The 144,179-nt window shown below is 43.3% G+C and overlaps 1 protein-coding gene across 1 annotated transcript; it reads left to right on the top strand.

The window, feature by feature from the left end:
• Positions 1–24,349: 24,349 nt before the first annotated feature.
• On the top strand, positions 24,350–124,616 carry KIF26A (kinesin family member 26A). Its single transcript, XM_082761224.1, has 15 exons — positions 24,350–24,660; positions 24,846–25,091; positions 58,056–58,556; positions 75,588–75,754; positions 94,423–94,606; positions 108,456–108,665; positions 110,345–110,438; positions 110,918–111,180; positions 111,477–111,660; positions 111,954–112,113; positions 113,720–113,882; positions 114,435–117,813; positions 121,286–121,476; positions 122,326–122,476; positions 122,992–124,616. The coding sequence occupies exons 1-15, from the start codon at positions 24,607–24,609 to the stop codon at positions 123,165–123,167; spliced, it is 6,123 nt and encodes a 2,040-aa protein (XP_082617350.1). The 5' UTR covers positions 24,350–24,606; the 3' UTR covers positions 123,168–124,616.
• Positions 124,617–144,179: the final 19,563 nt, after the last annotated feature.

Below are 144,179 nucleotides of genomic sequence, written 5' to 3'. Positions count from 1 at the left end.
TGCCGCGGCCCCAGATCCCATATTGGCTCCCGTGTTTGGTGTCCAACTGTCACAGACCCTGTTTTTAAGAGTTTACGAGTGAGATTAGATGAAATTCCGTGCAGTAAAAGGTGATAAGAAAGGGAAGAAAGAGGCTTGAGAATGTGAGAAATGTTGGTGTATGTAGGCTGGTTATTTCTACATCCTGACTGCAAATTATTTAACCTTCAATGACTAATTATTATATATAAGAGGAATGAATTCTGGAAATTCAGAAGCTTATAGCAAAGAAAATAATCTCAGGGTAAATAAAAAGGAATCTTAAAGGTAATCTGTTACTGAGAGATAAGGAGTTATCACAACCAGAACAGAGAGCTGGAAATAATCCCGTCATATACGAGAAGCTGCTGCGCTGGAGAGATTCTCTGATGGTGATCCCTGTGCATGATTACACTTGTGTCTTTTAGGGTGTGTGACTTCCTTCCCAGAGACGTACTGCTGTGGATCTTTGTGGCCAGGGCACAGCAGAAGCGGGATTTGGAGGCATCAAGTTCTTTCTGTGGCACCTGGCATTTCCGATTCAGTTTTGGGCAACATGGTTCTCAGCACCTTTGGGGCAAGGCATCCAGCAGAGATCTCTGCTGAATCCAGTAGAGCTCCAGGGCTTTGAGACCGAGATAAGTGCCTGTTATCTTTGCTGACTGACAGAGTGCGATGTCAAATAAGGCAGATTATTTACTTGGACCTCTCTGAGCTCTCTGCCCACAACTATGTCACCATTTACCAGTGTTTGGAAAGTTCTACATTCAAGGACATAAAACCAGAAGTATCAGATGTTGCTAAAAACTACCGTGTTACTTCAGAGCAAAGTCCCACTCTGACTCTTTATCTTCAATGGTTTGAAGCAGCAAATACTTAGGAAATCCCAATAGATGGTCAAATTATTAGTAATGATTTCCTTTCTCACAGCTCCATAGTACAGATCACGTAATTCTGCTAACTCTGAAAAATTATCTGCTTGGTGAACAGGAAAAATAAAGCTGGAACAAGGTTTTTGATGGTTACTTCAATTTATCATTACAAAATAATTAAGGCACACTTGGTGCAAAGCAGCTGAACTGAAATATTAATTGCTTGGCTGAAATTTTCTGAAGAAGCTGGTGTTTCAAGTATCATCTTCCAGGATCTAACCTGAAACTTAATGGTAGAATGAGGTGAGTTGAAACCTGGCTGAATGGCTGGCCCAGAGGGTGGTGATCAGTGGCACAAGGTCTGGTTGGAGGCCAGTAACGAGAGGTGTACCCAGGGGCCAGTACTGCATCCAGTTCTGTCTAACATCTCCGTCAATGACCTGGACGATGGAGCAGAGCACACTTTCAGCAAGTCTGCAGTCAACGCAATGCTGGGAAGAGTGGTCGGTGCACCAGAGGGTTGTGCTGCCTTCCAGAGGGACCTGGAGAAATGGGCTGGCAGGAGCCACATGAAGTTCACTGAGCATAAAGTCCTGCACCTGGGGTGCAACAATCCCGTGCATGAATATATGCTGTGGGCCACCCAGCTGGACAGCAGCTCTGCAGAAAAGGACCTGGGGGTCCTGGTGGACACCAAGTTGCAGATGAGGCAGCAATGTGCCCTTGCTGCAAGAAGGCTGATGGTATCCTAGACTGTGTTAGGAAAACTATTGCAGGTCAACAGAGGTGATCCTTTCCCTTTATTCAGCACTAGTGACGCAATACCTGGAGCAATGTGTCCAGTTTCAGGATCCCCAATAAAAAGAGACGTGAAGCTACTGCAGAAAGTGCAGCAAAGGGCCACTGAAGATGATGAAGGGACTGGAGTGTCTCTCCTATAAGGAAAGGCTGAGAGAGCTGGGACTATTCAGCCTGGAGAAGACAGGGTTTGGGGGGATCTTATCCATGTCTATAGATACCTGCAGGGAGGGTGCTAAGAAGCCGGAGCCAGGCTCTTTTTGGTGGTGCCCAGTGCCAGGACAAGAGGCACTGGGCACAAACTGGAACACAAGGGGCTCTGTTTGAACATTAAGAGGTGTGCAGGTGATGGAGCACTGGCACCGGTTGCCCAGAGACGTTGTGCAGTCTCCCTCCTTGGAGATCAAAAGCCCTCTGGGTGTGCTCCTGGGCAGCCCTGCTCTGGGTGGCCCTGCTTGAGCAGGGGTTGGACTGGGTGGCCTCCAGAGGGCCCTGCCAACCTCAGCCATGCTGTGACTGTGAAAGATGGCTGGCATTTTTTGAAAGCCCGATCCTTTTATACTTTATACAGTAAGGCACCTGTAGAGTATGGCATTCAAAATTACTGGTCATATCAAAATCATTCACTGGCCATTTAATTTATATTTGTTACTCCAAATACATAAAATCACAAACAAAATATACCAAGCCCAAAATCAAACCAAACCAACCAAAGAACAACAACTAACAACAACAACAGCAACAACAGTAATGTTTTTAGAGCTCCTACTGATATTGGAGCTTGTCCTCAATATCAATCTCTTGACGCAGAGGCTGACTTATCTCTCAGGACACATCCACTTGACAGCTCATGCACCATCCCTGCAGCACAGGGATTGTCTTTCACTCTGTTTTGTTGTTTTTGTTTCTTTGTTTTATATTTGCTGATGCACAGGTACCCCCTGATCAAGCCTGCAAGTGTGCCATGCTCTGATGTCTCCTTATTCCAGACTGGTTATTAAAATAATTGAAATGTTTAACGATACAATCAAAAAATTGAAGTAAGAAATGGAAAATTTCTACTGTTACTTACTGCTAGCTACTGTGCTATTGTATACACACAAAGCTTGAGTTGAAAAATTCTCCCTAAGAGGAAAAAAAGTACCTTAATTTGTACGTGGTGATTTACACGGTTAACTGCTGGGATGAACAAGATGTTAAATCAGAGCAAGGAGAATGGTGACGAGCAGTGTTAAGACACCAAATTGATACGTAACCTCAGCAGTGCCCACGAATGATGACCTGTTTAGATACAGCACGTGAGATAAAAACCCCTCTCCTGCTAAACTGATAATTTTGTGATTAATCAACATTTTGTTCACAGAATGGTGGCATTTTCCAATAAAACGTGAATTCTTAGCTTCACATTAAGCTGTTAGCCGTATTTTAATTTCTAGCATGTCTTTATCAATTTAAGTACTGAATGACAACCCACCCTGGTCTTTCTAAAAGCTCTTGTTTGGAAAAACATCCCACCCCATCTAGATTCTCTTTAAATTACTTATTTAGGAAATAATCTGAAAATACTTCCTATTTATGAGGAAGTGTTCGTCTCTCTCTCAAGGCATTTATTACTGCAAAACAAGTTACCATTAAGCTCTTATTATGCTTACATGTGACACGCAGTGGGCTGCTATATTGACGAATGAGTTTGAACCAACTAAAGTAAACAAGAAGTTGCCCCATCAGTGCTTACTATGAACATATGGAATGCTGATTTCCCAGGGTGGAAGAAAATCTACTTGCCCATTTTTTTGTTCTGTTTACCAAGAATATAACAGGTATTTTGCAGCACGTCAGGCTCCAAGTCTTTGCTTAAGAAACTTCCAACCTAATTTTAGGCAAACAATAATGAGCAAGAATAGCAAGTCAGTAGGGAACTGTTGAGGAAAGGGAAAAACAATAGTAAGCTCTGAGTACAAGCTTAGTCTGCATGCTGGATTTATTTTAAGTTTAGAATTGTCAGATAAAATATGTTGTAGTACAAGGAATAGTACTTTGTGTTGTCCCACACCCTCTGTGATACTACCTGCAGAATACAGTATGGGCAGGAAAGCACTGGGACCTTTTGCCAAGGAGCATGGGGTTACTGATGGAAAATAAAGATAGCGTCTTTCAGCCATTTTTCACAATGGCACTTTTTCAAAATAGAAGTGCCTTTAAATGTAATATTTCTCTCACTACCAGAGCCTTCCACAGTCTGCCATGCAAACAGCACATCCCTTAAGTCCTCTTGTAAGCTACATCACCATCTTTGCAGACATAAATGGTCCATTGCAAACCAAGCACATAGCCAATGTACTCATATATATGCAGCTGAAAAGAGAAGGATATAAATGATACTTAATTTAACCATCAGTGGAAATACAGGCTAATTACTGTTCCTTCTAATACAACTGAATCTTTACCTCTGTAGAATTTCAGAACCAATTCTATTAATTTAATGCTTTGATCACCTTTCAGACCTTCACAGAGGAAGAACAACACATGGCTTATCCCTTGCATAGTGCTATCAGTCCGTTTCTACTGTTAGGCATCTCTACCCTTCTGCCTTTTAAAGCCTTCAGACCATTCCGTATGACTCTGCCCAGCTTAGAGAGGCAACAGGATGTTAGCTCTGTTACTTTTATAATCAGGTATATACAGGTGAGAAACAGAACGTACTGAATAATTGCATAAATAAAAAGAATATTTGCCCATTGCTGTCTAATGTGCAAGTTACTAAAAAAGTACATTTTTCCTACTAGTGATCTAAGGGACTGTATATATTTGATTGGTGGATTCTTTTAAGCCAAAAAAGTTCATCCTAGCCACCCCTTGGCACCCCTTACCAAGCATAAGAGACCTGTACTATTATTGTATTCTTCCCTGAAAAAAAAACAAACAACAACACACAGACAACCTTAAATATTCAGTCGACAAAACCAACACTTATTAAAAAATACAAATCAGAAGATTACTCATCCTGCCTAAGCCCCATACAAGTTCTGGTGCCTCATTTCCTGGGGCTGCCCCAGGCAATTCCCCACCTAGGGCTCAGAGCCCTTCCTCGGGGGCTATCAGCTGTGTGTGTCTGAACCTGGACCAGACCCGCAGTGGGGTCACTGGGTGGTATTGTATCTCACCAGCACGATAGTGGGTTCTGACTGGTTTGTCTGGAAAGGGTTTTTGCACCCAGGTAGTACGGACAACAAGGTTATTAGCAGAGTGGTATTATAAAGTTGTGGGTGTGGGTGTGGATGGGTGTTTGTCAGGGGTAGGTGAGAGTTGGTAGTATAGTTAGCAAGGAATTATATATAGAATATAGCTAGCATGTTCATGCTGTGCATGTGTACATCACCGGCAGGAGAAGGAGACCTAGGACACAGCCACGAAACAGGTGGCTCTTCTTACAGAGAGTAAGGAGCAGCCTTGCTTCCCCCAGACTTCCACTGCTGTCCCCGTTGAATTAACTCACAAATAGCGCGACCTTCTCTATCTGAAGCAGGTGAAAATACTCTGGCGAGAATGAGGAGGTCCAGAAAAACTATAACAATTGGTCTCTTTGGAAAAAAAGGCACAAACCTAACTTCTGGGTTTGAGTCTGAGGGAGCAAAGAAGAAGCGCAGGAGCCGGTTTTACCAAAGTGGACTGAAATGCCTCCAGCCTAGATCTCGGGAGCTTCCTCGGCAGGAGCTTTGCATAGGTTCCTAGAGCAACCTGTCTGCTCCTGCTCCTGGTGGGAGCGCACGTTCACATGAGCTGTGCTGGAATCCCCTGCTGCTCCGCAATGCCTGTCCTTATGAGCATTTCCTCCGGGATTGGCTTGAGTTGTCTATATACTTTTAAAGGGCCAAAGATCACAGGATCTGGAGCACCAAAATTCATACACAGCACTTACACGGTTCTTTAAGCATGCAAAGCACTATATAAACATAAGTGAAGCCTCATAAGATGAGGCAGGTAAGCATTATCTCTCCTCCTCAAGGTGTGGTGAAGTGACTTGGCGGAGGCCATGGGTTGAGTCACTGGCAGAGCAGGGTTTGCCATCCACATCTGCTCTAAATCCTGTCTCCTGGACTGGCTGGCAGCGTGCCACCAGGCAGTGTGAGCAACCCCAGCAACATCCCTGTAGCTGCCATGGGGGTACAGCTGCCAGGGTGTCCTGAGGTGATGGAGGGGAAAGGCTTTCCTGCGTACCCCACACCACGGTGGACCTTGGTGGGCCATGTCGTGGTCCTGTTCTCTAGACAATAAGACTAAAAGTGAGAGGGATTAATTGAAGGAGCTTAAATTCTGAGAAAATGACTCCCAGCATCACGGCTAAGGGCCTGACGAGGAGCAAGTGGCCTGATTTTTGGAAGGTCAGAGTTTTCTCCTGCTGCCTGCCCAACAGCTCTGTAAATCGGGTCAACCTTCACGTTTCTCAGCCCTGGTTAGGCGCCTGCCTTCCTGAAGCCGAGCAGTGCGATCCACACAGTGGTGGAAGCGCTCAGCCACAAAAAGCGAGCTGTGAGAAGTGAGATCCCCAGTGGGCTGCTCTGCAACGCCTCACCCGGGGAGACCACAGCGGGACGGGGCAAAGGCAGCCTCCTCCCTTGGCACATGGCACTTCACGCCATTTCTGAGCGAAAAACAAGACGCTGGGGAACGAAAGTGAGGTTAGGGGGGGGCTTTCTAAAATTATCATTTACGGGCAGGACACATTTGCCGAGGGGGAAGGACCGCAGCCCCCCGGCAGCACGCCAGCCCTCGCCGCCTCACGCCTGAGGCCAGGTGGGAAGCGGCGACGCCACGATGGCGAGCGGGAAACGCGGCCCAATGCCGGCGTTCGCCGTGCCTCAATAAAATCCCCCGGAGAACACGACGGGCCGGTTTAGGGCTTTTTTTATTATTATTATTTTATTATTATTATTATTTTATTTTTTTTTATCGAGGCTGGCAGCCAGGCGAAGGGAGCCGGGAGGGCGCCGAGGGATCTCTGCTGTCAGGAGGGCGCTGGGTGGAGTCTGCTGCTCCCCTCCCGGAGCCACCTCCAGCTTCGGCGAAACCTGTCGGGCGGTTTCCCCCACGGTGACAGGGCGGGAGGCAACGCGCCGCCTCGGAACAGGTTCGGCCTTTTTTTTTTTTTTTTTTTTTTTTTTTTTCTTACCTGCTGACGCGTTGGGCCGCCCCAGATGATGGCTGGAACCAAAAAAAAAAAAAAAAAAAAAAAAAAAGAAAAAGAAACCAGCCTGTCAGTGAGAAGGCAAGCCTGGAAAAACTGGTCGTGTGAGGGGCGAGGGCTGCATTCCTGGCCGCCGCGGCAGGGGACGGCTCATGCACCGCGAGGTGCCCGCGCGGGTATAAAAGGGCCCCGCACGCCCAGCCGCGGCACTGGGCCGGGGGAGCGGCCGGCAGCCGGCCCCGAGCTGGGGCTTCCCCCATTGAGGAGAATGGCTTGTTTTTTGCCTCTTTTTCAACTTTTTTTTTTTTTTTTTTTGTAGTTATTATTATTTATTATTTGAAAGCTCGCTGTCTCCCGGCGCGGTCGCGGGACGTTGGCTGTGAGTAAGCGGCGGGGCTGGGTGAGGGGAGGGAAGGAGGCGGGGGGCGGCCGAGCCGCGGTGGGACGGGACGGGACGGGATCGGACGGGGCTCGGTGGGTCGGGGGCTTCCCCCTCCAGCCCCTCTTCCCCGTGTGTTTTGTCTCGCCCCCAGGTCCGCCGTGCCGAGAGGAAGAGCCAAGCCCGGGCCTGGAGAGCGAGGGGGAAAGCGCGATCCCCACCGCCCCCCCCTCCCCGCGGCTCCTCAGCCTCCTTGGTGCAGTGGTTCTTAACAGTTCAACAGTTCTCTATCATAATTGTGAAATGTTTAGGACCACTTGACCAGCGAGGCCCGGGCATCGGGCCGGCAGCGGCGGACGAGAGCGGCGGCAGCGAGGGGCCGGGCGCTGCGGGACCCCCGGGGGCTCGGAGCCCCCGCACGGAGCCGGGGGACGGAGGAGTCCTGCTGAAGGCAGGCTGCTGCTCTCGATGTATAACCATTTATTCTCTTCTTTCTTCTTCTTAAATTATTTTTCTCCGTCGATCCAGACGCACGGAGATTAAGCAAACTCAGGTTGGCTTTGCTGACCGCCAAGGCTGCACCTCGGAGGCTTACCAGCGGTAATATCTGTAACCTGTGCTGGCACTCTTATTTTTTTTTGGTGAGTGCCCTCTTACTGGGACCAGTGTACACCTCATGCTGTGGTGGTTTGTGCTGTATTTTCCATGTGCTTACTGCAGGCAGTGAAAGGATTATCTTCACCAGAACAACGTTAGAGGGTTTCTGGTTTTAAGACTGTGGCGTTGATGGTCTGGTTGAAAGGTCTGTGGACTTAATGGAGCTTGACAGACCTTATTAAAACTCTGGGTATTTCAAAATACAATTGAAGAACTCAATTTTTAAAAAGAAGGGGAAAAAATACCTGGAAGGAGTGATTCTGTCAACAATTTATTTTTCTTTTTAAAATGATAGTTTAGTAAATGAGAAGTTCCTCCTACTTTTTGCTTGTTCTTCTCACCATACCCTGAGAGGCAAGTGGAACTACGAGCATGCTTTTTTTTTTTTTAATCTTACATTTTAATAAAATGCTCAAGAGACTAATTCATAAAATAGAACTTTACTGCTTTAAATTTGACCAAGGAAAATCGGTGAGCCTGCCCGTGTGAATTTCTTAAACTAACAAAATATGTATGTAGTCTCTCCATCACTTCTGTAGTATTGTTTGCTTCAAAAATATGCTGCCTGGCAGGAATACAAGGTGCAGGAGTATAACTGCAGATGATTCTGGTCCCACCGAAGTCAAGAAGAGTTCTGGTATTGCCTGCAGTCGAGCTGTGATCTTCAGAAGAAGAGCTTCCACGAGAGGCTGGAAATATTTGAAAAGTAGGCAAGCCTGATATGTAAAAATGCTTCTCAGGGACAGCTTAGAAGAGGCATGATTTTTTTTTCTTAACCTACTGCTGTAACTCAGAACAAGTTAGGCAAGGTTAATTACAGTGTAATAGGGTTTAATTTAGCTGGGAATGAGGGTATGGTGGCTGCTAGCAGTGTTTCTCAAACTGTGAGGCTGGCCTCCTTAGGCAAGCTTACACAAGCCCAAGGCAAATGGAAAAACACATTTTTTGTCTGGGACTTGGCAAAGGTAGAACCCCCACATCTATTAATGATGATTCCTCATTTGCCAAGGCAAAAATTGAAATGTTCTCCCAAGGAAAAGATTAACGACCTGTCCCACTTAAGGGTCGGATGATTCAATACCATTCTGTCTCAGTTCTAATATATGGCACTCATTATCACAGTCTCTGAGCACCTCCCAAATATTTAAAAAGAAATAACACTAGTGTTCTGTACACACAGTTCTCATTAACTTCAGTGGGTGTTGTGAATGTTTAAACACAGCAAAGCAGAGCCCTGAAGAGTTGAAAATAGCCTTGCAAAACATGCTGTGGGTTAGATCCACAGCTGGCTTGAATCGGCACAACCCTGTTAACTTGAGTGGAGTTGTGCTGATTTATGAGGGCTGGGGCTTGACCCGGTGCTTTTCTGCCCTGTCCCACCTCCAGCTGATAAGCCTGATCCTCCTATCTGGCTGTATCTGGACAGCTTGCTGCCTTCAGTGCGAACACGAGCTGTACAAAGTAGGGTTTCCTGTTTCCAGGGAATCCTCATTGCTCTTCTTAGTACAGCTCAAGATGATGTCAGCAGTGGCTTTTTTTTCCCTGCATCTGGGTCCAGTGTGCCCTGAAAAAGTTGGAAAGAAATCTCTGATATGGGTAAGAAAAGAGTTTTGTTTTCTGAAGATAATCTCAGTAACTCTGGAAGAACAAACCTGTTGGGGAGGTTCTGCTTACATGAAGAACAGAGCTTAATGTTTGTGCACGGAGTTGCCTGTGCTGAGGCAAACCAATACTGATTGCTTATAGAAACCCATGTTTCATTATAATCCTTGAGTGAAATCAGGGAGTGTTGCAGCATTTCTAGAACGTCTCTTTAATGTGTGTTTTATTTTGTGACATTTTAAGGGTATGGAATCAGGTTGACTTCTAACCATTGTTTTTCCTCTCTCAGACTGGGTGAACTCCTGATGACAGGCTTGTAGTTTTCATAAGCTGGCAGCAAGCCATGTCAATGAACAAACAAACAAACAAAAATCCTCAACAAATATGCAGTGAAAACCTCTGGGCAAACAGCCCTTCCTTGTGATATTGTCTAAGCTAAGCGAAAGCCTGAGGGTATGAAGGGAGGAGACTTTTCTGCCAAACTTAGTAAAATGTTGCCCCGCAGTTGCAGAGCACGTCTTTAGCTCTTACTATTAACATCTCAGACAGTATTCAAGTTTCTTATCACTGGAATCTTGGCCTCTGTATAATAACATTTAATTTTTGTGCTCCCTTTTAAAATGAGTAGCAAAGGTATTATGGTCAGACTGGAAGCATGGGTGGATTAAACCTTCTGGTTCCCTTGGACTAAAGAGCCGTGTCTCCTTGTCTGCTCTGGCCAAGAACAGGAAGCAGCAGCAGCACATTCCTCCCTCCCCGCCCTTTTCTGTAGGCTGCTTCATGCTTTGGCAGCACCCCCTGGTTTCAGCATACACGCGAAGATGTTGGATGCGGTGCTGATTGGTCGGAGAGCCGGCTGGCAACACCTAGTGAAATGTGCATTCAAATCAAATTCGGGGTTGAATTAAGAAAGGTGCGTTTCGGTTTGCTCTTTGTCATCTGCTGAAGTACGCCCCTCTGCGTAGGAGCAACCCAGGTATTGGTGCTCCTGAGCTGTTGAGTAATGCTCTAATTGGGGCGTCTTAGGCAGCGTGCTGATCTTCTTGAACAAGAGGTGATTGCATCTCCAGAAGCCCTTAGCAGTGGGAAGGCTGGTTTGTGAAAAGCTAACGCCCCCCAACAACTCTAGATACTGATAGTCAGCATCCTCAGAGGTTTGTGCTTGGTTTTTGGGGTTGTACTTGCAATGGCAGTCACATGAGTTTCCATGCCAGGAGATCAGCCATCCACTGCTTCCAGCAGCAGTCCTAGGCCTGCTCTGACTTTGCTTTAGGGCCTGCAGGGGGAGAAGAGGCTGACCCGCTGCCCACAGCTTCCAATCCCATAGGGGTGAATTAATGACCATACTTGCAGCCTCTCTAAGTTGGCAATGGCTGCTCGTTTCGGTGCGGCTATACCACTTTACACCAGTGAGGAAATTATTTCTCCCTGCTCGTGGTTTTGTGCTCAAAACTGATGATGGAGCGTTGCAGATAATTTTTGAAAGATGTATTTTCCAAATACAGTTAATTGTCCATATCAGCGGTAATGGCATCCCCATGAGATAAATGGGGTGACAAAGTCGCTGCTTGATTGCAATGAAAAAATTAATTTTTGCTAGCAGATTTGTTTCTGATTCCCTTCCTTGGCAAAAGTTTATGTGAGAACCCTTGATTTCAGAATGTGCATGACTTTCATTTTAAAAGTTCATGATTTTCAGCAATTTATGCTGGTAGCTGATGAGTGCTGATGATTATTTCCCCAACTAGTTTTTGTTCTATCTCCCTCTGACAGAGCAGGCACTTATTTGCATCTCCCTTTAGCTTACATGGCTTCATACAATCTTTTTGGTGTTCTTAGACAGACCCAGTGCTCAGATAATGTTTTTACTGGCATCTGGGAATACTTCAAAAAGGTATTTTTGAAGTAAAGACCTCTTGAAAGGGTTGTTTTTTCTACAAGCATGTCCAGAAAGTTTGTATCTACAGTTTGATCATGTTCCTTTCCCTCACTTTTGGGGGAAAATTTGGATCTCAGGGTGGGGGTGTAACGGTATTTGAAGTTGGGGTAGTGTCCTGCTGACTTACCTTGTGGTGGGCGCTTGGATAGGATTCACCCAAACAAGTTGTAAATAAAATTCTTCATTGCCTGAACTAATTTTAGGGTTAGTGCAGACAAATGGGCATTCTTGGGTGCAATGGATCTTACCACCTTGCAGTGGTTGACTTAAGTAAGACAGACTAATTCTACCCCAAAAGTACCCGTTTCTCTGTTTGCCGTGAAGTGGTGCAACATCCCTGTATCAGCCACAGACCTCCATGTTTCAGGCTGTGGTGACTTGAACCCTCTTGTAAAAGTCTCCCTGCAGTCTTAGTCCTGCACAAGCCCCAGAGCTGCTCAGCTTTTAGGATAGATGCATGTTGTTCTTCAGCTGCTAGGTTTATTTGAATTACCTTTTTGCTTCCTGGAGTGCAGCGGGAAGCGATTTTTAGAACAACGGGCACTAAAATTAGAAATAATTCAGTGACATTTTTATAGTAGCCGCATGCAGGAGTGCTTGTTCTGTAGTAGTTTAACCTTCACAGTATCGTAAAGCAGCTGTAGAGCTGTTTTTGGTGTCAAGATGAAATAAATTTATAATAATGTTTAGTTACTACATTTCATGAGTCTTGCACAGAGCAATTTTTGTCAGTAGAGGATTTTTTTTTTTTTCTAACTCCATAAGAAATCAGGATCAGGAGAACTGACCTCAAATCAGTTCCTACTGTTTTGGTGGGTTGTTTTCTTTTTTTTTTTTTTTCTCATTTTGCACAGTTGATTTTTCAGGTTGGTTGAGGTTGGCAGGGGCCTCTGGAGGTCATCCTGTCCAGCCCCCCTGCTCCAGCAGTGCCACCCGGAGCAGGTTTGGACAGGGACATTGTGTAAATATAGTGTATTGGCCCTTTCTTCAGGCAGTTTTGATCTGATCTAGCAAATACGTCAGCTTTGCTGGGTCTTACAGCCTAGCCACCCTTCTGAACCTGTTTGGTATCAATGGTTCATTAATTACTCTGGTAGTTTCATCCGGAAGCCCTTGTCAGATGGTTTTGTTCCTTGTCAGCTTATTTTGCTAGATACTTGTTTTTGTCCTTAAGGCTCCTGCTTCAGAATTCATGTGACTTAAACATAACTGAAAAACTTTAAGACAGTTTCTAACTCTCATTGTGGAAGATGGGTTTGAAAAAGTAATCTGTCGGCACCAGAAATGCTCAGAAACTGGTAAACAAATGGAATCAAAGCCATTTTTACTCTCGTGATTTTTGCTGTAGGGTGGGGATGAATGATTCATTATGTCTTTTTCATTATTTAATTTTCTTGATGCTTGGAATTGGCAATATTGAATTGTAATAAGCCTGTAAAGATGTTCTCCATTAATATTATGACATCCAAACAGAAAGCCAAATCTTTTCTCTTTCACATGGGCTTAAAACCAGGAAAACTCCAGTTATTTGTGTACTCTGATGGAATGGAATAAACAAATAGAAGCTATTAGTACTGCTACAGTGATTGGAGCCTTTGCTGCTTCAGGTAAAACCAGAGATTCCAATCCCAAATGCTGCCTGCTTTAACCCAGGTTAGAAGGCTTGTGAAGCTGCATTGGTGCATGGAAAAAATACTTCTGGTGGGCTGTTGAGAAGCACACTTTAAATCCTGGAAAAAAGAGATCTGAAAGAGGCCCCCTTGATGCCTGTTTTGCCTCGGAAGGGAGGATTCATAAGCACATGATGTCAGGTGAATGAGATATGAAGAAGAGGCTCTTTGCACCATAGTCTTCCTCTCTGCAGTGTCTCCCATCTCCCCTATTGATGGACAGGGACCTAAATGATAATTTAGATCTAGGAGAATGTCAGGCGTACTCCAGTGTGTTCCTTCTGCTCTCATTGCAGTCTGTGAACTCACCTCATCAGGATGTGTTCACTCTGCTGCATTTTCACAGCTTGATGTGGATTCAGCAGTCGTGCAGGTTTCTGTGGGGACTGCTGTTGGCTTCGTACCTCTGCAGACAAATACTAAAGGTTGGCGTGGTGGCATCCCAGGCTCCCTCTAACTAGATTCAGATGTAAAATTGAAAAAGGCAATTTTCTGCTCATGTCAAATTAAAGAATAGTGTTTTATTGTTTTCATAGACTCAAAGTTTATAAGGCCAGAAGAGGATATTCACATGACACTAATTTTAGACGGCATGTGTGAGAGGCTTATCTTCCAGGCATCTCAAAAAGGAGGACAGAGGGCTGTTGTGAGGATGGAATCCCCTTCCCTATAGAGGGAGCATAGGAGACAGGCTTAAATCAAATGCAAGTCAGTAGGCGCTGTGAATGCTTTGGGATAAGCTAGTTCCCTCTGTTGCATAACACCACTAATAGGATGTCCCTGGAATATTTATGGTTGGGGGTGGAACACATCTTTTACAAAGACGTGCAGTCCAATTGAAAAAACAAGGCAATTTCCGGACTCTCTAAAATAAACAGGAGATTCATCACATAAAATGTTGTTCACATCTCCCCTCCCTATTTTCTTTCCTTAGTAAATACAAATACATTTTTTCTGGCTTACAGATTCCATTTTGTAATAAGGCTTTGGACAAAAAGCAGAGTGACCATACTGCTTTAAAAAAAGGTGCTGAATTTGTATGTATATGCAGATTGTGCATTAAACACCTAATATTCCAGAAGAGGCCAGCGTCTTGTCAAGTCTTAGCTTTCCAGCCCCAAAGCCTAGACTTAGTTCCACAATCCATACCTAGACTTAATTGTAAGTGGTCTAGAAAGCCAACATGCAAGATGCTGCATCTTTCAGCCTGTTGGCATCCAGGAGTGCAGGCATATTGCTGCTTGCTGCCTCATAGTCGTCATAAATCTGGGCTGGAGTCAGTTTGAGTCCATCCAGTCAGTTGTGACTTAGACTCTAACCCTGGCAGCTTGGCTCTTTCATTCAAGTGTGTTCAGTCACAGCCTTTCCCACTTAAGTTACTGGTGTGGAACAACATGGAAGCTCCCATCTTTGCAAAGATAACCGTAAGCAGTGTAGATGGGGGCCTTACTGCTGCTGTCACCATGCATGTGGCTGTGTAGTTGATGCCTGAGGGGCTGGGATGGATATGTGCAGCCTTGCACAAACAGGGTTTACTCCTGACCGCATACTGGAAGCTGAACAAGACCTATTTAGGAGCTGAAATTCATAGGCTTTTGTGGGGCAGGAAGAGCGACCCTGTCTCCAGGGGAGGTCTCCAGGGGAGGCGTGGAGAAATGGGGGCTGAGCAGTGAGTGGGTGGTGTATCTTGCTGCAGGAGCAGCATGTGGAGGAGCTGGCCTTGGAGAGCAGCCCGCCAGTGCGTTCCTTGCACTGTGCCAAGGGTATGCTCCTGGGTGGGATTGATAAAAGAGGTGGATTAAAATGAAAGCAAGAAAGGCATGGGTGCCCAGGTGGGTTAGGGGAGAAGAACTGGAATGAGTGTGTTAGGAAAAGGGTAGAAAAGAGAGTGTGTTGGGTGTCCATTTACAGTTGGCTCTCTTTCAATGAGGTTTTGACCCAGTAGCTCTCTCCACATGGGGTTTGCTCCTATGCAAGTGCTACTTTTTCTAACCTTCTATGAGACTTGCCCTCTCTGTTTCCATCTCTTTTCTTTCTTGACTCCTTTCTTGACCATGCATTCTTTTCCTGAGTGCATTTCCCAAATCCTCTTTTTTGGACCTCTTCCTCCAGTCCCACCTGGCAGAAGGATCAGCAGGGGGGTAAGTAACCTTTGTTGCTCAGAGCTGTTGCTAGTTTTTCCAGGTAAGTCCCTGCTAAGGTTTAGTGAGCAGGATCAGTGGATCAGGGAGATTGCCTCTCCCAGTTATTGTTTGTTTGTTTGTTTCTTTATTTTTTTCCTTTTTTTTTTTTCTTTCTTTTTTTTTTTTTTTTTTCCTCCGAAGATGTTTCTGAATTCTTTGTTCCCCCACTGGAAGCAAGCTTTTCCTTTGTTTGAACAATCAATTTGCATCTGGTTTGTGATGGACTGTTTTGGCTTGACGTGTTCAGCAGAGCTGGCTTAGAGCTTCTCAGCTCTGCAGGAAAATCAGCCAAAATATAATACATTGCCCTACAAGTAAAGCACGGGCCAGGTGCCTTTTGCCATTAGAAGGAAAATATTGGGGATTCTGGTTTGCTGTCCCTTCTGTTATGGGGGAGAAGTGCCTGTATGAGAACTAGAGACCTTCCCTTTTCCCTCAGCAGGATCAGCAGCCTCAAGCTTGGCTTTCTAGAGCTCTGGCAAAGGCAGTAGAGGCACTGGAGCTCATGGTCTTTTTGCCACGTCTGGCTGCCTGCTGCTCTAGACAATACTAGCCTTGCCAGGGGCTGGAGCTGGCCCAGATGTTCCTTTCCTCCGTGTTTGTTGCCTGCTGGGTCAGGATGGCCCAGAGGTACAAACGCAAGGGCACGAGTTGTATCTGGTGGTGAGCACGCCTGAGCTTCGTGCACCAGTGAGGTATCCGTAGCCTGAAAATGTCTGGGTATGAGTGGGTACAGAGGGAGTGCTTTTCCCGTTTTGTGAACCATTTATAGTCTAAGTGTCATATTATGCAAGAACCTGTCATCACTTTTTGTGTCATAGGCTCTCCAGCAATGTTTTCCATGTGCAATACTGATGCTCTCACACCCCTTTCCTCCTTGTTTCACACAAAACTGCATTCATTCTGCTTTGCCTTCTCAGGCTGTCAGCACCCTGACGCTGGTTTAGCTCTTCATCCTTCATATCCTAGGACAGAGGATAAACAATAGGCAGCCAAACTTCAGTGCAAAAGTTGAAAAACTGGAAAAAGAAGGTTTTCTGGGAGGGAAGAAAAAAAAAAAAAAAGACTGCTTTAATGAACTGGTTGGTCTAACCACTTGATTACAAATTACCTTTGTAAAGCATCTTCATGCAGAAGGGCAGGAAAAAAAAGGGTAGGAGAGGCATCAAGGGTTTGTTGAATCGTTTGTTTTTGTGATATATATTTTATTGGGGCTTTTTCTAACGTGCAGAATGCACGCTAATCCCCGGCAGTTGCCGTGCAGGTATTCCCCGATCCACTCAAATCTCTCCCTGGTGCCTCTGAACCCTCAGCCGGGCAGGAAGATGTTTTTGGTCCTCGCAGCAGCAGCAGCACAGGACAAGGCGAGCGCCCGGCCGAGCAGTGCCACCTGCCGAGAGCGGGGAGCACAGGCAGGGGGCTGCCCGGCTCCAGACGGCTGAAGGCTGCTGGGTTTGGGTCTGGGATTCAAACTCCTCCGCCCTAGTCCCTAAACTTACAAGTGTTTCTGAGAGGAGAAGGTCCTGCCTGTGGCTGGCGGAGAAATGCGCTCTGAAGAGCCGCTAGGCTGTTGAAAAGGGAGCACCTGCTCTTTTCTTTGTCTCGTACTGACAAAGCAGCTTCCTTTTAGTCGAGATACACAATTTGCTCTTTCCAATCAAGTGTGTTTAAATATTGAAGTTAGAAAATGGAGTCATTCTGCTTGGTTAAGGGGTTAATAAGGCCTTGGGCTCTGGATGGGGCAGTTAGAAAAATGTGCTCAGGATCCAGTGTGGGGAAGGAAATAAAACAGCAAATTCTCTGGTAAGACAAGGCATCGGATGAGATGCCTCTGGAGAGCGTTTGGTGATTGTGTTCCTTACAATATAATCTTCATTGGGTGGGGGGGATTATTTCCAGGGCCGTGCATGTTTTGTTCTCAGGTCACAAGGGCTGTAAATGCTTCTGTGTGGCTGGCAAAGCTGCTCCTTTCTGCTTCAGCCTCTTGGATATTTTAATTTTTGACATGATGCTGTTTTACCTCAGATGAAAACACGGTTGTGAACATGATGTTTGCTTTTTAACCAAGTGGCTTGCACAAAGCAGCGAGTCCCTGGGAATGCCTCTGGGTGCGCTGCTCGGGGCAGGCAGGGGAGCTGCCTGAGGAGAGTGGAGATGGCGCTGGGCTCATCCTCTCTGTCCCCTGCTGCACTTGAGGCCTCCCCTAGGTCCTGTTTGCTGCCCAGGGCACTCACAGCCCCACAAGGTCTCTGCCACCGGGTGCCACTCCACTAACATGAGGAAGAGGAGACTGCTGGGGGATGACCTGCCCCAGTGAGCTGCTGGCCCCTCATGGCCCCAGCCAGCACCTTGGCACCAGGCAGATATTGTTGGCAGCAGAGGTGTTTGTGTAAGACATGATTTTGGGTTCTTGCCTTGTTTACATGAGTTTTGTGAGGCAAAACTGTCACAGGAGGGGGCACAACAGTTCCCAGAGCACCCTGTCACCAGCCTCCCTCACAGCCCTGTGGAAGCCTCCAGGGGACGAGCACAGCCCCTGAGCTTGTCCCTTCAACATCTGCCCCCTGCAGTTCGGGGTGCCACAAGGTGAAAGGACACAAAACTGTTAGGGAGTGCCCAGAGGAGGGCTATGAAGATGGTGAGGGGTCTGGAGGGGAGGATGCACGAGGAGCAGCTGAGGCCCCTTGGTTGTTCAGCCCCGAGCAGAGCAGGCTGAGGGGAGGCCTCATGGCGGCCTGCAGCTCCCTCACGAGGGGAGCGGAGGGGCAGGCGCTGAGCTCTGCTCTCTGGGGACAGCGACAGGACCCGAGGGGACGGCATGGAGCTGGGACAGGGAAGGGGCAGGCTGGGGGTTAGGGACAGGTTCTGCAGCCGGGCTCTGCCCTCCGCCCTTCCAGGCCGGCTCCCCTCAGGCGGCAGCGCCCCGCTCCACCCCGTGCCCGTCCCCTTCCCGCCGCTGTCCGAGGTGCTGAGGCCCGGGCCCGGCGCTGCCCCCGCGGCGGGTCGGCAAGGAGCGAAACGCGGATCGGCTGCCGCCTCTCTTTAGGGCTTGCAAATGAGAATGGAAATTAAAAGGCTTGAAGACGGAGATCCCCACGCCTCCCGGACACGGACAACTGAGCACGGGACTGCCTGCAGCCGCCCCTTCCCCTGACCTTCACCAGCCCTTTGCAGGAGGGGCTGCGGCTCACGGGGGGGCGAGGGACCGGCCCGAGGCCAGCACCGAGCCGCAACCCTCCCAAAGGGGTGCCCGGAGAGCCCCCGGCACAGGGTGTCCCACCCGGACCCCCAGGCGGGTCACATCTGCTGCTGAGGTCCCCAAAGAGCAGTGGAGAGCAGCTGGAGGGTTTGGGTCTTGGGGAGCACAGGGCTGGGCACGCAGCATCACCCGGGCACCCCTGGCTGCCCCAGGGTCTCTGTTATCCCCAGCCGTGTCACCGGGGTCATCGCTGTTCTCTCCACAGCCTGCGAGGGCTGAAGGTTCCTCAGTGATCACAACCAGTCAGTGAAACCCAGCGCCAGCAAGCAGGCCCAACCCAAAAATGAGTCAGTGAACAAGTGAGAAACAAACGCGCCCTCAAATCTTGCAGCATCCCACAACACCTGGCCCAGCCCCAAAGACCCCCAGTCCCAGCCCCAAAGACCCCCAGCCCGCATCAGGGCTGGCCCCAAGCCCGAGGAGATCAAGCGGGAGCTCCGGGGTGAGGCCCGTTAGGCGTTATTTAAGGTTCTGACAGTGTCAGGTATCAGGGTGAAGAAAAATGTTATGTCTGACAAAATGCTTATATTTTCCGGCGGTATTAATGAGAAGCTTGCCCGGGGCTATTTCCCCATCTCAGAGGGCAGCAGATGCGGGAAGTCCTTGGGGAGCAGATCTTTGAAATTTCATCAGCATTCATGGGTGACCTAGCCTTTTCAAGCACAATGATAGACATGATAAATCATCTTTACAACGAATTCTAATTATCCTCTATATGGCCTCTCGAAAAGCAGAAATCCCACACTTTTCCTTATCGCTTCCAGCTTTCGGGGAGGGAGGCAAAAGTCTCGTGCCGTCCCTCCCTGCTGTGGCCTGCGTTGCGTGGCGTTAGCCCTAAACCCATGAGTGCTCTGGAGTCAAACTCCTCTATTAAGTTACATGCCTGCCTGTATTGAACTAAATTTAATTCCTTTCCTCTCTTACCCAATGAAATTATGTGGCGCGGTGTAAGATAGGATTAGAAGTATATCATTATAGCAATTAATACTATAATGCCTCCATGATTAGTGTGCTACATTGAATTTCATGGATTTTTGCTCACTGTTGCCTAGATTTCCCTTGGGTCCTCTAGCCCAAACCATTGTATTCTTAGTAAATTAAATGTGAAATCGCAGCAATATACTTAATAAACCTGCTATCACCTGCGTGGCGTATTAATAAATGAGTCCCGTGCAACCAGTGCGGCATCACCTTGCGACCTGGGCCGTTTGCACCGGGCTGCAGAGGATTTTTCTGCTGTGGAGCCATCGGCTGCCCTCTGTGGCCCTCCCTGGGCCGTCCCCTGTGGGAGCCCATCGCTGCCCACCCCACACAGGCACAGGGGCTGGCAGCTCGTGGAGCCTTGTCCCATCAGGAGGGGAAGGGACGCACTGCAGCACAGCCTCCCCATCCTACCTGGGGATGAGGACGCCCCAGGGGGCTTTGAGCCTTCCTCCCAGGGGGGCTTTAAAAGGAGCCTGTTTGAAGTGGCCCTGATGGAAACGGGGCTGGGTGAGAGGTAATGGCGGCCCCGTTATCTGCGGCAGGGCTCTGTGGCAGGGAGATAAGGTATTTATTAAGAGACCCGTTTTAATGCTTGGGGATCGCTTTCAGAGGGCCCAGGAAAAATGGACTTTATCTCCTCTATTATTATGTACAGTTGCCACGTTGATGTTTTACTTTAGTTTAGGCAGCATGAATAAAAGCTCAAAGCTTTCCCTTCAGCTGCTTTATCAGCAAGGCAGCCGAGGGCAGTGGGCTGGGGCAGGTTTTGTGTTGTGAGGGGTGATGGAAGAGAGACCTCCCCGGGCCAGGGACGAGGCTACACTGCATGGGGCCTGCTGTGCCTGATGTGTGGGGCAGGCTATAGGACCAGATCTTTGTGAGGAGTCAGGGTTAAAGATACAGGGCATGTGGGCAGGTGCCTCAGGGCTTCCCCAATGTGGGCTTGGCTGTGCTCATCACTGCCCTCAGAAATTTCCAAGCTGTCCTTCCCCAGTGCATGCGAAATGTCACATGTTGCTCTGGGTTCTGCTGATGAGCACCTTCCCACCTGCTGCTGAGCACCTGTGTGGGACACCCAACCTGGACACCACCACTGTGCTTGAGTTGTCTTTCCTTCTGCCCTTCCCATCCCTTTGGTAATGGGGCACTTTCCAAGCACGGGGATCTGCCAGGAGCTGGGGCAAGTCTCTGCTGTGCAGGGGAGGATGGTGGAGCACCACGTGTGATGGGTGGTGGGGGGATTTACACAGAAAGGCAGAAGGCAGGGATGGGGTTGGTTGGGGAGTGAGGGGATGAGTCTGTGCTGGGTGGGACAGGGGCTGGGTCTCCCTCAGACTCCATTCCCAATGGGTTTCAGGCACTTCTCCAACGCATGGGCTTCTCATCGGCTGGAAACCCAGAACAGACGGCACATTAAATTCATGGAATTAAAGAATCATTAGGGTTGGAAAAGATCTCCAAGATCATCTGGTCCAACCACCACCCTACTACCACTGTCACCCACTAAGCCATGTCCCTAAGCACCACGTCCAACTTTTCCTTGAACACCCCCAGGGACGGTGACTCCACCACCTCCCTGGGCAACCTGTCCCAGTGCCTGACTGCTCTTTCTGAGCAGAAATGTCTCCTCATTTCCAACCTGAACCTCCCCTGGCACCATTTGAGGCCATTCCCTCTAGTCCTATCACTGGTTACCTGTGAGAAGAGGCCGACCCCCAGCTCCCCACACCTTCCTTTCAGGCAGCTGTAGAGAGCAATGAGGTCTCCTCTGAGCCTCTCCTTCCTTCTCCCCTCCCTCCCTTCCTTCCATTTTCCCTTCCCTTTTCCCATCCCCACCTCCCCTCTCCCCCCGCAGCTCCCCGGCCCTCTCACACCCCGGGGTGGCGACATCGAGGAGGGGGGCACCGGCCGGGCCCCCCCGGCAGCTCCGGGAGCGGAGCCACGCTCGGCTGCAGCCCTGAGCCCCCCGCGGTGCCCTCCTGAGAGCTGAAATCGCCCCCCTGCCCCTGCCGGGAGCGGGGCGATGCTTTAGTCCGGCTGCGGGGTAGTTGCTTAGGGGAAAAGCGCACGGAAAGGGGATTAACGCCCCCACCCCGCTGCCGCCCGCCCCGACGGCACCCCCAGGAGCAAGAAGCAGCCCCAGGGGGGGCCACGCGTGGGGCCAGGGGCCGTGGGGGCGGCCGGGGTGGGAGCCCCCCAGGGAGCGCTGCCCAATTCCCCCCTGCCCGCCGCAGCCGTCGGGGGGCTGCCGCTCGCTTCCCTCGCCCGTGGCGAATAAAATTAACCAGGGGGGTGTGAAAAGCCGGGCCCCCTCCAGAAGGTGCTGCACTCCTGCTCCCTCAGCCTTTATTTATTTATCCTCTCTCCCCACCCTTTCTTTATTTTATTTTTTTTGCGCTTTCCCCCCCCCCTCCTAAACAGACTCCGCTACCAGCGCTTCCCTCCTCGCTCTCACCCCGGAGTAGGAAAAAGGAGGAGGGAAAGAAGAAAAAAAAAAAAAAAAGAAAGAAAAGAAAAGAAAAAAAAACACACCCTAAACCCACCCAGCAGCCGATGGGGGCAGGCGGGAGGCTCGCAGTGCGGGCTCCTGGCCAGCGGGCGGTGGGAGCCCCCTCGATGGCCGGCGGCGGGGCAGCAGGGCGCTGCCGGCCCGGCGCACCCGGGGGGCCGGGGGGGCGCTGAGCGGGGCTCGCACCGCGCTCGCTCGGTGCCGCCGGAGGAGGGTTGGGGGGTGGGGGGGTGGGGGTTTGGAGAAATTGGGGAGGGGGGAGAGCGGCACGGAGAGCGGCACGGAGAGGCGGGGAGGCTGGCGGAGCTGCCCGGCTGCTGGCCGCCTCGCCCCGGCTGCGCGCATCCTGGTAGATGAAGGAGTAACTCGCCCGCGTCTGGCTTTTTTTTTCTTTTTTCATTTTTTTTTCTTTTTTTTTTTTTTTTAAGGGGTAACAAGGGGTGTTGGCTATTTTATCCTGCCCCCCCCCCCCCTTTTTCTTTTTTTTTTTTTTTTCTTTTTCCCCCGCTGCGTGCATCCAAACACATCGCCTCCGCTCAGGGAGCCGGATATCTCCACCCCCCCCCTCAAAAAAAAACCCACAAAACTATGGCTTTTCCAAAACCTCCCGATGCCTCCAACGCCCCGAGGAAAAACCCCAGCCTGCTGGAGATAGGAGCCCTCTGCTTGGACTCGGAGATCATCTTCGGCTTCACCAGCCACCTCCTGCGGAGGAAAGCCAAGGTAGGGGGGCCTCGCCCCGGCTGGAGACCGGGCGGGGGGGGGGGGCGCTGCTTGCTTTGCCCCCGGCCGGCTCTCGGGGAGGTCGAGCACAAAGTTGGCGATGCGAAGTTGTCGGCTGCCGCTCCGGGGCGGGTTTCAGCACCACGAACAGTCCTGGAAGCTCCGCGGAGGGGCGCGGGGGCTCCGCGCTCCCCGCCCGCTCCCGGGGGCTGCTCCCCCCCGGGCACCGCGGCGGCTTCGGAGCGGGCGCGGTGCGCACGGCGGCTCGGCGCTCCCGGCAGGGTTTTGGGGTTTTTTAATAGGGAAAGGAGTGGCTCAGCCCGGCAGCACGGCTCAGCCCTAGCTGCGGTGGGGAGCACATGCCTTTAGCCCCCCCCCGCCGCCCCGTCTGACCTGCGGGGCGCGGGGTTTGGGGGGGTCTTCCCGGGGCGCACGAAGTGTCGGAGCCCCGCAGAGGCCCCCTTGTGACCGTGCTGCCCCCCCCGCTGTCCCCATTTGCCCCCTCGGGGTTGAGCAGCGGGGACCGTGCAGCCCCCGGGGGCGGCTGCCACCTCCCGGTCCCTGCTCTCCGCCTCCTCTCCCAAACTTTACCGGGGCTCCGAGGGGCGCTGCGGGGGCATCCCGGGGCGCACACGGCCACACACAGCCCCCCCGGGGACACGCACCCATTTAGTTGGGGAGGAGGGGGGGGCACCCTTCAAACACCTGCTGGGCAGCGCCAGGAAAGTTTAAGCAGCCGAAGAAGGTGTCCCTAGGCGCGGGGGGATGCACTGATTTTCAGACAAATCCTTGCCCCACTCCGTGCTCAGATCACCGCGGCACCGACCCCTCGGTGAGGGGCAGAAAGCTGGGAGCTGCCCCCGGTGTCCCCCCCGCCTCGACCCGCACCGGGGCCGTGCCGGTGGCGCTGCGGGGCCGGCAGGTGGCGCCCTGGTCACGGCGACGGTGGCGGCGGCGACAGGAGCGGGGCTGAGCCCCGCGGAGCTCGGGCACGTCCCGGCCCTGCCCCGCCTGCGCTCCCCGGGGGGCGGCGGGCACCGCGCCGGCACCGGGACCGGGCAGCCTTGGGAAGGGGGGTGGGTGATGGAAAGCGGCGCCTGGTGCCCTCTCTGGGGAGCAAAACTTAAAAAAATGAGATAAAATAAAAATAAAAAGTGCCAGCTACACGAGCCGGGGCGGCAGCCAAGCAGACAATTAGCTGCTAACGTTAATTTCTCCATCTGGCGGGGGCATCCCGAGGAGGGGCTGCGGAGCCGGCACCGGGGGTCCCGGGTGGCTGCCCGCCTGCGGAGGGGGGGGTCCGGGCCCCGCTGCGCCCCCCCAGCTCCTGAGGAACCCGAGGTTTGGGTGTGCAACTTGGGTCGAGCCGCTTTAGGTTTCATAGGGTCACTGCGAAAAGACATCCCCTCTCCTCCCCAAAAAAAAAATAAAACCCAAATCCCAGCCCGCCCCGTGCCGGCCCCGCTCACCCCACCCCACCCACCGCGCCCAGCCCCTCCTCCCCTGCCGGGCGAGCACTTTTGCAGCTTTTTTTCCGACGTGCTCCCGTGCTCCGCGTCCTTCCCCGGGCCGCCGTGGGGAGCTCGCTGCGCCTCCCTCTCCCTCCCCAAAGCCGGCTCCTTGGGCAGCATGGCAGGCAGCATCACCTAGCGCCCTGCGCGGCGGCCCGGACGGAGGGGGGCAGCGACGAGATCACCCCCGAGATCCCCCAAAAGTCTCCTTTCCCCCCACCTGCCCGCGGCCCCCGAGCCCCACCATGGGCCGGCCGCGCCGCCGGGCTCCGCAGCGCCCGCAGTAGCGGAGCGGGGGCTGCCCCCCAAAGCCCACCATGAGCACGGCCACCGGCAGGAAGGGGCCGGCAGCCGAGAGCCGCGCACCGGGGGTGAGTTGTAGCAGCGCTCCTCCTCTCCTTTCCTTTCCCTTAATTTAACTTTAGGGTGAGTTTTCATCCTTTTTAATATATGTATATTTTTCTTCTTACTTTCCCCGGAGGGAGGGTGGGAATGGGGTCCCCCCCCACCCCGCCCCATGCGATGCGGGGCTCTCAGCTCTCTCCTCTCTCCGCAGGTGGCGGAGGGGAGCGCGGTGCGGGAGCTCTCCCCGAGGAAGAGGCCGGCGGCCGCCGCCGAGGAGCGCTGCGCCAGCCGCCCGCCGCCCGAGGGCGCGGGGGCCGCCGCCGGCACCGAGCCGCGGCCGCTGGAGCGGGCGGCGGCGGCCGGGGGCTGGTGCCGGAGCTGCCAGGCTCAGCTGGCCGAGCTGCGGAGGCAGGCGGCGAGGCTGGCGGCCGGAGGCTGCCCTCCCAACGCCCCGCCGGTAAGTGAGTGCAGCCCGGGTAAGGGGAGGGAGGCCGGGACTCCCTTTCTCTGGTCTCTTCAGGGGAGCGGAAAGTTGGAGGGGGCGCGGGTTGAGCGGGGATGGAGGGGCTGCCGCAGGCTCAGCACGGGTTTGTGGGCACCGGCTGCAGGCAAATAGCCCCCCGAGGACGGATTTGGGACCCTGAGCTGATGGGTTTGGGGTGGGCTCGGCAGCGCGGGGCCGTCGGGTTTGCGGGATCCCCGCTGCTCTGTCCCGGTGTCACGCCGGGGAGCCGGGGCTGGGGCTTTCCCGTGCCCCGGGGGGGCTCTGGCAGCCCCTGGGGGAAGGTTTGGCAGAGCGGAGCTCCGACACGCAGAGCTGCACGTGTGTGCGCTCGGCCGCGCAGTTCTTCTTTCTTTATCGGAGCTCTTTAGTATCGCTGCTCCTCTCCCTTCAGTAAGCACGTGAAAAGCTTTTAAAAGGAGAGGCAGGTGGAAAAAAACACAGAGCCTTGACACCTGGGGAGATCCTCGGGGTTAGCTGGCGGGGAAGAGAGCAGCAGAAGACGCTGTGGTTCTGGTTCAGGGCACAGAAAGTGTGTGCTGGGTTTTTGATAACATTTGGAAGTAACGCATTGTTTTCCAAACAATGCTTATCGGGATGTTTGCAAGAACGGGGGGGGGGAGGGTCTGAAGAGGAAGCCAAACCCTATTGACCTTCATTTTCATTCAAAGAGTTCCTGTATGATCTACAGAATTCCCATTGAATCTAAATATAGGTTTGTTTGGGAGTGCATTGTAGAGCAGTGTCCGAACGCGCCACCAGGTTCATATTCTCAGGCCTGATCCAGAGCCCTTTGAAATCAACAGGAGCCTCCTTAGTGACTCGCAGGGTTGGGAGGGAGCACTCTTTTCCACGGTGTGAAAGGTCCCACATCTCACCTCACTGAAGTCAGGACCCCTGGACCTGTTGGTTTCTGGATTGCCAGTGGAAATAAGTTTTGTTTTGTGTCGTACAGTGCCTGCTGCAAGGGGGTGCGCACTGCTCTTTGCAGTGATGGGAGCGAGCAGCATCCTGCCCTGAGTGGGTCCCACAGGTGTTAGGGTGAGGAGGGTGGCGAACAGGGGGCTGATTGTGTGGTCTCCTCCCTGCCAGTCCCAGGGGGCTTCCTCCATAAGCCCTCGATGATGGGTAAATTAATCCCCCTTTTCTGCAGGGTTTTGAGGCACGCTAAGGAAAGTAATGAAATTGTCATCATCGTGGTGGCAGAGCCTTGACAGACTTAGTCACGGAGTAACAGATACCTGCAGGTTACTTAGTGAGTAGCACACAGACACTCAAATTTCTTCAAAAATCCATCTTCCGACAAGTGTGAGACCTCTAGCCTTAATTGCAAGCTCGGAAACCCACTAATCCGGGCTGGCGAGCGGCTCCTCAGGAAGGAAGAGGCAGTGACCAGCCCCGCTTACTGCCTTCTGAGTGTGAAGTAGGTTAGCAGGAGATAACAGTCAGTGGTTCGGATACTCAGCTGCTGCGAATTGGCCTTGCAGTGGGAATCTGATGCAATAAGCTGGCAGTTTGAGCACTCTGTAATGTCTGTGCCAGAAAGGCAGCTTGTGTTGTTTTTTTTTTTTTTTTTTTTTCCCTTTCTTGTTTAATTATATAACAAGACGCCTGAAACAGCAGCTCCGCTCCGTAACAGCTTCGTGCCCATACAATAAAAGTCCAGAGTTTCTCATAAGCTCTTCTAAAGTACTGTCGAAGGGAGCAGCTCCTGGCTGAGCAAACACCAGAAGGCTGCTGCTTGGAGCACGCTGCTCTCTCAAAGGAGCTGTGTCCTTTGCCATAATAGCAGCGGGGATCTTTCAGCAGAGATTCAGCAAGGTTTCCACACCTGGTTCAAAACCCTTTGGAAAGGTGGGTGGGTGCCTCGGAGATGAAAGAAGGGCTAGTTTCCTGCTGTTGATATCTGTACTGATGAAAGAGAGAAGTTGTATTCTTATGCGTGGGGCAGCTGACAAGGGATTGAATTCACATTAGAATAAAAAGCCAAGATGCTGTTTGCAGTCTGCAGGGATAACAAATCTAATTGCTCGAGAGGGCTATGATTCATCCAGTTTATATGTTGCTGTCCTTTCAATTAGACATATTTAAAATATATAAATAATTTAAAGTTTCGGTGCTCAGATGTTGTGCATTGATTACAGAATACTGTTAGTTGTTTGGGTCTTTTTAAAGTCCTCCAAATCTCTGTTGACAGATGGTATAAAGATATACCTCTTTGCTTATGCTAAAACTCCTCAGCGATTCTCTTAAATGCAAGATTTACTGCACCCTCCACCGTCGATTCCCTTCTTCTCACTGCTGCTGTCTTTACAGTTTGCTGCCACAGTGAGGCCTATGAGCGAATGAAAATGTGATTTTTCACCCAGCAAGGATGAGAAAAACAAAAACAAAACCAACAAAACAAACAACAAGGTTTAATCTTAAATTATTCCAGATTAGCATTGTGGTGCTGCAGTATCAGCATCTGTTTCTGGGTCATATACTGAAATACTGGAGGAGAAAAAAGAAAAAAAGGTGCCTTGGTTTATCCCTAATTAAAAGTTTGGTGTGTGCCTTGCAGGCTGTGTCCCTGGGGAGCTGGTAATGGATCCCCAAGCTCTTCCTCCCAGGGCTCTGGCTGGAGGCGAGGCCAGGTCGATGTGCCTGGATGTTGCTGCTGTTGGCAGCTGTGGGGCCGTGGCTGGGAAATGAGTTGGTGGTCTCTGCCTCGCTCCCAGTTGGCAAGGAGCCTTGTCGCAAAACCACCACAACAATTACCGCTAATTGGCATCATTGTTGGCAGTTTCACAAGAGAGGCTGAGTGACTGAATGAGGATGTAGATTAAATTAGTAATAATAATACTTAGCACCTAAAATCTTCGCAGTACTTCACAAATGCTAATTAATTAATTTGCGCGGTGCCCCTGCTCAGTAAACCCAAACGTGCTGCCGTTTTTGAAGAGGTGTGCACTGGTACGAGGCATACGTCTCCCCGGGGAAGGGGACAGGCAGGGACTGTCCGACGTGGGAGATGTGCTGCTGCATCGCTGGAGCTAAACTCCGTGCTCCCTCCTGTGCTGGCATGGCCTTAGGGAGGTGCAGCACCCCAGAAATAGCAGATCCCTTGTGGGTAGGGGACAAAAAGTCTCTTGATACGAGAAATGTGCACGCTAATGCAGCTACATCCACAGAGGGCTTTTCTTCTGGTGGTAGTATTTTGGTTGTAAAAAAGGGGAACAGTTACACCTACTTAAACTGGAATAAGAGCTTAGTAGTGATTTAAAAAAACAAAACAAAAACAACAGAGGAGGCCAAGATCACAGGAAGTTTTCTTTGGAGGCGATCAGCAAGGAGTTCACTGTTCCTCTCTGCCTGGGGGTTCAGGCACCTCATTTTGGCTGTCCCCAGCCCGAGCAGCACGTGCTGTACCTGCTGCCAGGGCAGGTGGTGCTAGTGGCAGCAGCAGGGAATGGGGAGGCACATCTATTGCACTGTGACTCCAGTTCGGCCAAGTTGTTCCAGTCTCAGTTTTTGAGAGCTTCTTTTCTTGCCTGTTGCACAGTGTTACATGAGGCACACCACTGAAAGGCACTCCGAGACAAAGGAGTGAGTGCATGCAGTTTACTGCTGGTGGGATGGAGAACATCCTCTGATAACTTAAAAACCCCAAATCCTGTGTTCTTTGCATTCCTAGTTGACCCGGTAAGCCATGGTTGGGTACAAAGACGCATCTTGCAAATCCTGGTTTTGAGAGAGTGTTGGTGACCAGGACAGGCCGTGCCTTTGGCTGCTAATGAGCTGTGAATCATTTGAGGGAGCTAAGCAAGTCCTAGCCCGCCGTGTCCTTGGCAGGGCTCCGTGTTACACCAGCTCGAGATGGAGGAAGTCCTGGCTTTCCTGGAAGAAGGGGAGGAGAGCAGAGGCTTTAGGCATGCTGTTTGCACTGGCGTGTCTCAGCTGTGCTCCCACACCTGCTTCTTACCAAAGCGATGGTCTCTTGGTACACCTGTGTGCTGCTGATTGCATCGCCTGAATGGGAAATGAAGAGCAAAGTTTTGGGAACAGCATACGCTTTCCTGTGGGTTTCTCACCTGTGCTAGTGGATGCTTTGCTCAGCTCCTGGCCCTCCCTGTGCCTCTTCACTGATCCCAGGTGTTCCTCTCTGTTGCTTGATGGTAAGAGGCAGCAGGTTCCCCGTCCTTGGGGGATGCACACCCCCTGTTTGACTGGGAGTGAGCTAATATTCCCTGGCCACCTGGCTTCTGCCGAACAATTAGTAGCTGGTTGGTCCTGCACAGCTTTTCTCAGACTAGTTTGTGGCAGTTCTTGGCCCCTACTCTGAGTCTCCCACCTCAAATTCAGATCTTTTGACAGGTTCAAAAGCTGTTGAGGAGGGCTGGCAGCAAGGAGGATGGGGGAAGGACAACGTTGCTGCTCTTACTGCTTTGGAAAAGGAGGCTAAAAGGACAAAGCACAGGACTGTGGTCCTGATGTGCAGGGGCCAGGTGTGCTTTGTTACTCCCACCTTGGCTGCTCTGACAGCAGGGTGTCAGCAGGAATAGGAGTAAGGAGAGCTCCCTGACCTCTGGTACCCGTCTCCTTGCTGTTGTGTGGACTTCTGTGTGCTTCAGAAGCCAGGAGCCTGTGCTGCTCACAGAGGAGCCTGGCAGTGAGTTTTGTGTCTGTGCAAGGACACTGTGAGCTCATGGCTCCCTGAAATAGCAAGGTTTTCAGAGTACCTGGACATTTCTCTGAACGTCTGAGGTGTACATGGAAGATGCCTAAACTTTGAGAAGCAAGCCCTGACTTTTTGTGGAGTTTTTCTTCCCGTGCCCACTACTTTCTGTTGATGTGTCAGCCAAGTCTGTTGAGTGGCAGGATCACCTGGAATCCGAGAGCCCTCTATTACATAAGGGCTGTTTTCCTTTTCATGGGAGGCCTTTCTCTTACTGGTTTGACGTGGAGAAGGGATGCTGAGTGGGAGAATCATGCCTTTTACAGATTCCTCTGTAGAGGAATTGAGTTTTCAGGGCTCTTTACAAGCACTAAGTGCACCTTAAACCGTTCTATATTTAACACATTCAAAAATGCATAAGTGGAAAAGTAAGGTCTCAGTTAATAAATATGAAACTACAGGGCATTTTTTTGAGATGCACTTTTAATATTTAATTCTGTGAGAGAGACTCTTGCAGAGACTTGGCTAGTGGAGTGCTTGAGGCTATGAGCTCAGATGTGGATTGCAGGTATGTTTTGCAGCCTAATAAAGGGGTTAGTGACAACGCCATGTCAAATGTGTTGACATGAGCCCTTTGCTTCCTTCAGCCAGTGCAGCAGTCCCCGTGCTGCATGCTAGGCTGTGGAAACTAATCGTAATGAGTTTACTTTAGACATCTAGGATTTTCAAGCATGCCCTTTTAAAATACAGGTGAGCAGGATTACCTCGCTGTACAGGTGCTGGAGGCGATAGACCTCCTCACTGGGGGATCTGAAGTGGGGGAGCGGGGATTGCGCAATTAGCTCGAGGTACTGCGGTCTCCCGGCTAGCTGGGGGTAATTAGTACTGCTGTGGTCTCCGCAGCTAATGCCTTCAGCACCCTGCCCTATTAGGGGAAAGGGAGGAAACGCTTAAACCATTTCAAAATCCCAGGGGGTGGAAAAGAGCATCTGCTGCTAACATCTGAGGTTACTTTGAACCTGTTGAAATATGTAGTCGCTGCTTTATTGTTTTTGCCAAGAGTTTCCACCTACAGTGATCCCAGCCTCTGACTTTCACGGGGAGGTTGTAGGAGGCAGTAGTCATCTGCCTCCCCCGTGGCCCACAGCAGCTGATAGTGGCTGCTCCTCCGAGCCTGACAGTGCAGGGTGTTGGAGTAAGACAGCTGAAACCACCAAGAGATTTGTCTTTTCCAAGTCTAGGATCACCCACCACGTATGTGGTTGCTGCTTGGGAATTCTACCACTGATTCTCCCTCCTTGGAGATCCTCAAAAGCCCTCTGGACGTGGTCCTGGGCAGCCTGCTCTGGGTGCTCTGGTTGAGCAGAGTTTGGACCAGGTGGCCTCCAGAGGTCCCTGCCAACCTTAATCATTCTGTCAGCCTGCAGTAACTGCCCTCTGTGGGTCTGAATCCTTTCTTCCCACTGTGAGGATGCTGATGTGAAGAAGAGCCAGCTAGTCCCAGGGTTTTCAGCTAGCTGATGAGCAAGTTGTTGTGAAAAGTGAGCGTAGATTTTGTTCCACCTGGTGCAGAGGAGAAAAATCTACTTGGAACTGCATGTGTGTCCTGTGGAAGACTTTTCTATGATGATGGTGTTGTCTTTCTTAAAATTGTATTGCCTTCATGAACTGGGTCTGTTTGGGTATTATTCATATTATTCACATTCAGTATGTAATTTGGGACTATCATATCCTGATTTAAAAAAAAAATAAAAAAGACTTACTGGAAATTTATGGAGTTTGATTAGTCTGAATTTGTCTCCTTGTCTTCTGGCTTTATACTCGCAACATTGGAATAATTCTTTTGTACTTAAATTTCTGGTATATCCCTGAATGGAAAGCATCTTCAGGATCATAGGAGTCTTGTCTCTGTTAACTGGCTATGCACGTAATCAGGAACAGGCTGATTTCTTTTATGAGTGCTTACTAATTGTGTATAATATTTCAGATGAGTGCCTAATAGGAGAGAAATTTTTGGCCTTAACTTTCATGAGAATCGGGTCTCCCACAGTCTTTGCCATCAGGAGGAAGTGTTCAGACACTGGATAGGGATGTAAGTCCTGAATGTAATTCCTAGGTCTGTCACTGCCTTTGTGTATAAATCTGGACAAGGTGGCTTATATACATGAGCTTAACTTCCCATTTGTCCAGCAGAGAGAGAATTTTTTTTATCTTTTGTCTGTTTCTCATAAAAACTTTTTTTTCAATGTGGACTCTCTTTCTGTTTGCTGGTACAACATTGAGCATCATTGTCTATTGTTCTTAGGGGGGCTGACTGCTCTTGTAATACACGTAACAAGGAGGAATAATAATAAATAATAATACAGAGAAACACAGCAAACAGTGGACTTGCAACTGAACTTTCAGGTTGTGTGTAACCAGGGGTAGGGGATTTGAGGTGGGGATCTCTGCAGCAGCAGAAAGAGCAAAGAAAGCCAGGGGCTTCAGATAATCCATGAAGATAGTAACAGGGACTCCTGAAAATTGCCAGTTCTCCAGGGGGGAGCATTGAGGCTGTGGAAGGTGCTGCAGAGGATATCCAGGCAAAGTGGAGCTTGCTTAAGTAGCAGGTATCAGATCAGTGGAATAGAGAGCTATCGATGGTATCTAAAAGGGGCTTATCTGCATACTGCGCTGTGCGTCCCCATGATGAAACTAGAAAGCTGCCTTGGGGAAATGTGGTGTGTCCTTGCAGGAAATCGGGGAACTCTTCAGTGGCTTCAGCACGTCCTGCTGCTGTTTAAGTTTATGCCAAAGTGTGTTACTCATTAGTTTTTCATTAAAAATATTTTATTTTTAAATGGGGGGGGGGGGGGGGGGGGGGGGGGGGAAGAAGGGAAAGCTTTGTAGAGAAATCCCAAAGAAAAGCTTCAAGTGATTATTCCAGGTGAAGGGGAGGGGGCAATGCCACTTTGCAGAAGCAATATATTCCTTAGGATAAATTTAAGTAAAAGCAAACTTTTGGTGCATAGTTCTTTGGACCAACTTCTTTGCTTTGAAGCTGAATGAAGGCGTAGTTGACAGATCTTCATTTTCATCTTGGAAAAAAAGTTTATCTGGTATAAATAAGCCTACCTATTTTAGGCAACATTGTTGTACGTTCTTCTTGTCACTAAGAGTCTGACTGTTGGGTTCATTACCCTAATATAGAGTGAATCAGCGAAATCTCAGCACTTGCTCAGAAAGGAAAAAAAAAAAAAAGGTTTAGGTGCACCCAATTATCCTTCTTTCTGAGTCAGGCCTTAAAATCAGTCTTTGATCAGCATTCCTGGAATTTGGCAGGCTGCTCTGAGCTTCTGCTGGGGCTGGGCCAGCATTACCATATGTCAATACCTGTGCAGCATTGATTGAAATGCTGGGCAGCTGTGGGAAAGTGATCAATTTTCATTTAGCTCTTAGCAAATCTTCCCCTGCTATTGCTGAGGGATTTTATGCTGCTGGGTGAATAGGATGGGAAGTGTTCTGTACAAAGCTGAAATGTGATACTTCTGGCTAGGCTGGGCATTGACTGGCTTTCAGCATTAACTGCAAAAGTGAAGTATTAGTCCTAGTTCTCACAGCCTTCAAAAGATTATGTTTAAATGTGTTTCCTGTTTTACCACAACACACAACTTGTTACAGCATAGTTTGTGTTGCTGTCAGTGTGTGTAGATTGATCAGTGCTGGTTATACTGTAAATGGGCAGCATTTGGCTTTGTGCTTGGAGTTATTTGGGAAGTTAGGTGTAGTCAGTTTGCATTGTATGCTTTATTGCCGTATGCTGTTCCTATTTCATTGTGTGTGGTAGTGTGTATTTACTCCTTTTGGCATTGTTGCTACCCTCCTGGATCTCAGAGTACAGCAGTTTCCTAGTGTTTCATAACAGTTTCAAAAAGCTTCTGTGTAACTTCATGAAATGAAGGTGTGTTTTTTTTTTCAGGGTTTGCCTGCTGCTTTTGCATCTTACATGGCTCCTGAGCAGTTCAGAGGTGGTGGCTGTGCCCATGGTTCATTACACAGCCCTTGGCAGAGCGGTGCCACTCTGTGTTCAGAGATCAGCCTGCTGGGGTGCTTGAGGTCAGTGGCACCATGGTGGACCTGTGGTATGTGTCCAGTTCCCATGCCAAAAGAGGGCCATGGGGAGTTCTTGTCACCTCCAGACTGCACTCTGGCTCCTGGGACTCTTTGTGATGTGGCAGTCCTAACAGCTGCCTGGAATATGAAGCAAGTAGCTCATATGATCAGGAAATCTGTCCATCCTTTTTTCAATTCCTTTACTGCTTTTGGGTCATCTGTAGAGGAACTGGTCTCTCTCTCCTGCTCAGTGTGGTGAAAGCATTCAGCTCTTCCCTTGGTAGCACTTGGGTCCTCATTGAGTGCTGCTGGATGAAATATGCTGGTGTTGCGACAGACCCCCTCTTTGACACCAAATTGTCTGGAGTGCGTCGTGTAAAAGCAACTGCTTGTATCTACTGCCCAGCTGCAGCCAGGCTATAGCAAACAATGGCACAGTTCCCGGGAGGAAAAGTGGCTGGGAGCCAAGCCTTATAAATGTACTTTGTCTGTGGAGTCCTTAGTTGATGCTGGTGTGGAAGCAGCTCCAGAAGCCAAGACCGCTGAGAGGCCTGGGCAACCAGTCACCAGCCCAGACTGGGAGCATCCCACATGGCCTGTTTCAGAAAAGTAAATGATTTTCAGCTGCAATAAATAGTCAGCAGAAGTTGGATGGATCTGGCCTGTGTTCAGGCAGATAAAGCTTGGCTGATGATGCCAGAGCTCTTGACATCTAAATGACTGAAGAAAGTGTAGGGAAATAGTTGAGCGTGCTAATCCACGGCAGCCAGAGCAAGGGGGATTTCGCTTTCCATGTGGAGAGTCTGCTTGGGATGAGTGTGAAGAGCATGTGTATTGGGTTTATGTGGCAAGGTTTTGGTAGTGGAGGGGCTGCAGGGGTGGCCTCTGTGAGCAGAGCCCAGCAGCTGCCCTGTGTCAGATCAGAGCCAGCTCCAAAAGGGACCTGCTGCTGGCCAGAGCTGAGCCAGTGAGCAATGCTGGTTGGGTCTCTGGGAGAGCAGATTGAAGAAAAAAAAAATAAAAATGCTGTGCAACTGCAGCTAGGAGAGAGGAGTGAGAACCAGCCCTGAAGACCTGCAGATCAGTGCAGCAGGAGGGCTGGAGGTGCTCCAGGCACGCAGCAGCAGTTCCCCTGCAGCCTGTGGAGAGGCCCCTGGTGGAGCAGGCTGTCCCCCTGCAGCCCATGGGTCCCACATGGAGCAGATCTCCACGCTGCAGCCCCTCCATGGGTGGAGGAGCCCCCGGTGGAGCAGGTGGATGTGGCCTGGAGGAGGCTGTGGCCCATGGAGAATCCCTGCAGGAGCAGGCCCCGGGCTGGAGCTGCAGCCTGTGGAGAGGAGCCCACGCAGGAGCAGGGGGTCTGGGGGGAGCTGCTGCCCACCCGTGGGGGACTCGTGCTGGAGCAGTTTGCTCCTGGGGCATGGATCCCGTGGTACAGAGCCGTGTGGGAAGAGCTGCTGCCTGTGGGCAGCCCCTGCAGGCTCAGTTTGGGAAGGACGGCATCCCATGGGAGGGACCCCACGTGGAGCAGGGGCAGGGAAGGACCACGAAGGATCAGTGGAGACAAAGCATCAGGGGCTGACCTCAGCCCACATGCTCTGTTCCCTTGTGCTGCCTGGGGGAAGGATGTAGAAGAGGGTGGATGGGGGGAAGGTGTTTGTAGATTGCTTTTATTTTCTCACTGCTCTAGTCTGCTAGTGATAGGCAATAAATTACATTAATCTATGCTAAGTCAGTTTTGCATGTGATGATAACTGGTAGGTGAGCTCCCTGCTCTTATCTCCATCCCTGAGGCCTTTCCATCATATTGCCTCCCCTTTCCATTTGAGGAGTGGGTGTGAGAGAGCAGTTGTGGTGGACTTCAGCTGCCCAGCAGGGTAAAACCACTGCAGCATGCCGACCACTTCCAATGTTGGGCTCTGTGTTAAAGCATCAGATTTGTCTTGGTGCTTTGGCCTGGATTTAGTAAAAGTGAGTGCTGAGTGTTAGGAAAAGGAAGTTTGGCTGACCTGGGTATTATTTAAGAAGTGTTAGCCACGCTTTGATAATGCATTGCTTTTGTACTGAACATGTGTTGTGTAGGGACCTATGTTTTTCCATTGCGAGAACTGATGCTCCAGTAACAGAGAGGAAACCAGGCTGGATCTCTGATATAGTCACCACATAATCCCCAGGTGTATGCCCTAATGCTGGGTGTGTTGTGAGGAAGAGAGGTGTTCCCATACTTGTCTGGCCCAGGCCATCTGGTCCCATGGAAGCAGTCATTAGTGATGAGAAATCAAGCCCTACAATTTGCCCTACAAGATGTGTAAGAACCCTAGTAGGGATCCAAAGTGGCATTTGAAGGATGAGGCAAGGCACAAGGGTGTTTGCCACTGTCACTTCAGGGCAATGCCAGTGCTCCTTTGCTGGTAGGCGGGTAGATGGGGGGGCTGATTTGTCCCAAATAGCACTTTGAGAAATGTCTTAGCCTTAATAAGAACTATGGGTGTTGGCAGAGCTTTTGTAAGCTATCTTGAAACCTATTCTGTGGGTGAAACACAGGCCAGGGTTTGGCCTGTAACTGTTTTGCCTGTAGCTTGTAATTAAATATAAAGCTAAACCCAGACTCTCCAGTTAACATATTCATATCTTAGTGTAGCTTGTGTAACTGTGAACGCAGAAGTGAGCTGTTCTGCTGTCTTTGGAAGATTTTGATGCAAAGAAAGGGTACATTTGACATTGCCCCAACAAGCTCCACGAGGGTGATTTTGTGTGAATGATTGAGTGGCATGGAAGCTGTGTAAGATATTGTCCATTTGTGGGTTTTGTAAAGAGGAGATACAGTTGAAGTAATTTATAATATGCAGAGTCTCAGTGGTCTGCTGAGAGTGCTTCCTTAAGCAATTACCTGTAAGAATAAAATAAAAAGCATTTATTATTGATACTCACATTCCACATATTAAGAAATATTTCTTCTGATATTGTTAATTTTTTATTTGTAGGCTCCAAAGGAGCGTAGAGTAAGACAAATGTGATCGGGGAAGAAAAATATATGAGTTAATGTATTAAGTTTACATATTTTTCATTTGATGGATTTATGGTTTTTAATTACACCTTCATGTCTTGCATTGGGATCCCTGGGGGCCCTTTCTGAATTTCATGCTTATACTCTTATAAATATGAGATGCTTTAACCTGCCACCTTCTGCATTCTTACTGCTGCTTGACTGACCTCTGGTGAAGTTATTTTCTTTATTCCGGTTTAAAATTTGAGACACCAGCAAACAGCTGAACAATTAGAAAGCATTTATGTGATTTAGGATTTCTCAGCCTGATATGTTGTACCTGTGAATCCCAGGCTGTGAATGGGTTTCTCTGCTGCTTTTTTGCACAGCAGGGTGGACTTCGTGCTCAGCATTTGCAAGTCTGTTCAGCAGTAGCAGCACCCCGGCCTCAGCTTATGCATTTACTGGCTCCCTCAGGGCTGTTTGGCAGTGGAAAGTCATGTCTTTGCTAACAACCCTTTGTGAAGCCATGGCTAGATCTAGGGAAGAGTGTCTTCAGAAATACATGTACGTAGTCCTGACTCAGGCTGTACGTCTCTTTACTTCTGTCTTCAGTTACCTACAGCACTGGATTCTCATTCAACAACAGTTTGCATCGTGGTTCATTTCTTGGAAGTGGAATTGGAATTTCCACCTGTGTTAACAGGTGGAAAATGAAGCCTGTTGGCACTGTGTGGTTTCAGTTGATTGACACCAGTGAAACAGCATTGGATCAATGTGTTTATTTCAAATTAGTTTCTCTACATCCTCTTTAGCAGCACATCCTTTTCATTTTTCTGTTCAGGGGGAATATGATTAGCTGTGTTGGGGACAGACAGTAATGACTGGATGTAGTTTATCCACATCTAATGGCAGTTCATCTAAGAGGCAAACAACTCAGACTGATAATACACAAACTTTCTAAAAGATGTTTGCCTTTGGACTGATGCTGAGCGTGAATATTCAGCCCAGCCAATGGCATTTGAAAGCAGTTGAAGTAAGAGGGGGTATCTAGAGGTGTTGCTTTTAGGAAGGCAGTGAAAGGACACCTGAAGAACAGAGTTGATGCTGCACCAGCGTTATAGTATCTGAGCCCCTTTTCTCAGATTCATGTTCTGTATGCTTTTATTATTCTGGTCATGACTGCTCCTAAAGAGCAAAACAGCTCTGATTTCTGCTCAAAAGAATTTAGTTGGGTTGTGGCATCCTATTGCCAAGTCTTTTGATGACATGGAAGATGTGTTATGTGCAGGGCTGGCTTTTCAGACCCACCTCAAGTTCTTCACTGGGCTTTTTATTACTGTAGGAAGGCTTGATGCTTGTAGGATTGGGTGCAATGAAAAGTAGACAGGTAAAGAACTGCAATGCAGAATAGAGGTAAACGCTTGACCCTGGGAAATGAACACAAGTGAGAATACAAAAGCATTATTCTGATGATGCTTTGGAAAATCTTCTATTTTTCTGTATTTTCTTGTAGTTTTTATTTCAGTTCTTTTTGCTGGCCCAGGTTTGGTCTGATCTTCTTTCCTTTTGTCACTGGAACAGCAGCCCTGTTTGCTGGTGTTGGGAAGTAGTCCAGGGCATCTCCTCTGCTTTCTGAAGGCTGTAGTCCAGCTTTCTGTGGAGGCAGAGAAAGGTCTGGTGCAGAAGCTCACCTCATTTAAGCATAAGGCTACAGAAGCAGCTTATCCACATCTAAAGGAGTGAGCTGAAAAATGTCTGTGATTGTTCAACAAGAAAAAAATGTAGATCTACTGAGTGAAAAATCTGCTTCTTTCTATGCCTTGACAAGATCCTTTAAGTCTGTGGAAGAGCAAAGAGTTAAGATAATCCTGATCTTACAGAGGAGTTAACCCAGAGTCTTGTATCTCAGCTGAGTACAATGCAGGAGTGTCATCACTGTGAGATTAGAATAAGCTTCATTATCTTCAAAGACTGTTTACTTAATGGTTTGGAAGCTCTGTTTGTAGGTAGAGGTAGGAAATGTCCTCAGGCAGGCAGGAGCTGATAGCGTTAAATAGAGCAGCAATGTTTCTCCTTGCATCTTTACATCATGTGTGTGCTTCTCCCAGCCTGCTGGCTGCCCCTGCTCTTGTGTACACCATCAGTGTGGAGGTCTTTAAGAGACTGCCAAGGTAATTTTGGATGCTCAGCACTGAGCCCAAGCTGTCTCTTTGTAGCTTTTGGATTATTTATTTTATGTCCTAGCACCTGAGGCCTTCATAGGTTAATTATGTGGTCAGTCTTTAGCCTCTTTTTTTTTTTTTTTTTTTTTTCCCTGTCATCTGCCTGTTATTTTCTTCCAAATTTCTGTGAATCTTCAGGGGAGATGTGCTTGCAGGGCATACACCTGAGTGCCCATTGCATGTTTATCTGGGGAACAATGGGTAATAAAGGAGAAGGGAGCTGGGTATGCTGCTTTTTGGTGTTGGGCTACCAGTGGTGAGTCTTGTGGTGTGATGGATGTGGGACATGTGTCACCGTGTGTCACTGGCTCTGCTGGGAGTCCCATTCTGTCACGGGAAGGAGTTGTGGAGATAAACATCCCTTCCGAAACCCTAATGTGGTAACCACCTGAGGAATCAACTTCTGCAAATCCTGGGACAATACCACTTGTATTTTTCTTACAAATATACATCAATACCTTTTCCTTAAAATGTTGGTTAGAGATCTTTTAAAATTTCTGAGTAGAGCAGTGCTACCTAGCTTTGGATATTCCAGCTATCGCTTGTAGTCATGTAGAAGAAGATATGAAGTTGTTTTGAGCCTTTGGAGGCTCCTTGTGCAGGACTTGGATCTTTTCTGTTGTCCCATCCGCAGAGTGCCTTTTGATGGCAGTGAAGTCACTTCTAATCTCTAGTACAATTTGTGCAGCCTGCTTTGTAAAAGCTGCAATAAATTTAATTTGGAATCTATTGGGATATGTAAACGTGTCCCACATGCAAGTGTTTAGCTCTTCCATTTTTCTCATGAGAACATTCCTGTAAAAGTGGTTTTAAAAGCAAATTTGTGCCTCCTTGGCACTTTTTTTTTTTTTTTTTTTTTTTTTAAAGACAAAGCAGAGATACAGTGTTTTAGGCAGATATATTTTTGTTCCCAGCTGTTTTGAATGCTCATTTGATGTTAAGTCTTTGTTCAATCCAGTCCTATGTCATTAATGACTCTGGAGTAAGTAGGTATGCAGAGCCGGAGGAAATCCTGTTTCATATGTTCCTATTCTAGGAGAGCCTCAGAAAGACTAACAATAATGCTGCTTGGTGAGGTAATGGGTAAACATAGTAAGAAATAAAAACGTGCTTACTCCTTACTGAAGCAGAAAAATAGCTTATAAAGCATAATGTTGACTTTGATACGTGTAGATAATCTGACCTGCTTCAGTCTGTGGATTAAGACATGAGCTACAGCCGTCAAAACAGGAGAACCTGTTCCTCTGGTTGTAAAGGAGTTGTCAGCAAATGTAAATGAGAATTAAAAAGAGGTGGGAGCCCAGTCATAACCCAGCGAAGTCATTTTAAAGGCTCGTTTTGACTTCAGTGGTCAGTTAATTCCTGTCTGAGGTGGAGGGGCATGTTGCGCAGCTCAGCACTGCGTGTTATCACAAGTCTGATTTCGGTTGCAGTGACAGGGTGGGTGGTGCACAGAGAAGCTCTCGTGAAACATCAGGTTTTTACCTCTTCATGTGCCTTTTGAGACACTGGGGGAAACTGAAAATGTGGACTTCTCCTTCCCTTTGTTGAGGGAAGTTTAGTAGGAGAGAAGTATTTGTTTTCAAGAAGTGTTTTCATAGGAGGGCAAATTTCTTCATCAGGTTCTTCAGGAAGTCAAAGCTGGATTTAGAGCTTTTGATCCTGGTCAGTATGTAGAAAAACAGGATGAGATTTTGGTAGAAGTTTTGGGAAACGGACTTTTATTTTTTATTTTTAGAAGAAAACATAAAACTGCATGACTTTTCTTGAGCCAGATTCTGTAGCAGCTTGTGTGAGCACAGTGGAACATCCTAACTCCAGCCTACTGTCACTGTCTGTGCTATGGACTTCCCTAGGGGCTAGGGCAAGTCAACTAGCAGTACAGACTTAGATGTATTTACCTATTTCACATATGCATCACTTACATTTAGGCAATGCACTAATATGCATACCAGACCTGTGTAGTTGGTATTCCTTACATTGCATCATTTTTTTTTTTTTATGTGCATTACTCTGGTGCATACACTCAACTATAGTGCCAATCTCACTGTACCTTCATATTTTTGACTGTGAAACAGCAGTGATGCCTTTACTTTGAGGAAGTAGGCAAAGTCGTACTTGTGGCACACCTTAAGATCACTTAGAGGTTATTAGCTTATTTAAATATTGGAGATTTATCTTGTTTTGCTTTATTTGATTTCTTAAATGTCAGCTGCTATGAACTTAGGATTTGCCTCTCTTGCTTGGGGAATGTCAGCTGAAGAGAAGGCAGTGGATGTGCTAAAAGCCTTGCTCCCCGAAGAATTTGGTTTGCAGTGTTTTTAGCTGGGGAGAAAGCTCAGTGACAGCTGCCCTTGGCTTTTCCTTTTCTTTTTCTTTTTCCCCTAAAAGTTGCCATCTTACACTGTTTAATGTTGAAAACACTGCAACACGTTTACCTGTGCAATGCCTTCCAGGCGGTGAGAGAGAACTGAGGAATGAGAGCAAGCCTGAGTGTGCAGTTGGCTGGCTCTTGGCTGACCTAAGCTGATGGCTCTGTGTGCAATCCTGATCTCTGCCAGCTTGAAAGAGCTCCTGATGCAACTGCCTGTGTGATTCCTTTTGACTCATGGGCATGTGCCTTCCCACCTCATTGGTGGGTGCAGCTACTTTCAGTGCTTTTAGCTCTCCTACTGTGCTTCTGGAAAGGATGACCCGACCAGGAAGCCTTGTCCTAAGTATAGAGAACTCCTCCCTGATGCTGGGAGGGAGCTGAACTGCCTGCTTATATCGTCCATAGAGGAGCAGGCAGTCATGACTCCCTGATGTGAACGGTGGTTCTCGGTGAAGTATTTAGGCTAAGGGGGTGAAGGAATGAATATGCATTGGGTGCCACAAGCCTGCAACTGACTGGTGGAAAGTGCATAGGAAAAACTGCTTTGTAATTCATACTTGCAGCCTCTCCCTCCCTTGGGAGCCCGATAACTGCATTACTGGCTCCAAGATGCAGAAGGGAGGGAAACTGTCCACGAACAGCTGCTTTCCAGAAACGCTTGAGATCAGAGTCTAATGAGCGTGTATCACCTCTAGTGTATCTTGCTTGTTTCAGGTTATGTTGTGATGGCAGTCCTGATCATTATCTCATATTAATTTTCTAGAGCATGATGTATGTGGATACACCTACTGCACTCAGATTTCACTGTGAGATTAGAGACATGTTTAGGAAATTAGTAATGAGAGAAAAACGCGTAATTAAAAATGGTATCAGTTTGGAAGCTCATCCATCTTCAGCCAGCTTTCTGGAAGAGAAAGGAGTCTTACACAATGCTTAGTGGTGGGAAAACGCATTTGGCTCTCTACATTTTAAACAGGAAGGAACTATTTAAATGACAGACTTACAATAGTAATCAGGGCATTTACTTGGGAACATTGGGTTGCATATTGTAGCTGTGGGATGCTGAGGTAACTCAAACTGTATAAAGTTTAGAAGGATCTCATTATATTTGTTTTAATGATGCCTTCAGACAATTATTTTGATTTATTTGGGCCCTTTATAAAGTAATTGGGTCCTTGGACTGAAAACAACTTTTGTATTTTGAGATAGTCAGATTTACATATGTTAAATAGTGGCTATAATGTTACGAGGTTGCACAGTTAACAATTTATTTGTTTCCCGAGATGTGCAATTTTATATGAAATGTCTTAAATTCAGTATGCAACAGAATTTTAGCACTTCATCCCCAATGACCATTATAAAATTGCCATATGCCTAAAAATGTGCTCAGCACAACTGTGATTCTTCTGACTCTGAATTTTCTCTCATTTTATGAAGGGATCCTTAGATCAGAATAAAATTACTCTTTTTCAGCAGTAGGATAAACACCATTTGGTTATATATAGTTCATTATAAAATACCACTTATACAGATTTCAAACAGTACACATAGTTTGTTTGCGTTCTTTATGCCATTTTCATGAGCAGTTAACAGTAATGTTGTCTTTTTTTTGGTCATGATACGTTCATAAACTTTGTTATCTTTCTCTTTGGTCCAACTTAGAAACACCCAAAAAACTGAAGCAGATGTCAGAGCAATAACCAGGTGTACATTGTAGTACTTAGCAAAGTTGTAATTGCTGCAGGGATGTTTCCTAGTTAATGGATCTGTTTATTAAGCGGTTCTATCTGTTGTGTCTTGCTCAGGAACTTACCTTACATATGGTATTTTGGGGCTGAATCTGGGTATGTTATCTAGCAACAACCTCAGAATAACCTTGCTGAGGGAAGTACTTCTTCAATTGCATTTTATGAGGTATAGTCTACAAAACTGCTGAATGGCTTGGTGTGCAGAGCTCTGTGTAACTTGTGAGTTTTGGTAAACTCATTAAATTTTCTAGAGTTACAAGTTTGAAACAAGGGGGTCTAGACCCAGCTGGGCCTCTGAATGTGACCAATATGTAAATATTTATCCTTGTTGACTCTGTAAGCACTCTGTTGTAACACCAGGCAAGGAGGGGGGGTAGTTGGTGGCAGGCAGGACGGCTCTGTCTTCAGCTCCAGAGCAAGAGCAGAGCATTTTGGGGTGGCTCTTGGGTGGCTGACTGTTAGAGACGATGGCTGCTGTTAGCTTGGGAGCACAGCGGGCAAGAAAGGTGTGGCCAAAACAGCTTGCAGAAGACAAGCAGTTCTCAGTGGTGCTTGGGGTGGGAAGCTGTTAAGTTGGTGGCCAAGGGACCTTGTGTCTGGGAGCTGGAGGTCAGCAGCAGTGATGGAGAGTGGTGGCAACTCCCCAGTGTTCCCTGTAACATTCACCCATGGAGGACTGGCCTTCCTGGGGTGGTGTAAGAGGCAGCGTGGTCTTTTGGATACTCCTGTGGAGACTGTGCTGTTGTGGATGGAATGGGGAGATGTGGATGTAGTCCAAGGTTGTTCACAGCTGCCCTGTGCTTTAAGCCCAGAAGCAACTACATGGTATGAAGAGGGGACCCTTGGTCATGTTCTTATGCAGTACTGCAGGTTTGGACCCAGGCCAGGCCCTGGAGCCAGAACTGGGTCTTTTATGAGCAATATTATGTATTGATGGAATAAAGAGAGAAAATCTTTTCCTAGGAATTAAATAATTGCTTCCCTGATGAAAGGACCCAACATCTGGCTCTTGTGCTCCATGTACTTTGTCATGTAGATGTAACTGTTTGCTTTGTTCCTGGCAGTAACGTTAGGTTATTAATGTATGAAGCTGTTTCCAGGTCAGTGGAAAACTGCATATAAATCCTGATTACATGTAGTTGATTGTCTTTAACTCTTTATAAGATATAATTAGTGTCCAGTAATCATATTGTGGTGCTGTTGCTGTGATTACACTGGTAGTTAGTGTGCAGCACAATTCTGGTTTTATAGAGTGGAGCTAATGTTAGCTTGATTAAAATAAAGGATAAATATCAGCCTGTGGTGTTGGCCAGTTCATTTTCTCACCTTTCTGCAGGCCAGTTTCATTGACTCCTGCAGTTCTGAGATGTGACTGCCTGCTGCCGAGTGGATTCAGATTAAAAAGCTGTGATTTTTTTTTTTTTTAATATGTGGAGCCACTTTCAGTAACAGTGTCTATGATGGGAGGGAAGCAGTGGATTGCAGCAGGGTCTTCAAGGACAGTGACTTGGTACAGTGCTAGTGCCTAGAAATGTTTTGATCCTATTGTAATGAATAGCTGCTAGTTCCTGTTGTTGTTTCTGTTTTGATTGAGTGCCCAGCCGGTGTATGGTGGAGATAGGATGTTAGGGCAGGGAAGGGAAGTAACTGTCAAAAGTGCATCTCCCTTAGGAAAACAAGAATGTGGAGGCACAGTAGAGTTGGGGCTTAAATAGCACTTATTTTTCCTTGGTTTTCGTAGTGCACTGATTGTACGCAGTTTTCCACGTGTTGGGTAATGGAAAGTTGGCCCTAGAGGAAGTTACTTTGTAATTCAAGTTTGGGATTATAAAATCAATCACTGTTGGGTCACTAATTGGTGTGGAAGATAGGAATTTCCTATACAGTATGCTAACTTCATTGTTTTTTTGGCAGTGTGTGCACAGTGGGCTGTTACAGCGATATTCTTTCCTGGTTCTGTTGTTAACTCAGGAAAAGCATCAGGTCATTTATAGCTACACCCAGATTGCCTTTTTTTTTCTTTTTTGTTTCAGAAGAGTTAGGAGGAGGGGGAAGTTTGATGTCATGTAGAAATCTGCATGTGTTGTACGAAGTTTGTTTTCATCTGTCTGTGGCATAATAGCGAAGCTTGGCAGCCATATAGTAATCGTGAAGATTGATTGCTCTTGGTGTTAAGCATCTCGCATCTCTGAGTTTATGTCAACACAAGCCTTCTTCCAGCAGCAGCATCTGGCTCATTGGCAAGAGCTGCGGGCAGTTGTTCTGATTGCTCTGGAGATGCCTCTGGCTGTCATGTGGCTGCTGCCTTGGCCGTGCTGCTTTGTTATTCTAGCTGGTCCCATTTTCATTTATTTATTTTTTTGGCTTACCTTTGATTCTGATGAATTGCTCTTGAGATTGTGGTCTTGAATAAATCTTGCCTAAGTTCCTTGTGCAGGGACTTCCATGATATGATGATGTTAATTTATTTCATTGAGTGCTGATTGAAGCTGGAGCAGTAACATCCCAGTCTGTGCCTTCTGTGCAGGTTTTTTCTGTGAATCACAGCATCAGTCTTGTGAAGTAAAACACATTTTTGAGCATATCCTGCATGATAGATTTCTCTGAGACTGGAGTTGCAGGGGTAAATCAAATATTACCAGTACACAGCTGGTGTTCGGGATGGTGCTCTCTCCTAATCTTGGAGTCCTACAGTCAACCACTCGGATTTCTCAACTTGATTATATGGAGCAAAGTTTCTGGCCTCGCTGATATAAACTATCTCAGGAGCAAAGAACAGCATGTGTCAGCTCAGGATTTACATCACCTCAAGTGCTGTTGCTGCCTGTTTGATGGTATGTTTTTATTCATAGTACTTTAAAAACATGATTCTTTCAGAAGTACCGTGGCTTTGAAAAACGTGTAGGCTCAAGTAAAAGTGAATGTTTCTTAAAACACTGAAGTTCCTATTTACATTAAATAGGCCTATCAGGGTCATTGCCTCTTCTGGTTGAAATTATCAGGGCTGTGATGTGCAGGAGGCCAGACAAGATGGTTATCTTCACCAGCCTTAAGCTCTAATGATCTGTAGAACTGCTTCAGCACTGTCCACAGTTGGAGCTGTTTGACTAGCTGTCAAATTTTATAAGGATGTTAGCAAGGGATGATTACACACAATTTTCTGGTTTTAAATGTATATTTACATCTGTAATCATAATAATAAGGCACCCTGGGTGGCATGTGTGGTGTTTTTCTGGTGACTTACTGCAAATTTGATATAACGTTATCTATTGCCACAAAACTTGATTTTAAAACAAAGGGGAAATTTGCACATAAATCTGACTCCTCATCACCCAGCAACTGCAAACATGCACTTCAGGTTCACTTTATAGAGTCACAGAATATCCTGAATTGGAATGGACCCACAAGGATCATTGAGTGCAACTCTTGGCTCTGCACAGGACCACCCAAAAATCAGCCCACGTGTCTGAGAGCGGTGTCCAAATGCTGCTTGAGCTCTGACAGGCTCCCTGCTGTGACTGCTGCCCTGGGGAGCTGGTCCCTGTGCCCAGCCACCCTCTGGGTGCAGAACCTGTCCCTAACCCCCAGCCTGACCCTCCCCTGTCCCAGCTCCATGCTGTCCCCTTGGGTCCTGTCGCTGTCCCCAGAGAGCAGAGCTCAGCGCCTGCCCCTCCGCTCCCCTCGTGAGGGAGCTGCAGGCCGCCATGAGGCCTCCCCTCAGCCTGCCCTGCTTGGGGCTGAACAACCAAGGGGCCTCAGCTGCTCCTCGTGCATCCTCCCCTCCAGATCCTTCACCACCTCTGTAGCCCTCCCCTGGGCACTCTCTAACAGTTTTGTGTCTTATTTTATGTTTTGTGGTGCCCCAGACTGGCCGCAGCGGCTCAGAGCAGGCCAGTCCCTCCCCTCCCCGGCCAGCAGCGCCATACCTGATGCACCCCAGGGTGCAGTTGTGCCTTTCTGGCTGCCAGGACACGCTGCTGGCTCACGTTCAATTTGCTGTCAACCAGAACCCCCAGATCTCTTTTCATGGGGCTGCTCTCTAGCCTCTGGTGCCCCAGTCTGTACAGGTATTCAGGACTGAAGGTGCAGAATCCAGCACTTGTTTGTGTTAAACTTTGTACGTTTGACTGGCCAGCCCTTTAATTTGTCAAGATATCTCTGCAAGACCTTTCTACCCTAGAAGGAGTCAACAGCTTCTCCTAATTCAGTGTCATCTGCAAATTTATCTTGGTGTATTTTTCTTTTGCACTCAAGTCATTGAAGAGAACTGTCCCTAAAATGGAGCCCCGTGGAACTCCACTAGTGACTGGCTGCCAGCGTGATGTAACCTCGTTTACTATAACCGTTTGAGGTCAACCTGTTCACCCGTAATAATTCGTATTTTTCTGTATGCTGGATACTTTGTCCAGAAGGATACTGCAAGAAACAGCATCGAAAGCTTTTCTGAAATCCAAAAAGATTACGTCAGCTGGTTTCCTTTGGCCAACTAGGTGGGTGATCTTATCATAAAAGGAAATTAAGTTTGTTAAACAGAACTTTCCCCTTGTGAACCCATGTTGGCTGTTACCAACGGCTGTGTTGACTTTCAGGTGGTTTTTGGTAACTGTCAGAATAATCTCCATAATTTTACGAGGCACTGAAGTGTGACTGATAGGCCTGTAATTACCAGGGTCTTTTTTCTTGCTCTTCTTGAAAATTGGAACGTTTATCAGCTTCCAGTTGATTGGGATCTTTCCAGGTTCCCAAGACTGTTTAAAAATAAAATAATTGAGGGAGGTCTTGTGATGACATCAGCCAGCTCTTTGAGTACCTTGGGATGAATCCCATCAGTCCCCATAGACTTATATGTATCCAGCTGGAGCAGCAAATCCCACACAAGTTCAGGGTTGACTGGGAGTTAGTTGTTATCACAGTCATGGTCCTCCATCTTGGGGTTCATCAGTGTTGAAGATGGGTGAAGAAGGCATTCAATGTTCTACTTTATCTACCTCCTTGTGTGAGGTGACCATCCTCATCAAGTAATGGACCAATGGTATCTGTGGTTCTCCTTTTGCTGTTAACATAAAAAAAAAACCAAAAAAAAACAAACAAAAAAAAACCAGCTGCCATTATGACAAGAAAAAACATGTTGGTGAAGGAGTGTTTGTTGTTGATTTGAAATTAGGAATGGGGAAACATGAATTTAGGAGGGAAATGCTGACTTGGTATTCGGTATGAATGTTGTCATCGCTTTCCTTAGGGCCCAAGTCTCACTGGGGCTGTAATTTCTCTTCTTAAAAGAAACCTTTCCTCCTCTGTACTTGGCCTTTTCCTGCAGGGGATGAGGAAGCTTCTCTTCCAAATGTTTCAGAACACAAAATAACCACATGTATTATGTAGTACCTTCAATTGAATGAAAGTATAAATGTATCCTGTGATGTTAAGCATTGTCTGTATTTGTGGAATTTCTATGGATGTGACATTAGATACCATAAATGTTTAAGAGCCCTGTAAGCGTGACTGGTAGGGTGAGCTAGAGTCTTTCATCTCTTAGCTGCTGGTTTTAATAGGATCTGGCTTGAAGAGTGCTGAAAGTTGTTGCCAGGTGTCTGATTGCTTCTATGTCTCAGGACATAAAACTTTTTTTGTGAGGAGCCTGAAAGAGTTTACAGAGATATTTTAGCCAGCCACCTATGGGCACGTCTACATGTATGTGTATTTTAATGTGTTCATATCTCATGTTGTAACAGAGCTTATTAACTTTTCTTTCAAGATGCCCTGAATATGGGTAGAGTGGCTTTTTGTCTGCTTGTGGGTATAACTGTGTTGATTTATGTTTGTAGAAGAGACACCTTAGGCAGAGGGAGTTGCTTTTCTTTGATTATACCAACCCTCTGTGTGGGGAGGGGTTGCACAACCATCCTGCAGGTTTTGGAGGACCTCACTGGGGCTTCTCACCCTTGCTGCCATAAGGATTATAGGATCACAATATTGTTGCCCTGCTGGGCTGAGGGGAGAGTGAAATAAAAAAAGGCAATTTCTGGCTTGTTATTTAGGTTGCACAGAGAATTTACAGTGCCTTTCAGTGATCCTGTTAGGTGTTTTAAAGGTACAAGGCTGGATACATGCTTTCTTGTTTACAACACAGTATAGCCACTGTAAGGCTTGTGTTAGAAGTGAGTTGTGCATAAGCATTATCTAACAGCATTCTGGTAAGAGCTGTTGGAGAACAGTAAGATCAACAAAAGCAGCAACAACAGTACCTTACTCTTAATAACCTTACTACTAATTCTGTTCTTACTATGTTTTTTACACAGTGTCTTACTGTGATGCTGCTACTGTCTCATGGTCCACAATGTAGTAGGTGCTGAACTTTTTGTCTAAAGAAACTGTTGATATAGGAGAAGCATGTAAGTAAACTACAGTCACAGAACACATGGGTATTTAAAGTTTTCAAGGTTTTCAAGAGCTCTTTAAAAAGCTGTATCTTATCATTCTTTGTTCAGTGTATACATTTGAGTTTTTGATATCTCCATCCCTACGTCTCTTTTTTTTTTTTTTTTTTTGGTTGGGGAGTATTCAGAAAAAGCCATACTTTTCTTTTCGTGTGTATATGGTTATTTGCTGTTCATGAAAACCTGGTAGAAATATCTCAGGGCTAGAGGAATAATGGGTATACTGAGTACATCTTTTGAAGGTGTTGTGAAGTGTGCTTGCGATAGAGTCTCTAGAAGCATTTGGACAGATAAGCCTGAAGATGCCTATGGATTAATCTTTCTCATGCCATTCTGTTGTCAACATTTCTACTTTCTAATGCAAGGTCTTAGCATCTTAGTTGAAACCAATTGAGAACCATGGACCTTGTTTCCATCCAAATATAGAGATATGGAAAGCACCTGGACTCTGCTTTCCAACAGATAGCTGATGGCAAGTTTTTGAGTTTACTCGCTGAAATCCCTCTCCTGAGAAGTAATAAAAATGTAGAATCCATCTTAAAAAGTTGCTGTATGGTGAATAGACTGGGGAGAGATGTGATGTCTTGCTAATGTGCCACCAAATAAGCAAAGGCTCTAGAGCAGACTCTTCAAGGCAGCATGTGGCCTGCTTGTGGCTGAGGAGTGGAAGTATACTTCATCCTTTCTTTTCGGTTAATCCTATTCATCCCTGCTCAGAAGTTTCTTTGCTTTTGTTTTCTAGATTAAGTCAAAGCAAGGAGAAAAAGGGAAAACTCTAAACCACTGCAGTACTGCTTAAATTCAGATGTAAACCCAATTATTTTCAGCCAACAAGTCAGTTTTTGGTGAAACAGTTAAACTGAAGCAGTGGCATTTTAATTAAGATGAAGAATAAGTGTAATGCACTTTGTTTCTGAAGACAGACTGCCTGGTGTGCTAACTACGCACTATATGCAGCAATTTGTAGCTTGCAGGAGGAATACACAATAGGCAGCCCTTCCATTCTGAAAGCTAAATCGTTTCTGTATGGTCCTCAAGTATTCATTTACCCCACGAATAATTGATAAAATGAGCAAGTGAAAGAGACACTAAGAGGGTGTGATCCAATGCCAAGCACTGGTTTTCATAGTTGATTTTAAATCAGCATTATGCTAATGATGTTCATTTGGAAGATGTGTCCACTCCCTAACTTCTGCTGCTGAGCGTTCTTTTAATTGGATTCAGATGGTTGGACTGAAACAGTTTTAGGGTTAGTATACAGATGTCCTGAGTGCTCCAAGCATTTTTTCCTCTATCCAGTGTTTCAAAGCCAATATTGCTTTCACGGAGGCTGGAGTCCAGACGTTCCTGAAATCCCACATTAAAGGTCTGTCTGATACAAATGGGCATGCTTCTCCTGAGACAAATGCGGTTACAATCACTTAAATGTGCTGAAGATCTCATCTGGAGCGTTAACTCCTCTCCTGGTCCACTGGGCTGTCTGGACTGGGATGCTGGTCTCTGGCCAGTTCATCAGGAAAGGAGTCTGTCTCGCAAGAATTGCCATTGCGGTCTGGTTCTGAAAACACAGGCTGATGTCTGAATAGATGCAATAGTGGAAAGAGCCTTTTGTTTTGAGTAAAATGATATCAATAGATAATGTTTCTGAGGCGGTTTGACAAGGCAGTGTGTTCTCTGTGTGGTAGATGCTGCTCAGATTTTCATTCCTGTGCTGGAATTCAGAGTATTACTGGAAAAGGTTGACTGAACTCAGACTGCATGTGGAGTAGGTATCATTCAATGTGGTGAAGGCATCAGAGAGCATCAGTCTCCAGAACAGTCATTCTAACACTTTTCATGAGCTCATAGTTCATCTTTTTTTAAAGGCAAAAGAGGAAAGAAGTGACTTTTTATAGAGTCTAAGCAGAGTTTCTGTGGTCTGAGTTGCCATGCTTGTAGGCTAACCAAAATTTACTCCTCAGTTTAAAAAAAAAAAAAAAAAAAAAAAGAAAAACTACTTATATTTTTTAAATGTCTAAATTCTATCAAAAGTTTAAGTATTGTGTGATGATGAGCATGCAACTGTTTCCCCAAATGCTCGCTGCTGTGCTAAATGATAATACCATGATGAAGGTTTAGAAAGAGAAAGAGAAAAACACAATGGGTGTTGGAAGACTGTTTTCATATGAACAAAATCAGTTCTGAATTTGCATTGTGAAGTTACAGTAAGCCACAGACCCGAGAGGGAAAATTAAAGGATTACTTAAAACCAACAATAAACATGCAAATTAAAAGTAATCATTTTTAAATGAAGTCATACGCTATTAAAAATAAGCACAAAATTACTTACTAGTTTGGATGTGTAGTTTATAGAATACACAGAATGTTAAAATTGAATCAAATTAAGAAAAACATTTTCCAAAGGCAAGTAAAATATCTGTTTAATTAGATCGTAAAGAAACGAGATTAAAAGTAATATTTTGTAATACAGTAATTACTATTTCTCAGAAGTAGTCAGGTTCCTGTGTGTTGATCTAAATTTAAGTGTGATAGGAGATCTCTTTGGGGTCTTTTGTTTTGTGTGTGTCTTTAATTATTTTAAATCACAAGCACTACCTTTATTTTGTTTTCGTTGCACTAAACACACTGTGTGGCTGTTTGCTCCCATACTCTGCTGGCTCACAAACACTGATCTCGGAGATCAGCTCATACCCTCTGGTTCTGGGAGGTTAAAAGCCAAATCATTGCAGGGGACTATACAGAAGATAACAGGAAAGGCCCCTGAAACCATTGGGAGCTCGGTTGAGGTGCTGATGGGAGTCTGAGATGTAAATAAACCAGATTGCTCTCATTTCCTCTTTCCACTGTATTATGCATTCCAATAGCACTATTCATCTTTATGACAGACACCTATTGCTTTAACTTTACTGCGGGCCACTGAAGTACATTAAAGTGGGCAGGAAATGGAAATAAATAGAGTTCAGTGGAGGCTTCAGAATAACTAAACATTCTGCAGTCATTTTTAGTGTGGGGTCATGTGTGTTTTAGCAGACTGAATGTATTGCTTGACTTCTGGTATAAAGATGGCTGCTGTTTGAAGGAGATGCAGTATAAAGTAAGTGTGCTCTGATTGATATATATGTATGTATCTTAAAATCTTTTTTTCCTCGAACTCTCTGGGTCGCCAAAGATGAAAAGAAATAAGGTTGAGTCTCAGCTGGGTAGAGTCAATGGGGGATACATCTGTGTGCACTGCCTCAGGTTGTGGTTAGAAACAGAATAATGGGATTGGAGATCTGAAGAAATCTTGCCGGCTGACAGCATAGGTGGAGGACCACAGTCCATTGGCTTAAATTAATCTTTCTCTTAAAGGTAGTGAGATGTTCAGGTAGAGAGACCAGATGGAGTTTGGCCTTAAAAATGCATCCATTTGTTTCCTAATTCATTTATATTTTACTTGTTTTGGAAATGTGTATTGCTCTCCTGCTTATTCAGAGGTCTGGATGCTTCCACAGACAGCTAAGTTACACTGCATGTGCCAGATACCCTTGGAAGAGGGGATTTCCAGTGAATTCTGTTCTTGTGAAAGCTCTGTGTGTTTATTTTTCCTTGATTGTTTATACTTTGATAAGACATAGGTCAGTAACTGAATGAATTTACAATATGGGTTACTTGAAGACTTAGAGCTCTTATTTTCACTCCCTGGAGATAATCAGCTACTTGGAAACTATTCTGTTTAAAAATAAAAAGCTATTAACATAGTTGCGTTTTTCCTTGATTACATTGAGTGGTATCTAGTTTTGCTGAGTACTGTGTTCTTTCTTCTCTTTTTCTGACAGTTACTTTATAGTCAAAAGCAAGCATCAACCTTCATCATATTCATCAATGTAGAGGATATTAGTGGATATTCCACAATGTCATGTAAGATAAAAACTAATTTGTAAGCAGCACAGCAGAAATTGGGAAAGACAATTAAGACAAAAAATCATTATCATTGATCCTTTTGCACTGGGAACGTACATTCCTTTCTCCCAAAGCATCTTTTAAAAACGTTGTTTGCCTAGGTCTGCATTTAAGGATATACTTTAGTGTAACATTTAATGCTTTTTCTTTCTTTTTATTTGTCTTTATATCAAAATTTTAATTTAATTGGGAATACTGCTGCAGATATTTGGCATTGCAGAAACCAGCAGCAGGCAGAATTACAGGTAATTATGGGGGATGGTTGTTGGCAATTTGACTTTTCATCATTTGTTCATCGTCATTTGTTCACACTCTGTGGATAGTTCCTCACTGAAAGGATTAGGTTACAGATGGGTGGGTGGGTATTACTTCAGTGACTTTAAGTGAGAATCCAGATGCTTTTCTGCATCCTCTCCTGTTGCTTAGTTTGGGAGTTAGAAGTCTGTAGCTGCAGGTAAGATTTAAAGTTTCTATCCTTGTTTCTCGTTTGCAAAGCTTTCTATCACTCTCTATTAACAAAACAAACAACCTAAGTGCAGGCTTTAAAAGCTTGGGAATTTACAGACTGAGCTAAAATTTCAAGAGAATCTTGAGTTTTGTTTAAGTGCATGTCACTCAAATGGACTCAGGCTCTGAAAAGAGTTGAGCTCCAACAAGGTCATTTGGTGTTGCATGCTTTTGGAAACCTGGCTGTTATTTTGGTGCCTAAGCTCTAGTGGGGATTTTCAGTTACTGGCCTTTGGACACATCACAGTTGTTTTAAGTATGTCTGTAGTTTCAAGGGCAGTGGTCTCAGGCTGTAGTGTTTTACAGTAGAGAAATGCTGGGCTTTGTTTGTGCCCCACATGCAGCACGTCGGTGTTAGCTGCATCGCTGAAAGCCTGCTTGGTTCTTGCTGGATTTCACAGGGACAAAATGCAGCAGTTGAGTCACACACCAGAGAGTGATGTGTGAATTAAATATTTTTTTTTTCTCTGTTACAAGTTACTGGATATGTTCTCAAATCCGAGCTTGTTCTACCTACTTCTGGTTTCAGAGAGAAAGCCTGAAGGCAAACTCCAGGCTAAAAGCATCAGTATTGAACTACATGGGTATTTCAACTATTATTTCTAGTGTGAGCACAAGCCTGGTTTCCCACATTTGTCTTTCCCAGTTCAGCTAGGAGCCGCTTACAGACCAGGTCTGTGTCCATATTCTTGTGTGAGTAATTTGCGTGTGTGTGCTTAATCTTTCAGGAGCTTGCAAGGTCACTTGTGTATGTTAAAGCTGTGTGCTGAGGAGCACTGGTGAACTCAGGCATTTTGAAAACTTCTTATTCACATAAGTACACACAACTCTCTTGCTGGGGGCTTGCAGGGCTTCCCAGTGCGGTTGTCCATGGTGGGGCCTCTGGTTTTGCTCATCTAAAAATCTGTAATGTTGAATATCTAAAATTTGTATGCAAAAGTTAAGAGGGCAAGACTGAAATCAGGCTTTTGGTTTCTGTAGTGGGAGGGGAATCTGAATGTTACTGCATGACAGCATACTGCTTGCCTTTTTTTTGAGAAGATAAGAGCAGGGTCTGGAAAGTTAGCGTGAGGAAGACAGCACAGTTTGTTTATACTGTGTAAGAGTGAAGGAATCATAGTCTTTGTAGTACAGCAGATGAAGGTGGTTTTGGAGCACCATATGGAGTAGAGGCTCATACGTTGTACGCTTGAGTTGTGTGCCAGTGCCCTGCTTTGGCTGGCTCACCTCCCTGCTGGCAGAGCCACGATGAGGGTGGCTTTAGCTGCTCCCTGTGCCTGTAACACATTTGGTCACAGCGTTTTATTTCTTTCCTCTGTAAAACATGAGAGGGCAACTTCCATCCAGCCTCGTTAGGGCACGAGCTGCTGAATCGGGGGCTCCCCAGGACCAGGTGTTGTCACTGGGTAGTAAAACCTCTTTAATGGGGCTGGCTTAACTTTTAAGTTAGCACTAATGTTTTTAACAGCAACTTGCGTTTCCTCTGCCCTTCACGCCCAACCATTAGCCAGGTGTTTGTGTCGCGGGGAATGGAAAAATAAAAGTAATCTAACCACACAGCTGGGCCCTTGGTGAGGAAGGAGCTGGAGGAGGGAGAACAGCCACAGACACCAGCGGGGCAGTGGGCTGCAAGACTGCTTGTGAAGGCCTGGCAATTGAAAATGAGACAGCTTTTTATTTTATTTTATTTTTTTTTCCTAAATATAAATTCATTGGAAGGTTTAAATCTGGTATTAGGTGTGCTTGTATTGTTTGTTTTGTGTAATTTTTGAAATAAATCAAGTTTCCCTCCCCCTTTAACATGGCATCCACACAGTTTCCTTTTAACTGCAACACGGGCCTGACTCTGATCTGCCTTACGCTGTAAACTGTGTTTATGGAGCTAGAATTGGGGGTCATTAATTTTCTTTACATCAAAAGAAAGTCGTTTCTTTTAAATGAGAAGCCTGCTTCACCTAGTAATTCGCTTTAATTGCTCATTTGAAACTTTTGACATTCGATAGCAATTTAAGCGTTGCCAGATGAGGCCAATGCAGGCGGGAGCTGCAGGTGCTTCCTTGGGTGCCAGGCCTCAGTCACAGCAGCGAGCCCAGGCCGCAGCTGGGTGGTGTGGCACTGAGCTGGGGTATTTTGGGGTCTCTGTGTGTCACTGCCGTGTGTTGGTGACTACAAGAGCGTGCTCAGAGGGATCTCTTGTGGAAGCCTTTCTGTGGAGTGCAGGGCTGATTGTTTTTCTTGGGAGCTAGAGGGCATGGTCTTTGGTTTGCCTGAGGCTCAACAGTGCTTGCAGGGCTGTGTTGTGATATTTTTCCAGTCTAACCAATAGCACTTTCTGCTGGAGGGCTGCTGGGTTAGAAAAAAGTTTCTTAATTATTAATAACTACTTTTTTTTTTTTTTTTTTTCTTGACTAATATGTGTTAATTTAGTGTTGCTATCTTCTGGGAGGCATGGAGGGAAAGAATTTTCTTAGGAGGATAGGCAAATGGTGCAACTTCAAAGGCATTTTTACCAGGATCTAAACCTCAATAAAGAGAAAAGAGGCAAAAATGAAACACTGTTTTTCACTTGAGCTTGTGAACTCCTTCACTAATGTGAATGCAATGTATTGTTCAGTCTGCAGCAGGAGTTGCTTTTCTTTGCCTGAGAGGTATCTCCCCCTGCCCCCCTCCCCCCCCCCCCCCCCAAGTAAACAATAATTTAAATTATCAAATTATCGTAGGAAAACTAACTTTTATTAGTAGCTTTTGGTAGTGGAGTGATGTGATGCTGGATACACACAGTAGTTTATATCAACACAATACTGCATTTTGCAAGATAGCTCAAAAACTATTGCAGGAACAGTCAAGTAGATGGAAATGAGCTAGATTTGCTGCTGCTGGAGAAATTGGTCAGTGTTTTAGGGTTTTCTGAATTCAGAGCAAAGGGAAATAGCGCAGTTAAAAGAGAATAATGAGCAAAGCCGAAGTACAAGTGCCAAGACTTCTTAAGAGTTTTATTGATGTATGTTGTAATTAAAACCAGAATTAGTTAGTTTTCTAATAGGACATTCATTTCCTAGAGAGCAATTGCAGTTTGGCATAAAGTAAGACATTTTTAAAAGAAATACTGACCTAGGGATACTTCCAGCATATGTAGAAAGGCTGGCTTACTAGCTTTGCATGCCCTCATTATGAACAAGCAAGTTAAATATTTTCACTTAAAATAATTATACAAATAAACCTTTGGCTGTTCTGTGATTTCATTAAAACCTTAATTGTTTAGAGAGCTTGACAAGAGTGTGTGAAGTTTGGTCAGTTTTAGTGCATGGCATTCGTCTTGATAGCAGATTTACAGCAGGGCTGGCTTTAATCTCCTGCCTGATCTTTACAGTAGCAGGCTGGGGATGAGAAGGCGTTTGTGTGTTTCAGGAGATAGGTAACTCTATCTCTGAACTGGAAACACAGACATGGGTTTTAAAATTTCTGGACAGCCTTAAAATGAACTAGCAAGGGGGGGGGGGGGGTGTTGGGGGAAACAAAAATAGGTGTTGCTTTTAAATCAGCTTCTTAGTGTGCACATTGTCACACCTTCACACATGGCTGTAGCCTCAAATCTATTTCTCATCAAAGCAACTGTAGCGTAAGGGAATATTGCTACCATCTGGGTTTCAAAGATCAGAAATAATGGTCCTCGCTAGCAGAGGAGCCAGCTGTGGGCAGTACCATGTAAACTGTTTTTTATGCCACTTGATTACTAATTTTTGAGGGTGAGGACAACAAAACGTTTACCAGGTCATATACCAAGATTTATGAAATACTCCAAAGTCTTGCTTTCCTGGATTTAAGGTGGTGGTATACCTTTGAAATTTGTTATGATATTTGTAGGGTTGGCATCTTGACTACTGCTGAGGTTTTCTCTTTCTGTGTTGTTTTGACTCAGTATGCTTTCTTTTTTTTTTTCCTGCCTTTTTTTAGGACCCACGATTATCAGCTTTAATTTTTGACAAGCTTCAAGTGCCTGACTATTTACAGAAAAACAGGAATGAAGGAGAGAGCAGATGCGAAACTTGTGCCACTCACTTGAACCAGCTGAAGCAGGAAGCCATTCAGATGATGCACACCCTCAGTCAAGCCAGCTACCCAGAAATGCCCGACCTCCCACCCGGTGCCACGGCAGTGACCAGCATGGTACCAAGGGTGGTCACTGTCTCTTCGCAAAGGGACCTGCCACTCATTGCTGGACAGGTGGGCAGACAGCCTGGAAAATCGCCGAATCTCTTCTCTGGGGCAGAGAGGAAGAAGGGACTTGGATGGTCTCAAGGCACGGGCGGTTTTCCAAACTCCAGCGTTCAAGTCACGGTGGCCCCCAGTGGCCTCAGCGGTGCTCTGAGTTCGGTCACCATCCAAGCTCAGCAGTACCTCGAGGGCATGTGGAGTATCTCCAGGGTGAACAGCTTCCTGCCTCAGGCTTGTCTAGTAAGTAGTGATAATGCAGATGCACAACTTTTGTGTGTGGGTAAAGATAAATGTTGAGATGTAACTATACTTATCTTAGAGAGGGGATCAGCTAATAGTATTCTAAGCAATGCTTCAAGAACTTAAGAACTGAAAAAGAGCTTTGAACAATGTTCTGTCAGATGTCACAAGGAATTTGTTTTCTTATCTCAGATGGCAAGATCTTTTCCTCAGATGTTTTTGCACCTATTTTAGTTTTACGTATACAGGTGCTGTTATTTGGCTGTCAAATACCCACTGACCTCTTAGAAAAACATAAAAGGCCAAATTTGTCACATAAGAAACCTGTGAGATTCATGGGAGTTATATCAAAGATGAGGTTGACCCTCAAGTCTAGCACTAAACTTCTAAGGCTGTGTTCAATTCAGCAGATGGTTGATAGACTGCAATGGGGAGGATTAATCTTCAGGTTAGGCGTGTTGTGAAGCAGCTTGCTGTGAGGGAGGGTGTTCAGAAGGTTGCCTCAGTGCCACATCCCTGTAAATGTTATTGTACTTGGATTCTAAGTGTTAAAGATGGGTTTAAACAATTCCTGTATTTGTTGTACACTTTAGGATTTTTGGTGATAAAGCAAAAAGTTTTATGGAGGTGTATGTTACCTTTAAAAGCAAGTTCATTACAGATTTGTGACCGTCTATGGAATGCTGCGAAGAAGAAAAGGATATACAAACTGGCTTTGACTATTTATTCCTAAACGATTTTCCTCTGATAGTCAACAGGAGAGTGTGAATAGAAGTCATTCTTTTCACAGACATTGCTGCAGATCTTGCAAGACCACAGATCTTGGTGCCAGTCAGCTCCAAATTTAACATAATGCCTTATGTACTGTTGTATATAAACACTGCCTAATATTGCTTGGTAGCTTCAGCTGGTTGAGCTCCAAAATCATCAGAGAAAAATGTTTGAGTGCTGTTGTGTAACATCACTTTTACAGAGTGGCTGTTGTTTCCTTCCTGAGAAGCCTTGGAGATGTAATTCCTCCCATACTTCTCTTTCATATGGCAATTTGTGAATGCACACATTTCCCACCATTGAGGGGACCCCACCTAAATCCAGTGAATTTTCATTGATGTTGGATCACTCTCCTTGAGGAAGAGGAAAAAAAAAAAAGTCCCATTCAATTCTTCGTAGTATGTGAGGAACTGCTGCTGTGAGTGCTGTTCTCTGCTCATTCCTCTTCTGCCCTTATTCATATTTTAAATAATTCACTAACTGCCAGCTCCAAATTTCTTCCTGCTTAACCATGCTGACTGATAGATGTGGTTTCCCCTAACCACTCCATTATTCTATGATAAAACTGAGCTACCTCATTTAACCCCTGTGAAGGAAAAAATGTGTATAATGCAACAGAGCTTAGGTGTGATCTAGAAATGTGCAAAAAAGCTCAGTAGCCTGGAAAACAGTGACCTTTAATTGAAGGACAAACACTGTTACACTGTGAGTGTTGGAAGCTGCTTGGATGTGATCCAGTCATCTACAAGAACGTGTTAGATTTAGAAGCAGCTTTTGGAGAGAAGTTTTTTTTTTCCTCCTTATTTAAGACCAATATGTCTACTGAAGACTCAGTTGTTCATCTGTACCTGAATTGTCCTTTCTGTATCTCTCTGAATTCTCCTACTGCCTTTTGTATTATTAAGACCCCTGTGTCTGATGAAGCTGTCTGGGTGGATAAGGCAGAAAGTGCCTCCCCATCACTTCTCCCTGGAGGAATCTCAGGTGTCAGAGGAGATAAAGTTGGTGGGATTTCAGGAATTAGCTGGTCTGTCCCTAGTCTAGGACAGCTTCCACTGCAGGACAGTGGATGCTGTCTAATGCTTGTTTCACCCCATCTTCCAATTTTGTGAACACTGGGATTTCTGAAGTTCTGACGATTGCTGACTCTCAACTTTTTTTTCCCAATTAGATTCTTTTTTAAAAGGTAATCTCTGCAGCTGTATTTAAAACGCATGATTCCAATTGTCAGATAGTATATGTGGAAAAGAGTTCATTCAGTTCCTCTTCATAGCTTTTATTTTCTTTTGTATTCAAGGTTGATTGTCTTGTTTCTCTTCAGTCTTTTCCTCAACAATAAAACATCATTAGCATTCAGCCTTTCCTTGTTACTCATGATTTCTAGACTTCTGATGACTCCTGTAACTCTCTAGATTGCCTCTTTTTTTGGCTCATGTCCATCTTGTATTCCAGTGCTCCAAGCAGGATGTTTTGTTACAGCTGAGGCCTCATTGAAATGAAGATGTGGATGGATAGCTCTGAGTTTTTGGTGAACTCCCCAGTTTCCACAGAATCGAAGAAAATCTGAGTTTTGTCATTGTGGAGCAAATCTTCAAAATATGGAGCTGGAGTAAGACAGGAACTGGCCTGGTTAGAGGAATTCTGGAGGAAGGAAAAGAAATGCAGTGAAAACAGTGCCAATAAATGTATTGTTTATTATGTGTAATGTGACCGTGTTTTGAAGCCCTCAGAACAACTGCATAAAAGAGTAAAAAATAGCCCCTGCCTCGAGGAGTTCACAATCTTAGCTGTGATACAGGTTACTTTGACCACTCTGTAAATACTCCTGTTTCACATGGAGTCTGTAGATACCCCTTTTTTCCCCTCACTGGAGGGTTCTTCATGAAACAATGCTGTACTCCTTGGAAGGGAACTGTTATCCACGTGCTTCACATCTCAGTGGTTTAACTTTGTGCTACACATGAAGCAAGCATGATTCATTTTCTAAGGGCTGGATGACAGATGCAGATGAAAGCTGGGATTTGTCTTGACTATTTTCAGCTGCCAAAAGGACAGGTGTTTATTCTAAGCTAATTACTGAGGCTTCCTTAATAGTAGTGGGAGAGCAACAGGCACCTCTAAGAGGCACTTTATTATTCTTGTCTTGGTTCATTCTGGACATCTGTCTTGGCTCACCTTGTCTGCTGAGGATGCCTGTTGCTTTCTGCTGGTACCAGTAGAGCCCAGCTGGGTAATGTGGAGCAAACCCTGCCTCAGGCAGCTGGCGTGGCATGCTTTGTGTCCAGTGCCTTGCTAGGGTAAAAATGCACCACAGCAAGCGGCTGCAAAAATGTTAGGAGACCTTGTATCTACAGATGTTTCTCCAGGATCCATGCTTTTTTATTTATGGCCAGTTTTAATAGTGGCGATATTGGAATTGTCTGTGGAGAGAAAAAGATGGCTTGATTTCTGCTTATCTCCCTTCCCAAACTCGCATGTATTACCTTGTAATGTCACTTACGGTTGCAAAAACACTTCTGGGCTGAATGTTTGGGGTCAGAAGTGCAGGACGTCGTAAATTTTTAATATATGTTTGGAGTTCAAGTGTGAAAATCCATTATATAGATTATAAATTTTTTGAACAGGAATGCATCTTCAAAGCGTAGCGTGGGTGCTGCTCAAACCGAAATAATAACTGTGGGCTTCAGGAGCCGTGAAGAGGAACAGTAATTAAGGATCTGGAGGAAGGTCCAGGAGGGGAAGACTAGGATTGCAACCAGAGTGCAAGAGGTGAAGATGTAATCAGCTGCTTTACCCAAGTGGCCTGTTATGAAAAATTACATAAAATAATCACCAGTAGCAGTGATAAGTAGTTTGACCAGACAGCGAGCACTGTGGAGGGGAGGGAGCTGACATAACTCCATGTAAGACAGCTGATTTGTAGCGGACGACTGACAACTGTAATTAACAAATAGTTCTATATTGATGTTTTTAATTCTAGACCTGACAACTGAATACAAGGTTACTACTCAAATGAAGAGGCATGTTAGCAGTGCTCATCATTGCCATGCTGTTTAACACAAACACAGAAGTAAGGGGAATTTAGGCTTCCTACACGTGTTGGAATCTGGCTGAGATGTAGAAAATGAAAGCCACTGAATATACATTGTACATCTATTAAAAGTATCTGCATGTATTGCTTATTGTAGGAAAAAGAGGTCCAACTGCATGCTTTGAATTGACTGTGTTATTAGTACGCAGTATTATATTGAACACAAGTGGTAACGTAGCCGTGCCATGTGCTGTAAAGACATCACAGTGAAATAGGGCTTGTTTTGCAAATTGCTTTTTCTTTCATATTATGCAAAATGAAATCCTTGACACACTGTATTTCTAGTTTGAATATACACAAATGGTGCTAGTTGTAAGGCAAAATATTGTGTCTCCTTAAATCTTTACTGGCTTCAAAGTTGCTTTAAAAATATATTAAAAAAATACTGCATTGAAAAATAGGAAAAGCTGCAGTACTGGAAAAGTGAAAGTTACTTCGGTAAAAATTTAAAATATATGTATATAAAACTGTAAACTTATCAGTAGTCAAATACATGTCCCTGAGAGTATTTGTAAATTTAAAGTTAGGTATAAGTTTGAGTGATTTTCTTCAGCTAGGGGTGGGGAGGGTTAGGGGGTGAAGAGGGAGAAAGAGGACTTAGCCATCCATTTGCACGTGCTGCGGGTATGCTCTAAAACTAAGGGAGTTGCGTTCTTTTGTTTTATGTAAAAAAAAAAAAAAAAAATCTCTGAAAGTTGTTTTAGCCACAATTTAAGCTTTCCTGGAGTTCTTAGGAATCAGTCTTCTGCTTACCCTAATGTAAACCAGATGGATTCATTTGGGGATAGTTCAGCCCTTGTTGACTTTCCTGAAATCCTCTTTGTTTGTTTATAGCAAGGATGACTTACATTTTGCTTAGAAGAAGAAATAAAAAGCTGACTATGGAGAACAGAAGAATGAGAAGATTTACTTTCCAGCATTTACTTTTTTACATTGATAAATGTCATACCAACATTTCTAAATTAATATTTAAAGTCTTTCTTGATAGCTTTCTCAGTGACCTTTTATTAATACTATGCGTGAAATATATTTTGTAATGAAACAATTAAAATATAGTGCTTTGACCATAAATCTTGTCTGTAAGACGTTTGGATGACTTTGAGCTTTGAGACATTTCTCAGACTCCATGGATAACATCTTGGCTCTGCAGAAGTCAGCAGCAAACCCCAGACTGGTAGTGGGGTCAGAGGGACAGAGGTTTTTCTGTTTTCTCTTTAGCTTTAGTGGTGTTGGTGCTACTGCCCTTGCAGAGGAAGTATATAAAGGAAGGAGGGGAGGGGGTGACAAAGAAAAATCTTCAAAGCTAGCATTGGTCACTCTGTAACAAGTCCAAACAGCAGAAGGAAACCTTTTGATCCAATTTTGATTAGTAAATGCTCTCTCATTAACTTAATTTTATAGCCCCTATGCAAAAGACCTTTCCTGAGGCTGTTGTGTCTCAGATGGGCAGAGTTCCCTTCCTTAGCACTTCCTTACCTTAGTGAATGCAGAGGGAGAGGTGTGATGTGGGAAGACAACACTGCTACCAGCACCTTACATTGAGTTGCAAGAGAGACCTTGTCTTAGCCACCAGGTAGCAGATCAGCCTGGAAAACAAAGATTCAGCCTTGTACATGCACATAAAATGTAGCCCACTGTTGTGTGTAACAGCTACGGGCTCTTTTTTCTAGATTGCTCCCAGTGTGGGAAGTGGAAGATGAAAATGAGTTTGAAATGACTTTTTAAAGTATAGCTCAGGTATCAGAATGACTCAGGAAAATGGTAAGAATTGACAGAGGGGGTATTGGCTACAAGATGTAAAGGAGCATTTCTGTAGGTGAGGGTGTGAATCTTTATAGTGTGTATTTGAACCTGCCATAGTGTTGGTTTTACAGTTGTGGGACAGGGTAACTATCCTCAGGACTCAGACCCTCTTGAGGCTCAAATTACCACCTGAAAACAGTTCTTTTGATCCTTCACCCCTCTAGGCTAAGCGGTTATTATTACAGCTCTCACAGGGAAGCAAGTCCAGACTAGCTTTTGTTGACAACTGAAGTCAACAAGCAATAATAAAGAATGTTGGCCCAGACTTCACCTATACTCATCAGGGGCAGATTTAAGACAAGCAGATTTCAGAGGTTATTTGCAAATGATAATCCACAGAATTTACCTTTGTTGGGTCTCAGGTTATCTCAAGGCCTATTGCTGACATTAATTGCCTTCAGACTCCCAGAGGTTCTCTGTAACTTCTGAGGAGCTCCCGGAGAGCATCAGGGGTTTGCACACTGCCTTTTTCAAAGTAGCAGGGAATTTAGGTCCACAGTCTCTCTCATCTGGGAAATGTATCATAAACTACACTTAAAGAGAAAATAAAAACTTTTTTTTACCCCAGGTTTTAAAATTATCAACTCTTCCACTTGAAACTGTTTCTTTAGGAAGGCCTCTTCTGTTCATCCAGGTCATTTCAGTTTCTTTTGCTTCCCACCAGTATGCTTAAACTACGCATATTAACTGAATGTTAATCTATGCATCCCACTCCCCTCAACATTAGAAATCACCTTACAAGAAAGTTTCTTACATTTTGGCTGGAGCTCAGAAATGTCCTCCAATAGAGTAAGGCTGTATATCTAATCTGGAAGCGCTACCATTGCTCTGCATTGGCTATGTTGGTTGTTAAGTGTGGGCTTCAGTTGGATGATGCCATGCAGTTTCAGAGGTGAAAGCAGCTGAGGAAACAGATAAATTGAGGCTGAGCTCAGACCTGAGTCACATGAAGACCAGTGGAGGAAAAGGCTTTTGCAGAGGTCTCTGTGCCATGTAGAAGGAACTGATCTGCATGGCTGGATACAGGTGTGGATTGCCCAGTCATCCTGCTTGTGCAAAATAGGATTAAACATCGCACATTTTTTTGGAAAGCACTTTGAATTTAACATTTTCTCCATAAGCTGAGCACTGGTGTGATGGTATATTGAGGTTGAGGGACTCCAGGTAGTCATGCTGTGCACAGTGAGCATCTTTTGTTTTGCAGTATGAGCAGCTGAACACGTGGCAAATACTGATGCTGTTACTTGCAACTGGAATCACTGAATACCCTGAGTGGCAGCTTTTGAAAGGAAGTTTAAGAAGCATCAATATAAAATGTATCTACATTTCTATCTGGGCACTTGGGAGAGAATTTATGATGTATAGATAGAGTTCATAGATGTTTTGAGCATTTCATATGTGTGCGTTTAATGGAATGGATTGCCACTTTACTGAACATAGTATCAAATCGGCTCTGTTAATTGAAAAAGATTTTTCACATTATTGCTAATGATGTGACACAGTTTTGTTAGAGATGGTGCATAAAACAGTTCTACTTGAAATGACATTAATGTATGCATTTAAATTCCTTCTTTTCCATTTATGTGCATTATTGATTTTATTTCATTGCTGGGGAGATAATGGATTTATAATTAGAGTACAGTCACTGTAATCAATGATGAGATTATTAGACTTATAAATAGAACTTTAAAGCTGCGATGAGGTAATTTCCCAGTGTAACGAAGGATCAATAATTAGTGGTTTGCTTTGAATCTTAAAGTAGTACTTGTAAGATTTGAGCATGAAATACTTTTAGGGAAGTGAGTCCATATAAATCATTATACAAATTGATGTTGCAGTTTCGTCTTTTTCTGAAGATGGCCTATTTTTATTATTATTGCTTTAGTTTGATGCTTGAATGCTTATGAGTTAATTCCTTTGGGTTTGCACAGCTTCCACTGTCTCTAAATTGGACAAGCTTGTTCTTTTCTGATAACTAATTTGAAGGAAGTGTTTGAAAGGTGCCATAGGTAGGAGCCCATTGCAGCATTTTTGGTGCTGTTGGGCAAAGATCATGGATCTGCTATTCAGAGGTTCTCCCCCTTCTGCTTCTCAAAAGTCAGGGTGGTAAAGTTGGTCAAGGCAGTCAGCTGTTGTAAGGAGAAGATAGTGAGAGGATGAAGATGGGGAGAGGGGGCCTTTATGATGCCTGCCTTGGGAAGAGTCTGAGTTTAGCAGATCTCTGCAGAGTAGCTGTGCAGATATTGTCTTCCTTCTGATCAACCTCTCCTGATGACTCTGAAGTACTTGTGGGGCCCTATGGGAGTAGCACAGCCTCCCCCTACTTGTTAAGCTACGAAAGACTCTAGTGAAAAGATGGATGGGAATGATAAGAACATAAGAAATATCCTACTGGGTGTGAGCTGTAGCACATCTTGCCCAGGGCTGTCTCCAGCAGTGGAACTACAAAAGGTGTTTAGGGAGAGCTGTGGAGCCCGGCTGCTTTCTGTATTCTGCTCGTACTCTCAGCCTGCACAGCTGGGGAGGTCTCAGGGACACAGCTCTGTCTGTTACCTCTGTCACTGTTTATAGGCCCATTGTCCAGGATATTTCATCCAATTCCTCTCTGACCCTGCTGACATTCTGTGCCTCCTCGACCACCTGTGTCAGCAGGTTCCATGAGTTCACTACCCTAGTACAAAGAAGTACTCATTTTCTTTCATCGCTTTTAAACTTACACCCAATTAGTTTCATTGACTGTCACCTGTGCCTTATAATACAGGTTTGGGTGAACAGCAATTCTTCATTCAGCTTATCCACCACCTCAGTGACTTGTTAGACCTCAGACAGAGATGCCTCTCAGCCTTCCCCTCTCTAAGCAATAGTCCAACTCTTTCATCTCTCCTCCTAAGGCAGCTGCTCCATCCTCTCAACCATTTGACAGACTTGTTTGCCTGGTGTTTCCACAACTCCACTGCCTTTGTATTCACATGCAGGACTCCAACTGCACCAGCTACTCAAAATGTGGACCCCCTCCTTCTTTGTTCTTAGTACCCTGCACTGTGATGTCCAAAATCTGGTGTTTTCTTAGTTGCTGCTACATCTTGAGCTGTCAGTAACTCTTTTTTTTTCCAGAAAAAGTGTTGTTTTTTTTTTTTTTTTTTTTCAGGTTACAGAAAACTGCCAATAACTCTTAGATCTTCCATGAGTTGTAACTGCCAGATCTGAGTTCAGCACTTGCAGAAGATCCTGAGTTGGAAGGGCTGTGATGAGGTCACTTCTGAGCCCTCACTGGGCTGAACAAACTGGGCTGATCTCAGCTGCTCCTCATTCATCCAGACCCTTCACCATCTTCGTTGCCCTCTTCACATAGCTAGGGCTTGTATCTCTTCAAGTGAGATACTAGGCAATGGGTGCCTTGTACTTAGTAGCTGTCAGGTAAATTGTTCTTGAGGGGTGCTTTCTATAAAGCAGTTATATGTGACATAACCACTTCAAGTGTGATTGAAAAAGAAATTAGGTATGACAGTCTTCTGGCCGCATTTGCCTTTTATTTGCTGACATTATATGTCAATCATTGTAATAACATAATAAATATAATCAAATTTTAATAATAAGGACCTGTAATTCTTGGGAATGTGATTATTTCATTCTGCAGAATAGAGAAAGCAAGGCATGGTGAAACTTCGAGTTGCCTAAAGTCATCGAGAAATTGTATTTTACTGCAGCATAAGAAAGGCGACACAAGTTCTCCTGCTTCAAAGGTCTGTACATGTCCTGTACTTTGTTGTTAGAGATGCTTCTGGCCTGTGGAAGTCAGTCCTAATGGAAAAGCATTTGTCTTCTAGTAGGAAAACAAATCCTAAGCTAATGGAAATTTGCACTATTGTGAGCTTGTTAATGAATTCCTTTGCTTGCTCATATCAGCCTCTGACAAAAAGCAGGGATTCAACTGTATTTCTCCATTTGAATAAACAGTTCATTTTTAATTTTGACCACAATGGTAAATTAAAATACCCTGAGCAGTACACAGCTATATATTTTGGCTTTGGAGGCTGTAGCTATTGTAACACATGTCAGCAGAGACGGCTTTGAGCAACATTTTCTGATGCTTGCCTTGAGGCATTAGAAGAAACAGTTCCTCTAGTCTGGTTGCTTTAAACTGACTGCACATGTAAAGTCCTGATTTTGAGTGTGTTTATATGCAGCAGCGTCTATGCCCTTCCTGGTACCTCTTTTTCATGTCCCCCAACTTTCTAAGTGGTGGGTTTACATGTGCAGATAGAGGTGATATTTGTGTGATTGGTGGTTAGAGAGCAATGAAGGAGGATAGAGAGCACCTCTTGCTGCACTGTTGTTCCAGATGGTTGAAATGTGAGGCCACTTGTGTGGGTGCTGAAGCTCTGTCCATAAGGCTGAGTCAGAATAAGAGGGGATGGTGTCATTGCAGAGGCTGAAGGGAAGCGGGAGGGCTGCAGGTTCATCACTGCCCTCGGCATTGTAGTGCTACTAGAGCCCTGGCAGCGGAGACTTTCCAGCCTGGGAACATGAGAAGACTGAAGGAAGGAATGGGTGCTTTGGAGGCAAAGGAGGCTTGCCCACAACCTTCATAAATATCTCCAGGATCTAACAACACAGTTTAGCTGAGGAATGAGATCAGGAGCCCCTGGTCAGAGGGGAAAAAAGCTACCTCTTCTTCCTTGTACTGCAAAAGACATCAGTGCTGGAAGTACTTTGGGTATTCATCTCCTGCAGCTGAACAGTGATGTCCTTCCATGAAGCACAGACTGCTCATGATTTCAGATAGTAAAAATCTAAAACCTTAAACTGTGTTTGTAATTCAGGTATTAGTCCAAAAAGATAGGGCTCTGAGGTTGCCTTTGGGTCTCCTACATTACTTTCCTGTCTGGTCGTAAACGGGCCTTCCTATTTCTGTTTAATTCTACTTTTCTGTGATTTTCCCCTTCTGCCTCATCTTATGAGATCAACAATAAGCCAGGCATTAGTAACTCTCATAGAAAACCTGGGCTGGGGGAAGGGATGTTATGCTCTGCATTTTATGATCATCGTGTGTTCAGTGCGACTCCAAGTCTGAAAGTACAGGTTTAGGCATTCTTGTTACCACATCGCAGCTGCAGGTTATAAAATGACTTCAGTAGTGTATTGTAGTTATAAAATGCCCTAGTTATTTTATAATGAGCCCCAGCAGAAACATTGTCAAAGGATAGTAAAAAGTTTATCCGGAACACGTTTCACTTCAACCTGATGTATACTGCACGGTTAACTTTATGTGATGCTGGTCAACCTGGGAGGGAGACATTTCACGTAGACGATGTATGCAGGACTTATCCGCGCTTGAGGGGAAGGAGGGTTTATAGCATGAGCATTGCCCAGGTAGAGATTTACGTCACATTTGTTCCAGCTAGTAGGCCATAAAGATTTTAGCATAAATCATGTAGGGGGGGAATTATTATTATACCGCATACAAACAATAACCTTAGTATATTGTAAAATTGTTAAATCAAACAGTTTTTACAGTTTAATTGGCTGTGACGTTCTTGTCTAAAAGTGGAAAATAGCAAGTTAAAGCGAATACTTAACTCACGGACAGACCAGCAGAACTTTGAAAAGGGGTAAAAACAGCCTGGGGGTGGGGGGATGCCTCAGCAGAGACTGAGGCTTGATCTTGCTAGAGCTTCAGCAGCAATTCTCTAGTGAAGTTCTGCTGAATGCTTCCATTATAGAACCAATTTTTGGAAATAAAATAAATTGTATTGAGTTCTGACTTTGGTTACACTGATGTCTATCAGACATATGCCTTTGTAATTTTCTCCCTTCCCAATTCTGTGAATTCATCCTTAAGGACAAAGTATTTATATGTATATTTAGACATTGTATCTGATTACTTTCTTTTGCAGATCTATCCAGACTTCTGATTTTCCTTTACAATCACAGTGCTGCCCAGGGAGCGATCTATTTCTCTCTGTGTGGATTTTTATCTTACTGTGTTTGCTTTTTGCCTGTCACCAGGCTCACATTTTGCACGAGTTGCAGGGACAAAGTGACAGCACCTAATTTGGCTTTTGTTGGATCTGTGGACAAAGATCAATGTCCAGAGAATGGAAATACTCAGGAAAGTGAAAATGTTATGGCTCAGGTTTTGGCTTTGCACTTCAAACTTGCTAAGAGCTTGTTAGAGTTGTAATTGCCCTTTCGATGGTAATGACAGCATACTGCGTACCTGGAAATTAAATCTATGGCCAACCACTCTACAGTGTGATTTAGACAAGCCTGACTTGTTTAAACCTGGGCAGATGTTTCCTGCCACCTGGTCACAGCAGGAAACCTGTGTGCTGGGAATCGGGGATGGGGCAGGGGCTGTCCTGCCCTGCCCAGCACATCTCCACAGCCCGAGGATGTCAGGTTGCCTCTGTCTCTTCTTGCCCTCTCCCTGAGCCTTCGGGCGATTTAACCAGGAGCAATCTGTGCTGCGGTTGCTTGCTGCGGACCTGCCAACCTCAGTTGCACGTGTGGAATCTGCCAGCCAAAACGCTGCCCATCCAGCTGCGCTCCCATGCCCTCAGGATGGGCATGCCAAAACCCTCCTGTCACTGACGCAGGCACTGATATGAAGCGCAGAGACATTGGCATGCATGAACCTGCAAAACACCTGGTTGATGTTTTCAACCCTTGCCCTTGCTGTGCTGTCACTGGTACCAGTTCCTCTGTGGCTTCGGAGAGAGTAAAGGGAAGGGGCTGTACAGAGAAGTTTTGGAAATCCTTCCTTTGAGGGTTGGCTGGTTTCCAGAGGGTTAATGGATTTTGTCACACCCAACTTTTTCTTAGAAAATAAAAACCATTAATCTCTGGATGGAGGCCTGTGACGTTTAAAATATTCAGTAACACTTTATAGTGACAGGGTTGTGATTTCTGTGTTTGATCATGAGTGATTTATGAGAATTTAGTAAACAGAAGCGCAGTTCCCTTTCAGCCACATGCTGGAGTCTTCTCCCTGTGCAAACTTGTGCGCTTAAAAAAACCCGGCAGAGCTGCTCCTGTTCCTCTAGAGAAATATTTTCCACAGGCAGTTCCCAGAAGAGCATGGATTGAGATGAGGGAGTGGTGTGAGGTAATTCCCATGCTTAATTTAAAAACAAAGCTCACTTACCTCACTTGTACCCCTTCGGCATCGGTAAGTGACACAAGGAGAAACCATACTGTGACAAACTGGAGTGTGCAGGAGGGTCCCATTATCTGTGTTTAGTGTTTCTGCCTCAGGGCAAATGACTAGGACCTGATAAATTTCCTCATACCTGAACTGGATTTTCTTGAACCAGTAACAGTCCTGGTATGCAACTGCAAGGAGCGATGTGCCCATGGGGCTGTTTCTCCTAATGCTTCTGTGTCCTCCCTGGTTTGCTGTTGTTCTCAGGTAGACTAATTTCTCTTCTTCCCCATGATCCATCTTTGTCTTTCTGTGCTTTATTCACATGGGATGGTGCTGGTCCCCTAGGGCTGAGGTGGGTCAGTCTCAGATGTCCCATTTTGCAGAAGTAATGGAAGGACTTAGGAGCCTAAATTTAAGAGCAAGTCTGTGGGATTGCAGCCTGGAGGTGTCTCAGGACATATCCTCCTGGGCGGCCGTGTATCTGTTTGGTCCCCGTGCCAATGGGGCTGCCAGCCTGATTTCCACAAAACCTGCAAACCATGCACAGAGCTGAAAATGGGCAAGATGGGAATGTGGCCATCAGTGTTTGGCCATGTAGCCATCTCCCATTTGGAAAGCTGAAGTGAGCTCCCAACTTATTTACCCATGCTGAAATGTTGCCTTAGCTAGGGATGTGCCTGTAGGAGGGCTGACCCTGCCCTCCTCATCAGCTGAGAGATGTCGCTGTCTCATAGCGAGCTGAACGTGGTTGTGCTGGAAAGTGCTTCCACTTTGTATGGTGCAAGCAGTCCTTGAATCTTAAACTTGGAAGATCTTGTTTGGCTTTTTTTCTAGCTTCTCACTGAGAGGTAGCATCAGTTTTCCTGCAGTGTTTAAGAATTCTAATTGAGTAATTGAAGACTTAATGAAAAAGGTATGGATTGTTATCCTCTGCAGTAGTCCTATGATGAATTTATCTTGCACATCTTATTTCGCTTTCCTCTCTACAAGAGTCAATGCATTCTCCTTAGCTTCCCCTCGTCCTCCTTCGATATAAATTAAATGCATATAAGTGTGAATAGTACTGCCAAATTTACCTAGAAATTACAGTATGAGTTTTAGAAGTGTCTAATGATTCTGGGAATGGCAATTTACAGACATCCAGTTTAGATACTTTGGCTAGCAAACTGGTGTTTGAAAAGTATAAACCATCTGCTATCTGAAAAATGAGGTTTGATTTGGATATTTGAAGTTAGATGCCTGATATATCTGCAATCATTGGTCTCTTTTAGATATGTAGGCTTTTAAGTTCTCATAGAAGTGGAAAAAGTGCTGAAGAAAGCATGTGTGTTATCAATTTCTCATGTTTTTTGTTAAATGTGAATAGCTTAATAGGAATTGACCTGTCAGAAGACAAGTAGAGTATTTACAAAGAAGCAAAACCTGGTCTGGTCAACAGATTCCAGTCAGTTCTTATAAATCTAGCCCACTTTGCTGCAAAATTCCCTGAAGTTTCATGCTAACTCTACAGATTTTAGTTTTAACTTCAGATTATGCTGTCACTTAGGTTATGTATGAGTATGGTTGGTTAGAAGCATGTTGCTTTTGCATTCCTTTTTCAATATGTTATGTAAATGTGCTTTTCTTTGTTTCAAAATCCCGCTGTCTAATGTAGCCCCATTAAAAGTGAATGGAAAAATACATTTGGGGAATTCAGCTTGACCCTGTAATTTTTAATCTGAGACAGTGCACATGATGGAGGGTTGTGGTTGTCTTCCTGGCAGAACATGTGGGAATATTCAAGCACTAATGCTAGTCTGGCAGTGGCTGCTGGTAGGGTTTCCCTCTCATGCTGGCCACTGGGCATGGCAGGCCCTTGGTGTGCCAATTTGCAAGCCCCACGTACCAGCTCCAGCATTTCTCACCCCTTCTCTTCAGGAACGAGTCTTGCTCCACCTTGCTTCATCGCTTTGCTGTATAACTCTACTTTCAGCACTCAAATTGCTTAATTAGACAAAGCCCAGGGTGAAGCATAGCACTGTGTGCACCAGTATGGACACTGGGCAGCCTGGTGTTAGAGGTGATGCAGCAGCTTAGGTCAAAGATTGTAAGTCTGCCTCTTCCTTACTGGCATTTGATTTTCTGTGACTCATGTCAGATGTTCTTGTGCTGGTTGTTCTCCTATGCATCTGACGCAGGTTGCTTAATTTGTACATTGCTAAGCTCATAGTAAGCTCTGCTTATTAGTAGCGCTTTGCATCAGTTTAGCAAACTCAGAAGGTGGCGTGTTTGGATCTTTCCCAGTCTGCTTTTTTCTTTTCCTCGTGCCATATACTTTCCATAGTTGGTGTAGGTCAGGACCATACATTTGCTTCTTCATTTTGTTCGTGCTCAAGTACCTGTTTCATTCATCACCTACCTCACAGTCCTCCTTGCTCACTCATTTAAATTTTAGCAACTAACCCCATGAGCAGATCTCATCCTTTTCCAGGCATCTCAGTTCCTGGCTGTCCATATGTGATGGTTTAACACCAGTAGATCATGGCAGGGATAGTTTTCATTTTCTGAGTGTGTGTTGCTGGCATACCATTTCTGTGCCATTCTTGACCTCTAGTGGTGTTCGGTCTCTGCTTTTTTACCTGCATCGCTAAAATATCTGTTTTCCTGAGACTTCTGTGTGACAAAGTGAAGGGATTTTGTAGAGGGTTATTTAAAGCTTCAAGTTAGGCTTTTAGCACAAGTAACTTCACCAGGATTAAGTTAATCTGTGTGAATATTGTTCTGTGTCTCAGCCTCAGATCTCTTAGGTGAGGTCTATAAAAGTGCTTTTTGGTGTGGCAGTCTAGGGTAAAGCATTAGTCAGCCACTCCATAATACTGATAATAATATTAATCTTTAAAGAGCAGACGTTTGGAAGAGCTGAGTGCACTTTCTTCTTCTTGACTTCTCTGGGAACTGGGAATTCAGCACTCAGAACCTATGGGAATGAGTCCAAATGAAACTCCAGACAGCCTTTCATGCATCAGTCAAACACTGCTTGGCTGGCAGAGTTTTCTTATACTTGATACCGGGGTTACCTCAGTTCTCATGAGAACAACTCTGGTTTTTCATTGTATGAGGAAATTGAGTGTGTGTGTAGCTGGGAAGGCACTGTTCCCGAGTCTGTGTATCTGTGGTTGTAAAACATGATCTATGGCAGCACAAAACTTAAAATTTGGTGGCATCCCAGGAAGTACTTAATTGTGTTTGTGCTTCATTACAAGGCTGTCTCCTTTTCCGGAATTTATTTTAGCTAATTAGTTGGAAATGTCAAAGTAGTATTTCAGATGACAGAAATATCATATATTATCATACATGAAGCAATTAACTCTTTTGACAAATATTTATTGTGGTGTCGTCTTTAATTAAATCCTCAGTACTCCTAGACAGAGAGCAGGTTCTCCCTAAAATGAGTCCTTCTCAGCACTGTCAATGAGTATTTGACTGATGGGACTTAATTGAACTTGATTTTGAAAGAGGTAGTGGCCTTGGCATGATGATGTTGACGTGACACAATTTCACAATACAAATGTCTGATTTTTTGGCATAATCCCCAAACCACTACTTCCTTCCAGACTCTGTCTCAAATACCACAGATAGGTTATGCTGGAGAAGATGCATCTCCAGCCACTCCTCTTTTCCCACTGGAACAGTTTGCAGGAGACAAAAAAGGCCAGGCGCTTGTGCTGCTAAGATGGATAATGTAGACAATACATGTTCTAAAAAATCATTTTTTTTTATTTAGTTCCTGGGGTTATTCATGTGGAAACAAGTTACAAATGTGACCATTTGGTTAGTTCCTCTTACACAGATAGGTCTCGTAGATGATGTGCCACTGAGAAATAATTCCTGACAGTTACAACTGAACCAGATAAACAGTTCTGCCAGCTCCCAAATAACACCGTAAAACAACGGGTTCTGCTTATCGTTTTCCATTTCTTCATGCCTGTCAAACTATTTAACTGCACGTTACCCATCACAATAGGTCTCTGTGTTATTCTGCTTGTCTGTTACAGTCATGGTTTTTACCTTCTCTGGTGCAGGACCTTCTGTGGTACGCCTGTCCACTTGTGTCTCTCCTCAGCCACTGTTGGTCTTCACGTTTGCCCTTGCAAAGACACTCTTTGGAAGCAGTGCATGTAATTGCTCCGTGTCATGCAAGATTATTAACCTATGTATTTTTTCTTTTTGTTTCTTCCAGGCAGAAACAGCATCAGAAGGTGGCCGGGATGGACCCAGCGTTCAGGTCAGCTCAGGGCAGAACAACTCTGACCCCATGGGAACAGGTGGCTCAGTGGCCTCCCAGAGCTTGGTGGCTCCAGCTGGGGTCTCGGCAGGTACCTCAGCTGCGGCTTCATTCTTCATAAGGTAGTTTGTCATTTTTCTGTTTTCTGTAAATGCTCATGGGTATTCAAATGGTTGTGAAATTCTTTGAGTCTTTGCTGCAGGTAGAAGGTGGAGCATTTGGTGCTGGTTGCTGAGAGGTGGAATTAGTCTTGTGGTTGTGACTGTAGCTTTCCACTGCTATAGGGAAACAGGGATGTGATGGTGACATCCCCTTTCTCACTCTGGATGCCTGAGCAGGAACCTCATTTGATTGAAACCTAATAATATGTGCTGCGCTGGTCTTTATCTGATCCTTAACGGATCTTTCTACCTGTAGCCAATCTGTTTTTGAGTAGGTTTCCTTGAAGCAGAAGCTAAAGTAACGAGGCTTTTACACTCTGATCAAAAATAGGAGGTTTTTATTTAGGTTTTTATTCAGTAGCATGACTGGATGTGCAAATGGAGGTGTTTTTTTTTTTTTTTTTTTTTCCCCCACAGTTGGTAACAACAGTTAAAACAATTTAAGACATTAGTTTTTTAACAGCAGCCTAGAACAATCTTTTTTTTTTTTTTTATTCTTGGGTCTTATAATGAAAATAAGCTGTTGGTTTTGTTTGTGAAATGTTTGTTGTAATTAGCACTGTTGATTAAATGCAATGTGCTCTCAAGCAGATGGTATTTAAAACAACAAAATTCAGGGCTTTGTACTTGCATTCCAAACTCCTTTTTTAATTCAGAACTGAGCATGTTTTTAGACAATATTGAAAAATGTATGTCTGTGAATGGCATTAAAGTAAAATTTATGCACTAAGGATCATTTTTATCATGTAAGCATGTAAAAATTGTATTGTTTCCCTTTTCTTTATCTTTAATTCTTTTTGCAACATTAAAAAACAGAAAAGGAATTTTAGTGTAAGTTATAATCTGATCTCAAAAAGAGCTTGGCTTCCCAAGTCCTGTTAGAGGAGACCATGGTACAATGAGTCTGAACCATTATACGCCTACATACCACTGTGCCTATGTACACAAGAAACTGGGAAGGGTCTACCCAAAGTGTTGCATGTGGAAGTTCTAGCATTGAGTCTATGCCTGCAGAATTAAAATCAACACAGAAGTGGTTGAACACAGGGAATAATCCGTTTGAGATAGTTACCTGAAGTTAGTGGAAGTAGAGAAGAAAGTAAGGGGAAAAGCTCAGTTAGACACTAGTGGCTTTGTTGTTTTTTTTTTTTTTTTTTTTTTAGTTACCTAAACAAGGACAGATGAATCCACTCCAAAGTACCTAGAGTGGACAGCAGCACAGCTTTTATTACAGTATTTCATATTGTGGGTATGAACAGTGTGATTTAGTTTAAACTACTTTTTTTTTTTTTTTTCAGGGTGAATCTGTATGTTTTAAGCTAATGTAAAGACTAACTTTACATTAGCTAAGCTGGAAAATTCAGAAAATAAAACAATGCCCTTAGAATTGAAAGAAATAAATTGGTGCATAATAATCTGAAATAACATCCGAATCTTTTCCTCCCAGTGATAATTCTGCCAGTGGTCAGCAAAATACATTTCTGGTTTTGTTCTAAAGAGATGGATCTTTGCTAATGATTGTCATTGGCTTAATTCAAAGATTCTTGAAGTCAACAACAAGACTTCAAATTACATCACTGTATGTTGGATCAGGCCCTAATTGCTTCTCATGAATCTGTCTTTGCCCTGAGTGAGCTGGAGTTTTATAGCTTTAGCAGCTATGTGCTAGCAAAAACATTTTAAAACCCATTAGTGCATTGCTTATTCCCTACCCATGTTTCCTCTGTTCAAAATTCCCTTCAAATTTTAACCAAATAATAGCGCTGGCTGATTTTTTATTTTTTTTTTTTTTTCACAAAGCACTTGTGCGTTTCTTTCTTTTAACAGTTATCAGTTATCTGGAGTAGTTTTGTAGCATTTTCATGATCTTTAATCACAATGCATTGCAGTATTAATTTCTCAGTCTTCCAGAGCCCATCTAGGAATTTTTTGTTCCCTAAAAGCAAGCATTCAAGAAATGAGTTCAGTTATTGAAAACACAGATTGAAATGCAGAAAATCATATGAAAGTGGGGGGAGGGAGATTCAGTTTGATCCACGGCAGTTGTGCATATGTTGATCTGGTTCTCAGGTAGGTACCATTGCCTAGTCCTGGCCAGGCGTCTCCATCCCCATTGGCCTTATCATTGGCTGCTCCCTCTGTTTCTGATGCCTCCTGCCATGGGGCCCTACAGAACAAAGCTTTGGTGCTGCCTCTTCCCCTCAGTCCTGAGGTATGTAGTTCTCAGGACAAGAGGAGAGGAAGAGGAGGAAATCTTCAGGGGTGAAGAGAGACAGATGCTAGCAGAAATTGGAATAGAAGGATATCAATGGTTGCAGTGATTTTCTTCAGTCCTGATAGGATATCATGTTTATGTGATCTAACCTTTCCAGTCCCATCTCTTCCATCCCTTTGCACCATCCAGTTTACAGCACTTGGTGGAAGGTCATCCCTGCCTGGAATCCTTTGCAGCATCATCCTCTTCTGTCCTTCATCTCTCATTCAGCTAATTCTCTCCCAGCAAGCACCTTGAGATAAAAGACCATACAAGCACCTTGAGATAAAATGGCAATGGCATTATGCTGCAGTCCCTATTCATTGTAATTTCTTTCCTTACCATCCTTCTCCTCTCAGCCACTTAAACTGTGAACTTCATAGCAGAGCCAGTCTGTTACTTGAGTTGTGCAGAGCTTGACACATTTTTTTTCCTTGTTTGCTACTGGAATAAATGCAGTTAACATGTTGATGATTTTGTACACACATTTTTTTCTAAAATCCTTCCCTCTTTTTGAACAACTCTACTGAGTACTTCCATCTTCACAGGAGTCCTTCTGAAAAAGGGACTGTAGATGGGACTTTACCTTGGGCAAAAGGTAGTAGAAATAAACTAGCATAGAAATAAACTAGCTAGGCAAAAATATGCATGTGTATTAACTCTCAGTGTATTGGGGTACATGGTTAGTTACTTTGGACTACAAAGTCTTTGTAAGTTTCTTGTGGAAGCTGCATCTGTGATTTATTTAGCAGCAGTAACAGTAGATCCAGAAATTTTCACATGAATAAAGACTTCCAGTTGTTGTCTTCATGAAGCAGCATTAACTGTGTTTGTACAGGTCCCAGCACAATTAGCTTTTGGGCTGTGGCATGGTTTGCTGGCAGCAGATAAATGTCTATTTCACATTAAAACTAGAGTCTCTATTCAGTGGAATAGCACCCTTGAACTCTTGCTTGTGGGCTGGCTTGTGCCTGGGAGAGGAGGAGGTCTGTGCAGCTTTTTTTTGGTTTGCATGTTTTTTTTACTCCAATTTGCTCCTCAGTGAGAGTTGTAGCTTTGTGTTTGTAAGGTCACAAACTCAAAAGACAATACAGAAGGGTTTATGTCCTTACATGGATAGAAAAAAAAAAAAAGAACTACAGCAAAATCTTTACCTACTGGTGAGAGGTACATGTAGTTAAAATTAATGTCTTTAAGATAGTCTTTGCTGTGAATGCATTGGTTTTGTTAAGCATATGTGAAGCCAAAATTTACATATTCATCCAGAGCTCTTTCTCATTTGAATGTCATATTTAATTTCTTCAAGATTAATTATGTTGTGCTTTTCAAAAAAAAAAAAAAAGGAAAAGCATTTTATTCATTACCTAGAAATGCAGAGTGTCTAGCACAGAAGTGCTAAGTATTCAAAATCAAAGCCAAATATTAGAAACAGCAGACAGAAGCGTATTAAGAAATTAAATCAGTTTTTAAGCCTTTTTCCCTCACTCTGATCTGTCATAGAAGGAGAAAAGCTTTGATTAACGTCTGACTCTGCCACACGAGCAAATTGCCAGACATTACTCAATGGTCGTGTTACTGAAGGACTGGAGGATTTAGAAGAAAATGCAGCTTCTCAGTAGGTCACTGTCGGAATGAGAAAGCCAGAGCAAAAAGTACAGCTCATGGGCATTGATGGGTGTGAAGAGGTTCCCAGTTTACCCTTACAATGCAGGTGACGTTTAACCTGGTATTCCTCAGATTTAAGAAAAATGGGGGTTGCTTTGACCATTGGCATGGAGTGAGTGATGCCTTGTTGCTGTAGTGGCTCCATACTTTGAACCTGTTTCCAGGGCCTTTTCCTCTTTTTATTCTTCTCTTCTCTCTCTCTCTCTCTCTCTCTCTCTTTTAATTTTAATTTTAATTTTAATTTTTTTTTTTGGTATAAGTGACCTGAATGTGCAATTACCAAGTGAAAATAGGCAAGATAGTTGTAGGGACTCCTCTGTGGTCTGAATTCTCTTATGCTCACAGCTAAGTAAATATTGGCTTATTGTGGTGGAAAGCTGTAATAAGCTGTCAGGTCTTTTGTCAGGCAGACACCTGGGGAAGAGAGGCTGTGGTGTTTCCACAAACAGGCAGAAGGGCAGTGAGGAGGAGGAGAATGGGCATGCACTTTGGAAGAGGTTAATTGCCTAAAAAGAACATACCACTCCCTTGGGAGAAGAGTCAAGGATCCCTAAAAATTGAAGCCATCGGGTGATTTTTGCCTGTTGGTGGCTGGAAGCAGTTGTGGCAGTGCTGCCTGTCCTGCTGGCTGGGGTTGTGGAGCTTTGGTGGGAATGTGGGTGTCTGGCCTCGGTGCCCCAAGGCGTGCTGGAGGGAAGGTTTGAGCAGTGATGGGGCAGCTAAGAGAAGTCAGAGCAGTTTGGAAGGAATGATGTATACAGCCAAGAAACCCTGAGCAAGGTTGAGCAGAAGACAAGCTGTATTACGTTGCCTTTCTTAATCATCTTTGATAATAGATTATTTTTGTGTCTTTTCAAGCTGGTTTGGTCACAAGGTTGCACTTGCTGCCATGGGACGGCTGACTTTGAGGCAGGGAAGGAGCTGTGTGTTTGCAACTGTTTTCCCTCACATCTGCCTGCTTTTGTTTGATGAATTACTCTTCCAAACATAGCACTCAGTATGCGCTCACTAGTTTCTAGGTCTCTATATCATTTGCAGTGTTGCTGGGCTTTGCTAGATTAAAACCAGTTAAGTTAATAAATCTGGAGAATCATGTTGGTGAGTCACACCCATTATCTGTCCACTCTCGTCATATTCCTGCGTGTTTAGGAAAGCTGTGTCAATTTTAGACATGACATAAAACATGACACATGATACACTTTTTGCAAGCAGCTTTTCTTAACAAGACATAACATACAAGCTCTGAGTAATGTAATTGAACATCTTAAGAGTTAAAATAAGCATAGTCTTTTTCTTGATTCAGGATATTCCATCATATTGTAATGCCTGTGAGTTGTGGATTAAAGAATCTAATTATTCACTAATGAGCAGTAATGGTACATATAAACTAAGGGTCACTATCCTATTACAGGCACCTGATGGTTCACTGATAAGCATTTGGTCATTAGATTGACCATAAAATATAGTCAATAATTGAGGTTACTCATAGAGCAGACACCATATCAGCTCTAGGCATGGTGGGACAGCTTGTCAGTACTCTGTGTACTGATTGTGCTGTGACTGAGCATATGATTAAGGTATTGAAGCAGTCTGTATCTAATGAAACTGCAGGAAAGGCATAGCAATATTAGCACAACCACTAAATGACTAATGTGTTTTTGTTCCAAGCCTCAGACACTTCAATTAGTTCCAATAAACTCTGATCTAGTGTAGCGGTAGGCAGAGGATTCAGATATTTTGTGCACAAGCTTTCATTACACTAGTCAAAATTTGTAACGTTTCGGGGACAGATGAAATCTGCATGGCTTTGAATGAAAAACGATGGAAATAATAAAGGCTGTCATTACCATTTTTACTTCACTTTTTCAGTTTTATTTTTGCGTTTTTTTTTTCAGATTCGGAATACTTTCTGAGACAATAGCTGCTGCCTGATTTAAAAGATGAAGCTGACAGTAGCAAATTAGATGTCTACATGTTCTGCTTTAAGATCCGCTCATGCAGTTCATGTAGGCTTGTGCATATACATCTAAAGTTGGAATGTTCCTTAGCGTTTTGTACCATATGGAACATTAGTCAAATAGCCTGCCTCTTGAAGGCTTTTGTGGAGATATTGATTTTACTGTGCTTCAAACTGTTGCTGAGAAAATAACCTCAGAACCATTCTTTTGTGATTTTTTTTTTTTTTTTTTTTTTTCCGTGAGGATGCCTTAACTTTCATAAATTATTTAATATGGTGAAGGATGCAAAATGCCTTTTGTCTTTCTGAACTGCTGTTCAGGCGTCTGTGATGCGACCTTGGAAAGTAACCATAGAAACATGTTAAAAGCATCAACTGAAAATCAGTAGTTCGGTTTGACAGTGATGCAAATTCTGTGAAAGAAGATTATGATGTATTAGGAACACTTGAGGCATATATTACCGCTAACCTGTTAAACCTGATTATTCCATGACTATCAGTACTTTCAGAATTTAATGCAGGGGAAAAAAAGAACAAAAAATTAAACATACATTTATTTTTTTTAAGTTGCCATGTTTAAGATGTTTTTAGCTAAAGCACTTCAGCCTGCCATTCTCTGTCCTGTTAAAAGCAAGAATTATATTTCTGCTAAGCTCATAATGTAGTTCACCAGTTTTCTGTATTTAATAGCTGTAAACTTTTGCCCTGTACCCTGCTGGGATGTGCTGGTATCCTGGCTTTGTGCAGAGCTGGCACAATTTAAATCTCTTTGACAGCTAAAGTAGATAACTGGGTTATGAATAAGTAGTAGTTCACCAGAAGGTGAAGAAAATGTGTGACTCATTGGGTCCTGAGCTAGACCTTTTAGTGCTGACCTGTGGTAGTCAGGCTAGTTTGTGAGGCTGAAACAGAAGTGCCTGTGATACTTACGGGTAACTGTAGTAAATTTTTTGCAAATGACGAGTCAAGGGAAGATGCAGAGTCAGTTGTTAAAGCTGTCTTGTTCAGAGTAGTCCACACCCAAGAAATCATGTTGAGGTGTGTGGGAAAATTAAATTTGTATTTCATTTTAATTTTAATTAATTTTTTCACCCAGGAAAGCAAGGTACCAGCTCTTTCCAGCTAAGACTGCCTTGCTGGCAGAGATATCCAAAGAACTGTACATGCATGGTTTGTCTCCACTTCACAGCGTCATGGCAGTATCATGGAAGCCACAGAGCTCTTCCAGGGACACAACAACTGTCTGGCATTAATGCAGCACAACAGCCACTCGGAGGAGCATCAGTCCTTCTTCATTAAATGCCCTACTGTGCCTCGCTTTCTCTTGCTACCATTTAATGGCAGTTGGGAAGGGTGGCTGAGCAATCCGTAGCTTGGGGGCAGAGATACAGATGTGCAGGTGAAGTGAAGCATACAGGTGTTTTAGAGGGAGCCAGATGTGTTAATTCCCCCTCATGAATCTCTCCTCAGAATCTGGAGGGCTGGAGCAGCCTGTTCCCTGCAGCGTTGCCTCACTGCATGCTGCTGGAGGGGGAGACACCTTCCCAGACACCTTCCCAGACCCCCTTTCCCTGCTGCATGGAGCTGGGGAGAGCTTGAAAGCCCTCACACAGGTGTGCAAATGCAGACGGAGCAGGTGCCACCAGACAGCTTGCCTCATCCTGTCGGTGCCATGCCATGGCTGCTGGAATGCATTTACCGGCTGTCCCTGGGGTGCAGACATGACCCGTGCCTAGCACAGTGCTATGTGGGGACAGGAGACGGGGCAGGGTGTGTAGCATTGTGCAGTATCTTGTATCATCTTCAGGCAGCTTAAGCTTTTCTAGTTGCTGTGGCAGCATAATACTGCCTATAATTAAGGCCAAACAAAACAGTGTATGCTTTAGGTATATCCCATTTCGCTTTAGCCCATAAGGAGGATAAATTAGAAGATAAGCCTGAATTTAGTAGGCTTTGTTCCTGGAGACAGAAATGACTCTCAGAGCAGCATGTTTAAGAGCAGGACATCATTACTGGTATCATTGCTAATACTGCATCATCCATTTACATAGTGCTTTATCAGCATATGGTAAGCCAGGTTCCCTGCTAGGAAGAGCTCGTCCGTGAAGACTGAGACTGATGAGGCAAACTGAGATGAGACAGAGCTGTAGTTCAGCAAAGGGAGGAGTTAAAGAAGTTGAAGCAGTTGAGAAGAGAGGGAAGGTAGAGCTTTGGACATCGGTACTGCTGAGTTGAGCACTGCTGAAAGCATGAAGAATGTCCCAGAGGTCAGTAGATTGGAGATCGGGATATGGCTAATTAATATGGCGAATTGCAGTGGGGAGGAGGCCCTGAGTGCCTCAGTGTGTAATGTGGGAGGTTCTGGAGCACCAGAGGCAGCTCCCCAAGAGGTGAAATGACTTTTTTGAGCTGCTCTAGGTGGCTCTGTTATGACACTTGCAGCAGTTGGGTATTGGGTTAGGTCTATGTTCTGAGGTGTTTGTGATGCTCAGGAAGAAGAGCAAAGCAGAATGATTTATTACAGATGTGCTCACAAATATGTGGTAGGTCAGAATTTGTGCCTTCAGAGCTGCCCAAGTTTGAATTTATGGAGACAGAAGTGAGTGACAGAGTGTGCATGTGAGTGTGTGGATAAATTGTGGTCTGTGGAAGGGGTTTTAAACTAGGGGAAAGTCTGAGGTATTTATGGATAATCTTGTCTGGAGTCATGCAGATATTCCTACTGTCCTGTTCTCTGATCGTCTGCTTTCCTGAACTTAATATTTTTCCTTTCATTTAGATATTTTTCATATGATTCTTTTTGTATTTTCTCATTCATCCACAGCTGAATGCATCTGCTTATGCAGTTTGCCTGAATATGTGGGATTTCAATGTTATCTAGCTGCCTGAGCCTTTTTTTCCCTTTGTCCCTTTCTTTGTGCCCTTTGTGTTTGTCGAGAGGAACACCTCTCTGACATCCCCCATCCCAGCCCTTCCCCTCTGCCTGCTGCTTTGGCTCCTGGACTCCTGAACATCAGTGCTTGTTCTGACCCTGTTATTTGGGGCTCCCCAGCTTGGTGGCCGTGGCAGCTGCACTGGTGGTTTTGCTGCAGCAGGAATGAGGCATTCCGTAGGTAAAATGATAACGGCGACTTTCCTGTGGGGCTGTAATTTGACAGTTTGCACCTGTCTCACAACTTTATTGGGGACTTTCAGGCTCTTTCAATAATACACTTAAGTATTTTAAGGCTTTATTAAGACAAGACAGATTTAGCAGTTGAAGTAGTAAAATCAGGCTGATACTTACTTGAGTATTTAGGTCTCGTGGCTGTCTTGCAGTCACTCTGATACTTGGTTTACTGTGTGTTGGATGTGGTTTGTAGGGCAGGTGGATTTTCAGCCGACATTGGCTGTGTTCTGAGCTAGACCACTTTGCTTGCTTGTGCTAGTAGCAAAATGAGACACTGTGTGTTTATCACTCACAACAAACATGAAAGATCAAGGCAAAATATGCACCAGTTGCAGAGCTTGACCAACTGTAAGATCACTCAGAAAGTGCTTTCATATTCTAAGTAGCAGTGAGTTTCATCTTTATAAAATTTCCCTAATTCTTCTTGTCAGAGGATGGAAGGTGTTTTTTTTTTTTTTTTTTTTTTTTTTATGGGGGGGAGGGTAGGACACTTCAAAGAGCTTAGCCAGTACCTCACTCAGCAGCAGTTAGTGCTTCTCTGCCCATTGCCCTTGGGGTTGCTTTCAGCTTTGTTGAGCTTTTTGTGTCCTCGCTTACTTGTGGAGCTCACTTACTGAGAAGCAGTGCCCTGTGGAGTTTTTACTGGAAAGAAATGACTCAGTGGAAGTTAATTGGCATAAAATGAATCTAATCTAAATGTTATTAGTGAAGCTAGTTGGAGTCCAAGGCGAGCTTCAGAACGTTATTTGGTAATACGTCTTCAGCAGGTCTTAAGGAGTTGCTTCTTTCTCCTGAAATATGAATCTTTGGGTCACAAATAATCAAATCTCTCCATCGGCAGTGATGGGAGAACACGCGTCTTACATTTTCCTGGTAAGTGCTATTTTAAATGGTGCTGCAATTTCAGCCTGTTAAACCTCTGAGAAGCATTGCTTCAGAACTGAAGTCAGTTAAATAAATCACAGGAACGCTGGGCTTTCAGAAGCCCATGTGTCCCTCCGCTGTTTAAAATTACTCATTGTGTGGGCATATGACTTTGGTGGTTTCCACTGCATCATTTAGTGCTGTCAGTGCCCATTTAACTCCAACACTAGGAATAAGTAAATGCCCCCCTGAGAAGTTATTTGCCTAGCACTATAGGTGTCAAGCCTTTGGCTAAGTATCTTAAATAAAACCTGGCTGAAGGAGGAATGGGCTGTCTGTGGATTTTCTGGATGTGTGCTGAGATGTAGAAGAGAGGGAGCTGGAGGTGATGAGAAAAGTATGTCTCTGGGGATGATGTGTTGGGGTAAACCCTAAAAACATAACCATCCCCTGAGCTTTTATATTAATGGAGGCTCTACAGTCACATATCAGACCCTGATGTATGACCAGGAATGAGAATATCCCGCATTATGTGGACCTAAGTTCAGTCCCCTTCTTTCCTGTGTGACATTTGACTGAACCTCATGCTTCGGATAAACCCTGGGTTATCCCCGTGCTGCCTTTTCTCTCTCATCCCTTCCAATCACAGATGTGCCTGCTTCTTCCCTGGAGCAGCCTGAATGAGCAGAATGCTTTTCCTTTCCATACCAGATTGTTTTTGATGAATAGCATGGAGTGTAATATCCTTTGTAACAAAAATGATTTATTGCCTGATAAGTCATTTTGATACTGGCTTCTTTCTATATATTGGGAGCTGGTATTGCAGGGAAAAATGTTAAATGATCTATTTAAGTAATTACTTTAATAATGAATGGCTAGTTAGCACCATTGTTTCTGTTTCATTACTTTTCAGTTTAAAAAATGGCTTTATTACTTTTTCTTGATAGAATACAAATGAGAGTAAAATTTTGCTTTCCTCAACCTGTTTCAGGAGTCTGGGTCTTGCTTGCAAATAAGTGCAACTTTTTTTTTTTTTTTTTTGCCTAAGGTGTGTGATTGATGTGGTTCTGCCTGCTTTAGCTCGGTTAGTTCATTAGACAGAGTGAGACAACATTGCTGGCATTCAGGTAGCTTTTCAATACATAGCTATCTATGCTGTGTGCGACCCAGGAGCTGACATATTTCTATATTAGGTGTTGACAGCCTTGCTTACATAAAGATTAACCTACACAGGTTTTCAGCAGTTTGTCATATGGTACAATTGTAAACAGCGAGCATAGAAGTACAGCAATGTGTTCATCTGCTCTTGCTTTGTTTCACATCATTAGTGAGCAGAGCTGGAAATGGTATGTGGCAGGCTGCGGTGACTAGCTGTTATTCTGGTGTGTATGGATGTCAGTTCCTGAGCCTTGGTTCTAGCTACTTGAAGAAATGTTCCTTGGCCAGAAGTCTCTTAAATTTGCACGCTGAGGAGAATACAGAGCTGATGCCACTCATGACAATTTTTATAGTGACCTCAGAAACTGCTGGTTTGGGAGAATAGAAACAATGGTTGGAATGAAAGTCAGTGAATGCTCTTTGTCAAGATTTGCTCTTTGATGTTTCTCAAACATGGAGAAAAATCACAGAGAAGAGCTGTGAGAATTCCTTCTTGGATTCCTGTATGCAAATCACTTGAATGCTTTGAAAGTGGGCTGGGTTGGTTGTTTCTGTTTAAATAGTAGTGTGTAGTTGGGTCTGTACACCATGGGAAAGCTCTTCTGATGTCAGGGGTACTCTGCAGTGTTTTTTTTTTTTTTTTTTTTTTTTAACTTCTCATCTTCCAGAGGTCTTTTTCAGTCCATCCCAAAGTTGTTTTGCCTGTTTTTTTTCTGTGTGGTGCCTGAATTCAGGTGGATCTCAGCTACTGCTCACCTGTCCATTAAACCTCGATTCTAGACTTGATGAAGACGTGAATAGAGTAGAAAGAAAGCAACAAGGGTGATCAGAAATCAAGGACACTTGACCTGTTAGAAGAGGTTGGAAGACCTGAGGTCTGGAAAAGAGAAGGCTGAGGCACAGCAGAAGTCTTCACACAAGTCTGCTGCAGCAGAAGGAAATAAGCTCCTCTGCATGTCGGCTGGGGAGGTGAAGGGGGAAATAAGGAACATAATGCAGCAAGGCAGATTGTTGAGATACATGAGGTGTGGATTTTATAACAGTAAGAATAGGTAAAAACTGGAACTGGCTGCCTCGGGAGGCTGTGGACATGCTTTCCTTGAAGTTTGTAATAACAAATTGGAGACACATATAAAGGGGAAATATTAGGTGAAGTTCATCCTATGATGGAGTATGGAGAAAGCGTAGAAGGTGATGTTGCTAGTATGTCAACATAGCTGATACATTTTTTTCCTGCCTTGCTGATTTTAAGAAGAGATGGTAAGAGAAAATTAAGAGGTCACTCAGAGTGAGAGGCTGACATTCAAGCCTGAATTGCAAGATTATGCCATGTGCAGGAGGCAAAGCATGAGCTTAATCTCACATTGGAGATGCTTTCTTTCATAAGGTTGGCTTGGTAATATCTTCACATTGGTACTTTTGGTTTTGGTACTTTGGAATGTTTTAGAATGACGTTTTTCTATTGAAACTTTATTACCATCAACCATTATAAAAATGCCATTGCTTGAGGCTGTGCATCGTGATCCAGACAAACTAATTATTTATTGAAGAAGGGAACCACCAAAATTAGGAACATCAGTTGTTTTTCCCGTTAGTGCTTCTGTACAGTGTTGCTGGGACAGCTAAGCAGACTAACATTTGGTGCTGTGCTTGTGTAATGACACTGAAGTGGGAAAGTCAGAAGATGCTGCTGAAGCTATGCATGCATTACAGAAACCTATTAATCTTGTTCTAGGGGGAAGAACAGGCCATAATCTAAAAACTTAATTCATATTTTATAACTGATGCCTTGGACAAAATTTATTACAGAAATAGAGATGATGCCTTTTATTCTTTTCCAGACCTTCATTCCAGACAGATTTAGACATTCCCAGCTTTCTGTTTAAAAATGGCTCATTCTGAACTAGATTTTGTTATCCAAACTGCCTGCTGTAAGTGGAAACTGATACCTTGCTTATTTTTAAGCTTGCATGGAGTTTTGGGCAGCAACTGCACTGTTTCATTGTGCTATCTTTCTAATTTTAGAAGCACAAATCAAAAGTAATAAGAATAATAAAAGTAATAATGCCAACCAAGTTCATTCTGTGAGTTGCGGAAGACTTGGGACAGAATGCTGCAGGGTGTATTGTAGGACATCCGTCCATTTGTTGTCTGTATTGATGAGTAATTAAGGAAACAATAACTGGAACTGCAGATACAATGACGGACTGACTTTCCCACTGCTTCTTTTGGAGATGGCTTGCAGTGGGAAAGGCTTGGGTTATGTGACAGAGGGGTGATGGCTGTGTTGGGCTGGAAGCTGGGAAAGTTCAGAAGAATCCTGCTGTAGGGCACGGACTGATACCCAGTGCAAACCTACACCCAGAATTTTGCAGACTTTGTGGAGGGTTCAGAATCAAGATAAGGTTTGGTCCTGAGATATCCGTCAAGGTCAAACCAAAACTCCTGAGTTGAGTGTACCCTCAAGTAAACTCAAGTTCCCACTTAAGGCTTGGACTGTACATTTCTTTGGCTTTGACCTGCTCGGCGAACCCCTAAGCATTCTCACAATATGAATAATGACAGTGATCTCTGAAAGATAAGGCTGGCTAATAATGCTAAAGCTATGTTAATATGTAACGGCTTATGCTGAAATTAACGTGCAGAAGTTTTCTTTTATTATTTTGTCAGTGGAGCTTAATTGGAAGCAGGACTCCCAGTTCTATTTCTGACTTGTGTCAGTTTGTCTGCAAGCCCACCTTGTCAATTAAATCCTCTGCATCTGTCTCAGTTGACTCATTTCTAGTATGTGTCTCAGACTATATTTTGCATCACTCTTCCTTATGTAGCTTAATAAATGTTTGCTTAACACTTTGTGGAATTCTGTAAGTTTGTGTCGTTGTAAAAGTTTAAATTCAAGTTTTCTTCTTCGTGAAGAAATTATGCCCAGAAGGAACGCTGTTCTTTAGGGATTTAAATTGTGCTGTTTACTTTCACAGCTATAATGTGCAGAACGTGTACAGTGAATGTAAGCTAGAAGCAGCTTGCTGTACAACAGAGCATCTGAAATGTCACATTAACTACACAAACAGAATTTAAAATATTTTACTTTTTTTTAAATGGGCAGGCTTTGTAGCTACTGTTGTTGAACACTGTTATCCCCTAGATGCTGAGCATTATGTAATTGATCTGGCCATGTTTTTCCTCACTGGTCTCATCCATGTATGGTAGAAAATCTAGTAATCTGTAAATTGTGTTGGGCTAAAGAACAGGTTACAGACTGTCCCTTGCATTTGCTATTTGAGTGCTCCTACATGTGCCATATATTAGTTTTATTTTCTACCATGACACCTAGCTATGAGAAGAGAACTCTCTAGAGCATCTTAAAAGACATCTTCTATTAGAGATGGAAAGAGTTAAGCAAAATGTAAACAGTAGATCTCACAGCTAGAAGTAAAAATAATATACATGGGTGTCTCTGAAGTTTTAATTGGAAGGGGGCATAAGAGAGAAAGGCTTAATTTTCTTTTCAAGAATGCTTCATGGAAGTGAGCTAGGAGGTTGAATGGGTAAAACCTAAGGTAGGTGGAAAGTGTGCATTTGTGAAAAACAGTTTACTGTAACACTGAATTTCTGCATCCTGTTCTCTAGTGGTCATAATTTTCCCTGTGGGGAAAAAGAAATTGATATTGCAGGAGGTCAGACAGTCCACCATGGAGAGAAAGGTGGATTTAAAGGCCTCATGTGAGAGACTAAATTTGAGGAAGAGATGCAAAGAGGCACAGCACCTACAGAAAGTGGTCTGGTAGGATCCCAGACTGTGCCCTTCTGGTGCTAGACAAAAAGGGCCCAGATTATGAGAGCTTGGCCTTGCCTGTTGTCATGGGACAAATTCCACCCGAGGAAAGGAATGCTGGAGAAAAAAAGGATTGGAAACTCAGGTGTAAATTCAATAATGGGTTGTTGGAAAAGGACTGTAGGAAACCCAGCACTCTGGAGTGTCTCCGCAGTGGCTCCCTTTAAGTACGTATTCTCATGATTTTTACTGAAGTAAGGAGTTTTATGCAGTTGGATTTTGTTTCATTTGGTTGGGCCCATGTCCAGACCAGCCTGGCCTGTATTTTGGCCTAATGAGTACTTGGCTGGGATACCACCAAGTATATTGCTGGTGCTGCAAGGAGTGCATAAGGATTGATGAGCCCTTCTGTGGTTCTGTTTGCCTGGACCAGTCCAGGAGCCCAAGCACAGCATAGGAAGGCTTCTGCCCAACTGGCTTTTGCAAAAGTTAAAGAACTGACTGTAATGTTTATAGGAACTGGAGATGACAGCTATTTATGTTCGTATTCACAGTCTAGAGTTTGATGGTTATATTTTCTCTTGCACCAGTTGCTCTATTCTTCCACTGGCTCCTTAACTTACCCATTTTAGGGAACAAACAAACAAATCCAACAAGCTGTTTGGTACTGCTGGTGCACGATGTCTGTGATGAGAAACAATCCTGTTTTGATGTCAGGTAAAGTGATTGTTGCATTCAAACACAGAGAGCTTATAATTAAGCTTTGTGCACCACTACTTGAGAAGAGATGCTTTTTAAATATGAACTGCATACATTGTTATTAGTGCTGTTGGCCTGTTGCCTGTCAAAGCAGCAATTATTTTCTACAACATCTACTTCAGTTCCTCTGCTTTTTTGGTTTCCTGTTATCCCACATGGACATCTGCACTCCCTTTGCCAAATTCCTCAGTACATCGTGGCACTTCAGACTCATAGGAAGAGGATTTATCAGCACAATAGCAGTTGATTGCTTTAGCTAGCATATGGCACTGTCCTTTGAACAGTGGAGGTTGTAGAAAGCATGTGAATCCTGATGGAAGTAAAGCAGTTTGAAAGGTGGTCTGCCTTGGTGGGAAAGTTAAGATAACTAGTAGTGGATTTGGTGTCATCTTAAAATGGTCCAAAGCTGTGTTACTGAGCTATTTTGAGAGATGTTATATTTTAATAAGGCTGACTTTTCTGTTTATTTATATGTTTTGCTTAGCTTGTCCTTTTTGGGTGCATTTGCTTACTTACGGTTAGTGCTTAGTTAGGTGCTTGAATAAACAAATCTCGAGTAAATTTGTTCTTTGTATCCCATTCTCTTTTACATGTTTCCCAGAGGAACTCCTTCAGCCAGATCTATTGAAGGAATAATTATTTCATCAGGATTTAATATATATCTTGATTGCACTTTGAAGGCATTCTCTTGAGGAGTTTTTATCATTTCAACAAGGGATCTTAGCATGTAAACAAGGAAATAAACGTTACCTTTCATATTAATCAACAAGATGATTAAATAATAACCACAATTGTTAATTGGTACTTGGAGAGAGAAAGTAATGACTGTCTTGAGTTCCACAATGAGAGTACCAACAGTTAGAGACACTTTTCTGCACAATAAAGCTGCATATTTAGGAGGCATTACGGTTTTAATGTGCAGCTGCAACCCTAGTGAAGTTGTGCAACTGTTTGCCTGGTGTCCTGTTTCAGGCATATGTTTTCATACTGAAAGAGGTATTAGCAAGGGGCTTAGGGGTTTAGGCAGTTAAATCAGTTCTCATTGCCATTGAAAGCCTGAGGTTTTGTGTAAATTCATGCTTGCAGTATTTTGCTTCACCATAGGATACAGTTCCTGCTGGTTTCAGGATGCAGAAGGAGTCAAAAGCTGTTTCTTTCCTCAGAGGCAAGAGTCCAAATTGTCCCTCACAAGGTAGTGGCTTTTGGCTCTGAGTTTGGAAGTAGAGCCTCATCTTTTCATCACACAAGTCTTTGTCCTCTTCTAAATATTGCAATGTTTGAAGAGGGGGAAGGAAGTGCACAGGGGGTCCACAACTCCTGATGTTGCTGAAGGAAAAAGGAGTTTAACACACAGGTCGGGGAACATAGAGCTTCGGGCTGGGAATTCTGCAGATCTGTACTCTGACTCCTGCCCCTTGTACTTAGCTGTGTAATCCTGACCCAAGCAAGTAATTTTGTTCCTTGGACACAAGTTCTTTGTAATGTAACTCACTTGAAGCAAGTAGTGCTGCTGGAAGCAACTGTGCCCTCCTGCTCTGTGCTCCTTTTTGCTTCTGACCTACCATAAATATAAGGAAAGGAAGAGTTTCCTTCTCTGATCAGTTTACTAAACTGAGGCAGCCTGAGGCTGCATCATCACTGCATTTCTGGCAAGGTTAGGGGTCTAGACTTACTCTGAATTGGGGGTGACAGCAAAGTGCTGCCTTAGTTTTTTTCATTTGTCTTTGATTATAATACTTCATAGATACTGATGCCAGTTCATTATCACTGAAAAGTACTTCGAGATCCTGGGCTGAAAGGCATGATGAAAATACGAAGTAGCCATTGTATAAAGAGACTTTTGTGGTCATATACTTCTAAACTGATTTATCCAAAGGCAAAGGCTTTTATATTGCAAGCATGGGCTAGAGCAGTGCTTTGCCCCCACTGAAGACCTGTTGGCATCAGTGGCATGGTCTCAGGTCACCCACAGGTACCAGTAGTATAACACTTTGCATTTTTGCTGACTTAACAGTCATTCAAAGTAATGCTGTAAGATAGCATGTTGAATTCTTTTATGATATATGTCTGAGGGTGGTCTATCTACTGTCAGTCTCAGGGTCAAATCACATACATTCAGGTGACAAAACTCCCCTTGGCTTTGACAGAGCTGAGATTTCTCCGTTACCGCCATCCTCAGTATCCCAGTGAGTGTCACTAACACAAATATCTGTTCCATGCAACTCTGCAGGGTGTTTTGTCCCATGCAGGTTTTGATGCAGAGTCCAGGTTTTGATTTTGTTTCTTGCTATTTTTGGTGTTGCTGGTGGGGAACAGCAGAAAAAAATGATTTTGTTTCGATTCTTAATCATATGGAATAACGTTACAATTTTAATTGCATGTTCTAATTTTTCCTTCTTCTTCATCTTTTATGTTTTGAAATTCTGCATTTCAAAAGCAGGATCATTATCATTTAGAACATTAAAGCTTGTCTCTGTAATAGCTTTCCCTTTTAATGTGGAAGAATGGAATTGAGGAGGAAAAACCAATCTGTCTTGAACGAAATTCTCTGTTATCTAAGGATTTTCAGTGCAGCCAACAAGATAGGATCTTAGGCTCAGCTGACTTGGAGTGTCATTCTGTGTCTTGAGTAACTTGTAGCGTACAAAGCATCACTTTTGTAATGTTATCACCAGTAAGATCCATGCAGTCCTGCCAGTGACAAGGGGATTATTTCAGCTTTTTATGATGTCAGTGAGATTTTAGTATTTTAGGATTCAGCTGTTAAGCTGTTTCGGGGAAGAGGGGAAAGTTAGATTATAATTGAACCTCTGCTGAGGGAGAAATTAACTGAATAATTTGCCTGTGTTTTTTCTACCCGCATTTCCTTCTATTAGTCTCCTGATGTTTTTTCCTTATGAAATCAGGTTAGAACACAATGACTTGATTTGTTAAACAGGCAATGATGCCAATGAACATCTGTTTGTCTGGTCCAGATTGCCATTAACACCTAGTAACATTGTCCTTTCTTGCTATTATTTTTATACAGAGCAGCACAGAAGCTTAACCTGTCATCGAAGAGAAAGAAATACCATCCACCCCTGCCACACACACACGACTTCTCTATTTATGCTACTAACTTTAGTGGCATCCTTCAGCTCTGTCCTCCCCCAGCACCACCATGCCTTCTGAGAGCTGTGTCCAAAATCAAGGACAACCCTGGCATTGGAAAGGTAATTTTGGATTTAATTTTTTAAAATAGGTTTATAGAGTAATTTTAATGGGTCTGGAAGATTTCAGCCTAAAACAGGGTTGGATAAGCTCAAGAGAATGGTCTTGGGGTATATAGAGAGGCACATCTGTCTGAATGTGCCTGAGAGCTGTAATTTGTTGACTTTGTTTGCAGTCTCAGAGCAGATTCAGTGCATACATGTTGGCTTCATTGAAGCTAGTTAACATCACTGACAACAATATCAACAAAGGTTGTTTTGTCCTTTCCTATGTTAAAGTTAGAGACAGAATTTATTTGACTTCATTGGTCCAAAACCAATGTGCATACAGGTGTCACCTTTGTCAGTAGTCTCTCTTACTGGCAAGGCTCAGCTTCTGGTGCCGTCTGTTTGCTTTGGATTAAGGAGATAGCCAAGGGTGCTTGGTTTCCCTCTGCTTCACATGTCAGTGTAAACCAGAAGTAATTCTGTAGAAATCAAGTAACAGGAGAGAAATAGATGTCTCTCCAGCTTGGGAAATCCAGCACCTTTCAAACTGTAACATTTGTGCTAATTTTATTTAAGATTAATTAAAATACAACCTAATTACTTAGATCTTTATTCATATTTATAACTGTTTAATCACCCACATGACAGTCTGAATACTTATTTACATAGGTTACAAGAGATTAGCATTTGAAGATAGAATTGAAGTACCTAATGTGCACAGGAAAGCTAAAATATGCACCTTGGCTAACCATATAAATCAGCATTAACATAGAGATCATCAGCCTAAACACTTGCAACTGACACTCTTGCTCCCAGAGAATACTCTGTATTCTCTTAAGCCAATGAGTTTGTGATAAATAGAACACAAAGCTGTAATTGATGCTATCTTTAAGCACGTAGAAGTACTGATGCAAATGTATTTTCTGCTCCTGTGTTTAAAAGTGTGTTAGAAAAAAGGGTACAGTATTAAATGGTGGAATGCAACAAACGTGACAGTAATGCACAGGTTTTCAAGTGGAAGAAGAGTTTGCTAAGGAACATCCTTTCTGTGTGTATATTTTGGCAGAGCCCACTTGTGCCTGCCTCTTTTCCCCAGGGTTTAGCACTTACCTATGGCATGAGGAATGATGGAGCAGTGCATTTCTGAGGCTTCCTAAACTCTTTGGCTTAGGAAGACTTTTAAAGCATGCTAATATCTCCCTGTGTTGGCAGGTCAAAGAACTGTCTCTGTACTTCATCACACTCATGTGCCTACAGCTATGTGTAAACAAGGGACTTCAGCTTTTTTCCTATGCTTCGAGGGTGGTCAGTGGAGTTTATTACCATGACTTGTGCCACGTAGAAAACTCAGGTTTATCTGGTGTCTTCAAAAAGATCAAAAAAGTCTAGTGAAGATCAAGTGAATAATCCCAGATGGTAGGAGATTATATGCCTTGGGTCGTGTGGTCTACCTACCTTTTTCATCAGTGAGCCCAGAAGAGGGCTTTCAAAGGGAAAAGCTCCACCAGAATGCAGAGGAGCAGGTCAGGAACTTGTGCCAACCCACAGACCAGGGATATGCCCACCTGCTCAATTGTGTGATCTTCTCCTTCATTATGGGATATATATATATCTATATATGTCCACATATGGTGTGCTGGCAGTGTGGGTGACTTTCATGGATCAACAGGCAGTTGTCTGACCCTCAGATGTCTTTGCTATGTAAGCTGAAATCATTATTGAAGGTGCTGTTTTGGGCCCAGAGTTCTAGCTGTGGACTTCTCAGCACATACTTGGCCACCATTTGGAAAACCCCTGCACAGTGCTGTGAAGTGCTGTGCTGGAGATAAGAGCTCTCTGCTAATAACATCAGCCCTTTGGTTCTTGAGTTAAGATTTAGAGCATGCAGTGGTGACAGGGTCTGCTAGTTACTACTTGTAATGCTCCTCAAAATATAAGGTAATAAGGCATCTTCTCTAACCCCTCTAACCCATAGTTTAAAATGTGCAATACCTCTTAAACATCTGTCTTTACCCATTCCTCTTTTGCAACTTGATAAATTACAGTGTTTACCCATAAAACAACTCTAACGATGTAGCTTTTTTTTTTTTTTTTTTTTTTTTTTAATGTTACTTTTTGGTCCCTCCTCTTCTAACAGCTTTTCACTTTACACTCCTTTTGGTTTTCTTTTTCCTTGTATTTTTCAATGATTTGTAGAACAGCTTTGGTTACAAGGGACTTTGAAAATCACCCAGTTCCACCTCCCCTGCCCTGGGGGATCCACAGCTTCTCTGGGCAGCCTGTGCCAGTGCCTCACCACCCTCTGAAGACTTTCTTCCTAACATCTAATTTATATCTTCCCTCTTTTAGTTTAAAACCATTCCCATTTGTTATATCACTGTCTGCTCATGTAAAAATCCACTCTCTATTTTATAAGCTCCCTTTAAGTACTGAAAGGCTGCTATAAGGTCTCCACCCCTCTATTGATACAGCCCAGGATGCAGTTGGCCTTCTGGGCTGCAAGCACGCACTGTTTGCTCATGTTGAGCCTATTGTCCACCAAAACCCCCAAGCTCTTCTCTGCAGGGCTGCTCTTAATGAGTTCTCCCAGTCTGTGCTCATGTCCAGGATTGCCCCAGCCCAGGTGCAGTACCTTGCACTTGAACTTGTTGAACCTCATTAGGTTTACATGGGCCCAGTTATCTAGCTTGTCCAGATCCCTTTGGATGGCATCCTGTCCTTTTGGTGTATCGACTGCATCGCTCAGCTTGGTGTCATCTGCAAACTTGCTGAGGGTGCACTCGATCCCTGTCAATTGACGTGACTCCCAGTGTCGTTGGTAGAGCAGCCTGTCCAGTTGTAAGTACAAGATACACATAGGGGATAGAAGCAGTGCTGAATTCTGGAGTCAATTTTTCCTACTGCAGCATCTGTGGCTGTGGCTGGCTCATTCACTGGTTTGTGTGATTGTTCCCAGATCAGCAGTGTGCCTGTCCCTGTTATTAATGTGTGGTTACAGTGGGTCAAACAGCTGGTGAGGCAGTGTTTTCCTTCTTTACCTCCCAGCTTTCTGCTGTTTTGTCTTTTATGGTTTTGATGTGGAAGCCTGGTTCCTTGCTGGTATCTGCTGTATAGTGATAATGTAGCCATACTGATGGGCTGCACAACTTCGTCCTACTGACCTGAGAATGACACACTGAGGACCAGTCCTTATTCTTTGAGGGGCTGATTTCCCTGAGTACAGATGGCTTGACAAGTTTTAATGGCCTTCTTGTAGCTTCTTTTGGAACAGGACAAGATACCATAGAGAAATGTACCTTTTTGTATTGTAAAGGGAAGAGACAAAATTTAAGGAGAAAAATAAAAGTGACGTGAGGATGAAAAATGGAAACAAACTAGAAACCCATGAAATGTCAGTGATGCTTCAGTGGGGGTAGTGTAGTTCCCTTCATGACAAGTTGAAGTGGTGAATGATATGTCAACTATGTGGAAATACTATTTATATTGAGGGAACTAATGATTAAGGCCAGGATCCTACAAAGACTGACTGCTGCTGTTACAACACACTCTAAGTAGTCCCATTTCTTTTGTAGATCTAAGTGCATGCATGAGTCCATGCTGAAATATTTATAATGTCCAATATGATTGGCTTTCTATATATCCATGGCTGTGGTCATTTTTAACTACCCCCCACCACTGGTGCTCAAGGTTGTCTTTTAGCTGGTATTCAACACATTTTAAGAGGCACAGAAACAGTGTGTGGAAAACGTGATGTCACTGCAGGGCCAAAATGGAAAAAAAAAGGCTTGAGAGGGAATCTGGAAGCATAACCCAGTAATCCTGACTTTCAGGCTGGGCACCCCGGCAAAGTGGTTGAAGCAATAATAAGAATCAAAATTAGCAGGCAGGGATTAATATGATAAATTGGGGATCAGTCTGGGAAGCATCTGTAGCCAGAACACATATGATAGAGTTCTGTAGAAGAGTCAGCGAGCATATGAATAAGGGTGGTCTGTTTGATTGAGTGTATTTGGGTTTTGAAGAAGCTTTTGACAAGTGCCCTGACCTAGATTTCTTAGAAAACCCTAAGCTGTCATGTTATTAATAACCAGTAGGAAACAAAGGGTCAGATTCCACACTGGAGCAAAGTTAGCTTTGTCATACGGAGATCCATGCTGTTTGGTGTCTTCCTAAATGATTCAAGTGAGGTGGTGTACCTACCTATTCAAACTAGTCAAAGCTAAATCTGACTCTGAAGACTTGTAAAAAGTCATCTCGTGGTACTGGAATTATTGAGATGATAAAGAGGCAGATGAAGCTTAATGCTAATTAGCAGAAGGAAAAGCAGCTCTAACTCCGCGTGCACAAATGGTAAGTTGTGAGGAAATCAGGTATGACCATAACCCATTTTACCAGCCATCATGGAAGCTACAGCATTATGTTTGTTACCATGAGTCTCAGCTTCTGAAGAAATGCTTTACTGAGTGTCCAGGAGGCAAGAAGAATAAGCATCTTTAGTTGTAAAGGGTCTCTTAACAGTACATGATATAAAGATGTGTTCCTCTTCATGCCCATATCATTTCAATAAGTCACTGATTGTGTTTACCTTTACTGGCTTTCTTCCTTACCATAATAAATCTCAAGAAGTTTAATAAAGGATGGTAAGAACTGAAGAAATGTGAAGACTTCCACTCCACTCCCATGTTAATATCTCTAGAGAACCTTCTCAGAGGAGAGCTCTTCCCCTGCAGGCAGGAGCAGCTTTGCTGCCAGTATAGGCCTGGACCTAAACTTTTTTTTTTTTTTTTAAAAACAAAACAAACAAACAAAAAAACTTCACCAAACATCAACATCTGTATCTGGAATTTTAAGTTCCTTATTTGATGTGCACTTTAAAAGCTGCCCTACTATGACTATTTGCTTATCCTGATAAAGAAACTTCTTTATGGCCAAAACACAGCTTCAGTGGAGAACTTTCCCATACATTAAGTCCTTTTCATTGGTTTCAGAGTTAAACACATGAAGAAGAGCTATTCTGATCCGAAGTAGAGGACAGTGGAATCTAAGGAAGTCACTGTACTGAGCATAGGCAGCATCAGGACTACCTTGGTGGTTTCTGTTGTAATTTGGAATCAGTCTGGCTGACAGGTCCTGTCACTGTTTGTGGGACCCTGTCTTAACTTGTGAGCTCAGTGGGTGTTCAGGGGAAGGAAGTGGTTTGAATTCTTGCTTCTTCTTGCTATGTGACTATAGCAGGCAGTAACTATGTATTGTCAGAACTGCTGGAGGAGGCAGGAATGTGAAAAGACTGTGATGGCCAGAACTTCCACTTGAACACAATTACTGATGTGAGCCCAAGGTCTAGAGTTGTTCGTTATCTACCATCATCTCCATGCATATCATACGGTTCTGCTGTGATGAAATACTGCTATTAATTTTTGTTGTTAGTGACTTACTACAGCAGACATACTATGTGTATCTTTTGCAATTTCTAATTTCTCATTGTTTCAAGTACTGTCTTTGGAAGGTGAGTAGTAAATGTCTTATTAATTTCTTTTACATTTCATAAATACCATTTTTTCCCTTATCATAATTTAATCAGGAGTGTACGGATTTGTCCAGCGATTCAAATCTTTAATTAACCTTTTGCATAGTTTTCTTTACTAAGAGTGCAAAATACTATGTACTCTTCCAGGTACTTGAAGGATTTTTCTGCATTCAGGAACACCAAGCAGAAAAAAGTTTAAAATAAATAAAGTTTGGAACTGTGGGTCTTTCTGGCACCCGTGTTTTGTATGATCAACCTTAATCAAACCCTCACACATGTACAAAAATCCTACTACCAATACAAACTGAATACTGAGAGGAATTATGCTCACTACTAATAAATGTTACATAGCAAATTTCATACCTTTGTCTTGAATGTGCCAAAAACATCAGAGTCCAAATCATTTAGCTGAATCCTACTTAAAAGGCAATGATCCAGTACAGTATGATTCTTGTAACTGAATCATTTTTGTGGTCTCTCTGGGTGTTATTAAATTTAATGTCAGAATAGTAGGAAAGACGTCTGAAAGCCATTTAATATTGTCACTGGAAAGAAGTTAGATTATGCTCAATTTCTGACATTAATGTGCTACTTAAGATAATTTATCATATTGTGGTATTAAAAAAGACATCCTTTTTACAGTGGCTGCTGTGTAGCATTCTAATTTGCTATTTTTCTTTAGCATGGTAGGAAGCCTTTTTCATGCAAAATGTTTTTTCTGCAGTTCTATTCAGCTCATTCTTTATAATACTGCATCACTTACAACAGCAGCTTTAAGTGCTTGTCTCTTTCAAGGATCCTGTCAATTTTTTTTGTTAGAATGACAGAAGCCTCCTATGTGAGACAATTGAAGTGGAGCATTTAAAGAGAACCTGAGTTGTCAGACGTGTTTCTTGGACAGGTATATACATATTGGTCTCCATTTGTGTGTTTTAGACATTTAGTTTCATTTATGCTTTACCAAGCCAGAGCTAAGGTACCGCTAACATGATTTACTGATCATGTAGAGTTTTCTTAAGTGTGCTATATGTCCCATTCACTGGTTCTTAGAATGGTTTGATGATGGATAACAAATAGGTACTTAATTTTGTCATCTTTATTGCTGCTTGTTTCCTAATGACTAGAGTGTTATATCTGATATAAATCACGTATCATACTAAGTACTCTGCAATCCATGTGTAGGACAAGGTGCATACATTCCTGCTGAAATGTATTGAACTACTTAAACAAAAAAATGTGAAAGATCAGATTAAAATAAACAATTTCTTCTATTTTGTTTTCACATTTAAAAAAAAAAAATACTTTTCTTCATGTCTCCTGGGAGTGGAGAATCAATTCTTCTTTAATAGAGTACAATATAGAAGTGATTTTTTTTTTGGCTCTCCCAGGGGAGCTAAATGGTCTATGCTAGCGTAGCAATTTTGCATATAAATTTGCCATCCACTGGTAGTGGCAGTATATGAAAGGCTTGTAAGAACTACCCACAGTAAACCAATTTAGCAAGGGTTATATATCTGTCAGTTACAATTAAATCCATGAAAAATATTGGCTCTGAACTAGGACTTTTGTAATTTGATTTACATTGTAGTTGAAAAACAAGTGATTTCATTGGAAAATGGCATTCAACTGAATATGAATTCTTTGTAATTTCTTGCTGAGAATTCTTAATTCAGGATGGTGGATGTCTAAGCATAGTTATGTAATTAACCTGCTGTTATACACCATTTTGTGAACATTGGACAAAATTATCTTCCTGGCTACACGTTGCCTGTCAAAAATGTGTGTTTCAAGGGAATATTTAGTGTCTATTCAAATTTGATATAATGACATTTATTGCTAAAGACCAAATTGCTTGTTCATTTAGGGATTATGATACTCCTGTAATGTAGAATATGACCAGCATTTATGGAATGGACTCCCCTATAGTGCCAGTGCTTTCCCAAAATACAAAGTCTGAGCTTACTTTTTGGGGAAAAAAAGCTTGAGCTCATGTATTTTAAAATTTTATATGCTTTTTAATACATTCCTTCTGTTTTTTCCTTGTAATTCTGTTTAATGTGAAACTTGACAACTGCATAAGCATTGAATGCTAACAAAGCATCACTATAAACACATGAGCACTACACATCCATTCATTTCTAAGGATGTACCATATGTTACAGTTATGCCTGTGCTAACGTATTTGGCTCGGTCAGGGTCTTAATTTCCTCAGTGTTCAAAATGCCATGGAGTCTAGTCATTACTTAATAAGTAAGTGGTCTTTTTTGTCTACATGTCTGCCCCAAATTAAACCGTGTAGAGTATTTGCTCCAATGAAAGTCAAATGATGAACTTTTTGATGTATGCAGTAGTTTTTGTATTAATCCTTTAAAACATATAGTAGAGGTCTGTGACAGTCTTAGGAACAGAATCCACATCATCTGGTTCTTTGTTTCAAGTGTGATATAGTTCTTCCCCTTTCTCTGGTGTCAGTGTTGATAGCCCTTCCATCTCTCTTGATTACAGGGCAATAATCAATGCGAACCTGACTGTCTTAGTCTCTTGGCTGTTTCTGTCTAAAATGGTGTAGGATTGTGTCATTCTCTCTTTTATCACTGGCTCTTTTCTCTAAAAATTCAGTCTTGGATGTGATTTCTTCTGAGATGACGCTTGCCTCACTGGTCTTTGAGGAGTTGTGTTCATTGACGCGTGGCTTTACTGTAGCTCCATTCAATTCAGCATATCCAAAATATAAGGGCTGTATTAGAAAAAAAAAGTGCTAGCTTGCCTCTGGCCATCAGTCTCACATTCATGTCTTGCTGTCAGAGAGTTGCCTTGAAATTTGGTTTTCACGGCTTTTTGGTCTGTCTTTTACTTTTCCCAAACCTGCTTTTTGACACTGACATATCCTTGATGTTTTGCACTATCTTAAGCAGTCCTGCTGTCACTCCCTCATCCTGCTCTCTTCAGCTCCAGCTGGTTCAATATGTGGGGGGAGGTCTGGAAGTCCCCAGTCCGCATGAAGAGGGGTATCCAGTGCTTCTGGAGGAGGTCGCAGCATGGGAACAGCAACCGTCACATGGGAATGGGGCAGAAGGTCTCCCCTTGGAAACCCCTAGGTGTGAAATGGGGTAAACAATAGCAATGGCCTCTAAGAGGAGGAAGGGCTTGTATTGTCCAGGATGTGTGTTCCTCAGTTTCTGAGAAGCGTCAGTGTTTAGTTCAGAATTGTTACAGGCGCATGTATATTTGACTTTAAAAATGGTCAAAGATGTCAAGGTCTAGAGTTTTGGCTCAGGACTCCCACAGATTAGTAGGATTTGAGTGTGCTACGTGGATCTGTCATTCTCTGGTGTGTCATTCTCCTCATCAGCCGTTTCTAAAACTATATGGAGTTTAGTCGTAGCCATTGTCCTTCACATAACTATTTTTTTTCCCTCTCTCTGACTACAAATTATTTTTTTGAGAAATCTACCCTTTTTCAGTTTGTCTCCCCTAACATTCTTTATGCATGCATAAAACAGTGGTATGACTTGTATGAGCATCCATTTACGTGATTTGCCCTTACATGGCTGGAGAAAGTGAATTCTAGCTTGCAAGTGTTTGCTTTTATAACCTTTCTTTTCCCTGACTTCCACTGCAGGTTGACAGATAGACTTAAAAATAAAAAAAAAATCCTTGATTGCTGTGAATCTTTCTTCCATCCTTGCCAGTGTTGGTTTAAATTACGCCCATTGTTGTGCTGGGTGGGTGGGCCTGTGACCTTATGCCACCCATTTCCAGGGCTTTTCCAGATTCCATGCGCACATATTTATTTATTAAATTCTTTGTATTTTATCAGCGTATTCAGGATGTGTTTACCATCTTCTTTTCCAAACACTTTTAATTTTAATAGGATTTCCTTCAGCAATTCTGCTGACCTCCCGGTTCCTGCGGAAATATGAATTTGGAAAGTTCATTTGAGTGTTAACCCCCAGTGTACAAAACTCCCAAGATTAGAGTCAGTTAATTACTGAGATACTTCAGTGAATTGCATGATTTAGGTTGTCTTCAGGCACTGAGGAAAATGTTAATAATGTGCATATACCATAATGTTTTTTTTTTATTTTTATTTGCAAAAATTGAACTGATACAAACCTGTCCTCTTTTCCTATCAACGTGCTCATTAAAATTGAGCCTCTATCCAGTATCCAGTGTCTCCGAATATGTATGTACAAATCCTTGTAACCCTTATGAACTTTTTCCCTGTAATTCTTTTTTCTTACTCAGCATCTGTCTGTGACACTGAAGAAGAAATACAGAAAAGAAAATTACAAGGAGTTACTAAAAATGCACGGTTATAACAGAAAAAGTTGTGTCGTACACATCACAGGACAGATTTCTAATCTTAGCTCTCCTTACAGAGTCTAAATAGTGGTCAGGGCAGAGATGCCCTGAGCCTGAGATTACTTTTCTGGAATCACGTTATTTGTATTGTTTTTCTTTGCTTATTTATTTATTTATTTATTTATTTATTTATTTATTTATTTATTTATTTTTAATTCCTGTCCCCCTCTTGACATTCCTTCTAGGTCTCCTCATTGTTTTCTTTCAGACATCTTACATTTCCCTTTCTTCATTTGTTCTCCTCTAAATTCCTTCTGTGAAGGTTTCTTCACTTCCTACAAGTGTTACCGGTAGCTGGTACTGCTGCAGTTGGAGCTGAGCACCAGAACTGGCCACACTGCTGAGTAACTGCCCACAGAGGATGTAATTCTGAGTGGGCCTGAAATTCTCGTTATTGCATTTAGTTCTAGTCATTCATTTCATAAGCAAACAAAAGCATTTGAGTGTGGTACAGCTACTGCTGTTATGTTGTCTAGTCACGGGCCAAAGTTACTTTAAGATTTATGGGTTCGTGAGTTTTCTTGAGTCCTTCCCTCACTAAAAACCCTTGTATCTGGTTGATTTTCTGCACTGCCAGTTGCTATCTCTGCAAATGAGCATGCCTTTTGTATTAAAAATAGATGAAGAGACCCAGGAGAAGGTGCAGTTAAGTTGATCCTTAAGGCAGGAACCATGCTGGCTGTACAATACTCAGCTTTTTCTGCCGTGTTCCTCCTATCCCAACACAGAAAAGTACTGGGTTGAACTTCAGAGCTGAGAATACAAACCTGGCAATTAAGATTGTTCCTGGAACAAAGGAGGGCTAGAATAATAAAAATATCTTTCTTCTACATATTGAGAAGCATGTGCCTGCATGTGGGACCTGCCTGCACTTTAGCTTCTGCTTTTGCAAAGCGGTAGGTTTGAGTAAGCTTTATTCTTGTTGGTACTTACATGAGCATTTTTAGTTCATTTCTGAGTGAAGTCAGTGCCTAGCTCAGCAGCTCAGCATTGTGAAAAAGAGTGACACATTATAACCCTACAATTTCTGATAGGTAGCTTTAAACATTAAGCCATCACTTGTAGATGGATTTAGAGGGCAAGGAAACTAAATTTGAAATCTGTTTTTCTACTCTGCAAATCAGCATTTATACACAAAACACCAGAAGAGGAACTCCCTCAAACTGCTCTTTTCTTGCCCCCTCCCATTTGTCTTGAAAGCTTATTTTCTCTGTGAAAATGAAGATGACCCTTGAGGCCCATTAAGAGTTGGTATCTGATACCCTTTGAGAAGAGATTTTAGTACCTTTCTGCTTCAGAGAGATGGTCTCAAAAAGCTGATTTAGCACACAAGGTTTTTCTTGGGGTAAAGTCACCTTTTTGTTAGGAGGAGCAACACTGATGGAGGAAACTTGCTGTTTAGGTCAGGAGGAGACCAATTTTCTTCTTAGCCAAGCTCTGGCTGCTAGAATCTAATAAGTGTAAGAGAAAAAGGATTGTTTAGGGATTTATTTTTTTAAATAGCATATATATTAAAATTATTTTTAATCAAGTGACTCAGAAGTGGGCAATTGTATGTATGTATGTATTTTTCCTTCTTTTTTTTTCCTGAGGGCAGTTATTTTTCTGAGCACCTCGGTAGCATGTCAAGGTTGAGCTAACAGGCTAATACACAAAGCTGGCTTCTTGGAGCTTTTATGGGGAAACAGCCTTGAGTCTGTCACCTCTGATGCATGGTGCTTTTGAAGCAGCTGTTTCATTTATTCTAAGGTTCAATTATTTTCTGGGACTACGTTTTCATATTCATATCAGCATAAAAGTGAAAAGAAAAGAAGGGGGGACTGCTTGAGTCGGTGGGTGGAAGAATTTGCTGCTACCTATGGTGGAGCCTCCTGCAGTGTTTACTGGGTGGGTCAGTTGTTTCTTAAGCCCTTTGTTTGGAAAAAATGTTGGGGAAAAGCTTTTATAGCCCCTTTCTGAAAATACTTTCTGTGATGATGCTCAGCCATACCCCTGAGTGACTATGCAGGGGATGCCTGCGCGCAACTTAACCCCCCAGAAAGGAGGATCCATAAAAATGGAACAGCTGAGGAAATTAAATGAAAACCTTCAAGTTACCTGCCATCTCTAGTTGATAAAGACAGGGACAGTTCAGCATGGTGTTTAGTGCTGTGAATCATTCTGGTCTGGACACTACATTTCACTTGCACCCTCTGGGTGCAGGTGTGCATGCTATCACCTCGTTTTGTCTGGTATGAAGGGCAGTCTTAGAGGCTGGCTCAGCCTGCTCCAGTTTGTTGCAATGCTGGGAGGAGTGCATTTCCCTCTTGTGCTTTGCTGAAGCAATTTTTCAGCTTCGGTTCTTTCTTTGCCATTATTTCTCTGGATGCAGGGCCGATGGGGAGGTGTTAACTGCAAAGTGCGTTTCTTGTGAAGACAAAAAATGTGGCAGCATAAATGCACACCATTCTAATGAAATAATACTCTCAGAATGTAGAGATAAATTTTTCTGGCAGATTTAAGGTTAAATTAGCGGTAACAAGTTAGAAAAACAGGAGAACACGTCTCTGTTAGCAGTATATGCTCTCTAACCCAGCATCCCCATGCAACATCCACTTCCATGCTAGAGGCTGGCCTTAGATCAGCAACTGTGATCAGTGTGCTCTACTTGGAGGGTTCACCTGGCGGATTTGTAGAAGGAGGGGGGGGTTGCTATCTGTCACTCCCCTTCCAAGTCAGAAGCAGGCACTGTAAAAAGAGGACTGTACTTCATTAGGGTCAGTAGTTGCATTGCAGAAGATGCACATCCTGATGGGTGCTCTGAAGAGTGCGAATTGCTCCAGCTCTGCTGCCTGAGGTGCATTACAGCCACGGAGGCTCTTCACCCAGCAAAACTACGTTTAATGCTGGTGTTGGAGAACATGTGGTAGTTAGATAAGGACCTAATGCTGTTGTTCAGCCTGTTTTTGAAACTTTTTTTTACTGGCCAGGGAGAGTCGCTCTGGCTGAACATTGCTTTCCTCTACGTTTGATCTACTGGGCAGTGCAGAATTGACGATCGGCAGAGTGATTCACTGCTCCTGTAATAGTCATTTGCTGCAGCGCCAGGTGTGTAAAACACACTGGTTCTGGCCTGGGAGCATTTCATAAGGATAAATGGCCATAAGTGGGTGTGAGGCAGTATTTCACATTTTTTCAAAATAAGAATATGATTTCCAGGAAGCTTAAAAGAAGCAGGTGTGCAGCCTTTGCTGAACTTGAGTGAGACCCGGTCACTTGGCTCCCATAAGCTGCTTGGGAAATCACAGCCAACATGTCTGAGCTGTCTAAAAATGATGTCTTAAAATGCCATGTGTAGGAATAAAATGTACTTTGTGAGCAGTTTCTTTTCAAGATTTTGGACTTTTTAATGCTTTTTTTTCCTTCCCTTCTTTGAAACCGCCATTAAATCTTCAACTAACCACTAAACTACCTAGCAATAACAGCATGAAGGCATCTGCCTGGGAAAGCTATAAGAGAGGCACCTGTTTATTAAGGGAACATGAAAGTGGAATTGAAAGTTTCCAGATTTAGTTTGAATGCACTAGCTCTCTCAGCTTTGTGTTATTCCCATGGATTTTGGAATTGATCAATTTGTACTTTTGGTCACATTAAGTACACGGAAGGTAGGAGACCAGAGTTTCCTTTTCTTTAGGCATGGTATTACACCTACAGTGGATTATACCTGCTGATCAGACATTTAGAAATAGAAATGTTGAAATTGGAACAGAGTCAACAGAAAGGACAAAGTGCACCTTTAAAAGCTAATTCAGTGCAGACCCCAGGGTGGAAACCAGTCTGGAAAATCTGGCTCTGATTTTGTCCCACGGTTGTCCTGACATGCCTAAATATTATAAATGATCATGTCTTGGGAGGGGGAGCAGGTTTGGGAGGAATGCTTTGCATCTGTTTAGCTGGGAACTAAAGTTGTCAATTTCTTATGAACTTTTGCAGGTGAAAGTGATGGTAAGAATTTGTCCTTCTCAAGGAGCACATGAAACATCTGAATCCATGTCCTTCCTAAAGGTGGATCCACGAAAAAAGCAAATCACTCTTTATGATCCAGCAGCAAGTGGGCCTTCCAACATAGGTCATAGGAGAGGTGTTGTTGCTGTTCCAAAGATGTTTGCCTTTGATGCAGTTTTCCCCCAGGATGCTTCACAGGTATTGAAATCACTTGTATAAACCTCCTGAGTCTTCACTGAATTTCTTCAGTGAGGCATTGGAACAGGCTGCCCAGGGAAGTGGCTCAGTCACCATCCCTGGAGGTATTCAAAAGATGCATAGATGCAGTGCTTAGAGACGTGGTTTAATGGTAGACTTGGCTAGGTTAGCGATTGGATTTGATGAATTTACAGGTCTTTTCCAACCTAAATGATTTGATGATTCTTATGGCCACTGTGTTTAATATGCCTTAAGAGTACTGTCTTTTTCTGGGGATTTATGTTAAAATGAGTTGCCTTAATGCATAGAAGAAAACACAGTAATGAATAGACAGGTGGGTAAAGTCTTACATTTTCATTTTAGCCAAGATGTAAAATTAAGGAGTAAAAGCTAGGGAGATGGATTCACTGACTAAATATTCTTGCATTTTTCTTGTGTTAGTGAAAGACACACAGCCAATTTGAAGTTCACTTTTCACTCCAACTAGGTTTTAACCCACTTGATGTCACAAAGAATGCCCTTCTCCCCTGTTTTCAGTGAGCAAGGAGCATGTCCTTAGCATTGACTGCTGAAAACTGCTGTTAAGGGAAGAGATACAGCTAACCTTGTGGTACTATTATACCAAAGTAGTTAGGGAGCTTTTATATTTTCCTTGCCTTTTCCAGTTTGCTTATTCTCTGTTTTTGACTGATTAATTTATCTTGATTGTGGTACTGATGGTGCATGCCCCTCACAATAGTGATCTCAACATTAGTCTAAAACTTAGTGGCTTTTTCTTACAGATGCTAAAACTCCCATTGCTAGCCCTGCTGCAAAGTGGGCTGGGCAGTCGCAGCCACCTTCTGTGCTGATTTTGGCACCAGCCTTCTGGATTGTTGACACATGGTTTGGGCTAGGCTCTTTCAGGTGCTCGTTGTGGACCTTTTGGGTGGCCTGTTCGTGGTGATTCTGGGTGGCGTTGGCCAGCCAACCACTTATATGCAAGCGTCGTTGCTCAAGGCAAGCTCACTGCTGTGCACCTGCAAACGGAGCCTTATCATTTCACTGTAGTTACATATTTAACACACACCACACACACACAGCACTGCCCCACACAGTTGCCATACCTAATAGATCATCACATTGTATGCTTGAGACCTTCACTGATGTGGATAAACTGGTTTCAGTACACCCAAGTATTTCAGCAAGTTTTCTTTATTGATGCTGCTGTTTCCCCTGGAAAAGGAAAATGTGATGCTATGAAATCTCATTCAGGGATCTTAACTTATTTTCTCCAGTATGAATGTTTTTTTAATTCCTGTGAGCACTGTTGAGTAGCTTAATTTCAGTGAAGTTGCTACTATTGCTGAATAGCCTTGGCTAAGCTATTATACCAGCAGGAAGCCTGGTTGGATAGCATTCAGTTTGCTACATTAGTCATAGAATCAATATTCCAGGAGAATTGGTTTAATAGAATCGAAAACTATTTTAGGCTGTAGTAGCAGATCTTATTATTTTTTTAAAGATAGCATAGTTACTAAAATAATAGGACTGATGACATAAAAATAAGGAGAATATTGTGGCTCAAAAACATTGAGCCATTCATTTCATACAGAAGAGGAGTTATAAGAAAAAAAAATCAAAAAAAAACAACATAGCAGTATATGCTTTTACTTATTTGTCTCTAATCTTTCTTTCAGGCTGAGGTATGCTCTGGAACAGTAGCAGAAGTAATCCAGTCTGTTGTGAATGGTGCAGATGGTTGCATATTTTGCTTTGGTCATGTCAAGCTTGGTGAGCTCCCAAATTCGTTACAGTTAATTACTATGTCAGTCTGGTAATTACATGCTGTCAGCTCCTGGAACAATAAACCTGGAGTATATGAATAGATTAGAATTTCTTTTTAATTAGCTTTGCAAACTTATCATGGTTTATTTCTACACTGGGATTGTAAGTTTTAATTTGAAAAAGTAAAATGTAACATCAGATTAGCTTATTCAAGAGCGAGTTTATATATAGGTGCATTGTGATGAAAATCAAAAGATCAGAGATGTTTTTAAAATTTAATTTGCTGTGGGTCTGAATTGCAAAAATGGCAAAAATAATTGAATAAATAGTAATGGATTAATAATTGAATACTTTGCATTTTTGCATGTTATTTCCCATTATCAGTGTAGCACGTGGCATTGCATATAATGTGCAGTAGTAATACAAAGAAAAAGTGTCTTGTACAAGAATGGTGAATTAAGTTCACGTTTGTCTTTTCATTCTAGGAAAATCTTTTACCATGATTGGGAAAGATAGTTCCACACAAAGCCTTGGTATCATCCCCTGTGCAATTTCTTGGCTCTTCAAATTAATCAATGAACGTAAAGAAAAAACTGGGACACGTTTCTCTATTAGAGTATCTGCTGTGGAGATCAGTGGCAAAGATGAAAACCTTAAGGATTTGTTAGCTGAAGTAGCCAGCGGCAGCCTTCAGGATGGCCAATCTCCTGGAGTTTATCTGAGAGAAGATCCAATATGTGGAACACAGGTATAATGGATATCACAACATAAATTTTCTGAGTCTGACTTCCACAAACTGTATTTCTTTTTATCTGACAACAATAACAAATAAACTGACAACAATTTATCTGACAACAATTATGAAAGTTTTTAAGACAGTAAAAACAAATTTTTGGTTTTAATCTATAAGGCCTGCTCCCATGGAGTAAATATTTGTTTTGTTTAAGTTCTCAAGAGATTTATCCAGTTCAGGTTAAAAAAAAAAAAACAAAAACAACACAAAACCTCTTGTGAAAATTAGCAATTCTCTTGTTTATATTCCAGCTTCAAAACCAAAGTGAGCTAAGGGCCCCGACAGCAGAGAAAGCTGCATTTTTTCTTGATGCTGCACTTGCTGCCAGAAGTACCAGCAAACCTGAATGTGAGGAAGAAGATAGGAGAAATTCACACATGCTCTTTACTCTTCACATATACCAGTATCGCATGGAGAAGAGTGGCAAAGGAGGAAGTATGAATCTTCTCACCATGTTCTTTATTTTTAAATTACTTCAGTTTGGGCTGATTTAACAATAATTTGCAATAAACTTAAAAAGAAAAAGTGAAATGAACCCTCAAGCCAGTCTACCTATAACTTCAGTAGCTGTAGCTAATACCTGGTTTCCTCACTATTAATATTTAATGTTATCATTATCCCGTGCTGTATTCATTATTTTCTTCATTTGAATATGTTTTGAATACCCAGTCTGGCTTAAGCTCATGCAAACACATGATGTACAACTGGTTTTCCCTTTTTTGTTTTAGTGTCTGGAGGACGCAGCCGTTTGCATCTCATTGATCTAGGAAGCTGTGAAAAAGTGCTGAGCAAGAGCCGAGATGGAGGAGGCTCTCTGTGTTTGTCTCTCTCTGCCCTGGGCAATGTAATTTTGGCCTTAATTAATGGTGCTAAGCATGTGCCATATAAGTAAGTGAATTATTGCATGTATTAGCGTAAATTTGTGGCTGGTGTTACCTTAACAATGAATTACATTGCATCAACAATTCACTCTTTACCTAAGATGATATTAAAGGAAGTTTTGTCAGAGAGAGATCTGTCTTCTAAGGTCTCTTACATATTGCAGATATATCTATTTATCTACCTGTGTGTGTGTGTATACATACACAGAATGTTTAGGGGTCACATAGTAACATGAAATTCTTACTTAAGTGACCAAAAATTGTATGGTTATTGGCATATATTTAATTTGGGTGTATGGTTAAGATGATTTGATTGTTGAAAAGTGCAGGGAGAAATGGTGAAAATGTTTTTTCTTCTCTGTCTGCTGTTTTCTGGGTCTTGGATTTAGACCTATCTCAGCCAGCTGGACAGAAACAGTAAACACTTCCAACAAAATTTCATAGAATTTTGTCTCCTTTTACCAAATTTAGAAATGATACTGAAATTGAGAAAAAAAGATGAGCACCATGTGGCACAGTTGTTTAGCAGAAGTGAACAGTTATGCATATTGCTTTGTTGAGTGTACTTGAAAATAATGTTATGTTAAACACACCTGTCAAGAGCCCTGCCCAAAGACAAGATTCACAATGTAAACATCCCTACCAGAAGTTGGCCTTCTATCCTTAAATTTAATTGCTACTTGTCTTTATAACATCGTCCCTTCATTATCAATCATGTCATTTCACTTATTTATCTAGTGTTGCATCTTAAACAGGTGTTCTTTCTTTCTCTATTAAACAGAAAGTAGGTAACTTCCTCAGGCTAGTTGCTACATTTGTGGATGGAGTACAGGATAGATGGGTTAGAATAGGGAAGGACAGATCTTCAACTTAGTCACCTACTGTGATTTGGTGAGCATAAACATGATGGTAGTTCCCACATATTGAGCCAGCTCGGAGTTGTGATGGAAACAGCCTCCAGGGAGCCTTGGGTACATGTGTTGGGGACCCATGGAGGACAAAATGTAACTTGTCTTGTTGGCTTTGCTTTCCATAGCTGATGATTGCATCATCAAGAGAGTCTTCAGAGAGAAATTTAGCTTCCCATTTGCTATGTCAGAGCAGAGCACAGCAGACAGAATGGAAACTAGATTAGTTAAGATGGCACTGATAATATGTTTCTGATATCTAGTGTTACTTGTTTAGGATTTTCATACTGTTTCTGTTGACTTTTTTTTTCTTATCAAAATTATTTGCACAAAGCTTACAGAGCTTATATATTCAGATGCAAAGTCTGCTCAGGTAAAAATAAAGCAATCATGAGCTGCTTGGGTAGTAGACCTGAAATAACTAAATTAGTTATCAATTGTTTTACAGTTGTGTCAAGTAACAAATAAAATTACTTATACTACAAATACACAGGCAAATAAATAGTCAAAATGCTTGTTATCTTTGTATGTGTGTGTTTAGACACATTTTAAGTATGGTCAAATAATAAGAGAAATTTCTTATTAGCATGTACCATAGTTGCATATATCTTATGAGAATGAAAGCACAACTTGTGGTGTAAAAATCTGAAAAAAAAAAAAAAGTTATTTCTTTAAACCATTCTAATGTTCTCAATTGTTACACAGGGACAACAAGTTGACAATGTTGTTGAGGGAATCACTTGGGAACATCAACTGCAGAACTACTATGATTGCGCATATTTCTGACTCCCCAGCCAATTATGCAGAAACTCTCACCACCATTCAGCTTGCATCACGAATCCACCGAATGAGAAAGAAGAAATCCAAGGTTGGTGCACAAACAAGCTGCAATTAATTCATCTGAAAATGAGTTTTCCTTGCCTCTCGGTGGGGGAACGTGGGATTTCTTGGCAGTAAGAAATAATAAAAAATGCATAAAAGCTCAGGAGAGGAACTGACAAATGACTTGGCACCAAGCCATTATCCCACCCTCAATCCTTAATCCTGAAATTCCCTTTCTTTTTGTTCCAAACGTATTCTTTCTTTGCTTGTATGTGGAACTATCTCAAAAGCTTCAATTTGTGTTAGTTAAAAAAACAATAAGAAACAGAAAACTGTTGAGAAGAAAGACAACTTATAATATTTAATGTAAACTATCTGAAAAGGTGTGATAGATTACTCCTAATTCAGTAAAATCTATGTAGCATGACCTTGTTACTTTAATTCACGCTGTAATATTTTTCCACTAGATGTAATTGTGATCGTACACACAGAGCACAGACTATATAGCAAACCTACCCTTTTTATCAATAACATGCATGTATATATACCTATATATCAATTCATATTAATAATTTTTCCCCTTTTTGATCATTTGCAGTATGCATCCAGCTCGTCTGGAGGAGAGAGTTCATGTGAAGAAGGACATGTCCGAAGACCTCCCCATCTCCGACCATTCCACCCACGAACTGTTGCCCTTGACCCTGACCTTCCTGTCCTGAGCATATCTAGTGATCCTGATTATTCTTCTAGCAGTGAACAGTCCTGTGATACTGTCATCTACGTTGGTCCCAATGGTGCAGCTTTGTCTGACAGGGAATTGACAGATAATGAAGGTCCTCCGGAGTTTGTTCCCATAATCCCATCCCTGAACAAGAAGAGAAGTAAAGATAATTCTGCTACTGGTAGGAGTTCTGACAAGGACCATTTTAAATGCAACACTTTTGCTGAACTGCAAGAAAGGTTAGAGTGCATTGATGGAAGTGAGGAACCCGTCAGATTTGCTTGTGGAGAAATCTCTGTTGCATCCAATTGTAGTCCATTGCCTGGAGGTACAGAAAACGCACAATCTAAACTGATAAAGGAAAAAATATCTCCTCCTTCTGGAGGATTTAAGAAACCAGTTCCACAAGAAACTGCATCTCCAAAAAAAGGACATAACCTTCCTTTCCAGACTGTTGCACCAAAGGGTGGCAATGGTAATTGTCATGAGAAGAACACACCTCACTTGAAAACAGAGCTTTCCAAGCCACAGAGCAGAGCTGACAGCAAAATAACAGTACTGGAGGGAGAGAGAGAGACAATCACCGATTCCCTGCAGTCCTCAAGGTGTAGCCCTTCAAGGAATCTGGAGCAGAATAAAGCTGCAGCTGACTGTGTCACTAAAGAAAAGTCCTTGTATGCGAAGAGACCCTTGCCAAGCCCAGCACCCCCACCTCCACAGCAGAAAGAGCAGGTGCTGGGCCCCAGTGCTCAGAGTTTGGAGCTAGACAATAGCAATGCAGTTCGCACTCCTCCTGTGGGAATGAGCAAGCAGATGGCAAACAAGCCTGAGCAGAACCCCCAAGGAAGTACATTTCTGGTTGGTAGCAATGCCCAGAATCAGTCAGGTGCTATAGAGGTACACAGCTTCCGGTCGGCGTTCAGAGGTAAATGTTTTGATCGGGATATACTAACCACCACGGTGACTTTGCAGCAGCCTGTTGAGCTGAATGGAGAGGATGAACTTGTTTTCACTGTGGTGGAAGAACTGTCCATCAGCGGGATTATGGATAATGGAAGACCTTCGAGTATCATTAGCTTTAACAGTGACTGCTCCCTTCAGGCTCTCGCATCAGGTTCGAGGCCAGTTAGTATTATCAGCAGCATAAACGATGAGTTTGATGCTTATACCTCACAGGAAACTTCTACTGGTGTAAATATTGATATTGTTGTGCCCTTTGCTAAGGATCCCTTTACCAGCAGCAGACGTTCCTCCATCAGTTCATGGCTCAGTGAAGTCAGCATCTGTACAGTTGAAAGTGATGGAGCTCAGTCTAGTGACAGTTTTGTTGCTCAGTCATCTTACAGCTGTAACAAGTCTGAGGAACCATTCAACTTGGATTCACCCAATTCATCTGTCCCCTTAAAAAGCGCTCTGAATGACAGTGGATTTTGCTTCTCTGAACTGGACAGTGAAAGCATGAATTCTAGCAAGCTGTCCTCAGGCTTTGGCAAAAGCCCTCAAACCTCTGAAACTACCAAAGCATCTCAGATTAAAAGTGCTTTTTGTGTCACTGATCAGCCTGTAAAAATAAAATGTGGTAATTCTCGCGATACACCTGTAATAGAAACAATACATTCTAGTCTTCCTAGGAAAACAAAAACTACCTCATCTCCAATCCACAATAATACTGTCCTCAGCTATAAAGAGCTGCAGAATCCACATTGCATATTCGAAGATCCCTGGCTGTTGCGCACAGATAATCAGATGGAAACAAAACCTGCAGATGCATTGCTGTCTCCAAAATCTCACACATTTGGTACTGAGAAGCAGCCAGGAAAAGCTGCCCAGTATTTTGGTGCAGCATCTGGGCCAACAAAGTCACAGACTATGCTTGCCTGTTCGCAGAGGGTTGTAGATGGTTGTGAAATGGCCTGCAAATCCTCCAGTGGAGCTGCAAAGAAGTCAGAAGCTTTGATGAAGATGCCACAGCTGAAGAGAGGAGCCACTACACTGGGAGTGATGCCAGTATCGCATGCTAACAGTAGTTTGCCGGAGGCCATCACCCGAGGGAATTCAGATGCTCCCATGGCCACTGGCAGCTTGAAATCTTCACTGGGAAAGAAGAGCGTGCCACAGAAGTCAAGCTTGTTGCCCAGGCCTGGTGGCCCGATGCCTCCAACACCTCCTGTACGCAAATCAAGCCTGGAGCAGAAACCTGTCGCTCTGGGAAATGGTGGGGGAAAAGCCACCAGCTTGGATTTTGCCAGAGCTGCCACGCCAAAGGCTGAGGATGAAATGGATTTGCGTTTGAAAGCTGGGTCTTACTTCAGTGAAAGTGCCAGCAGTAGAATGAACCTGAAGGGTGACCACTCTTTGCCTAAGATGACATCAAGCTTGAAGGCGAAAGCGTCAAAGAGTGAAGCTGTGCACCGCTATGGAAGCCACATGTCCCTGGAGAGGTGTGACAGCCTGACATCAGTCGGATCCAAAGCAAATGTGGTGAGGGAAAATGGGAACGCCAGTAACAGCCGGACAGGACGCTCTGTCCCTAGGCTGGGTGTGCCCCCTGTTGCCTCTGGTGTGGCTTTACCACCACCCTTCACCACCCCTGCACCGGGAAAAAGCAGCCAGGCAAAACCCACAGCTAACCAGAAGGTCCAAGCCAGCGGGAATAAAAACCGGGGCCTCTCCGCCAGCGGGTCCAAGTCTCTCAGCTCCTCTGTGAAGTCCCTGGCGCAGCCTGTGGGGAAGGGCTCTGGCGTGGCCTCCGGTGGGAAGGCAGCCCCCCGCTCTGTGCAGCCCGTCAGTGGCAAACCTGGCCGAGGGACCATCATGGGGACCAAGCAGGCCATGAGGGCGGCCAACAGCCGTGTGAACGAGCTGGTGTCAGGTGGCTCTGTCAAGGCGGGCCACTTCCGAGGCTCCACCGACTCTGACAGCGGCAACGACAGTGGCATTAACCTCAGCGATGAAAAGTCGCAGATCCCGGTGCTGCCGTCTCCCTACAGCAAGATAACGGCACCCCGGCGGCCTCAGCGGTACAGCAGCGGGCACGGTAGTGACAACAGCAGCGTCCTAAGCGGGGAGCTGCCGCCAGCCATGGGGAGGACGGCTCTCTTTTACCACAGTGGTGGCAGCAGTGGCTACGAGAGCATGATTCGGGACAGCGAGGCCACAGGCAGTGCCTCCTCGGCACACGACTCCATGAGTGAAAGTGGGATGTCGTCACCAGGCCGGATGAGGAGCCTCAAGTCTCCCAAGAAACGATCAACAGGTAAGGAAGGAAGGGGAAGGCAGCCAGGTGGCCGCTAGTGTGCTCCTGAGTCCCTCAGGATGGGGGAATTTCACAGCACCTCCAACTGAGAGGGAGAGGTGGTTCGGGGGGAGCTCGAAGCCAGGACTGCCTGCATGCACTTGTGCGCTTGTATTGCTGTGACAGCAGCTACTTGTCATTTATTTCACTTCAAAGCTGCAGGTGTGACACAGGTGCTGCGGCGGAGAAGGCAGGAGAGGCGCTGTGTGCCCTGGAGCGACGGCAGCCTCCCTGCGAGGGAGGAGGCTGCAAATGGCTGCTGGCAGATAGGGGATGTTCCTTCCTCAGCAGGGTTGGTGGCAAGCACGGCACCAGGATAGCCAGATTAGGAGGGTATATGGGTGGATTGGGAGGAGTGTGTCTGCTTTTCTGAGGATCAAGTGAGAAATTTTTGCGCAGGCTGGGAAAGAATGGAGAGAGAAGGTCAGTGAGGAGAGGAGGAGCTCTGCTGCTGGGAGCTGGTGAGAAAAATTTCAGTGAGGTGGGCTGGGGCTCCCATTTGGAAACAAGGGAATAGGCCTGGAGGGGAGAATAGCGCTTGTGAATTAATGAGGATTGCTGGATGTGCATTAGGTTATCCAAAGGTGGAGCCTGGGGGCAGAGCAGAAGGGTGCATATGCAAGATGCAAGCAAATCCTACGTTACTGCTGCCAGCTAATCACAAAATTATCGTGTCGATCTGTGGTAGTAGTTTTAGAATGTAATTTTAGGGAGCACATGTAGATTCACTAAATGATAGCAAACTGATGGGGAGAGTGGTTCAGAAGAGGCTCCTGCTCACATACTGTGCCAAGGTAGATGCCTCTGACTGCCATGCAAAGGTGGATGTACAAGTGCTGAGTCCTTTTTTCTGCTCTCTGGTGCCTTTCCTTGTTGCTTTTGGAGGTGGTGCTCATATAAGTGCACCTCCTCATGGAAGCTGGCAGTAGCCAACTTTAATCAGGATCATATGACTGCTATTACAGTAGTGATTTTTATTGATCTAGCTTGACATCGTCCTGTAGTGTCGTAAAGAATCGGTAACAATCGGTGCCATGTAGCTAATGACCAGCAGCCTCATTCAGCAACCTAAGCATACTGACTGGTAGAAATATAGTAGGATACCAGAAATGCACTGAATTTGAGTTTTTGGTTGGAAAAGTCCTTGTAGACACCCATAATGCTCAATTCTGTCTCAGAAACCAGAAAAAATCTAGCCCAAGTGAGTTAAACTGATGTAGATCTCAGGGTGCTTTTTGGTCAGAGCAACTGAGCTGCTTCAGCAGGTGATAAATCAGTTTGGAAACTTAGTGCAGCATTTTGCTGCAGTTCTCTTTCCATAGCATATCAACCTCTTAAACCTTTCCTACAAATCAATATTAACAGCTGTAAAATTTGTGCACATATTGAGAAGGCATTACCCACTGATGGATTTCTATTTGTTTTTGCCTCAGGAAATGCTTATAAGGTCTTTAAAAATGACAAACTATTTCTTTTTCCGATTGAAATTACTCTATATCAGTAAATTATGCATTACTTTTTTGGAATGCTTTAGACTTTGAGACCATAATGTATTTTATACATGGAAAAAAAGGTTTCTTAGGTACTTTGTGAAATATTTCTTAGAAGAAATGCTTGATGCAGACCCATTATTGGCCTAAAATATATTGTGATCTTTGCCAGGTGTTAGAGATTTTTGATGTTGCTTACATTGCTCCAGACTGTGTTTTAGCTATGCAGTCTCTGCATTTAAGGAAGCTTTGGAAGGGAAATCATCCTTTGGAGAGATCCTACTCCCTTGGATGTTGCTGGATATATAGTTCCCTTATCCTTGAACTTCATCCTCAGAGAACCGATGTCACCTTTGGACTTTGGTTCAGTGGAAGGACTTGAAGTTTGTCTGTTTAGTGTATAAGTCTTACTGCATCTGTTCAATGTCCTTTTCAGACGGAATCCTGCTCTGACCAATGTAGTTACATGCTCAGAGCTACAGTGGGTGATTTCAGCAGGCAAATAGCGGTGATTCAAGCTGAACAAGTTGGGTTGTGAGAATGATGAACAGGTGTTGTAGAAGCAGAATCAAGTCTTACCCTTTTCAAAATACTCCCTTTGTGATTGATGTTGTTATTTAGAAGTTAAGTATGCAATGAAGAATGAGGGATATTTTTCTTAAGACTATGTAAACCAGGTAACTTTTCAAGTATCTGTGGAGGTGCATTGTTTTCAGGGGTACCTGCAGGGCTTTTGTCTCCATTTGCTCTGGAAGCTTGTGGCAGGGCTTACCTGATGGCCTTAACGTGAATTTTACTTTCCTGCAGAGGTCTCAGGCCCAGTAGTTATCTTGGGAGCACTCTCCTCTGAGCAACACTGTCTTGTCTGTTGGATATGCTCCCTTTGGCAAGATGACCAGAAGTAATAAGACTCCTTACCTCTGAGTTGGTTTTCAATTAAAGCTGTTTATACTTCCTGCTAACACGTGACATTTCAGTTTGTTTCTGGTGGCCTTCAGCCCTCCTGTTTGCCTAGGGATTGGACTGCAGGCTTGTTAACATTGTCTGATCATCCCCACGTGTGTGTACTCATCCTCAGTGTATGTGATGTAGTGGTCAGTCTTTGAGAGAATGAAGAGAGAGACTTAAGACCACAAAAAATGCTGGACACCAAAGTGCCAGCTCTTGTATACAAAAGTAACAGCATTTTTAAAGATGCAAGTCAGCTTCTGCTGTAGGAAACACAAGTTGTGGCAATTGTATCAATGTAATGGTTTGCTGCTTATTTGGGGAAAAAAAGGAATGGGTGTGGTTTATCATGCTCTGACCTGAGTGTTAGTGCAAATAGTGATAGGCCTGGACACTGGAGGTGACTCAATGGCACCTTGGTTGGTTGCTGCCTTCTGAAGTGCCAAAGGCCTCCTAATTCCACAGTGTCATTGAGAGCTGCTGGTATTTAGCTCCTTAAAGTATTGGTGGTAGTTCTGGAGAGAGCTGTTGTCTCTTTGCAAAGAAGTAATGCAGTGAAGGGGATCTTAGATAGCCTTGCTTGGTTTTAACTGGAGGAGCAGGATATTTTCTGACTTGCCTGCCATTATCATTATCAGTCAGAAACTACTCACAATCATACTTCTATTGCAAGGTAATGGGTACCATTATAGCTCACCAAAGAGAAATTAATCCAGGAAAAATATTTTTGCAAGGAGAGAATAAACAACTGGAGCTCAGTCATCTGCTCTGGGAAGAGGAACTGCTGTTACTCCCAAGAGGAGCCAAGAGGATAATATTTTGCCAAGACAGTAACTCAATCAGCAACCTGAGGGTACTTCTCTAAAAGGAAAAGAGCAAGAAAAGCATTTCTTCCTAAGTTTCTGAAGAACCTAGATCTTTAATTTACTGCTGTAATATACTGTAGTCTGTTAGTCCTCCTAGAGTCTGATGAACACTTGTCTTTTGTGTTTTAGGTCTCCAGCGTCGTAGACTGATTCCTGCTCCATTGCCAGATGCTGCCTCCCTAGGAAGAAAACCCAGTGTCACTGGCCAATGGGTTGACCTACCACCTTTGCCAGGCACTTTAAAAGAGCCATTTGAAATTAAAGTTTATGAGATTGATGATGTGGAACGATTACAGCGACACAGACAAGAGGAAACTGAGGTCAGCACATATTTTACAACAACTGTAGACAACTTAAATTACAGTATACAGGCTTGAATGCTGGGATGGTGTTCAGGAAATTGATTGCAATTAAAGCACTATAATTATTAATTTTACAATTCATATGTTGGGGTACCCTTAACACAGAAAATGAAAATGATTACTGTCTAGAATTAATTGTGTTTAACATGACTGATGGTGTAAATGGAAGTTACCAATGAATATATTATGAGAAGACTTTGTAATCTTACCCTAGTTGATGAAACCTTACAGCCTTTCTCAACTGTAGGGTCATTAACTCTTTATGTAAATGACAGGATTCTGTTAAGTCAGGGATACACTGAGTATGGTTTGTTTGTAATTGGAAAACACCAGCTAATTCTATTTTGGAGACAAGAATTTCTATATTCTTCTGATGCCTTTTTCCCATTTCTTTCATAATAGCCTTTCCAGGATGTTGAGAAGGTAGGAATATTTTAAGAAAATAAGAATTCATATGTCTTAGGACTAAATATGACCTTTACATTATTATTAGGCTGTGTTTATCATTTGCCCTACTGGAAAACTACAAGCATTAGTAATCTCAAAATATATTGGAGATGTTTACTAATTCAGAGAAATGCAACAAATGCTCTAGTGATGTAGCATGCTGTTCGTCTAGATTGGAGGCCATTAATTTACACTCCAAATTAAAAACCAAATACCACCACCACCAGAAAACAACTTAAACAACAACAAAAACCGTTGCCTCCTAACTCATAAGTAGTGAGCTGGGAGCAGTTTGTGTCCAGCTGTTGGAGGTCAGCTCATAACAGGCAAATTCATGAAATGTTTTTTCTGTTTTAAAAGGGTCTGATGTATTTCCATACCAAGCTGAAGATACTAGAAAGGCGCCAGCAGCGAATCAGAGAAGTAAAGGCAAAGCATGAGTTTTTGAAGGAAGAGTTGGAGGAGACAAAGTGCAGGTTGATGATGGATCCAAATAAGTGGAAAGAAGACTGTAAGTCTTATGCAAAATAGTAGTATGATCAACATGTAACAATTTTTCAGCATGTGAGCAGTCCCACTGACAAAGATAAGCAGTTGCTAAGATACTCTGCTGAAATGAACTCTAAAGTACTCTGTGACCCCATTAGCATTTCTGTGATACAGATTTTTTTTTCCAGTGCTAGATAGTATCAGAAATGGAAGAACTGAAAAAAAATACAGTGGAAAATCACTGTGATTCTTGTTAATATTTATATAATCTTTCATTATCCTTCTTTTCAAAGAAGGAAAAAATGTTTCCAAAACCCATGTTACGGTTGGGAAACTGAGGCATGAGATTTGCAAACAGATTGAGTGCTGTGCTTAAATGGAGCCTCAAGGTAGAGGTTTGCATCCGCTGAACACAGTGAAAATATGTCTTAGTTGAAGAGGAGTAAAATAGTCCTCTACACGATTTTCTCCCTTGTGATAGAATACTGTTTTGCTGTGAGATGTTTATTTTACATATTTATTTTTTTGGTCTGACAGTTGAAGTGGATCCTGATCTTGATAAGGAGTCACAGGAGTACCTGGAGGCACTGGAACAAGTGACAGAGGAACTGGAGCAGTGTGTTAATCTGTGCAAGTCACATATCATGATAGTGACGTGTTTTGATATTGGAATAACAGATGTACAAGATGGAGTAAGGGAAGTGGAAGTTTGAAGAGAAGTTTTTTTAAGGGACTGAAGGAAGTGAAGCTGGATCGTCCGACATGAAGTAAAGAGGTTAAGTAGCTGGAAAGTGAAGGAGGAAAGGTGAAGACTAAAAAGCAACAATGAATGTTGTAGGAGAAAGAAACAGCTGAGGGGATGGGAATGTTCATAAATCATTTGGTGCCTCAACGTGACCTGAACTGTACAAAGATAAAAGTAGGAACAAGTATTGCTTCTGCCAGATGGAAGTGAAGAAATTTAGTACAAACCAAGACATTAAAAAAACAAACAAACATACAATGGAAGTGCCTTTAAAGATCATTTGATTTTCATTTTTGTATTTGGTGCTAGAATTAAAGCCAGCAAACCTAAGCAGACCACAAAATGTATTCCTACGAAATATTTTATACTGTATAGTGTATTTATGACTATATGTAAAAAAAAAAAAAAAAAAAAAGAACAACATTGTAGCAAAAGCAATAAGTAAATTATGTTTTCATACCTGAACTTGCCTTCTTGTTTCATAGAAAAGCTGTTTTATGTAGCAGAATTAAAATTGTATTATAATTGTTTTCTTGGTTAGGGTTCAAGATATTTTTATGAACATTTATCTATTGAAAAGGTGTATTATGGCATTTTGAGATGATTGTTTTACCTTCAGGTTTTGTATTATTACTTTTTCAGATCAAAATAAATGTTTGTTTTCCATTTTATATATACATATATAGATATATATTAACTGCTTACCTACTTTCTTGGTTACTAACCTCACTTATCACAGACCTGGTCTTTTTGGAGTCGTTAACTTAAGGTGAGGATGTCTACAAAGGGCACTGTGGTTTGTTTTGGTTTTCTTATTTCCTCTTTGACTTCAGGAATTGAGAATTATGTTTATTACCAAAACCATAAAACAAACAAAAAAAAAGGAAACAAAGTTTTTGTAAATGTTAAGTTAGGTCCATATTTTTATATAGTTTTGACTATAAATATAGCATTTGCATTTTGAACTTTTAAGACAAATAGTATATCTTTTTACAGTTTTTCTAAGGAAGGCAAACCCTCAGGATCAAGTTTATACATGCTGCATGAGATTTGTGCTTTTTTGAAGGAGGCCACTTAAGTGTGGGAACTATTGATAAATTGTTGCCAAACAAATACTTTTGAAAAGGTTTAATAGTGTATGTAATACCACATTTCATAATGAATCATATTTTCTGATCATCTTCCTTTTTATGTTTTTTTCAAGTCCTTTGTACAAATATGTATTATAACAGCTTGCTTCAGTTTTTATCTGTGAATAAAAGATACATCTATTGTTATGACTTCTTGCTATGTAAGTGATCTTAATGTTAGGAAGAGAGAGGATGGCCTGTGGTGCACAATGCTAAATGTCATATTATCTCTTTGCCCAAGAGAGATAACGGAAGAGAGTTTTGACATTAGTCATCACAAACCAATCAGGAGAGAGGCAAAACACCAAAGGGTAAAATAAATAACAATGACAATACTTACATTCCCTTAGCACTTCATAGCTTACAGAACAAAGACCGTCAGCTCAGATGCTTGTTTTCCCTGATGAGACAAAGCAATTAAAAATGGGTCTACAAACACACACAAACTTTAGGAACTGGAATCAAGCCCTGGGCCCTCTTGGTCCATCACAGTATTTATTTCTGTCTGACACTGCTGCATTTGCTCTCTGGTTAAGCAGTAGCTGTGCCTGGTCCTCATTTCCCACTGATGCCAGCTGTAGTAACTCCAGGCAGATTGAATGTAAAGGTAGTGCCTCTAATGGCACCATTTCAAGTATTTTTCCAGCCATTTGGTCAAATGAGCTGTAATGCATGAAGTTTTCCCCTCCTTCTCTCTCTCCCTTCATAGCCTTAACAGCACAGCATCCAAGCACTGCATTCTCTTACCCTCCTAAGATGTCTGTGAGGGGGGTAGATGCTTCTCCTATTCTACAGCGGGAGGAGGGGGGAGAGTGAGAGCAAGAGTCTGATGCTCAAATACCTTTATGACTTTGCACAGGTTACAAGGGATGCCCTGCTCTTATCTAATGTGATTAATGCCTGGAAAAGGATGCACCGTGTTTACTTGTTGAAATTTGGTACTACAGTGAGTTGTACACAGGGAAATGTGTCATCTAGAATTTCTGGAGGGTCCCTGCACTGATATCCTTGAATACCAGATACGTTTATTAAGTTGTAAATTCTTGTATTTACTTTCTGTGCATGTGCAAAAAGTCACAGTTCTTCCAAAGATCGAATTAAAACCAAGCAGTGATTTTATACATTGTGGGTTTTTCAGTGCAAAGAAATACAATCAAAATAAAGGCAGCAGTGTGCTGAGGGATGAGGATTTCTTAGCAAAGGAGAAAACCTCTAAACTAGAGGGCTGAAGGAGAATATTTTCATGGGAGCTTTGCAGTGGGGTGTAAGTTTTGTGCTGGTGCCATTGAACCATCCCCTGAAGACAGTCATCTTCATGGTGCTGCCTACTATAAGGTGTGTTGACCAGTGGTATCCTCTGAGCCCTGGGGCACAGCAGGCTGGACTCACATCTTTTCAGGGTAGCCTGTACACCCCTAATAAATGGACATGAGAGTTTTTGTTTCATTTGTTTGCCAGATCACAAGTCTTGGTTGTTTCTCCCCAATTCCAGCAATATCATAATTGTCTGAAATAAAAATCAAGCCACCAATTATCCATTCCAAATTACATAAACCTTATTTGTTTAAATGTTCATCTACGTAGTGTTTGCTGATCAGTCCTGCGGCCTTTGATACTTTTCCTTCATTTGTAGCTATGGTTATGTTTTCCACAAAATAGCAAGAGAGTCATTTCAGGGCTGCTTAGTTCCATGTCAACATGGCAATAGCATGCATATTAAATACATTTAGCCTCTGGCTTGGTGACACAAAACAAGTCTGAGATGCAAAATAAGGTGAAGCACTGATGGATGAAATAGTGGACTTTTCCATATGCAAATTATGTTCTTTATTGGTAATTGTGGATAGTAAATCTTTCATATCTCAAGTCCTCAGATCCCATAATATTCCTTTCTCTTTGGTTACCTTTGCAGTTCTGCCGAGTTAAGATTCATACAAACATATGCTCAGTTTATAATTCAAGCCTATTTTGCAAAAGGCTTAATTATATAAGGTTGCAAATTATAATTGCAAAATGAAACTGGATGCTTTATTTCATTAATTTTCTATTGAGATTTAATGATTTAAGAGAGCCATTAAATTGCATGCTTGAAGGAATGATCTTTTTGAATTTGTTACATTACCAAATAAAACCTTAGAAACACAGTGGTGCTGGAGAACTCTCTGAGTTACTCTTGGCAGGGCTAATTCATGCTAGAATTCTTTCTCCCTTGGATGCAGATCTTTCCACAAAATCCCTCACCTCCTCCTTCCGGGGGAACCCTTTCTTGGACCCTTGATGGCCCAATTTACCAAGCAGCTCACACTATGTTTATTTCATGGTGACAAGATTGGGTCTCCCTCCACAAAATGTAGATGCTGTATTTTTAAATCAGTATAATGGTGTCTCTAAATAAAACCTGAATATTAAAGTTCAGGAAGTGGGACAAGGATTCCCCTTTCCTCAAACGCCATCTCTCATCAGATTCCTCTAACCAGGAGGCCAAAGGTTACCTTGCCTGTGTGTGAGGGGCAGGGAGAGGAGAGATGTGTAGGGTCTCAGGCACGTGGTCAGGCACATTGTAGGAAGAGATACAGTATGGACTGGGTCAAAAATCAAGAGAGAAAGCCAGACTCTTACTGGTTATCAGGGACTCGGGAAAGCAAGGAGAACCTTGGGTTCTGGAGGCAGCCTCCAAGCTTACTTTTCCATTTTCCCATCCAATAGTCATGGGCCAATAAATAAAACCACTTCTGGGAGGTGGGATTTCAACTTGCTTGTCAGAATTTGCAAGTTAGATGATGAGTCAGTAGTCACTCCTGTAAGCTGTGCTGTTGATAACCGCATACTAAGCAGTGCATATCTACAGGGACATTACTACAGGTCTTTGTAGATGCAGTTATTACAAACACAAGTTTCCTACAGAGAAATCAGATGATGTGTAGGCAAAAATTAATTTCATGTATGTATAAAACCTCTTTTCCAAACAGTGCTTCTGGTCTAAGGAGTTCCAGCTAGGACACCCTAACTGCAGTGTTGAAACATTAGTACTAATAGGGAATGCAATAGAAATATGAGATTATTCTTTTCTCAGCATGCAGAAAGCTTTTCATTTATTTCTATTTCAAGGTACCCAAGTATTTTGTTTCTAGTTATAAACCCATGTTTTCCAGTCACTTGCATTTTATTTTTAAAGTTATGCGTGGAACATAACTCCACAGGCAGCTGTTCTATATTGAGGCTATAAGCAGGGTTTAAGGCAAAAATGTTGGCTCTAAGATGACCTCTGTATCAGATGTCCAGGCTGGCAGAAGTGGACACAAATAAAAAATGGTGGTGTTTTTGGGCCCCAATTCACTAGAGCACTTAGGCACCTGCTTAAGCAAACTAGTAAATCTGGTTTGTATCCAGCAAAACACTCAAATTTTGGCTTATATCCCACTGACTTGGATTTTTTTGCTTCAGGGCTTCAGATGGTGTAAATTGCTTTAGCAGTGGTTCAGGGGAGCTATGCTGACTTTCACAGATGAAGGTCTTGTTAAAAGTATTTTACTTATCAGTGGTATTTGGGAGAAAGGAAAGAATAGTTCTGTTGATGTGCAACAATATCATGAGTGCAAATTAGAAAGCAGAAACTGCCTCCCAGGCTGCTCCTGTACGTAGCATCTCATGGCTTCATGCAGAATTTGACTTGCAGAAATCTGTTTGTAAAATACAGAGAATAAGACGTAACTCTTGACAGTGTAGATGTTCAGAGAGATTTATTATTAGACCTGCAGGGGAACTGCCTGATGATAGGTTGTGTTTAGCACCACAGTAACCTTACAGCAGCTTACTTAGGAGCCCATTATTTCCCCTTCTAAGACCCTTCCCTTAAGCTGGAGGACTGAAGGGGTATGGAGGGGAATCTTTCAGAGCAACCCACACTGGGACTCTGGGTTATGAACACTTCCTCAGTGGCCTGGTTTTGCCATTTTTATCTATTTTGCTTCTCACTATTGTGTTCATCTTGAGACAGGTTATTCCTGGGCATATCCCTATGGCTCCTGAATGGGAGGAAAGGGCAACAATCCCTTGGCTACATCTGACCAGGGGATGGACAGAAAAGAGATGCTCATGCCACATTTCTGCTTCTCCCCATTGCATCAGCACTGATTCAGTAGCATAATTCGCTTGCACTACATTTACACTAATATGTGCTATAAAGACTAGGATGCTATTACAAGCTTGTTGGCCAGGAGGTCTCCCTGAGACAGCTTTTGTTTGGTCGATTTGTCGTTCGGATGGACAGCCTATGTCTTGGCATGAGTCAGTACAGCCCCATTCTACAAAGATTTTGCTTCATTTTTTCCCCCTTTAATGTAAACATTTCCATGGGAGCTTCCTATCAGGTCTAGCAAAGGAATGCAGCAGCTCACACTGTGCTGCCTGGTCTCCCTGGGATGGCTGAACAAGCTTGTCCTGACTTCTGAAAACACAAGCCTGTCTTTTACTGAGACTAAATGAAGCTTTGCTGTTGACTTCAGCAGGGGAAGAACCAGATCATTAGTTAACTCCCAGCATCACAGTCAGTGCATTACATGGACAGAAGGAGCAAAGCCTTCAGTCCCAGGGTAGTGAAAAAGTAAGTTCCTGCCTCCTTGTTATCTGGCTCTCCTGCCTGAGGTCACCAGATTGCTTTAGATGCTGCCCTTCAGAATGCCAGGGACCTAATCAGGGCTGCAGAGCGTTTGACACAGCTCACGTGACTGTATTTAAAGCACATTTTAATTGATCTGACCTTGTAGGGAAATAACTAGAGTCCTAGTGCGCTGCTCTCTGGGAGGCACACGCAGTGCTCCAGGGCAGAGGCGCAGAGAAGCACGCAGATATTCTAGAGGTTGGCCTTTGACTGCAAAAACTGACTTTTAAATATTGGCTCACCTAGACCTTTTCCCGCAGTCTGTAACAATGACACACCATTTGTCAGCACCTGGCACAGATACACCTACAAATGCCCCTGGTTTTGAAGGGTGCCACTCATTTTGTTGTACATTACCATTTAAATGAGCTACATTTGTACCTAAAGGCTTCAGTCTCGTGGGGCTAAGCGCTGTACAAACACCATTTTTTAGCTTAAAAAGACAGGGCACAAGAGGGAAGGACAAAGTGGACTACTGTGTTCCCCTCCAAACTGAGTACGTAGCAGTTCTTAAAAAGAAGTCTCTCACTTTGACCTTTGCTGAGTACTGAGCAAAACATTCAGATATGACAGCTGAAACGCTGCAGACAGGCTGCAATGGGATGCCACCTTCAAACTGCTCAGTTTTCACAGTGAAGAAATATTATTTACTTTTATGACAGGAAATGAAAGAAAGCAAATTTTTCCCTTCAGCTTTTTATCTTCATCTTCTGGGGACTGAAATACAAGGAGGAAAATGTAATAATATATAAAATATAACCATAAAGAAAGAAAATGCCAGAGCCTGGTCTGTGCATTTCTTTGCAAAAGCTGTGAGTTCTGGACAGGCACTGGTAAAGGAAAGCTGCCTAGCAGGAAATCTGGAAATGAAGTTCACCTCTAGGACCCAAACACTTGACTGCGTGGGGGCCTGTGAGGTTATGTTTAGAAATGGATTGTCACTGCTGACAGACGCAACAGACACATTTATTCATCATCTTCATAATATTATAGGTCAGGATTTCTTCTGCTTGAAGTCTACTGAGCTATGCTTGTGTTTGAACTACATTTGAGAACTGCTCTGTTTTGTGTCGTACTTTGATTGCTCTGCTGGGTATAGAGAGTAAGCCATAAACATTACTGAATCCAAGTTAAGAAGATAGAACCTTATACTACTAGCTTTATTTTTTTTTTTTTCCAAGATCTTTTTAGGCTACTACTAAAATAATGCATATGCACCGCATACCATATACTCTGAAGAGCTCCAGCACGAGAGAGATTCATTTGCATGGGATTTCTCTATAAAATATCCAGCAAGCTGCTGAGTGAAGCGCTGAATGTGGAAACCAACTCGTTTTCTTGTTTTACAAGTTCAGAGCTTATTATGTCATTTTATCATTCCACTCTTTGGAATAAAACACAACGCAGTGGATTAGCATAACGAAGCCTGCTATTTTCTTAGGATGCCCTGGCGCTCTCTTCAGAAATCTTGTGCCCTTGAAAAATTCCCTTCTTCAGTCTGGATGTTGAGGTTGTTTGATGGTGTTGTCCTTGATAACTAGTCCAACACAAACCAAGTTCTGAAACAGCATGGAAACATTAAACTTCACCAATGTATCTTACTGAACTTCTTCAAATCAGAAACTAGGGAAGCTGTTCCGATTAACTCTGTCAGGAGGGAGTACCACATGTACTGACAGCATACTGACTAGTTCAGCATGGAGACTGAAGATCCATCCCCTTTCTGGTGTGTAATTTGTAAATGCAGGTCTGAAAGCTTCATACATGTAAAATGTTCACCCTTACCTGCAGTTCTCATGGTATGGTTGAGACATTTGAGTCAGTGATGCTATAAGATCAGCTAATATAATAGATAGGTCTGTATATGTTGGGAATTTAGCCAGGAATTTCCGCTCTGTATGCACCAGGCATGCAGCTGTGCAGTCCTTGCCCTCCGAGGCCCTTCCCCATTAGCAGTGTTAATAATCAGGTTGGAAACGAGCACAGCAGCCTGACAGCACCATATGCAAACTAACTGGGAGCCGTTGGAAATGCTAACGCCCTGCCTTCCCTTCTCTGGCAAAAGCCTCTCTCTGCCCCTTGTACAGACACAGCTAGTTAATGATTTTCCAGCCAACGGTAACTGAGAACATGCCGGGCTGCTGCCGGCGCTCTAGGACCCACGCAAGTTGTTGCATGCATTTCAAGTGGCTCCCACTGTATTGCTATTTACACTGAGCTCCCCACACTTTGCAAGGGGAGATTTAGCTGTAATTTCCCACAGCAACAAGCTGCGCAGACAGTAGTCCTGTTATTTGTATTTAAGTTCACAATGTGGCAATGCTTCAGCAAAGCCAGCGTGGCAATGTATTTACAAATGTATTGCATAAGACTCCCCTTTGTTGTGCTATCATTGTACCAGAGTGAATTACTGAAGTGTTTTGCCAGATTGCAGAGCATTGGCACGTACTCATCTGAGACCTGTTGCCGATTTTTGTTTCTGGAGTGCATGGGTGTAGGCTGGGGTGGGGGTCTGTGCCTCACTGAGAAACCCCACAGGTTTGCAGAGGCATTGGTAGTGACCAATGATTCAAGTTGGTTGATTCAGCCTGGTTCCCAGTCTGACATGGCCCAGGTTTAGCAATGTCACAGATTTCAGTGCCAGGATGGCAGGGCACTGTAAGTCACCCGGGACCCCTTGCTTTTTTGTCCTTCTTGCACTGCAGTTGCTGTACTTGCACCTTAAGTTTTAAACTGCTTAGTGTCAAGATGTGTGGTTTTGTTTTTTTTTTAGCATTAACACACATCAGACTGCAATCACTCCTGCTGCCCAGAGTTGTGAGACCCAGGAAGAAAAAACAGATTCTGCTGTCTGCATGGAACAAGGAGTGAAAAGGCTGTAGTCTTTGTTGCAGCTTTTCTGCATGCAGAAAGGGGAGCGATGGCCATGTGGAAGGACTCAGCTTTGGACTCATTGCACCTAGAAGCCCAGCCAGAGCTGGAGATTTGCTTTGCATAAAGACAAATTACTCTTTTTATTTGCTTTAAGTAGATTTTTGCCTTTTCTAAGATATGCAATGAACCAAGGACAGCAGTAACATGTTTTCATGCCTTAGCAAACAGGCTTTTTTAAAATGCTGTCCAAACTTGAACTTGTCCAGAGGCCTTTCAATAGAAATACAGCAACAGTTTGCTTTTTATATTGGGTGTTTCAGACATGTTCTGACTGCATCATAAAATGACGATAGGAAAATTGCAGAACAACTCTAACAGGAGAGAACCTGCGGCTGTTAGTGACTATCTCTGAGTTTGCTGTGCTCCCTCAGACCATTCCCACACACACCAGTAATAGAATATATTAATAAAAGAGAGCATTGCCCCACGGTTTGTGCTTCAGGCTGAGCGTTGTATCTGACAGCAGAAACAAAGTGTGTTTTTTTTTATGGACTTAAGAGCTCTTCCCCTCCATCCATTCCTACTGAAGTCAAGCTCCTGACACGCTCCCCGTGACAACCCCAGCAGACAAAAGGCAGCGTGTGCTGCAGCTCGTGTAGGGCAATTTGCGCGCTGGCTGCTTGGCCGATGGCTGCCACGGGGACTGCGTGATGCCTGGCTTGTGTCCGCACTCCCCTTCATGGAGGAGTTAATTTCCTCCTCTATCTTGCAGCCAGTTTTCATGAAACCCTGTGGGAATGTAATTATCACTGAGATTTCTGCCCTTTGTCAGATTTGTTTGATGTTGGCCAAAGCTCCTCCAAGTTACTGGGGATAAGGGGGAGACATTGCTATTGAATAAAAATGGCTCAGCAGTCAGAAGAGTTCCTATGTGCAGCATGAATCTATATAATTTGCTTTCAAAGCCGAGCAGGGTATTAAAACAGGAAAAGATGCAAGGAAGCTACGCCCTCCTGAGTGATTCAGGGACTTCTCGTCCTAAACCTGAGGTCATCTCCTGTAATGAGACACATCTGAAATGGGGTTTTGCCTCCCTCAGTAAATAACTCCTTTCTCTGCTTCCAGGAATGAATTGTAAGCAGTTGAGGAGAGAGAGGATATTGGTGTGGCCGCTTGATCTGTGTTCAGTGGGGTTAGACAAGCTGAAAATTGCCCTGTTGTGGAATTTGCTTGTGAAAATTTCTTACAGATTCTGACCACAGATTACACTGGAGCAGATCAAGAGAGAGTATACTCAAGTAAATTTGGTTTGCCTGAACTTAAATCGGTATTGATGAAAGCAGGATTTGGTCCTTAGGCCCTCACTGAGGAAAGCACCTGTTTAGAAAGGGTGCTCACACACTGGCTTGACTTACTTCCATGCTTCAGAAAGCTCTTCCCTAATTTACGGGCTTCATGCACATTATTGAATGGTAGCGAATTAACTTGAGGTGAAAACAATTCCAGCACATTTCTTCAGCTGCTGGCAATACATGTAAGTCCATTGTCTTTAATAACGAGTGCTAATTTTACACCTGTTAAGGACTTGATAAAGAGTAGTGTTGGCAGCCTAGTGCCTTCTGGGGTGGATAATGAGCCATTTTGTGCCTCTGAGTTTGATTTCTCACTTGCTTGTGCTGGCTGGAGCATTAGGAGGGTGAGATGTGAGTTTTATTTCTTTCCTTGCCTGCTTTGTTGTTTTGATTCTCCTAGTAGCCATATGGGTGGCTATATGGGGAATGCACAAGCGCTGTATTTTGACTCACACCTTGTATAAATGGATTGAATGTTTTTCTTCACCTGTGTGATCAGATGAGAACATTTGAAATAGTCTTGGCTCACACACACCTTTTGTCTCTAGAAGTGAGTGCAGCCACATCTCAGCTTTGGAGGAGTTCTACTGAGAATTTTTTAAAGACACTAATTGTACCATCCATCTGCTGTGGGGGGAGGGCTGAAAATGGTGGGTATTGTCTTAAGTGTGCATAATCCCTTTTTTTTCTTTTTTTTTTTTTGCGAATGCAGCCTTTAATCACCAGTATTGCAAAGCAAGGCATCTGCTTCTGAATTTAAGTAACTGAGACTAATCAGACTAATTCAAATTTTTCTGCAATAAGCCTAATTGATCAACCTAATTTCTCGGGGGGGGGGGGGGGGAAGAAAAAGTATTTATGTTACTCCTTACAGTAAGGAAGCTGATGAGTCTTTTAATCACTTCACATGGTAATCTTGGAAGTTGATGTAGAAACTTGTTTACAAAATACACCTGTTCTTATTTGTTGTTACATCAAAGGCTGCATTGTGCTATAGGGAGAAGAAAGTGCTGATGTGTGTGTTTCCTACCAGAGTTCTCTTTTTCTCATAGCAATGTAAAAAGCATTTTCCCATGTTAGTATGGCACACCAAAATACTTTGGTTTCAGAGCTGAGCATCCTGCTGTGAAGAGAAATTATTGGTATTTGTGTTTAGGTGCACTGTTCTTAGCAAGACGTATATTTCACAAACATTAAAGCAAGCTATTAATATCAGAAGAATGCTACTGAGGGTAAACAGGGGGAAAGCCAAGGCATGCAAGTGAGTGAAACTAGTAGATAGCGGACTTGGCTCCTTGTTCTTCACTCTGGATATTGGAAAACAGTCTACATCCCAGAGCTACCAGTCTAATGCTGCCTGGACCTGTCCAAATATCTTGAAACAAATGTGGAAATATTATTTACAGAACAAATATGTGCTTCTGAGAAAAGGATACTCATCCTGTCAGTGTAAAACTAGCAAACTTGAATACTGCTAAACTTGCCTCGGGTGGGAATTCAGTAATATTCTTAGAATTGTTTTTGTCATATTCCTGGAGAAAACTGATATGGACAAAATGATTCACTTTATTATATGCACAGATGCACATTCAGGCAGAAAACTGTGATAGCAACAAAATTGCATTACTTTGCTTGGTGAACTTGTTAAAATAAGGTGTTTTATTTGCTAGTGTTGAAAGCTAGAACAAGTCTTCCTCACAACTTTAGAAACCCTGACATTTCACTTGGGCCTCAACCCTGGGCAGTTTATTAACCCTTGAGTGTGAATTTACCCTTGAACTATGTCTAATGTATTTATATGAATAACTTCCCCTGTACAAGCTGTTATCTTAATTATGGTTTGCCTGCTGTAATAGGGAACTGTTTCATGTGCCAAAGGCAAAAAAACTTTACATTTCTATTCCTCCAGTGCCTATGGGGCTAGACCTATTTTTTAAAAGGTATAAGGTATAGCCCTCCTCCTACTATTTTTATTCTGGTATCCAAAGAAGGGAAGAAATTATAGAATCAAACATATTAATGAAATAATGCTTTTTGTTTTGTAAGGCTGTAGTGGAAAATAACAAAGGGAAATGGCCAGAGTAAGCCAGTGAATGTTAACTTAAACTCTGGCATTAGACAGTCAGAAATATGTGGCAAATTCCAACTCATTTTATTTCACTTAGTTAATATTTTGCAGAGTGTTTGCATGTACAGTGCTGATCAGTACTAAGATCTAGTCCACCTAACTGTTTTACCAGGCAAATAAAATATCCTACAAAGAACACTTAAGCGTAGATAGCTATCTTGACTTCATCTGTCAGGAACATTAGTTACAAATGTTCTTGCCCCTTCCCCTCCTATTTCTAACAAGAACAGCACCAGAAGCTTTATAGGATATATTTGGACATTTCTGAACTCCCAGAAGAAGGTGCAGCATAAATGACTTTATTAAGTGATATTACTTCACCGCTCTCTTTGTACATGTTCTTGCATATCACCTAACCAGGATAGGGCTTTGCTATCACTGCAGTGGTGGAGCATAGTATCTTGGTATCAAAAATGTTACTACAGGGAAACATTGAGAGCCAAAGCCCAAGATAGTTTCAGCACCCATAACTACGTACTGGGGCAGAATCAGACATAGCCATGATGCTCTGATGTGGTTTGGTGTTGTTCTGTTAATGGTGTTGGTGTAATACTGGGAGAGGAATTGTTACCATCAAGTGTCTGATCTGTAAACAAGTGGTCTAGTGAAATTTGATAAACGAAGTGACGGTAGCACTCTGTTACCAGAGCTGAAATAATGGGAGGCTGCTTGGTCAGCTGCTGGGCTTCTTGGTAACTCCAGGCAGTGGGCTCCTTATCTGAGAGGCTCTGAGGTGTTTCTCTAAAAACACAGAACTAGGTCTACTGCTCAGTTGTTGGAGATAAAGGAAACAGGTCAACCTTTCTTGTGTGACAAAGTCAGGAACGCAGGCTTGTATTTTGTAGTGAAGTAACTGCCTGCTGCTCTTTGTTCCTCTGGTGCTTTAGTGGCAGCACTTGGTGTGCGTCTTCTTTAACTAGGCCAGACTGTGCCACAGATGTTCCTGACAAGGAATTGGGCTTGTGCTGGTAACAGCTAATGGGAGCTCTGTCTTGTTTGTTTGTTTGCAGTCTCTGCCATGGCTGATTTGTACTGGGGTGTGGATACAGACAGGGATTTTAAATAGTCAGGGGGACCCTCACCACCCTCACAGAGCTCCATGATACCACCCTTCCTATGGAGGAGGCTGCATCACCACACTCCTCTAACTTGTTCTGCCAGAGTATGAGGTAAGGAGCTTTTTTTTTTTTTATTATTTCACTCTGCATAAATTGTGTTTTGAAAGTAATCTCTAGCTAAAATTGATATTTTCTTTCTATCTTTTGTGATGCACAAAGTATGCGAATGTCTAGTAAGAGCCTGTAATGTCGGCCTCATCCTCCATTAATACTGGCTTAATAGTTCTGATCTGTGACCCAGAGCTGCCCAGATAAGAATAATCTTTGGTGTTTGAAAGTTGAAGTAGCTTTATACTTGTTCTGTGGATCTTTTGCAGTCTATGTTAAGGTGACTTAAGTCTTCTATGTGTGTCTAGAAGAGTTGAGCTTAAATTTAAAATAGGGTCCTAGCACTGCACACTCAATTCATCCTTATACACCTGCAAACACCCGAAGTGATGCAACTTAACTTCTTCAGTCTGCATATTGAATACTGTGTTTATTCTGCATCCTACACTGTGTAGGGGTGACACTTAAGGTTCTTTCTGCTCCTGTTCCCCCCCCTACAAAGACTTTTATTTTATGCTGGCAACTAGAAGAAATTCAACTGTAATTGGGGGGTGTTAGTCATCGGGACTGGAAAGGACACTGACAGTTATAATTTATATATATGTGTGTATAACAAAAATATTTATATATAAAGCATATATACATGCTTTAATCTCTCTGTCTTGGGTCTTCCTCATTGGTAAGTGAAAGCAACTCTAGTCTCCCTGACTGCAGAAGCAGGTTCAGCATGCTGCTTTAGAGCCTTGCTTCAGGCTGAGTGATTGAGCATGAGGCAGATCAGAAGCACTCTCAGGCAGTGTTTGCTGCACAACTAACATACCTCATAGGTTTTTTGTTTCTTTATTCTCTCTTTCTGTGCTTTAGTCTTCTCCCTACTAAACAGTCAGTCCTTATTCACTTCTTGCTCGTTGGTCCTTGTTTTGCTTCATCTGTACTCAGATTTGATACTTGTGATGCTGTTAACACCAGGTATCCTCAGTTGTGGTAGTTAATCTTGTGAAGGGTTAACTGTGGCAGAAACCCAAGATGAGTAGCTGCAGAACTGTTAGACTAGAGATTTATGGGCTGTTGTGTGCCTGAGAAATTGTATTAAGCAATATAAATAACATCTTGCTTTTGAGTGTCTTCAATAGAAGGGATGATGTGGAATTTGTGGAGTAGGCCTCTTGAAGCTTTGAGGATTCCAGGTGCGTTGGCTTTGGGAACCACTCTTCTAGGTAGGTAATAAATGGAAAATAGTACCCTGCAACTGTTCTAGTTGTTAATCATAGGGAAGCTTCTGATAAGGAGATGCTACAGCTGGAAGAGCTGATACTTTTGCCTTTAGCTCTTCTTACTTCCCTGATCCGGGGAACATTTTTTTTAGCTGAATTTGGACATGATTTCAGCTGACTGAAGGTCATTCTACTGCTGCTGCTCTATTAGACAAATAAAATACTGTGACAAAAATGAGTGGAAAATAGTTTTCCCTTGTTTTAAAGGTCTTGGGTCCCTCAATTTCTGCTTTTTTTTTTTTTTTTTAACTTGGGTGACACTGAAGTGCTTTGAATTATTTTGGGGGTGGTGGAGAGGAGATGTTGGGTGGGTGAAAGGATAACAAGACTCCTAAAAACCCAAGTCAGTGAAGGAGTGTGTGAAATGCTACTTACAAATTTGATATTCCTGATAAAAGACCTGGTTATTCCAGGTTAAAGACCTGGAACTTTTACTAGCTGTGCTGAGCCAATGGCATGTTCTACCTCTATATACTATTTATGGAAAATTGAACTTTTCCTCAGCCTCTTATTTCCAAGGATGTTACCTATCAGGCTACTCTGGCTGCAATGTTCCACTTAGGTTAGTCTTATTACCCTGAGATAGCTGGCTCTTTGGAGTTCTCCTATTAACAAGAAGCTTAACTTTGACAGGGAAGGAATACTGACATAATGATTTTCTGCTCATATGTTCCCAAGAAAGTCTTAATTACAACAGGTTGGTGTTTCCCCCATAGAAAATGAGGTTGAGGAGGGAATTTGGGCTAAATGGAAGTGTCTTTGAGTGTGCTTCTGGTGCTGTGGAAAGATCTGAGAGCACTTAGATCAACAAGGGAAGTATTGGGATTTGGGGACACCCAATTATGTCTCTTTATTTGAACATGAGCACCTCTTCCACATTTTCCTTTGTGGAAGAAATGTAGATTCTTAGGATGTATCCTCAGTGGAGGTAAAACAGCACAGCTTTACTGATGTTAGACTGACACTACCTCTACCAGATCTTGTTTTAAGTCTTTTTCATCACTTTACAGGGCAGAGTAGGTGTGCTTTCCTCTTAAAAGATTACGTTCTCTGGAGCCTCAGTGATGAGTGAAGAGAAATCTTTCATTTAAAACTATAATTTAAATTGATGATGTTAATATGTTGAATTCTATAAACACTTCCATCTCTCAGAAGGATCTTAATACATCCTTGAGTTTTTGGGACACAGTTTCATCTGAATGTAGTAGATGGATGTTGATGTCATGGGGTCTTTAATTTTCACTCCTTAGATTCATTCTCCTTCTTTCTGATTAATTTCTCTATGGGGTGTCTGCCTTTTACATCATGGCAAATGGAGTGCCAGGGGGAGAGAGATGTAATGTTTTATTAGCAGCCTCTGTTTAATGTAACTGTGCTGGTCCTGTGAACTAAATATGCTATCAAATGTAATTCCCTTGAGATGAACAGACTTACTGATACTGGGAGAGCTGTCGAAGAACACACATAAGCTATAGAGGAAAGCTTGAAAAGCCAAATTTTCTCTGTATCTTTTTTCTAAGTCTGACCCAGGGGTCTTTTCTGTTAATCTTAAATTTTGCTCTCCTGTATGGGAGGAAAGAGGTTTCAACGTGTAGTAAGCATTTGACAGCTGATTGAATGAAAAGGTTGCAGCTAATACGTGATATGAATTGTACAGCAGTGGCCTTGGGAACATATCAAAGGAAGGCTGAGATCAACATGATATATTAGAAGACCATATATATGAAAGCTATTCTCTTATTAAGCAAATCTTTCAGTAAGTCTACTGGAGCACACAACTGAAAGAATTATAAAGTCAAAGCCAGTATCACCCCATTATCTCTTGTTAGGAATTCACCTTGCTTGTTGATTTCCCCCCCCGCCCCATGTTTTCTGCTGTATTGTGTGTCCAGAGGCCTCAGCTTCCATAAAACAGAATTCACAAAGGGACACAGGGTAGCCTAAGCAATGCTGATGGGCATGAGCAGTAAGCTATGATATGAAGTTACAGTGCATTAGCATTAATTTGCCCATGTTACTGGGGCTCCAAGAAAGCATTTTATGCTTTGAAAGGGATGGTGGAATAAGCTGACTTGTTTAAAGCCCATCTTCATGGGGGTAGTAATGTGTAGCCTCCTTAGGTTAAAATGTCCTTTACCTTTTGTTATCTAAGATTAAATAAGCAGTTAACAATTTAGATAGGATTTCTTTTCCCCTTCTTTCAAATATAAAACACTACTGCATTAGGTTGTTTGTGTTTTGTGTGGCTGGGGTGTTTTGACACTTTCTGTCCTTATCTAGAGTGTCCTAGATCTTGTTCCTGTCATTAGTTTCTCCCACTTGTAAAAGGGATGAACCTGAAGCTATTTGGAAGCATGCCAGCCACAAGACAAGGTGTATGGGAAAGGAGTGAATTCAGATCTCCCAAGTACCAATCTGGTGACTTAACTATAAAGCAGACTTCCTTTTTCATTAATATAAAGAGCACTTTAATGTGCCACAGGCTATTTAAAGGATCTGAGGGCAAGATACTTAGCTTCTCAGTCTGTTTACTTCTGTATTACATGGTACAGTAGACATATCTTACTGGAATATTATGAGGGTTATGGTGATTAGTAAGCCTTCTTGAGAAACCTGGATGCTATATATGCCAAATAACATGATGCAACAGTGGTATCTTCAATGATCAAAGGCTTCACTGTTACAAGTGTCTAATTGTTGCATGTAGGTAGTTTGTAGCCAGGCAGAAGAGTTCATTGTCCAGAGGCCTTTGTTTTGTAAACTGACAAGTCAAAAGTTGTATTGACAAATAAGGTGAATTTCTATTAAACAGATGAAAAAGGATGTAGCATGCCTTTAGTCATGTGTAAATAAGCAGTTAACAAAAAGTGTTCTTGTGAATCAATCTATGGATTTGTTTACTATATTTTTCTAATTAGAAGAAGGGGTGAAAGTAAAACAATCCCAAGTTGAAAAATTCATTTGTAAGTTTGGGTTCTGCATGTGATATTGGACCTGAACTAGTGAATTTTCCATGCATACCTTTGCCTTTCATTCAAATGTTCAACAAAAAAGTCATGTTTCACACATGAATTTCCTTATCACCAGTGGCTCTTCTATTGATCCATGCATTGCCTGATGTGCTTACTGTGATTGTATTTTGGAAAACATGTCCCCCATCTGAAGAGCTTAGATATGTAAGTCTGATTCCTGAATGGCATTTTGCTGAGGGTGATCCAGATACTCTTCAGAAAAAACTACTGCCATGCAGAGGTAGAGCTATTCATGGTCACTGCAGCTCTTTTGCCGTGTAGCTATTTTTCATCCTTGCATTTTCCTTTGCATTTAGTATCTTAGTCTTAAAAGCTAAAATCCATGCAAAACTTCTCAGGAAGAGCTGCTCTTATATAAGAGTTTTCTCTCTCAATACTACTGCTTCTTAGTCCCTTTTATCTTCACCCATGCCTTCACAGAACCCCTTCCTGATTTATTGTTGATATTCCTCCTTCCTCCTGTATAGTACTATTGGAAAGGCAGAGGGATCTCCACTCTTCTTGACACTTTGCTTTCAGTACCTTTAGTGTTGAGTTTAGCAAATGACTCTAACTTCCCCTATAGTCCAACTGCTGTGCTGTTGTCTTGGAGGAATTACCTGATCTTCCCTAGTACCTATGGCTGTGGCAACACCTGTGCAGACATATACTCTCTGTGATGATCTGGTTGCTGTAGTTGAGCCACAGCTGCTCATGAAGCACACTTGGGAGTGATACAGAGGTATAATCTCCAGCCATCTCCAAATTGTGGCCCAAGTAGAGGTCTGGAGTTGTGCTACGCCATACCACCTCCAGGCACCCAGACCAGGGTGTGCTTGTTCTATATGGGAATGTCCACCCAGTTTGGGGGAATTTGATCTGTGATTCTTTCGCATCCATCCTTCAAGCCATGAACTATTAGGCTGCCCTATTTCTCTGGTGTGACATGGCAAGGGGTACATGTCACCAGATTGAAGCAGATGGGGATGCAATGATGACCTGTGAGTAGGCCTTAAACTGCTCCATGCTGCTCACTACCTCTGCCTGCCAGTGGAGGCAGCTGGAAATGGGGGAGCCTGCCCATAGCTGTACATAACATCAGACAGAACATGGTATCCCTGCTCAAACATCTTTAGATGAGAAATATTGTGAGAAAATATTGCATGTGCCACCTCAACATCCTGTGCTGCCATCACCTCACTGGGGTAATTGCGACCTACTGAGTATAACTCACTGATAACAAGGCAAGCTGTGACTAGGGAGTAGGTAGAGTAAATGCTTCATTTACGTGTTTGTGTAACTGTGTCCTTTTTTTTCTCAATACACAAATCAGTGATCAGAAGTGTTATTTAGTAATAAATTAAGTAAATTCCCTGACTTGACTTTGGTGTGTGTCTTTTTTTTTTTTTTTTTCCTGGGTGACAGATGGAAAGGTTAAAGCTGGTAAACTTACTTTAAAAACATGCTCCTAGATCACAAGCTTCTGAAAATTAGACTCAGTGCTGGTAGCTTTATGAATATGCTTTTGTTAAATAGCTGCTCTGATGTTGCTTATTCAATCTTGAAATTAATGTATAAAAGATGCCCATAAGCAACCAGCAGCTGAATTGACTGATTAGATGGATTATTACTATTACTCAGTCCAACAAGTTCTTGTATACTTGAGCAAATTTTGTAGTGCAGGCAAGTGGAATGATATGCACATGGGCTAACAAAATCCCTCAAAATATCCTAGGATTAGATGAACATGGAGTTGAAATAGAAATGAAATGCCTATGTTTCTAAATTAGAGGCTTTCTGGCATTTACATGTTCAAATAGCTCCTATCAGCATGTTCTGTTTCAAATGAGCATTGACTCAGTTGCTGCTTTTCTCCCCATGCTAGGAAATAGGAGCTGATTTATCAGAGCATCAAACTGATTAAGAAGAGATTATCTGCTGTAGGGGCTCATTTAAAGAAGTCTAGGGATTCCACCAAGTGGCTGAGTTTGGCTGAATTTGTTTCGCACAGTTAAGCCAATAGACTGTTTTTAAAAAAGATCTTTAACTCTTTCTTTCTCTAGGGTAAAATAACTAGGAAGCTTTTAAAGCTTTGAGGCCATGTAAATTGAAGGCTGTAAGAATCCCTAGTGATGAAGTAACCTTGGAGACTGTCACACACAGACCAAGCCTTACAGTGTGGACCATGAGCCAGGTCCCATCACCCAGCACTGCTGTTACTGTAGCTAGCTGATCCAGGCTCTGAGCAAGTGCTCCGTAGTTAAGGGTAAGTGTTGTGCACAACAGAGTGGGCCAAAGCTCGCTCAGCCCTGTCTGTCTGCTTTGTACAGTCCCCTAAAGGATGGTAGTTGGATTAAGGTCCTGTGCCTTTCCTACTTCTGTACTTCTTGGGGAGCTCTGGAGCTCAAGTCAAAGTAAGAACTGAACACTCAGCTTGAGGACAGCAGGTAACCTCACTTTTTAAAAAAGGTTTGACTAATGGAGTTATGAGCTGAAACACAGAAATTGTATTATGACCCAGGGAACTGGAGTGTAAAATCAAAGATATTGGGAATGAGAATGGAAATAGGGGGACCTATGGTCCTCTGTTCCCTCAGTGCCCCTGAGGACTTCATGTCCAGCTCCCTTCCAGATCCTAAGATCTGGCTGAGATGACATATCTAGATATTATTCAGCTCTATATATTGGGATTTGATATCTGACTTGAGATAACCATTTTATCATTGTCTACAATGAGGAAACAGGTAATTGGTGCCTTTACTTAAGCCTGGAAATGGCCATTAAGGCAAATCCCTATTTCATCATTTCCAGGTGTTCTTTGGGGAAACTCTATGGCAGGAAATTCAAGCTGTGAGCCAACTAGTTACAATGCGAACAGTGTAATTTCAATCAAGGGTCTTTCTTCCGAAATCAACTGTAAAAATACAGGAGAATACTTTATTTACTCTTTAAGTTGTTGCTCAGGAAAACACTTAAATCATTGTAAGGTTTACTGACTGCAAGGGGACTTACACATATGTTTAAGTGCTTTATGGATCAGAAGTATATTCCTAATGAGGGGCAAGCATGCTCATTTACTATGTGCTTTGCCCTTTGGGTCTCCTGTCTGGTCCAGTTGCAGTATAGTAACTTCATATTTTGGATTGGTGTTGGAGCCTGGTGTATTGCTGCTCTGACTCTCATTTGGACAAGAGAGGAGGGAACTATGGTGACTAGTGCAGCAGGCAGTAGTACTTCCTGCTGGATTTGTATTTGCTGGTGGCAGTTTGTTGAATGGGTGATAACATGCCTTCTTGATCCCCAGCTATGTGAAAGCCTGATAGCAGCATGCTAAAATGCTGTGGTGTTTCTTTGTATAACCAGATGGTAATGCTGGATCACATTG

The sequence above is a fragment of the Aythya marila genome (assembly GCF_965140915.1).
Source record: "Aythya marila genome assembly, chromosome: 5".
NCBI classification, from domain to species: domain Eukaryota; kingdom Metazoa; phylum Chordata; class Aves; order Anseriformes; family Anatidae; genus Aythya; species Aythya marila.
The sequence above is the reverse complement of the archived record's forward strand: the minus strand, read 5'-3'. Positions and strand labels throughout refer to the sequence as shown.

Coding starts and splice junctions, on each gene's coding strand:
- KIF26A (XM_082761224.1), top strand. CDS start 24,607: ATGAGCACGGCCACCGGCAGGAAGGGGCCGGCAGCCGAGAGCCGCGCA. Junction 58,557..75,587: donor TCCTGCCTCAGGCTTGTCTA/GTAAGTAGTGAT, acceptor TGTTTCTTCCAG/GCAGAAACAGCATCAGAAGG. Junction 117,814..121,285: donor TCCCAAGAAACGATCAACAG/GTAAGGAAGGAA, acceptor TTTGTGTTTTAG/GTCTCCAGCGTCGTAGACTG.